The sequence below is a fragment of the Haemaphysalis longicornis genome, unplaced genomic scaffold (assembly GCF_048455015.1).
Source record: "Haemaphysalis longicornis isolate Haplotype H1 unplaced genomic scaffold, Haemaphysalis longicornis Haplotype H1 scaffold_10, whole genome shotgun sequence".
In the NCBI taxonomy this organism is placed as follows: domain Eukaryota; kingdom Metazoa; phylum Arthropoda; class Arachnida; order Ixodida; family Ixodidae; genus Haemaphysalis; species Haemaphysalis longicornis.
The window spans coordinates 14,883,323-15,027,501 of record NW_027526204.1 but is presented as its reverse complement, the minus strand read 5'-3'; the positions used below and the strand labels follow the sequence as shown (position 1 = coordinate 15,027,501).

Below are 144,179 nucleotides of genomic sequence, written 5' to 3'. Positions count from 1 at the left end.
CGCGCTACAGGCGCCGAGTTCGCAAACTTGGTTGCCGCCGGTTCAAGCGCGTGCTAACGCGATCCACTTTGGAAGGCATGTGAAAGACTGCGGACAAAACAGTCCGAGCCAACAAGTCATGGAGAACTTACAGCAAGAAGTCAGGAAATCCTTGTGAGGTGCGCGAGCCAGGTCTCCGACAAAGGGAGAGAGTCCGCCAGCTCTGCTGTTTCGCCAGGCTTGCGCCACTGGTGCCAGCGGCGGCAATTGTTTTGTTGACATATATGCATTGTAGATTGTTATTTTTAACAATTTACCTCCTGGGGTTTCTCGCATCACCAGTGATGTAAATACAGAAGGTATTATGTAGTAGGAGTGTCCATATTAGAGTGTCCTTCTTGAACACTACAGGGAGTTTCACCAAACCAATCGCGCACAAATGTTTCAATGAAAATACTGATATGGTAGCTTGTTAAAACTTTTACACACCCTACAAGTATTTACTTTATAATTTCTCCATTGGGGAGTCAGATCAAATAAACGTTCTCACTACCGGCGCAAACAGGAGGAAGAATAACTTTCATTGCAATTTTTTACTTCGTGTTTTTGCCGCGCGGAGTATGATAGGAGGTTTAAAGATGGGAAGAGAGAAGAAAGTAGTAAGGCAAGAGAAAGAGAAGAAAGTAGAGAGAGACAGGGGCTGCCCAGAGCACATACGGTCACGACGCCGATAGGTTTTCGCGTGTACAGGTATACATGCAGTCCAGTGGCGTGCAGAAAGTCCACCAGCCACCTGCAGTGTTCATCTTCCTGCACCAATCGGTTGTAATCATCCGGTTTATCCCACCGGAGACCAACCTTTCTGAGCGCGTCGTCTCGAGCTGTTTTTGTTTCCGTGTGCGTCCACAAAACATGCTTGGCATCAGCTTCAGCCGCCGGAGACGGACACTTGGGACAAGTTCCTGGGTCGTCTTGTGAATGCCTTCAAGTCCAAGTGACTTGGGTGTGCGGGCCACCCAAGCCCGAAGCCTCTAAGAGAAACTTTCTCCACCCGGAAAAGATTAGGGAGCAGGCATCATACACGTGGGGGAATCAGTGCACGTGTGTCCCTTCTCAGAAGAGATTTCCAGACGGGAGCGCGGATCACAAGGAAGGGGGCTAGGGGAGGATTCAGGGGGGGGGAAGAAGAGCGGGAAAGGTGGTCCGGTAATTTGTTCAGTATACTCTGACCGTGGCCCTGTACCCAATGCACACGAATAGTTAGCTCTGATGTTTTGTGGAGGCAGTGAATCTGCTGGCAGATCAGAGGTGTCTTTTTCACTTGCTTCAGAGGCTTCACAACACTGAGCAAGTAGCGTATATATGCCCCTCCGCGATGTTATGGAGTGCACTTGCAGTATTCACTGCGTCATGTACAGCCTGGAGCTCCAGTAGCAGCGGGTCAGGAGTGTCGGTAGTGTAACAGCGCAAGCCTTTTTTTTCCGTGTGCGTGGCACTGACGAAAGCAGTCCGTCTTCCGTCCGGCAGAAGAGCTGCGTCTCTGTATAGTACGCAGTGACCTTCAAGGACTATGGTATCGGAGGCTGGCGCTGGCTGGCGACAAAGCTTCGTAGTCTTATTGGTTGTAATTGTCGTGTGCCGCCACGGGAGAAGATCGGCTAAGGTTGAAGTGACGGGAAACTCATTAGTAAAATGTGGATGCAGCGCTGCGGCCATTGGGATATACAAACGCTTGAGCTTCAGTTAAAACATGTGAATCGGTCGCCGACGTCGATGATCGATGCGATGATGCGATGAAACGGCGACTCGCTGGCTCGGCGGCCGACGGCACATAGCTGACGACGGTCCCCTCCAAGTAAACTCAAAATGTACAATATGTACACTTTATTTACACTACGTATTTACAACTCATGGCTCGTGATCGGAAACAAGAGGCCGGGCAAGGCCCGCCTACAGCAGGAGCTCGCCGCTCTCCACCTTTCCTCTCTGTGTCCGTCTTTCTGTTCAATCCTCCAAAAACCTCCAACTCATCGGTTTTACTAACAAAACCCCGCCTACCAAAGGGACGTCACAACTCGAGAGTGAGGATGGCTTATTGATTAGCAAATACTAGGCCACTGATTGGCCACCGTGACAAGTGGGTTAAAAATAGTCACGTTACCCACCTTTCTCACTCTCATACAGAAACCCAAAGGTATTCGGCAAAACACAAACCAACCAACAAGGTGGATCGGTCGCCGAGTCGCCAGGTTGAGACGTGTGACGAACTCAAACTTCGTCCAGCAACTTTAAGCAGTGCAACTGTCACAGGCATAACGTCTGGTGACCTCTTCCTATGTTCAACCCAAGGTTTGACCCCTTGACCGACTTTCCGCTTCGGGGATTCTCGTACGGAAACCCTTCTTCAAACCCTTACATGGCTTTCAGCTATTATGGAGTGTCCGACGCGTTTGTATGCGTCGTATCCGGGCCTGCTCGCAGGGCGGACATAAAATCGCGGTGAAAAACAAAGAAGCCTCCGCGGTTCTCCTTACGCCCCTCACGCCAACTCATCTCGGCCGGCGGGGGAACAAACACAATACAGGTAAACAAGCTAACCGCAGTGAAAGATATCTAGTTGCCGGGCGGTTTTTATTAATTGTAAGGGGCCCGAACTTTATTTATTTATTTATTATGCCCTCAGGGCCAAAGGCATTACAGAGGGGAGTGGTACAAAAAAGGCATAAAATGAGGTAGCATGGTTACAAAAATGTGGTGTGCATAAAAAGAAAAAAGCAAAGACAAAAGAAATTAGTATTATCGCAACAATGTGGTCATACAAATAGAGATTACACATCAGATATGACCTGCATATACAATATTGTCTAGGGCAGCTCGGAACAGTTGGTTATCAGTGATAGCCGCAATTTCAGTTGGAAGGTGGTTCCATTTTCGGGATGAACGAGGCAAAAATGACTGAGTGGCAGATTTTGTGTGATTATAGTTAATGCCAACCTTGTGACGGTGATCAATGCGATGGGAAATGTAGAGTGGTTCGGGTAAGAGTTCGTTGCGCAGGGTGGAATGATGATATATTTTGTGCAGCATGGTTAGCCGAAAAAGTTTCCTGTGTGAAGATAAAGAGGGAAGGGAAAGGCTGCTTTTCATTGAAGATATGCTGGCAGTACGGCTATAGTTTGATAGGATAAAGGGAACGACAATATTTTGAACGCGCACGAGAGAAACGATTAGATTAGACTTAACAGCTTCCTTCCTTGAAATGAGGGACTGGCCTCGAATGTCGCATCGCTCTCTCTTTGTTTTTGAAGGCCGTGCATCGTTCAGTCACCCACCAGTCGGACACCCGCCGTGCACCACCTATTCTTCGGCCCCTTCGTTCGTGGTGGTTCGCTCTTGCCGCATGTCTCTTTTGATTCCAGCAGTCAAACAAGTTGTGCGCTCTCCCTCACTTAATTGCAATAGAATAGAAGTTTGCTTTCTTCCAAAGGTGGTGCGGCAATTAGTCCAATGCATCAGGAGTATTGATTAGTGGGGGAGTAGTGCCAGCCTCTGGGTAAGTGACACGACTTTCCTTAAATGGGCACTTGTGGTTCCTGGCATTTTGAAATTTAAACCTCAGGAGACTTTCTTAGGTCGCCATACATTTGAGCTGTGTATAGGTTATCGCACTGCTTAGATGTGTGCGCCGTGTTATCGTTACACGTCCTTGTATAAAATTGGCAAAGAAACTTGGCATCAAGTTGGCATCAAGTGCCATTAGAATTGGCATGAAGAAACACAGACATCCGTCGGGTTAGATACAGAAACACTTGGCTTTTATCAAAATGTGGATGATTTCCAGAACTTTAATGCCACATCTCTGGTAACTTTGCAAGCCTGTGTGCCTTTGAAAAAGCCCCCAAAATTGCCGCAGCTTGCACTACCGGTGCAAGGCTGGAGAAACAGCACAGCTGGCAGGCCCTCTTTCTTCGTCAGAGAACCGGCTGCTGCATCATCATCATCAGCAGCAGCAGCAGCAGCAGCAGCAGCCCACTAGGTCCACCACAGGACGACGTCCTCTCCCATTAACCACCAACTGCACCTGTGCCGCCCCGCTTGAGTCCATTCTTTGCCTCCAATTTTCCTTGTTTCGTTCCTCCATCGAACAATTTGCTTTATTCTGTTTCTTGACCCGTTTCTTCCCGGCCCCTGCTGTCACTCTGGTAGTCCTACGATTGTCATTCCGCCTAATTACGTGGCCAGCCTAAGTCAATATCTTCTTGTTTGTTGTCTTATCCAGGAAACTTGTTTCCTGGCTCTAAGCGCGACTCCAATCATTACTCGTTTTATGGCCCGTTGAGCGGAGCGAAGTTTGTTTTCAAGATGTTTAGTAAAGCGCCAAGTTTCCGCTTCATATGTCATCCCCTCGCATATATTTCTCAACTTGCCGCATAATGTTATGGGTGACTATCAGGCCCGGAACGTTCCGTCCGCGTACTTTCACATTTTTCTCAAAATAGACTGCGCGAGCATGGGCTAGATCCCGCGGCCAAGACCTAATCTAACGCCCGCGGTCCAAACCAAAAGGAGATGTGTGCACAGAATAGGAGGATGGCTGAGTCGGCAATACGCCGGTTTCATAACGCGATAGACCGAAGTTAGAGCGCTACCACTGGAAACGTTCTTTCTTAACAGCAAAGCTGTTGAGGCCAGCAGAAAGACACCAAGCGGACACAGAAAACTCCGCGCGCACGTGAGCGCGTGCCTCGCGGCGATCGCCCGGCGTAGTCGAGGCTTGGGTCCAGTGGTAGGTGGCTGGCGCATACCCACCCAGGGGGATTGGCCATAAAATTTTTGTTCCAATAAAAAGAGTCTCATAAGGCAAAATAGTACAACCGGCTTACCACACGTGAGGAGCTCCCGCCTTCGTTGTCGTCTTCGAGAAGCGACCGGCGCGCCACCGGTTCGCTGCGACGAAGACGATGATGACTAATTTTTCAAGCCAACCATTCACAATCCACACGTGGGGATGGTAACTGGAACAGCTAGCGAAGAAGTGGAGGTGCACAAAGGCGAGGACGTGCTGCAAAATGATTTACCCTACGCGGCTGTGCTGTAAGAAGACGACGGCTAAAGGGATAATGACTGCTACTGAATGGAACACAGTACGTAATAGAGTATACCATAAAGTGCCCGCCAAAACGCCTTTGCACTGCTGGGGACCGGCTGCTCCCTCTCTCCTGTCGTATATTTCAGTGTGGGGAGAAGGTAGGTCGAACCCAGCTCTGCTCTCACTCCAGCCTTGCACCACCACTGCCAGCTGCACCAACTTCTCTACGCAGGGCGCATGGCGCATGCGTCAGGGGGCCATCGGTAATATAAAGAACAAGGAAATTCACCTTTTGCAAAAAGGCACTCCCGGTGTGACAGTGAGCGAGAGAGGGGGGAGGACGGGCGCGTGTGGCCAGCTCTGACAGAGACCGCGAGAAAAAGAGGTGATGAGAACAACTATCCAGAATTGGACACAGGTAGAGTTTTGTGTGGTGGATTTGAATGTTTGTCTTTCTACGTTTATGCTTCCAATGTTTTCCGATAGGGTCAGAAAATAATGGCCAGTTGATAGTGTCGCTTTCGTAAGTGTGCATCTTGTGTTCCGCCGTGCTTCGTCGTCATCAATGTCAATTTAGCGCAGTGTTTTGAAAGAGGTAATTGCGCAATACCATGTTTGTCCACGAGAATGAACTTCGAGTCCCTCTAAGCCTCATTTAGCTAATCCTTAGAAGGTATGCTCAGTCGTAAATTACAAAAGTGTTTTTCCGTGCTCTTATTAGACAGCGCGTAGCTTCGCTGGTCAGCCTTAGCAGAGTGCAAATGCACTGATATTCTTCTTTTTTTATTTTCCCAGAGCCCTCGAAAAGCGTAAAGATCGACCACGCACACATGACCCGACTGTTCTTGTTGTTTGTAAGGTTTAACGCACCGACGCAACGCAGGCAATGAGGCGCGCCGTAGTGAAGGGCTCCGGATTAATTTTGACCACCTGGGGATCTTTTACGCGCGCCGAAATCTCGTACACACGGGCGCTCTTGCTTTTAGCCTCCAGTAGAAAAGCGGTCGCCGCGGCCGGGAATCCAACCCGACCCGACTGTTCTTATTAAGGGGCAGTGTGACTCTTATTGAGAAATTTTGGCTACAATGTCTTTGGCCTAGAAGTACCGTGCGCACGCATACAAATGCAAAGATTGTGACACCAAATTCTTGCATTCATCAGCTGGATGCGTTGTAGCCCAAATACCCGGAGTAAGCTGAAGAAAACAGCAAGGTAATATGAAATACTTTTTCCTTACTCCCACAGAATTTATTGTTTATTTGTGGGGCGAAAAGAACCCCTATTCAGTTTTCCCATGACAGGTACTAACCAGATTGACATCCTTGGGTATTAAAAATCTCTCAAAATGCGCGTATTGCTGTCGCCCTGCTATTTTTAAGTGTGTAGAAAATGCAAGAAAAATGCTTGCAGCGTTAATATTCTATGTCACCATTGCTTGAGATACACGACGCTTTGTTGTTTTAGGATTCGCAGCCCACATCAATAACAGAAAAGCTTATTAACCCTCCTTAGATTCCGAATTTCGTTCGAATGCAAGGCATTGCTTGAACCTGCAAAAACACCTTTTAAGTGCAATGCACTTCTTTTAAGCGACCCTGAACCTGCGTCCACCGGCGATGTCCGCATAACATACCCACGTGGGGGATTGGCCAGTTAAGTGCGAATGCACTTCTTAAGCGACCCTGAACCTGCGTCCACCGGCGATGTCCGCATAGCATACCCACGTGGGGGATTGGCCAGGAATCTCCTCGTCTTCCTTGGCAACGGGGGGAGATGGGCGCGCGCTGCCTGGCCGCTGACATGGCACATACCCACGTGGGGGATTGGCCAGGAATCGGGCGTGAGAAGGGCTAATGCACCCGCTTAAAGGAGTACTGACACGAAATTTCAAAGCTGAGATCCGCTCTAGCAATCAAGTACAACGACAACACAAATAGGTGTCTGTGACACCTATTTGTGACACCTATCTTTCTTTCTTTGTATTTGTGTGTGTGTGTGTGTGATCTCTCTTTCGCGAACATTACCGAACCGCGCAAATTCAACTCGTGCATTCGCACTTTCACATTCTTCCCCTCGGGGAAATGCGGGGAATTTTGTGGTTCAAAATTTTTAGTTATTTTGTTGTTTTTTCTTCCATTATAAATGGATTCGGACACCATAACAATACTATTTCAACCGTTTTGGTTAGGCAAGTGGCACAAAAACCGGAACAGCCCAGTCTTCTGATTCATTACAAAGTGCAACACTTAAAATTTTAGTTCGTGTAATGTAAGGCATGGTTGTCGAATAAATTTTTACCTGCAGATAAAAACGGTGTTTCTCTTGCACCTCAGCCTTACCTTGTTACTTTTGTGTTTTTACAAAAATTTGAATACTGCTGCCTCATTTCTCATAGCGTTGTTCGTAACAAAGTTCTAGGAATGTGCACGACATGACCCCTCAATACTGTAAAACGCCCATGATTGATTGATTTGATTGATTGTGGGCTTTAACGCACCGATGAAACGCAGGCGATGAGGCGCGCCGTGGCGGAGGGCTCCGGAATAATTTTGGCCACCTGGGGATCTTTAATATCTCGTAATCTCGTACACACGGGCGTTTTTGCTTTTCGCCTCCATCAGAAAAGCGGCCGCCGGTGCCGGGAATCAAGCCCGCGTCCTCGTGCTCAGCCGCACAACGCCTTAGCCACTGATCCACCGCGGCGGGTCTGTCGTGTGACGCAACGTCAATACAAAGACCCCAAGGATAACCACAGATGTGCATTCTACATAGCTGCTCGATGCAAAGTTCTTATGCATAACGGTCTCGATATGGGTTATAAATTTTCTGTGGGTTCTGTAGACTGTGTTCATCAGCATTACGTTTAAACAGAAAATAGCGCGAAACGCAGCGCAAAAGGGGAGACTAGACACACGCAGTGCTGACTTCTAACTAGAGTTTTATTGAAAGCAAACGAGGTTTTAACACGTTTTTGGGAAAGAACCTATACAAAAAGTAGATATAACTGTACTAGTGATTTTGAGCGAAACGCCCTAGAGCGAGCGAAAGGCCCTTAATCTTCTTTCAACATTCTCGCTTCATATTTTCTTCGCAGCAGAACCCACGAAGAACGTTGCCCGCTCCGGGCTATCGTGACCGAAAGAGGGACCTGGGAAGCAACAATTAGGAGTATTCCTTCAGACATCCCTGTCCCGGCTACCTCTCGACGACCCCTACCTCATAAGGTCCGCAGGAGATGTCGCTACATTCCTGGACTCACTGGACTTGGGAAAAGTGACAGCGATGTCGGTTGACATAAAGGACCTTTACTACACACCGCCTCAACAAGACCTGATCGATTCCGTCGAAGAGGCCATTGACAGGTACGGGCCAGTGCCTTTTCAGAACTCTTGCGGTACGACCATAAGTAGGTTACTCGATCTGCTAAGGGTCTACCCGAATTCTTTACTGGTGGAACAGCACGGTGATCACTGTGTCAAGAAACTGGGGTTTGCATTGTTTCCTGCGTCGCACCAGTTTTAAGTCACATTTTTCTGGCCACCTTGGACCGCGCCTTTTATTTGTTTATTTATTTCTTTGTTTATTTATTTATTTTGTTTGTTTATTTATATTTTATTTGCTTTTATTTATTTATTGACTTATTTTTATTATATTTTTTATTTATTTTTTTAATTATTTATTTATTTATTTTCTACTACCTCAAAGTCCTGGACAACAGGCATTACGTGAGGGGTGAGCTCAAAAAAAATAATCACTGGTACAAACCATGCGAGATATTAACAAAGAACTTGACAAACAACTGATTTGAAAAACTGTAGGGCAGGGCGGGTGAGAAGGGGGAAAAATAAAAAAGCGGAAGGAATGTCAGAGTTTAAGGCACACACACAGAATAAAAAAAATAACAAGTGAAAAATCACGCGATATATGAACGAACTTGACAAGCAATTGATTTAAAAAGTAGGGTGGAAGGTCACAAGGGGAAAAATAAAAAGGGGAAGGAAAGAAAAAAGAAGTTTGAGACGCCAAAAGAAGGATTAAAGCAATTTTAACGACCTCCAGATCACCGCAAACCTGCTATCGGGGAGAAAGCAACGCACGTAAACTAAGCTAAGTCAATTGGCTTCGATTTTCAACAGCGATTTCCTGAACTGTACTGAATCTCTAATCTGCGCCAGTTCCTGCGGAAGATCGTTACAATCTTCGGCTTTGCAAATGAAAACAGAGTGGGCAAATGTAACCGTTTTTGGCAGGGTATACGATACTTGGAAAGTTTTTGTTTCGGCTCGAAAAACCTGCGCGTCTTATGACGTATTTGTTAGTAGGTGACAGTGTGTAATAACATTTATGAAAAAGTGGTTGTTTGCCACGCTTTCGGTAGTGAATTAGAAGTGTAAGAGAAGCACGCTGTTTTAGCTCGGTGACGCTCGTAGAAGGTGAATAATCTTGAAATGCAAACCTGGCTGCTCGATTTTGTACTGCTTCCAATGCATGAATAAGGTACTTTTTGTGGGGATCCCAGATAGTGGTTGCATATTCTATTTTCGGGCATACTAGTGTTCTGTAGGCTGTTAATTTTAGTTCTAAAGGGTCCAGTTTCAAATTGCTTTGGAGAATACCGACTGTTTTGGTTGGTGCAGAAACGACCAATTAACATGAACGGACCAAGTCAGATCATTTGTTAGAAGTACACCCAGATATTTGTACGAGTTAGTAGGTTGGAGTACCAAACTGTAATTAAGTGGGTTTGCGCGTCTATGGAAAAATATGGTTTTGCATTTGAGTACATTTAGAAACACTTGCCACTCGCTACACAAATTTTCAATGGCTCCTTGTAAGGTTCTCCTTGTAAGGTTCTCCTTGTAAGGTTAATTGATTGTCGCGGCTATTTATTTCAGTATATATCACACAAGAGTCCGGAAAAAGCCGAATTGTATTATTTACTCGGGAAGGCAGGTCATTGATATATATTAGGAACAGAAGCGGCCCGAGTACAGTGCCTTGGGGAACCCCAGAGAGCACTTTAGTAGTATTTGAAGCAGTGTTGTTTACGACTACATATTGTTTTCTATTAGTAAGGGAGTTTCATATCGAGGCTAATACAAATAAATAAGGGTCCAGCTGTTTTAATTTATTCATCCAACGACCATGAGGTTCGAAGTCAAGACATATTACGTCGGTTTGAATGTTATTATCAAGGTTAGTGTGGAAATCATGAAGGAATGTAGCGAGCTATGTTTCACACAACAATCCATTCCGGAAGCCGTGCTGTGACTGATCTATGAGGTTGTTGTTTTCCAGGTGGTTTATCACATTTGTGAATGTGATATGTGCCATAATCTTTGAAGGAATGTTGGTTAGTGATATTGGAAGATAGTTACGTGGCGATGATTTGTTGTCGCTTCTAAAGATTAGGACGGTTTTTCTGAGTTTCTATTCCCAGGGTATATGGCAGAAGGCAGTGATTGGAAGAACAGCATTGCCAATATTGTACTTGTCACATCCATTGTGTTTTTAAGTATTTTTGATACGATGTTATTGGGCCTCGCACGTGAGGAATTCTTCAAGTTTTTGGTTAGGCATATGATTGCGTTGCTTCCAATTGTAATCGGGGTGCATATTATTCAAAATGACAGTACGGTCTTCTGGGAAGGTAGTGGTGCGCTGCTCCGTAAACACGGAACGGAATGCGTCATTGAGTACGTTTGCACAATCTTTATCGCCTAGTGTTTCGTCTGATTTGCCGGATAAAATTATTGAAAAATAAGTGAACGGAATTGTGTTTCGCCAAAACTGCTTGGGGTTAGTCTTCAGCATGTTAGGTAAGCTGACGCGAAAAAAACTAATATTTGGCAGTCCTGATGGTTTTTTAGTTCTATTTCGGCCTTGCCGTAAGCTTCCCATGCTGACTTTCAGTTTTTCTTCCTTGCTGTAATAAACAGGCGTTTTTTCTTGCGTATCATTCTCTTGATTGTTATAGTGAACCAAGGGGCTCATGGTTTTTCTTTAATTGTGATTGTTGTATAAGTGTTTCACTCAGTTCGGTTATTTTAGATAAAAAAGGTGCAGTGCTACAATGTTCTACGCGTTTTTCGCTATGTCGATGATTTCCTCGTACTCTTTCTGACCCCATTTGAGCAGTATCACAAGCCTGCCAATGCCCTTTTTTTCAGTTTTTGCACCACACCTGGTCAGCACACAACCCAAGAACTCATGTTCGACTCTCAGTTGAGGTTCCTTGATAGCATGCTCAGCTTTCAAGTTGATCACGTTTGCTGGGGATACTCCCCACGGTCTCTCAAGAGCATGCTGCCCCTTACCTCTGCACACTCAAAAGCTGTACGAATTGGCGTTGCTCTCTCTATAAAGAAAAATGCGCTGTCTGGGTCATGTACCCAGTTCATTCCGCACAGCCTTCAGAACCAAGTTCAGAGGCTGCGTTCAGCTGGATACCCTGACGGGCAGCTTAGTAGCCTCGCATAAATGCTACTGGTAGAAAACCGCAAGAGTGCTGGGAGTAAATCCAAATCCATAGGAACCCCGACGTGGAACCGATGTTATCCCGTATGCTCATCAGGTGTCACAGAGGATTAAGAGAGCGGCCGCCCGAGGGGCGGTACGAGTGTTTTTTACTGCCCCAAATGAGCTCGGTGGTCTGTGCCGTGCCGTGAATAACAGACAAAGAAAAGCCCGTTGCTACATTAGGCATGCCAAACGGAACGTCAACTGCAGCGTTGGTGTGGCCGATGAAATCTAACTGTCATGCGGCCGGTCCTATATTGGCCAGACAGGACGGTGCATCAACGACCTCCCAAGGGAGCACACGTGCTGCCTAAAACAGAGCACGGGCAGCCACCTTGCTGAGCACTGTTCGAAGTGTAACAAGGTGCACTCCAGCCTTTGAAAAAGTCTCCATTCTAAGACGATACCGAGAGCAACGGACGCGAGAGATATTCCAAGCACTAGTCCTCCACCAAAGGAGAAGAGGTTGCATCAGCAAAGCATACGTGTAACTCTGTCGGTATGATATACTGTGGGAGCTGTAAATTTTGCACAAAAGCTTAGCTCCAGCATCTTCTTTGGAACTCCCAAGTTTCTCCCAATGTCGAGTCTATTTCCACCAGCGCTAAACCACTATACCCACAACCAAATACATTTCGTTAGAGAAAGACCTCGTACTTTCCGTAGCTGTTCTAACAGGAGCGGCCTTGCACTAGAAGATTATTGGCAATTACCCTAACTTTTTATATGAAGACCGAGCAGCAAACAAAGTACATGCTACTCTCGCGTTACACTTTAACACCTTCAGAAGGTAGGATTCATTCCTGACAGAATTTTAACGAGAACAAATTTATTGTTCTAGAGCATTTACGCGTGGAAGGAATTCATCGCCGATCAGTGTGCCAGCGAAGATCGCCAATGAATGCATTGGATTAGGCAAGCAAGGGCACCACAGAAGGCATTATTAACCACTATAATCTTCTCCGCTGCCAATATGCTTCACGAAACCCCGTCCTCGATCACTCACCCATAACCATTCACCTTTCCGCGTATAGAAACAGATACCTACTGCATACATACGCGACTTCACTGCACTGCACCAAAAATCTACTAACACATGTCAGCCATGTTACAACCCACTAGGAACTTTCAAACCGGTCCTTAAATGCCCGCACTCCCGACTCCTACCACCCCAACTAATCCCCACCCCTATCCGTGAGCAGTCATAGAGGCTGCCGACCAGCTCCATCCTCGAAGATTAAGCTATGCTGGTCGACCGGGCAGTGACGGCAGCGCCCTCCGGCTGACTGTGGACATGCGAGGCTGACCACGCCCCCTTCTCTTGCCCCCTTCGCGAAAGCGTAACATGGCGTCTTTGTATGCCTTGTACATAAAATAAATGTGTGTTACCACCACCTGCCCCTTTGCTCTTTAAAATATTTATTCATGATAAACTCTCCAAATCCTAATCGTATTCCGCACTTGCAGCTCCATCTACAGGCACAGTGCACAGTCCGCAAACGGAAGATTACTTAGGCATTCACGAAATATTCCAACGGAATGCTGAACCTTCCGCAACTGATGCAAATCCTGGTCAACACAATTTTCTTTACGCTTAATAAATAGTGTACTTCAAACGCACACACACAGTCCTAAATAACGACACTTTTTTCTTGCGTTGTATCAAAATGCTGTTGTTCTATTGCGTTATCAAAATATTTTCGTTGCGCAGCTGCAACGTGTCATGCATTTTTTTGAACCTTTGTTCTGATTTAAAGTTGAGCTGGCAGCACCTTAGAGAACGCGGCAAGACTAGCGACAAGAAGAAGAGGAAGAAGAAAAAGAAAACCATGGCTAGCCAGCGGACCCTGAGTTCTCTTTCTATTTAGTACTTTTTTAGTGGCTTAGAATGTTCAATTTTGGGTTATCGTTATCATTTTCTATCCCATTACGGTGCTGTGTAACGCTGGTATGAGATACTATTACTTTGGAAGATTTGAAACTTGGATTTGTCCGGGGTCCTTGTGGAGTTCCATTAGGAAGTGCCTAAACGGTACTGCGGTGAGCAAGAAACGCTAATTAAGAAAGAAGGCGAAAGTGGGTTAGAAGCCATAAGGAAGTGCGGCGTGACTGGTGTGAGAGACAATGGTTTAGCGAATTCCCCGCACCGTTACCCACCGATACATTTTTGAAAAACTTGTGCCTGCTTTTTTTTAATATCTCCGGTGTCGCCAGGAGGCAAAAGAAAACCTAAAACGCTGTCACGTGCCCACCGTTTTCCGTTCTTTGATATGTATGTTTACCGAGCTGCTTAAAAGTATGTCTTACAAGCACAGGAATGAATAGATTGATTTGTGTCTTTAACAGCAGATCTGTTTAAGCTTACACTTCTGCTGCCACCGTTGCCAGAAGAAAATATCAAGAAAAAATGCCAAACGCACTTGCGCCTGCGCCCCGTGAGGAGCGCACGGTGTCGGCTTACTCGACCTTCGAAAACACTCAGCCTAGTGTTTATGGCGTGATCTCTCGCGTGCCGGTTCTAACGCGTGCTGACGCGTTTCACTTTGTGAGAGATGTGAAAGCCTGCGTACAAAATGATCCGCGGCAACCAGTCATGGAGACCTTTCCACGGAAAGTTCGCAAGTCCAGGGGCGGTATTCTTGTGTTTTGTCCCTTTTGCGTCTCTTTCAAAACTCTCCCTTCTCGCAAGCCCTGATTGGCTGAAAACAAATAACCGGAAGTGACGTAACGCAAGCGCAACAAACCTACTGCTAACGCCAACTGCTTAACCGGAAGTACGTCACAATGAAAGGGACTCAAAAGGGACGTTTTCAAAAGGGACAGTTACGAGAATACCGGCCCAGGTCAGATGCAAAAGCTGGGTCTGCGACTAAGTGAGAGTGGCCACCAGTTGTGCTGTTTCTCCAGCCATGCACCACTACTGCAAGGTGCGCGAATTTTTTGTGACGGTCATTCTCACAAATCGTAACATGGCGGTATCCCTCCTATTGTGTCATTGGAGTGGCACTGGCTCTAACTCTTGAATGTGGGGAAACATAGGTCCCATTAGATACCACAGAAAAGTAGGGAATAAAGCCGTCCCTGTGCGGAATGCTAACGCCTCCGAAGGGTGGTAAAATTCGAAGGTTCTCGAAGGTTAGGATTGGCCCACAAAATTTTGACAAATGGTGTACATACACACATACATGTGTATGTATGTACATACATACATACATACATACGTACGTACGTACTTACGCAGGCAAGTGCATAAATATATATATACATGCATAAATACATTCATTCATTCATTCATACATACATACATACATACATACATACATACATACATACATACATACATACATAGAAAATAACGGTTGGGAGTCAAGAAAACCTCGGAAAGCAAAGGGGAGGATGTGGTATGTCATTGGAACAGATAAGAAATTTGGAAAGACAGAAAGAAAGTGGAGAAAGAAAAAACGTTCCTGTGTTTTCGCAGCCGCCCCTTTCCATAGGGGCGATTTCCCGTGCAAGCCGGTCGACTTCTCAAGCGTTCTAGTCCCAGACAAGGGCCGAACGCCAGGCCGGGGAGTCGGTTGTACCTATTTTGTCGGTAGGTGCCCGGCGCCACCATGGCACACGAATGCACATGGTGCCTTCCATAGCCACGGTGGACGCTGAACTCGCAACCGCCTGTGGCAGGACATGCCGCCAGAGTCTCTCACCCCCGGCAACGGCACAACGCGGCATGATGGCCGGGTGCCCCGCCAAATGGACAAGGGTCAGGGGCCCCTCGCAATGGTAAAGGCAGCTTCCCAGGCGTGGATTTCCCTTTCAAGTGTCCTCACTTAGCCAAGGACACCTGTACCCAATAAAGAAACCGGTGGGTGCCCGGCGGTACCAGGATTCGAACCCGGTACCTTCCGCATACGAGGCGAGTGCTGTACCTCCGAGCCATCGCTGCGGTTCAAGAGTTACGGCCCCTTCCATGGGGCATTTCCCGACCAGGTCGGGTAACTTCCTAAGCACGAGATCCCCTGTGCAGGTGGTGCCTTTACCAATTTTCACTGGTTGGTGCCCAGCGGTACCGAAGTACCTCCCACATTCTCGTACCCCATGATACAAGCCGACGTTGTGGAACGGTTTCCAGTACACTGGAACCCCGATCGGCGGGCGCCTGTCCAGATTTTTATCTGGGGGGTGACCAGCGGCTTCCGAGGAACCTACCACGTCTGCTGCAGTGGTAGTGCGTGCCCAAGCCCCTCATCCCCTGCCGAGACAGGGGACGCTTGTGCCTCTTAAACTGGTGGGTGACCAAAGCTCCCGGACCCCGCCCGAAGGGGTTCCAGGGACCTACCACATGGCCTCCCATGGCTGCTTGTGGTCAAGCTCCGCGCGTTAGTTCCACCGTCGAGACAAGCTACGCTACGGAGACGCTTTTATCTTTTAATGAAACCGGTGGGTATCCGGCGGCCCAGAATTCGAACCTGGTACCTCCCGCTTGCGATACGAGTGTTTTACCACTCGACCATCGCCGTCGGTAACTTACGACCGCTTCCACTGGGGCATTTCCCGACGAAGTCGGGTAGCTTCCCAAGTACTGGATCCCGTGTTCAGGGGGTGCTTGTACCAATTTTTATATTGGTTGGTTCCCAGCGGTACCGAAGTACCTACCACTTTCTTGTAACCAATGATACGGTCCGGGGTGCTATTACGGTTTCCAGGAACCCCGCAAGTTAGGCGCCTGTTCCCACTTTCAAACTGGTGGGTTGCCAGTGGCTGAAGTCGCGGAGCAGCAGCCTCCCACGTATGTCGCAGTGGTAGAGCGGGTCAAAGCCCTTTATCCCCTGCCAAGGCAGTACAGGGGGCGCTTGTACCCTTTTGACTGGTGGGTGACGAGCGGTTACTGACCCCGCGCGAAGGGCTTCAAAGGACCTCCCACTGTCGCCTACCACGTCTGCTTGTGGTCAAGCTCAAAGCGTTTGTTCCACCGTCTAGAGAAGCTACGGTACGGGGAGGCTTGTACACTTTAAGCCTACTAAATACACGATCGTTCACTCTAGGCGAAAACAATTAGGTTCCAATTTGTTATTTATTTCCTTAAACAACAAACAACTTCAGCATGTAACTTGCTACAAGTATTTGGGCATCATGTGTGAGTCGGATATGCACTGGAAGTCGCAAATCCAACATGTCTGTTCAAAGCTGGCTTATGGGTGTCATATCTTACTAAAAGCTCGCGAGTGTTTTGATCTGGCCATACTACGGATATTGTACTTCGCTTTTGTCCATAGCCACTTTAGTTATTGCCTGGAATCCTGGGGCGGCACATATATCACATATCTGGAACCGGTTATTCTGATACAAAAGCGCACTTTAAGGATTAGGACGTTTTCTAATTCAATAGAACCTAGTAGACCTCTTTTCCAGCTAACACGAATACTACCCTTTACCCTTGTGTACAAGCAAAAAATTACTCTAACAATTCATAATATAGTGCAACATAGCGATCCGTTGCCGTTGAGTATATTTTTCTCTCCTAACGTAAACACGAGAGCTGCAACTAATAACCAATTTAATTTGCCTGTTTGTCGTAACACCTACGGACAAAGATTAATTCAATCCAATGGCGCCCATAATTGGAACAGTATACCTAATACCGTCAGGAACAAAACTAACTTCTCTCTGGCTTTAAAACTGCATCTAATAAGTGTGTATAAATAATGATCAATTGTCTTTTGTATTGATATGTTACGGGTATGTTGATTATGTATGCCATGATATACGAAGTGTCAAATATTTTGTTGTGATGGGTTAGACGTTTGATATGTTCATTTCCCTGCTTTTACTAACCATGGTGTTCGTTTTTGCCGCTGTAAACATAGCGTATTTAGTATTGGACCCACGACTAGCCGATTGGCTATGGGTCCAAACACTGTCTTGAATTTTTTTGTAACCGTAATACATGAATAAACTGTACTGAACTAAAACCGGTGAGTATCCGGCGGCCCACGATTCTAGCTTGGTACCTCCCGCTTACGAGTCGAGTGTTCTACCACTCGACCATCCCCGTCGACCACCGCCGTAAATACATGCAGACAAACATACGTACATACATACATACACACATACATACACACATGCATACGTACATACATACATACATACATACATACATACATACATACATACATACATACATACATACATACACACATACATACATACATACATACATACATACATACATACATACATACATACATACAGGGAGAAGTTTAACTTTTGAAAATGGTACAGAACACAAGAAAATAAAACTTTGAACAAGGTAAAAGCACGATTGTTGCCAACGTTTCAGCAAAGCGACTTGCTTTCGTCAGGGCCTTTGTTTTCTTTTAGGGGAGAAGGAAAGAAAGAAGTCAAATTGAGAAAGCGGATTGGTTTGGGAGTATGTCGGGGGAGATATTGAGGGGCAAAGAAGGTTGTATAGTTTAAGCCGTGAAGTAGGTCACAGGGAAGTCGGCCGGTGGTTGATATTTGGGGAATTTTAGGAGAGAAAGAATGAGAGGGTGTTTGTTGACCCGCCGCGAGGCATACGGAAAGGTTCTGAGAACCATCGGAAGCAGAGCAGGCGGTGAGAGTGGGGTCCTTATCAGAAACTATCTGCAAGCCTCAGGTCAAAAGAAAAGATAGAGAAGGGGGGAAATATCTAGGTCAAGGAAAAAAGAAAAAAAGAGAAAAAAACAGGGAGGGAAACCACACAAACCCACACACAAAAGAAAAAGCAATGACCCGGCAACTGAAATGGCACGTGTCACCCACGGCAACATTCCTGGAACAGGCCTGTCCTGAAGCTCAAAAACGAAAAGATAAAGTTAGAGTGACGTACGTCGCACAAGACCACGCGGAGTAAAAAAAAAAGAAATAAAATATATAGAATTGAATTCCAAAAGCAAAGGTTGGAAGGATGCGGTCAAGTATTAAGCTAGACGCTAAGGAATGAAAAAAAGGAAATTAGGTGACCAGGTAAGCACCAGAGGGAGCGGTAATAGTCTTTGGATAAGGTATATGCAAGACATTGCCTATTTCTGTATTCCCGGTGAATATCGCAAGGATTCCAAGTTGCCCCTAGGCGCATTAATTCCAGTAGGTTCCATGGAGTTGAATTTGTGAATAAACAGGATTCTCGGTATTTCCTGTCCCCAGGAGACCTGAAGTTTGACTGAAGTATGTACAACTTAAAGTCATCAAAATTGTGGCCTGGTTGGTTGAAATGCTGCGCTACAGCTATGAAGGATTTCCTAAGAGTATCTGCCCGGTGACCATTAAGACGTAGGCTCATAGGTTGACTCGTTTCGCCTATATACTGTTTGTGGCACATTGAGCATTGCAACATATACACAATGTTAGATGAAGTGCACGTAAAACTTGAATAATTCTTGAGGACATAATTACTGGCTGTGCTTTTTACAATGCAATCGGTCTGAAGGTGGCTGCAAGTCTTGCATCTGGGGCGGGAGCAGCTGGCTGTGACTGGTTGCTTTGAAGGCCCTGTTTTAGCATGGACTAAAATATCTTTTAGATTCCTGTTTCTTCGGTAGGTAACCCTTGGGGCTTCCGGGAAAGTCTTTCTAAGTCGGTCGTTACTGGCTAAAATGGGGTAGTACTTGCGCAGTATATTGTTTACGTTTGGGAGGGCGTTTGAAAATTTAGTTATTAGGGCAGGCGGCCTCGCGCTTTCGTTTTGTCGCTGTTAGATGCATGTTAGATTAGATTAGATGCATGTTAGATGTTAGATTAGATGCACGTTGGTACACCTGATCGAGCGAGTTTTGGGGTGGTTCCTGTTAATAAGGGTGGACTTCAGTTCATTTAGGTGCTCTACGTAGTCACTGTCATCACTGCATACTCTTCTAAGCCTGGTGGCTTGTCCTACAAAGATCCCTTGCTTGCAGTGACTCGGGTGATGGCTTTTGTAGTCTAGGTACTGCTGCCTGTCAGTTGGTTTTCTAAAAAGCGTGGTTTTAAGTTTACCGTTGTATAAAATGACGTTAGTATCAACGAAGTTCACTTCTTTTTCAGAATACTGGCCGGAGAATTTAATAGTCGGATGCGAAGAATTGAGTTGAGATATAAACGTTTCTAGAGTCGCTCGACCGTTTTCCCAAATCATGAAGATGTCGTCTATGTAGCGGAGGTAAACCTGAGGTTTATGCTGAAAAGAGGTTAATAGAGTGGCTTCAAGTTGCCCCATGAAAATATTGGCATAGGTCGGCGCGAATGGAGTACCCATGCTGGTTTCAAAAACTTGCAAAAAGTAAGAAGAGTCGAATACAGAATAGTTGAGAGTTAAAACTAGTTTTAACAAAGTTATGTTCACTTCTGGCGCATGTTGGTGCGGGTTCTCTGATAGAGCTTTTGAAATAGCTTCAATTCCTTCGACGAAAGGGATGTTTGTATGCAATGCGGCAACGTGAAGAGTAACAAGGAGTGTTCCACTGGGTAGGTGCCCACCTTTATTTATCTCTTCTATTATGCGGAGGAAGTGGGGGGTGTCCTGAACGAGTGAAGGAAGAAGAGTCGGAATGTCAGATAGGTAACGATTCAGAAACAGAGATAATGCTTCTGTTGGGGTATTGTTATTCGAAACTATTGGTCTGCCAGGAATGTCGGCAGTGAACAATAATTCTACGGGGACTTTGTGGACTTTTGGGAGGAGGTAAAAACGACCTGCATGCTTATTCGGTTTCATGAAATTTAAGTCAGTGGTCGTTATTAATTCTCTAGATCGCAGATCTGTGAGCCTCTGAAGGATTTTTAGGCTGTATTCCTGGCTCGGATCGTTATCTAAGGGCTTGTAGTGGCAATGGTTATTAAGCTGCCTATAAGCTTCATCTTTTTATTTTCCCATAGGTAAAACAACTACGCTACCAACTTTGTCGGCTGGCTTTATGACTATGGCGGCTCTGGCTGATAGGCTATTCACGGTAACTTCTTCCGACGGAGTTAGATTCTTGCGCTTGTTTGATCGCTTGGTGGTTGCCATTATTTCTCTTGATACTTATTTTAAGTACAGATCTAATTCTGGAGATTGATCTACATCTGGAGTCCAAGTGCTAAGAGGGTAGAGGGTGCATGCGTTAATGTCAGGTTTGTCCGGCTTTTCCGAAAAAAACTCGCTTAGTCTCATTCTCCGAGAAACTTCAGTGAGATCTTTATGTAACTCGTATTCATTCACACGGTTATTTGTGGGACAGAAAGTTAGACCACGATCTAGGATACATTTTTCGTCGGCCGTTAGTGTTTTGGAAATGTCAGTGACGTTGTTGGGGCTGGTAGCGAGGGAGCTCGTATTTTCTATAGGAGGGGATGAGGTTCTACTAAAGCAATCTCTGTATCGAGGGGCAACATTGCATGACCTAATACTCCATTGTCCGGGCTATTGAGAGGCTGATTTTCTACAGTGCAAGCTGTAATTCGCGAGGCAAGCTGGTCACGTTGAAACTTAACCGCTTGCCTATTACTAAGATCATTTTCCTTACGATTCATAAAAATATTGAGATCTATTTTCTCCTGCTCAGTTAGCGAAAGAGCTTCAATCGGGTCGTTGAAGAGGCTGAGTTGGCTAGTACAGTGGTCTCTAAGAATTTCTAGGAGGGAAAGCGAAGCATTATTCAGAATACCTTGCCACTTAGCAGCTAGTTCAGGAGGGAGCTCACCAAGGGCACAACTACCTTTTAGGCGGAGGCCTTTTGGGATCTTTTTGCTTTGGAGATACGAGGAGTACGTTTTCAGATGAAATCTGTAGTTGGTTTGTTTGCCGGCTAGTTTTCGAGCTTTGAGGAAAGAGCGGGATTTAGGGGTTGGAGCATCCGGTCTACTCGGTGGTAGTCATTTGTGTTTGTTTCGAGCAGACCTCCGGGGTGACACTTTTTTTGCTTGGAGTCAGTTGTTTAGGGGGGGGCTGCTTGGGGTGAGGTTCACATCGATGCCTGTTTGGGTGCCTGTTTGCGTTATACTGGGTGTTGGGGTCTGCGTGAACCATGAGCGTGATGTCTTTGGTGGGTCGGGTTGTTGTTCGCCTGCGTGCTCTACAGCTGGTGTTGCGGCCACGTCCACGGTTTGTGTGCTGGCGTCACATGTGCTGTTCTTAGGTGGACATGACATTTCGCTACTGTTGGAGGTGTTGGGTTGGTTCTGTTGTTCTGTGCTGGCCGGAGACGGGCGGCTGATGGGTGAAGTTGGGAGCGTCACCTTAAATGAGTTCCTCAGCGTGCGCTTGATGTTTTCTGAAATCAGTCGGACGCCTCGAAAGTTAGGGTGTATTCCGTCCTTGGCCAGGTGTCCTAGGGGGCCGTGGTGGATTTTTTCGTGGTGGATGATGTCAACGTTTCTTTTGTTGTGTCCAAGGTACATGAGGAAGTCGTTAAGCTTAGCTGACCTTTGTGAATGAGCTAGAAGTTCTGTGTGTCTGGGGCATGTCTGGCTTGTGTTTGTTTTTGGTCCTGGGAGGTACTGTTGTGAGGGTTATCTGTGCTTTGGGCCTGTTGGTCTGAACGTCGTGAACAAGAGTTTTCATGGCCTCGATGGTGGCCCTGACGAAAGCAAGTCTCTTTGCTGAAACGTTGGCAACAATCGTGCTTTTACCTTGTTCATAGTTTTCTTTTCTTACATACATACATACATACAAGACCAAAAGAAAATAAATTACCCCATTGCCAAGAATGTCGTAACTCGGTTTATTTTGGCCAGGTAGCAGCCGCACAGTATCGAGGCATACAGATCGAAGCAAGTGCTTTGTGCCAACAACACCAAGAACAAATGAGATGACGGTGAACGACAACCCGAAAACTGCCAATTAGCCATGGAATTATTCCAAAAAAATAGTAAAAATGCAAGTGTCATGGCAAACAGTCGCCGGGATAGGCAGCAGCCCCTGGACAACAAAGGTAGTGCCGGGAGCCTTTTTGAGACGCTTCAATACTTGGTGAAGTCCCCCTTGGCCGACACAACAGCCGCCACACGTCGAGTAATGCTCTCGAAAAGGCGCGCCGCGAAGTAGGTTGCCCGGAGGCGCTCCCACTCCTCTTCGACAGCTTGCCACAACGCGTCACGCGAGCCGCCCTGTAGCTGTCGGCTCCTAAGGGACTTCTTCATTGCTGCCCACACGTTTTCAATTATATTCATGTCCGCCCCCTGCGGTGACCATTCGATCACCGTCGCGCCTCGCTCGTCCAGTAGGTGTTTTACTGACCGAGCCATGTGTGTATACTGGCCGAGCCTGAGGTGTTTTACTGACCGATCCACAGTTTTGTTGACACGTCACCCTTTTCCTGGTGTCGCTGTTGTGTCAAAAAAACTGTATAAAATGCGAAGAGGCCGTCAGCAATGCCCTCATTTGAAACCGACCATGCCAAGCGTTCCGGAGGAAGACCGACTGCGCATGATCCACTACTTCCAAGAAGGTATTAGCAGCGTGATATTGCGAAAGCCACAGGACGACCACTATGCACCGTGAATCGCATCCTGCAAGCGTTCCGCGATGAGGGCCGGATCGAGAATCTTTCCCGAGGACGCACATAACGGGCCACCACAATTGAGCAAGACATGCTAATCGTGGCCGCCGCGGCAGTGAAGCCGTCCCGGACGTCTAAACAAATCAAGTGTGAGCTCGACTTTTTGGCAAGCACGAAAACTGTTCGACGCCGCTAACATGATATGCGGCTACGAAATTGTGTCCCTGCTAGAAAGCCCAAGCTATCTGAAGCGAACAAGTTTGCGAGACTGCTTTTCGCAGAAGACCACGCAACCTGGACGGCGGAAGACTAGAGCTGTGTTCTCTTTACGGACGAATCCACATTTTCAAGCCGTTGGGACCAGCGCAAACGCATTTGGAGGGCCGTGAACACCAGGTATGAATGATGCAAATGTTTTCCTTTGCTTTTAAAACCAAGTAGTGATAGAATACTCAGCGATAGTGTGAATATAATTATAAGATAGACCAGGCAAACCAGCCCACGACAAGCTTTCGGGTTGCTTGCATGTTCATTTACGAGAAGGTTTGTTGCCACTCAACACGCGTTTTGTAGTGCAGTTATTTAATATCTTTGTTCGGCGTAGCCCTCACCAGCAGTCAGAACTATTGCGCTCCCAAGCTTGGGCGCCAAGTTTCTTTTGGGACTCACAACAGGGAAAACGACGGCGGAGCATATGCAGTCATTTAGTTGCCTACAGCACTGCCTTTCCCGGAGCGAAATTATGCGTCGGGTGCATCTGTAGAGGATGGCCAGAGATAAAATGTCCGAACGATTTCGGCACTAACCTACTGCGATTTCTTTCTTCCTCAGATTCGAGTCGTGCAACCTGCAGCGGATTTCAAGTAGCGGCAGGTGCGCCGTTAGCGTGTGGGGTGCGATTTCAAGCCATGACCACGGTCTGTTAGTTCTACGCCCTCGATGGTCCCTACACCCTACGCCCTCGATGGTCCATTCGCGGAAGGACTGTATTATTTGCAGCACGACCGAAGCCCGATACCCATTGCTCGGTCAGTAAAACACCTACTGGACGAGCGAGGCGTGATGGTGATCAAGCGGCCACCGCAGAGGGTGGACATAAATATAATTGAAAACGTGTGGGGAGCAATGAAGTCCCTTAGCAGCCGACAGCTACAGGGCGGCTCGCGTGACGCGTTGTGGCAAGCTGTCGAAGAGGAGTGGCAGCGCCTCCGGGCAACCTACTTCGCGGCGCGCCTTTTCGAGAGCATTACTCGACGTGTGGCGGCTGTTGTGTGTGCCAAGGGGGACTTCACCAAGTATTGAAGCGTCTCAAAAAGGCTCCCGCCACTACCTTTGATGTCCAGGGGCTGCTGCCTATCCCGGCGACTGTTTGCCATGACGCTTGCATTTTTACTATTTTTTTGGAATAATTCCATGGCTAATTGGCAGTTTTCGGGTAGTCACTCACAGTCATCTCATTTGTTTTTGGTGTTGTTGGCACAAAGCACTCGCTTTGATCTGTATGCCTCGGCACTGTGCGGCTGCTACCTGGCCGAAATAAACCGAGTTACGACGTTGTTGCCAATGGGGTAATTTATTTTCTTTTGGTCTTGTAGCATGCTTGCGACGCCTCAGGATCAACTCCTGACTGCACTAAACATGGCTTTGGGCCAGTCGAAATGGTCGTCGTTTGTTCGAGTCACTGCGTCACGCACGCGCAGCGATGTGACGCTGGCAAAGGCGGGGAGCGGCCGATCGAATTTTGTGGGCCACGGTGACCGTGGGACCGTGGCCGGAGCAGGCGCGCGGCCGAGCAGGAGCGCTGCGCTTGCCGCTATTGGCTGGCTAGGCGGCTAAAAAGAGTGAGGGGAACTTTCGCGCTTCCTTTTGTAGTATGGCCGTATGACTCGCGCGATAAGTGCAGCCGGGGCCGATTTCCCAGAGCAGGCGCGCTTTGCTTCAGCGCAGGCACTTTCCGCAGCCCTTGTCGCGCCGGACACACTACAAAAAGCAAAAGAAGTTTCCCTCGCCCTCTTTAGCCACCCAACCAGCCGAAAGCAGCAAGCGCAGCGCCCCTGCTCTGCCGCGCGCCTGCTCCGGCCACGGTCGCCGTGGTTCACAAAATTTTGACAAAGACTGTACATAGATGCACTTGCTTTTATACCCGCATCACCTGTCCTGAAATCTACGACATCATTAACTTCTTCCGTTACCCTAAGAGTAGTGAATGGTGTCTCGGAAGCAATAATTACACCAGTCTAACAGTTCGCCGTGCTCCTACATGTGACTAGTACCCAGAGTGGTTGAATTCTTCGTACACAACTAGTGATAGATTGCTGCCATTGGACCACAGATACCCGTAGGACGTCCGTTTTCCAGCCCTAACGTCCAAGTCCCGCGCTCGACATCTGGCGGACGTACTTCGGATGTATTTTTCTGGGAAACGTGAACGTCCGTTCAATTTGGTCCGACGGACGTCCGAGCTACGTTTGTGCATGGACGTTTACTGTGGTCCGCTGGGCGCCCATCGTACGTCTGCATGGTTCAAGCAATATTCCGCAGTCATGTTAATAACTTATCGTAATTAGCCCCCGAGTTAATTATGTTGTCTATATTCTTGCTTCCTGCAGCGGGAGGCAAAGAATTTGTCAGCTCAGAAAGCAATTGTGATAGTTGTAGCGTAGCCCTCACGCACAAAACACTCGATGCGGCCGGGCTGAACGTGTCAACTTGATATAGTTATGTTCGAATTAGAAAAGGACAGCAGATTTCGTAAAGTTTCATGAAAACAGTTGGGTTGATTTACAATGTTGTATTGTTTGATTTGCTGCTAATTAGGCTAAAATGTATTCTTTTTGTAACTAAATTTTGTTTGTCTTTTGTGTGATGCAAAGCCAACACTGTGACAAGCCACGTCAAGCCGTATAGCCATAGCCATTCGCTTATGTGTGCGACAGTGCGAGTTGCGAAGCGCCAACTAGCTTCCCTGCTGCTTTCTTCTAGACATCTTTTTGCGTCCTCAACGAAAGGTAAGACATTTTTATAAGTGCCAGGGAGTGGGGAGGGGGCGGGAAATTGTCTTTAGCTTTCCGTGTACTGCAAACGCCGTACGCTGTGCCGAAGTTAGGCATAACTGGCTTAACGTGTTTTGAATGAAAGTGCCAACGCACTCAGGGAATCATCTTTTCTTCGCAATCATAGGCGCGATAAGTTAGTTATACTGTTTCCGTAAAGCTATCAGCGGTACGTGCACGTGCTCTCGTTGAAAGACAAAGTCGTTGTGCATGCCGGCGTTCGCATTCAGCCCGGCGCTACCTACGACGTGATGTGCGCAGTTACTTTTACGTCCACTCAAGTTTACGGAAAGGGTTGTAACAATTTTTACTGTGTGAGCTCGTTGCAGAGATGCGTTATGCATTGGCCTTTGAGGTGAAATGTAGGCACGGTGTAGCGAAACGTGTAAAAAGCCGTACGGTGCGTTTTAGGTGGGTGATTTCACGACCCCAGAAGAGAGGACGCGGCCGTAGTGTTTACGCCGAGGTGCCCTTAGTGTGGCTTATGCCGGCGAACGCGGCGAAGTAAATGCATTTTGCTGACGTGAGCATGAAGCGTGTACTAGTATATTAACCGTGCTTGCTGTATGCGCTTGTATACGCACGTATCCGTCAATACCCGCCGCGGTGGTTCGGTGGCTAGGGCGTAGTTCTGCTGTGCCCAAAGACGCGGGTTCGATTTTCCGCCGCGGCGGCCGCTTTTGTGATGGAGGCGAAAAGAGAAAGCGCCCGTGTGTACGACATTTAGGCGCACGTTAAAGATACCCAGGCGGCCAAATTCATCCGGTGGCCTCCACAACGTCGCGCACACTCATAATTGATAGATGCCGTCAAAGCGCGTTAGTGAAAACGTATGTTTATATTGTAGAATATTCGGCGGGCATACAACAGCTTTGCTCGATGCAACTGAGGTATGCACTTTTTCCTTTTTTAAATTAGGCTAGGCGTTTGTTCTGCAGCACCCTATCTGCAAACTGCTTATGCTATACTGAAAATTTAAAGCGCAACAAATTTAGACACAAGACGAATGACACAGGGACAAGCGCTACCAAATAGCTCGAAGTACCAACTAGCTCGAACCCTCACGTTGTTATGCTTATGCTAGTTCGCAAGACAGTGCAGCTTGTCACTGAGATCGAGGGAATCTAGCGAAGCACTGCGAATCCTACCAGTTTCAGCTATCATTTGGCTTTGTACAGGTTTTCAAGAGTCAAAAATTTAGTTCGCCATGAAGTGATGACAGAAGTACCGTAAAAACCCGCGTATAATACGGACCCGCGTATAATACGAGGTGTAATTCGGGGACAGCAAAATCAGAAAAAAAAGTTTTCATCCGCATATAATACGAAGTAAAGTGCACAGAAAACATTTATTTCCAATGCAGTTACCGTTCAGTCATTGTCAGTTTTCGCTGGCACTGTCTCCTGAAGTCGTCTTGTCGGAAATGTCTTCCCACAGAAAGTCGTCCTCAGTGCCGTCAAGGGCGTTCGACATGGCGCATTTCTTAAAAGAGCAGCTGAGGAGCTCCTCTGGGATGCTGGGAAATGCATCCGCGATCCAGCCACAAAGCACTGCTGGAGAAACCCGCGTCAGCCATTCGGTAGCTGTCACTTACGGGTCTCCTGACCTCATCCACTCTTGGTAGCAGGACCTGATGCAGTCTTTGAAAGGCTTGTTGAGGCAAATGTATAGTGGTTGCAGCTGGGATGTCATTCCTCCTGGAATGACAATGAGTTCGATGCGGGGTTCGCGCAACAACTTCTTCACGAGATCGCCCAGGTGGCAACGAAAGGCGTCCAACACGAGCACTGAAGGGAATCCGCAACAATGCTCCAGGCCGCCGACACCACACAGACTTTATCTAGTCAAGCACCAGTTGCTTTCTCCACCCACGAATGCTGCGTTCGGTGACGCCGAACTGCCGTCCTGCGGTGCAATTCCTGATGGTCTCGGCACATAAAATATCTTTTCTTTTAATTGCAGCCGAATACTGTTTTCGTGCACCCGACATCGTGATAGACTTGCGGTGAACGTGCCGAGATCCTTTCTGTGGTCAAAACAATCAAAATGGCGAGGGCTGAGAGAAGCAGCAGCCAGCTAACGCCACCGCAAGATGGGGCATCCTCCGCTGAAACCGAAATGCAAATTTTCGGCTGAAAACTTTGGGATCCACATATAATACGAAGCACAAATTTTACGTAGTAAAATTAGGAAAAAAACCTCGTATTATACGCGGGTTTTTATATGTTCCGGCATAAAACCACAACAGTAAAGAATCCCCAATGCCTCGTAAAAATTTTTTGAAGGGTGCAGTCAAAAGTACTTCAAACATCATTGGTATTTGTTGGCATGCCACTACATTAGCTGTAGAGTCGAGCCAACCAAAATAGTTCAAAAGCAAGCTAAAAAACTTTTTGTGTGTCTAATAATGTAGCCGTATATAGGAAAAAACCATGAAATTGTGGCTTTTGGTTTTGCAGGTGCTGACCGAGGAGTTGGGGAAACGTTTGAGCCAAGATGTTCCTGGCATGAAGCACGATGGGCACGTGAAAGGTTGTACTTACATTGGAGGTCATAAAGCGTTAAATAAAGAATTTTCAAGCTTTGCCACTTCATTTCATCTGGTTTGCATGCCATACTTTGCAACATGTAATCTGCAGTGTGCTAGATCTATTTCATTCAGCATATTTGTTTTCAGCAGCCTGTTTAACTGTTCAATACGTCACTTTTTCAAGCTAACTGTTTTTTCTTTAGCGTGCATTGCTGGACGTTTTGTCTTAGAAATTTAATGGAAATATCCCAAACATACTCTGTATAGATTCATAAATCTTAGTAGTGTAAGTTTCAATTTTCTATAACAAACTTGAGAATCTGTGCTTGCTGTAAATTTCAGCGCTTTATTGATAACATGCCTTGAAGCTCAAGCTTTAAGAATACTTGATACAAAAGCCCCTTCTGTAGCTTGTTTTGACAAAACCCTGATTATAAATGCTTGTACCATGCACTGTGTGGGCCCACAACTCCACACCCTATTCATATTTTTCTTGGCAAGAGTGGGAGCAGTGATGTTTGCGGTAGCATAATACAGTGGAAAGTTGCGAGCTTATTATCGTAGCCGCTTTTCAATACGGAACCATGTGTACACTGCGGGCTGTCATGTTGAAGCATTCTGTTCACCGAGTTGGTAACTGCCTACTACAACTTATTCATATTTATGCTGACACAAAGCGCGGACTGTATGCATAGTCCTGATTGAAAAGTCGTGACGATAAGCTTGCAACGTTCCACTGTATTATACTTCTGTAACATCACTGTTTGCGCTCTTGGAAAGACATATGAATAGGGTGTGGAGTTGTCTGTCCACAGATTGCATGGTGAAAGCATGTGTAATTAGGGTTGTGCCAAAACAAGCTACAGAAGGGGCTTTTGTATCAAGTATTCGTAAAGCTGCAGTAGTGCTTCAAGGCATGTTATCAATAAGGCACTGAGGCTTACAGCAAGTACAGGTTCTCCCTGATACGGAAAATTTGGGACCAGAAACGGACGTCTGGCGGACATCCAATATCCGCATTTTGTTATCCCCTGGACGTCCGCTGCACATCTCGGTTTGGAAATGTCCGATTTTGAACATCCGCCGGACGTCGGGAAATCCGGCTGGGACGTCTGTCGGACGTTCGTAGGATGAGCAATTCCTTTGCATAGGACCATCCCACGGACGTCTGTAAAACGTCCGCTGGCTTTCTGCGGATGTCTGATGGACGTCCAAATGTCCGACACTGGATGTCCAACGGATGTTCGATGGACGTCTGTGATCCACTGGGCTGTTTCCCTGAGAGCTAGGGAAAAACATCTTATTATGGGATTTACTTTCCGCACAACAAAAGTCACCGGTCAAGTTTGCACTCAAGTGGGAGACCCATTACACTACAAAAACAAACGAAGATTAAGAGAAACACGTGACACGCCTGGTCCCGTGTTAACTCTTAGGGCCCTATTCTGAGTCCCTCCCCTACTCTATTTGCTCCCTCCACTCAGCTGAGGGGGGGATTCCGAGATGCTTATGCATGGGGAAATCTATATGAAGGATCTCCTCCACTGGAGGATCGAGTGGAGGAAAGACTCAGGATGCCAGGGTTAATCTTCGTCTACCTTCGCGCCCCACTGTTTTCCACAGCGTTGTGTATTCTGAGATGTGCCGTATTCGTTGCGTTGGTGTACTTCCTTGTGACAAACCTGCCCCAGCCTCTACTAATTTTTATGATGACGTGTGCCACACTGCCAGGCGTTGGTGTGCATCGTGGTGCCCGGCTTTTTCGAATTTGTTTGAAGACATAGGCGCCATTTGCAGGCACTGGTGTACAGTCTGGTGACCAACCCCCGCCAGGTTTCTTCGAATCCGCGCGTGGTGTCACTAGTGAAGGGAGCCTGGCGCAAGATCAAGTACCTGAGCCTGGTGGTGCTTTTGCACGCGTACCTGCTGATGGCCGTGTGGACGCACGGATGGGGCGACGAGTGGTGCTCGGGCACCAAGTTCATCGCCCTCTGCACCCTCTTCGTGGACGCTGTCGTGCTCCACAGGGTCAGCGTCGAAGGAAACTACTTTGACAGGTGATGCAGCGAGCCCTTCCCGAAACACAAGACTACCGTTGGGGGTGGGGGGTCTTCGGTTTATGCCAGGTTTAAAAATCAGCGTCATTAACAAGAGTCAAAGACAGGAAGAAATGAAACTTGTGACGTACACTGCAACAAAGGCGTACTTTTCCTACACTAACTGCACAGAATCACCTCAGCTTTACACGTGATTTAAAGTGGAGAAAATAACTATCAGCGAAACCAGGACATGAGGGTTCGACGCTTGCCTAGATGATATTTGATAATTTTAGGGGTGTTTTTCGGGGTTCATTTTCTTCGTAAATTTCCGGTTTTTATACGCGTTGATTTTGTTGTTACGCATAATTAGTCAATCTCAGTGTTTCGTTTCTTCCGGAGTAATATTCAAAACCATGTTTTACATAAATCAACCCCTTCACCTAAAACATCCCTCTGAAAATTTACGTTACAAAGCCGTAAAAAGTGGTCATTTATTACCATTTATTCAAACATGCGCAAAGAACATTTGCCGATGTGGTCAGCTCTGGGGGCAGTACGTGTCTTTTAGTGGATGACGCAGAGAAGCGATAAAGCCTTACTCATCTTTGCCGCCAACACAGGAGAGGCAGCAGGGCCTACGGGCGGCGTTCAAGCATTGCTCAGTAATCCACGCGGCATTGGGAGAATCGTCGTCGAACAGCTTAAGATAACGTGAGGGAAATCTAAGCTGTGCATTCAAAAAGCCTTCTCCTAGCACTGCTCTAATACCGTATTTACTCGCATAATAATCGCACTCGCGTAGTGATCGCACCACTCAAGTTCGTCGTCAAAATACGACTGTTTTTATTTCCCGCGCAATGATCGCACCCTGAACTTGCCGCAGCCATATGTCGTATGTGTGCCAAGTCTAGATGACGATAGTCGTGCTTGCTTTAGTTTCCTCCTCTTTCAAAGAGGACATGGCTGCGTCATTCCCGCAGACTTGATGATATTAGCGATATCGGCAAGCATGAGTTCATTATTGGGGCGGAAGAAACTCTGAATAAATGCACATAATGTACTCACAAGACATACAAAAAGCGGGCTCGGCTTGCTGCGTAGGCAGCCGTGTCCTGATGTCCTACACTGTGACAGCAGCATCCACTTATTGGTAGACCTGTTCTCACCTCGCGGCATACTCGTTCCGGCGCGTTTCGTAATTCCGTAATTACGGCGAGTTCCGCAATGAAAACACTGAAGTTTGCGTCACTTGTCACTCGGTGGTCATTTGGCGGTCGCCGGAGCTTTTATTATGTTTTTTTTTGTTGTGTTTATTGTGTTCATGAGACTTATCGTAAACATTCTTACCTGCAACCTGCGTTTTCTGCGCTGATACTTTTTTCGCGAAAAATTTACCTCGCGTAATGAATGCACCCCTAAATTTGCATCATATTTTCGGAAAAGAAAGTGCGATCATTAGGAGAGTAAATACGGTACTCAGTAAACAGCACGAGCGCTTCGGTTCTTAGCTGCACTTGGCCGTCCGACACAGATAACTGGCAACAGTGGCGGCTGGCATAGAAGCAACAGTAACGAGTGACAATTGTCCGCCATGCGCAGTTCCGACCGACAATTCGCAATGTTTCTAGCGGCTGTAGGTTTATCATTAGCGCAAGCACGTCGAACCTGGCAGCCAGGGATTTATTCGACACTTCACAGCAATCTCAGCGCATAACACACCCCATCACAGCTAAAGGAGACACTCAGAAATGCACTGCAGCCTTTCATAGCCAGCGGTCATGGGCAACATCACCCACACCTAGTTGCCATCAAGCAAGTAGCAGCGTGCACTGTCAAATATTTTACATTCTTAAGGAAAAACTTCAATGTCTGTAACAAACTAGCAAAAGGTAATAAACAACAAAGTAGTTTTCTTGTGTTGTGGATAGGGTCCGTATAAGGATGTTAGCTAAAGATAGTAAAAATCAAAAGGGGCAAATCATTAGACATTGTATCCGCACGCCCTAATCGAGAGAGCATCAAGTTACACTCTGCTGGGCGCCCTGTATTATGTCGAGTGGTTTTCGAATGTAAATGGGTCAAGTCCATTACTTGTAAATCTTCTCAATCAAGAAATTGTGTACACTGACTACATCGCTGGAAATAAAGCAGGTCTGAAATCGCGTTCATGCTGTTTGCACAGCACCTTTACAGTGCGATCTTTGTCTGCCGCGAACAGGGCCGCGCTCGCTCTCCCTGCTGGTTAACGTGGGGAGGAAGATGGGAACCAAAAGGGGCCATATGCGTCCCGCAATATACCTCATTCACAGAACGGCGTACAGTACACCCTTGTAATAACGAAATGGCTTTATTAGGACACTCGTTTTCCTCGGAGATTGGACGGCTGGGCTGCGTTTTGGATAGCCTTCTAGTCACTAGCACACACGAATGCCCGGCGAGTGCTTTGATAATACGGCCTCGTTCCATAGCGTGTCATAAATGGGGATTCGTAGACTGCCGCCAGATTTTCCGGATCCATGTTGCACTTCATCCATTTTCCTACGTGAAGAACTGTGAGAAACTAAGAGTTTTCTTCTTAAAAATAAATGTCCAGGTCTCTGACTGTACGTACGGCACCATCTATTGCCGTGTCCTTCAAAGGCCCCTTTTAGGTTTGCGTACGCCAGGCATCGGGTCAAACCACCTACACTTGCACGACTTCACAATTGCTAAGTTGGCGATCGCCTGGCGCTGAGTCTAGCGGCGACTGAACGCGTGCCTCGCTTTAGGCAAAGGCACATCCCGGCTTTTCTTACTACGCAGCGACGGTCGAATGGAACGATATTTGGGTTACGCAGCATAAAGCGTTATTCCGCAAGAATAAATAGAAGCTAATGCACGTCGCGGTGCGCAGGGCGGATAAGAATGCTGAGCTGAACGGCCACTTCTGCCCACTTTGCAGCTTTTACCGCGAGCTATGATGCGATCTCTCTGGGAAGCGGTGCACATCACTCCCTGAGTTCTCATACAGCGTAAGGTGACTGACTTCGTATCATTTTCTTGACATTATTATGGCTACTCGCTTTACCCGTGGCAGAATCTTCGATCGCGTCAAGCGCCAAAAGATCAAGGTGCCTGGTTCTTTCACCGTAGACGGCGTGAAAAAGTGAGTTGCTGTTTTGCACTTCAATCCCCATTTCACGCAATGTAGTTGAGAAGCTTCGCCTTACACTTGACCCACGTTGTTCCCACTAGGTGTTGAGGTGGAGGGCGCATAGCCATTTTTACTTTCTGCAGTAGCGTTTGCCTTTACATAGCTTAGGCTGCTATTTTCAACTGAATTCCTACGTCATTTTTTTTCTAAATGTGAAAACTAAATACATAGTTTTACTGTTTCGTTGTTACGGACTGTTGTTTTCCTGTATACACAGGACAAATAAAGACAAACTGGATGCATTTTTAGTTTTCGCACTGTCATGCGTCAGTGCAGAGAAGTGCCGAAAGGTATAAATACTGTTGCGACTGTTTCCAACACTGCGTAGCGAAATTGCGGTCTCGCTACTATTTTTCAGTGGTGTATTGCCGATTTAGTTTGCTTTTCCTGCGTATCAGTACGAAAATTATTCTGAATTACGAAGGTTACCTCGCAAAAACACACCCAAGCTAGGATAAATAAAAATGTGAACTAGGAAGGGAAGGAGGCATCAAATGGCAGAATCGAAGTCGACTTTTTTATAAACCTATCGGCGTTCAGTCACTGTTCACCTACTTACAGATTCAACGTGCCAGAAAGGCCAAGTGGTAGGCTTACGCGTGATCCAGGGGATATACAACTAAGCCTGAATAAGTTCGAATTCCGCACTGATAAATTGATAACTGGCTATCACGACTAGATGCAATGTGCCCTGCACTGCTGCAAATGCCGCGTGAGTGCTTCTTCCATCCGAGGATTCTGCGTCAGTCGCTGATATAACGCATTGTGCCTGTATGCTAGTGCATTGATTTTTCATTGACTGCTGACTGTGCCCTGAACACATTGTCTTCCCAGCAGAGCATATGTGTACAGCACCGAAGTCGACTTTGAACAGGCTTGGTGAAAAATTGGAAGTATTGGGCTTCCAGAAGCCCTCGGATTTAAGGGTAGCACAGAGGAAGTTAACGTCAAGGCTGTCCAGACGACGAAAAGATTAGAATGCTGGGGCACGAAAAGCAGAGAGAGAAATATTGCCTGGAACAGCTACCACCTGTAACAGGAAAAAAAAGTATTTTGTGCCTAATAAGTTTTTGTGCCTGCTCAAAGACGCGCTAGTATTATACCTGGAGTATTAAACATAGGTATATTAATCCTTTTGAGTAAGATGACATGCCATCACCCCGCTACAAAGAGGAAACCAATAGCAATCATCATCACCATCATCGGTGTATATAAGGCAAACCCAACCCACTGCGACTTCGACATCTGGAAGTTTTCTTCCTGCATTGCTGTTGTACATTTCAAGTGAAACCTAGCCAATCGTGTGTCTGTTAATACCGGCGACGAAGAGAGTACAGATGAAAGCATAGCGGAGAGGAAAATTGAATTGACGCTCTACAAAAGCATGGTGACAGTACGTGGGCCGCGGGAAAAAGCACAGGAGGACTGTGCATAAATGTGATTGATGGGGCCAGAGTGCTCGCGTACTAGGAAAGAATTTCTCACGTGCGTTTCCCACAGATTCGTTAGTATGTGCATCTTAAGATCAGGGCTTATACAGAAATCGAAAGTTTAACTAGGTTATTTTCCAGTACCCTGGGGCTAACATGGTACGGTAGTCAAAGTGGAACTTAAATAGACTTTTGCCTCTTCCCCGCGCGGCACGCGATGAAAAGGAATGTTATTTCAAACAGAACGCAAAAGAAGTCGAAATGTGTGGACATTGCAGGAAAGGTATCAAAACTTCCAGGGCCAATGGGGTACTACTGCTTAAAAACAATTCGTGCTGATAAAAAACTATTTTGCTTTCGACATCGACTCTGCGTGCCTGTGTCGTCCTCTCGTTCTTTGAGGTGAACGGCGGCAATGTACGCACGCGTCGCTGGTGCCAATTTCAGGGTGGTCTGGGGACTGCTGGTAGTCTCCATGGGCATCTACATACTGGTGGACATGAGGGGCAGTACCGCACGACTGACTTCGTTCGGCGGCGTCTGCCTCTGCATCCTCGTTGGCTACGCCTGCTCCAAGCACCGCAAGGACGTGAGTTCGGCTCGTTGGAAGAGCCTGCGCAAACGGCAGGTGTCTAGTAGAGACCCGTGCTAAACAAAATGTATGCGCTTACACTGCGGAAGGAATGCGGCTGCTCCCGCTACTGAAAATTCTAGGACACCGGACCAATCAAAATGGTTTAGTAAATTGGAAAGGACTACTGTTCAGTTTTTTAACGGTTGTGCCGATAGTGTGCCGGGCCAGGTTTCCTAGCTGCTGCTGTTACGAAGGTTCACTGTTCATCGCCCGATGAATTTTTAAAACAAGTGCCGTGTCGAAAACCGCGTTCATTCTATGCACTGCAATAGCGGGGCGCCTTCAGGGGCACTGGTCTAGTACTACGCATTTGTAGATAGTATTCCTTATGTTTTGTTTGTTAACGATGTTTCCTACGACATTTTGTTATTTTAATTTACAAGTTTGGTGAAGCGACCTGGTTAGCCCTGCATATAGGATACTTTCAAAAACGTGCTATGGTCACCAAAGGTGAGCTTGAATAAACGAGTTTTGGTTGTCCAGGGGTTCCACGCTGCTTTCGCATTCCGGAAAACCCCAGTTTTAATGTCACACGGAAGAAAATGTGCCTAGGTCCTTTCAACTTATTTATTTAGTTTATTTTAGGAAGTTCTGCGGCAGATTTGATGTGGTTCCGAGAATTCATTGACCTATTTCTTATCCTTTGACCAGATTTTTTTTGTCCGGCGTCCGTCAGCCACTTTGAATGCTGCGTATGCTCCATTTTCGATCGATGTGATTTACATTCGGTTGTTCCTTCCATGGGTATTTATGAAGTAAATATAAAATTAAATTCATTTCGGCCGCATTAGCGAAATTGATAAGGTGGCTGCTATGGCAATGCAGCGAGTTGCCCGGGGTGAATAGTACAAGCTTGCTTCTCATACATCAAGAATATTTTGACGTGGCAGCAAAGGGACTCGTTACAATAAAATGTATTAACTGGTATATACATTAAAGCGCCGCTAGGCAAGGCAGCTACGATGTCCGAAGAACAGCGCGGGTTGCAACAGCTCTGAGCGTCGTCATCTTCTTTCCAAAGGATATGTACGAGCTTGGTTTCCGATCGGTACCTTAGCGCATATTCCTACATGAGAGTTTGGCCATCGCGGAACACCAGGATAATCTTGGCTCCGTCGTTGAGGTCCTTCCCTTGACAAGAGCCCGTTACTGTACTAGCGAGGGGGAGGGGGGGACTTCGTGCTTATTGGGACCGTTTGTGCAAGATCTCTGGGTTTTTCTTTTATGCTCTTTTTACAGAGATGGTGCTCGAACTGCGTGGGACTATGTACCAGGTGTCGAGTGGGAATTCGTTTACAGTTTCTTATGGTACCCTGTGGGTTACATAGTAGCATAACTGTTTTTGGAATGTGGGGACTTATCGGGGTGTTTGTGGTACTGGGGGTGGTGGTTTGGTTGGTGGGGTTGGTGGGTTTGTACGGATTGTGTTTCTATGAGGCACCTTTCCTCATTCCACATGTCAAGAAATCTCTGCTGGTTCTGGGTGGGGTTCTCGGCAGGTTCTTGTTTCACTCTTCCGTGTGAAACAAGAACCTCTTTTGTGTTTTTCTTTTTTTATTTATTTTATTTAGTGTTTGATGAATTGGTTTTGACTTCTAAACTTTTGTCAAGCCTGGCTCCCAATTCTTTTATTTTTCCAATTTGCCTTAACCTGCTATACCCAGGCTGGTGCAGTATTATTCCCATTTTTATAGAATTTGTTTGTATACTAAGGAAATCTTTCATTTTTTGACGTAACAGTATCAACTGTACAAGCAAAACAGGCCAGCCAGCCCGTGGGTGTAACAGCGCTAAACGTGAGCGCTGGTGTGTGCTACTCTCCCAACGCTGCCCTCAGTTTTTATAGCAAAAGATCTACTACACTACATCTTTCGAGGTCATACATCCCTCCTCACTGACCTGCAGCCGCCACCGCCAAAGCTGCGCATTTTTTAGCCCCTTGCTTGGCCGTTGCTGTGCCACGTGGCTAGGAGAGGGGGAAATGGCTGCTCCGCCTGCGCCTAGCCACCGATCGACTGTTAGGTCGTCTGTGCGTGTGGCTCACCGCAAGCGTCCGACTTCATTAGGGGAAGGTTTTACGACTAATACTTAAAAAAACTGGAGAAACACACGATGCCCGCACACGAAAGCGCTGCTTTGCCGCCGCTTTTTTCCTCAGTGTCGCTATTGATTGAGCGCTTGCTGGACTGTCTACACGTGCCCTTTAGAGCAAGTGAAAGGACGAATCCAACCATGCCGTAGAGTTAGCTTTACAACAGGCTGCCAAATCTCAAGCAAAGGCCAACTTCCACGAAACATTGTGTGCATTGTCCTCGCTTTCGCTGGGGATAACTAGGTGTTAAACTTGAGCGAAGCTCAACATGACCAGTTTTGCGGGCTGAAGAGAAGGAATAGGGGGGCGGCGAGCGTGGTTAGGTGCGCACGCGCACACCGATGTCTCGACACCGTAAGTGCAACGCCAGATGGCGCAGCGATGCATTTTGCCACCCGCTCATGGGTCCCGGTTTATCTTGCCGCCTGGTGTAGGTCAACTATAAGCTACGAGGGTTTAAAGTAACCAAACATAGATTACGGGAGGCGTGTTTTGAAATTTTCGAAAGATAATGTTGCGACCGCTGGCATCAGACGTGATAGTTTAATTTGCTTGCAGTTTGCCGCAAATTATCTCTATTCACTTCAAACGGTTTGTACATGACAGTTTTACTGTTAAAACACCGTAGATGCATTCATGCCTAAAACATTCGTACGAAGTTGTAGCCAGTTATTATCTCTTCTTGAAATGATTGCGTACGCCACGTTTTCCTAAAACACGTAACGATTGGAACTTCCCGTAGAAATCTACAGGAAGCCTGTCGGATCATGTTGCTTTAAACAATTTTCTCCCTAAAATGTAGCCATGGGTATTATTCTACCGTGTAGGCGGTACGACTGTGTAAGTGACGTACACTACTCTATTTCCGATCTTCTTTATATTTTATTTGTTAGTTGAGGAAAACAGCATAAAATACGAAATATTATAAATTAACAATTGGTACAGCTAACAACACTTGAACTGCTATCAACACTAATTTTGCCCTGAGAGCCGTTTCGCAAAGACGCACGTTTATCAGGGTAGCGCAGTCATGGGCGTTTTAATGCGAGCCCAATGGTTACGTCCGTCTTAACAGAAGCAATGTAATAGCAGGTGACGATTCATAAAACGCAATAGCGGAACGAACGAAAGTTCGCAGGGCGTATGTTGGCATATTGGCGTTCAACGTGTTCTTAAGGTTGACCCGTTTCCTTGCGGCCGCAGCGTAAGACTAGGAATACGATGACTGGAGGGGAAATGCTGCTAGCTTCGGTATATCAAGTGCTTTTGCATGCACCTATAGAGCTATAGGGTATGCAAGAGAAGGGAGGGCAGCAACAGTGGTCGCAATTTTCCTTTTCATTCTGAAGGGAGCCATGGAAGCGTTGACGGTTAATGTTTTTGCGTATAATATTTTAGACCCCTCTAAGTTGTTTGTGGGGGGGAGGGGGGGAGTCCCGATAGATTAACGCAATCCTGCGGCACGTGCGCGTCCCTCTTAACTTAAATTGTGACCCCTCTGCGTGACATTAGGCTACTGCGCAACGTGTGTGCCGTATGTTGCTCGAGTGAGGTCCGTAATAGGTAATGTAGGCGACATCTCCAAAAAATGTCTCTGTCCGCTCAGTGCACGTCAACACTTTCTTCGGACGTTTTAGCCAGCACATCCAGAAAGAAATCATCTTCGAGTGTCATGTATCCGATAAGATGCAGGGATTACGACGAATGTTTGCAATGCTGAAATAAATTTTGAATAGCTGTTTCAAACGCATAGCATCCCAAAAGACGGTTTATACACGTGATCGTTGTTGAAAGCTCTGAGAAGTGACCCAACACTAGCAAAGTGAAATACACTGCGTAACGGACGCTTTTGTTAAACCGAACACGGACGCAGACGGTCAGAGGCTGTGCGGACGATGGGTGGCTCTTTTCAGATCCCCTGGGCCACAGTCCTGGCCGCTGTGGTGGTGCAGTTTGTGTGCGGCCTCCTGGTTACGCGCTGGATGAGGGAGCCGCTCCGGTGCGTGGGCCTGCGCTTCCAAACGGCCATCAACAGCACGTTCAAGGGCAGCTCCTTCATCTTCGGCTACCTCGACAACGGCAACTACGTTGCCCTACCGCACCAGAGCCCCATCTTCGCCTTCCACGTGCGCACACGACCTTGTTTCTTCCTCCCTTGGGAGCGGGGGGATTTTTAACATCGGAGCTGTTGTAGGTCGACAGGTATCGTACGTCTGCTGTAGCTCGTGCGTCACGTAGGCGTGGGAGCCGCTTGCAAGACTAACCACTAGTGGGCGCAGTGATCTCGCCACAGTGACATTGCGGAGACAGGTTCCCGGATCTAACAGTACAGGCCACAGTGCTGTCGCAGGAACTGGTTCCTGTATATAGTTCCGCTAAGGAAACAGAGTTGAGCGTTCATCCGCAATCTTGATTTCCATAATCTTGTGGGGAATCCACCCGTCACGGGTGTAGGAGCCGCTGCGCCGGTTGGAGCAGCTGGCGAAGTCGGCGCGTGCATGCGACAGCCGCAGCTGCTGAACTGCACACAACAAGGGGTTCAGTGTGCAGCACTGAACGCGTGCTTTCTTGTCATGGTGGAACCGGCAACGCGGCGCCTTGTGGAAATAAGGCGCGATACTCGGGCGGAGCATACACACACCCAGGAAAGGAAGCTTAGGCGAGGCCACGCTGGCCACCGGCACACGGGGAGAACTGTGAAAGACGTGACGTGGTTTTGTCGCCTGCATTGCAGGCCACTGGCAACTGCGTCCCAGCAACGGCGCCTAGCAATGCTTTTTTGCTGGCCCACCGAGGCCCTACGTGACTTTGTGGCCTCGCCGGTAGCCAATCGGTGGCAGGCCGAGACGAAGCAGACGACAGAGGATTTATTTTTATTTACTTTTATTAATACACACTGCAGCCCCATGGGGATATCGCAGGAGTGGGACATGCAAATCATACATCACTCGTAGAACGTACACTAAAATCGTTCAACAGAGCCACACTAAACGAAAAATAACGAACACTCCAAATACACACTATAATGAACACAGTGACGGCAGGGATATATTGGTGCGTATTAAGAAACAGTGGGTAGAAATGCAGACAAAAAAGAGAGCGGGTGGAGTCAGCCCGTGAGTTCTGTTGCTCTATAACACGTCGAAAAAAGCTGTATTTGAAGGTGTTTGTGCGGGCGAAGTAGGGGGTCAGGTTTAACTTGGACTGGCTTCTAGTGGTGCGTGGTTCGGCAAAAGTTGTAAGGGAATCCTTTGAAAGGCGACGGGAGCCATTTATGATGCCGTGCCGAAACTTCGGAGCCTCAATGCGCCTGCGCTCCAAGACTGGTGTCAAGTTCAAAGAATACAGTATTGAGGACGGGGGAAAATAACGGTCATATAAATCGTACAGCTTTCTTCTGAATCTCCTCAATTTATTAATTTCAGTTTTCTTGTAAGGGATCCAAACTGGACAGGCATATTCGAGCAGCGGTCGTATGAGGGTCTTATATACCGTTATTTAGTGCCCTTAGGCGTGTTTTTTAGTGTACGGCGGACGTAACCTAACTTTTTTAATGCTTTTTTGCAGATCTAATCAATTTGTAGTGACCAAGAGAGGTTCGGGGTGATTATAATTCCTAGGCACTTGTATTCTGTGACCCTTTCCAGAGTTGTATCTTTGAGGACGTAATCAAAACGGGAGAAGTGAGGACTCTTAGTGAGACAGTAGAACGGTCTTGGGGAAGTTGATTTTCAACGTCCCAGCTGCCACACCACCTGCAAAACCTTGCAAAAGACTCCTGCAAGTGGCAGTGGACCGCAGGTGAAGTGATTGTGTCGTACAAAAGATAATCAGCAGCATAGAGGCCAATTTTGCAGTCAATGTCAGATTGCAAATCATTAATAAATAGTAAGAAGCGTAATGGTCCCAAGACTGTACCCTGTGCTACTCCTGAAGTCACTGTGACAGTGCTTGAATTTTTGGAGTTATAGGATACCTGTATCACGAAACTTGCGCTAAATAGACATAAACAGACGAAGGAAGACGGACGATGCGGAACTCACAACTATTTATTTGCAGGAAAAAAAGTTGCCTTATATAGGCTTCTACAAGACAGAAAAAACACATAAAAGCAGATAGTACAATCGATGGCAACACCACAACACTCAGAACCCGCCAACCGCTTGCTCTCTAAAAAAACGAAACTCATTGCTAAAAAGTGATAATGATGGTTCACTGATGCACCCCTCGCTATTTTTTTTTTTGAATGAAGTACGATTCTGAAAGCTCACGCGCCACAGTGTCCCGGCTTCTGTCAATAATAATGGTTTCGTTGAGGCGCGGCGTACAACCACAATCACGGCAATTCATGGGCAAGTGTGATCCAGTGCCTTTCTTGATTAATAAATCGTGCTCCCTGAGGCGATCATTTATGCAACGTCCGCTTTGCCCAATATATACCTTGTCACAAGTGAGCGGTACCTGGTAAACTATGCCAACTTTGCACCCCACGTACTTCTTGGCGTGCTTCTTACCACATGGATTAGGCTTCTTTTTTCCGGCGATACGGCTGCACAACCCACCTAGCTTGCGTGGAGCAGAAAACACAATCCGAACCCGATGCTTCGTAGCAAAGCTACTTTATGGGAGTATGGCACCACCTCAGGCCTCGTTTTCTTTTCGGCTGCAACCTTAGGTTTGACCCGCTCACGCTTTAGTTTTTGAAGCAACGCCTCAGAAACAGCCGCCAGTAGCGACCGAGGGTACTCGGCATCCAATAGTCGAGAGACCTGGGCGTCAAAACTGGTTTGCATACGATGAGTACGATGATTAGCATACGATGACTTTTGTATAGAGGGCTCCAAGCACATCAAGGCTATCGCACGTTTTACAGTTTTTGAGTGAGCTCATTCAAAGGGCAGGAGCCCTTTTGTCGCGCGGGGACAAAACATCCAACACACACGTTTTTCTGCTACGCAGAAGTCAACATCTACAAACCTCAGGTTATGTCCTTTTTGCATTTCGTGCGTAAACTTCAAGCTGGCGCCCAATTTAGTGAACGTCTCCAACACTTCTGCAACGCTTTCTTGGTAACTCAGACCTTCCCGCCCTTTCAAAACGATCAAGTAGTCGTCCACGTATCTGAAGATTTTTTGGACCATTCCATTGTCCAAATCACGTAGTAAGTTACGGTCTAACCGCGAAAGAAAAATGCTTGACAGAACTGGGGCAACGCACGAACCGATACAGATTCCTTTTTTCTGTATGTAAAGCTTATCGTCATGCTTCACGACCGTCGCAGAAAGGTAGAACTCGAGCCGGGACAAGAAACCACCAAATGAAATACCCGCAGCATTTTGAAACCTTGTTGCGCCGTTCTCCTGAATACATTCCTATACGCTTTTATGCTTTTATGTGTTTTTTCTGTCTTGTAGAAGCCTATATAAGGCAACTGCTTTTCCTGCAAATAAATAGTTGTGAGTTGCGCATCGTCCGTCTTCCTTCATCTGTTTATGTCTATTTAGCGCAAGTTTCGTGATACATAATACACCAACTAGCCCAACAGCACATTGTAGGTACCTATTGACAATGATTTGAAATAAAACTGGCGATCCAGGTGACAAGAAGCGGGTTTTGTAGAATAGCGTTAGTTTAGACAACAATTTAGTACGGGGAACAGAATCGAAGGCTTTAGCAAAGTCATTGAAAATGGCGTCGACCTGTTTTCCCGCATCGAGGGCAGCTGAAATACTATGAACAAATTCACTCAATTGGGTTAGCGTACTAAACGCCTGTCTGAAACCATGTTGGACTTTAGTCAAAATGTTGTTTTCCTCGAGAAATTCCATTGTGTGTTTGTATATTACGTGCTCTAGGAGTTTGCAAGAATATGCTGTCAAAGAAATTGGTCTGTAATTATTTAGGAGCTGTTTATCTCCCGAGTTCAACAAGAGAGTTATGTTAGCACGTTTCCAAGATTTTGGTACAACACCCTTAGCCAACGATTTTCTAAATATAACTGTGAGATATTGGGACATCCATAAGGCATAACCTACTAAGAATTGGTTAGGTATGCCGTCTAGGCCAGCAGATTTTTTTTTTGTGTGTCTGAGTTGAGAACGAGATGTAATACTCCATCCTCACTAATAGTAATGTCACGGATTGAAGAAGAGTGATTGGGCACAACGAAGGGGATAACCGCCGTACAGTCGCAGGAAAATACGGATTGGAAATAGGCGTTGAAAGCAGTTCCGGAAAGCGTTTCCGGATCATTCGTAGTCTCACTACCGACAATAATTGATGTGGCCGACAAGTCGCGTGGCAAGACTGAGCTCCAAAAGTTACGAGGGTTGGTTGTTAGCAAGTTATTTCTTTCTACACGGAAGAAGAAACCTTTTGCTGAGCTAGTTTGTATTCTAAGTTCTTCCTTTAACTTGTTAAAACGAGAGACGCTTTCCGGATCATTTAGTCGCCTCTGTAGCCTTAATCTAGAAACACGACGAGACAGATGCAAAATGTTTCGGGAAATCCAAGAAATTTTAGTGTTTTTCTTTTTTTTTGTTTTAAGGGCAATGAATCGCCCTATGCAAGTTTTTAATAAATGTTCAAATTGTTCAACCAGTGAATCGACGTCACTCGTTGCGGCGAGGTTCGTTGAATGCATCGAAGCTATCCGTCAAATAATCGGTGATCGAAACGTCGTCAGCATTGCTAATGTCCGGGAATGTAGTGAAAGTAAAGCGTGATATGGAGACTAAGGAGTTAAATAAACAACTCTTGCCTTGTGATCCGAAATTCCCCTAGTTATTTCATATTCGTACCCCGTTTCCGTAATACTACAGCTGAGTAATACCAAGTCCAAAATAGCCTGCCCTCGAGTAGCACCGTGGACAATTTGAGTGAGGTCAAAGTCCAAGGAAAAGTTTATGATGTCATGGCTAACGCATGAATCACGGGCGGAGTACGGTAAGGTCGGCCAACAAATAGAAGGAGCATTAAAGTCACCCATGAAAATGACCTCAGAGGAAAACAGGTTAGGTCATAAATGTGTTGGACAAGGTTGTGGAATATGTCAACTGAAGATCCAGGAGGACGATAAACACGGCGATTACGAAAGTGTGACCATTCAAATACAGTTTCCAAAAAAGTGATTCTGTCTCGATAGGTGCGGATAGCACTGAAAACCTCAGACCTGCTTGGAATAGCAAGGCGACACCTTCCCCTCTCCCATTCACCCGGTCCCTTCGAACAGCAACGCAGCCAGGAGGGGTGAACTCCGAGTCATGTACGTCTTCACTTAGCCAGATCTCGGTGATGCCAATCACATGAGGAGCATACGAAGAAACAAGCGACAAGAAACTAGGAAACTTGTTAGCGATACTTTTGGCGTTAATATTGACTATTGAAAGTTTGTTCAGTCATCAGGCGGCAGTGCGGAGGCCGATGACGACAAAACACTGCCAGGAGACGATAAGGTAGCGGCATTAGCAGTGCGATTCGACTGCGCATGCGTTGTTTCCTGCCGTTTTTTCATACAACTAGCAGCTTCACACCATTCATACCGAACATCATCAATAAATACATGGTCAAACCTCAACTTCACAGAGGAGCCATTATTTCTGAAACAGGAGGATGCATCCCATAGCTTCTTACGGATCGACCGAACCCTGGCAGAAAAATATTGTGTTACGTGCAAACCTAAGTCCTTAAATTTAAACGAGTTTTTTAAGAATTCAAAATTTGCTGTTGTAGTTAAGTGACTTCAGTATCACTGGTCGAGGATGGCCCTGACGCACCCTTCCAATTTGATGACAGCGCTCGATTTGAGCACCGTCAACGTTTAACGTACCAGTGGTTAGGCGAGAAATATTGGCTAGAAGATCCGCGCTAGTTTCTTTTGACTGTTCTGCCAAACCATGAAAAATAATATTGTTGCGCCTTGACCTGTTTTCTCGATCGTCGTTTTTTCAACTCAGGTCAGTCACAGCGACGGAAAGATTGTCAATTTTGGAGGGCAGGTGATCCTGAAGCACACTATTTCTACAACAGGGCTGGACGATTCAAGTACTGCTACGCGGGATTCGATTTTGTCAAATCGTGAGACAACCGACTCCTGAAAATATTTTATACATGCGATATCTTAAGGCATTTTTTTCTTCTCTTCAAGCAGTTTGTTAAACATGCCAATAACCGTAGGTCGCGGGGTTTAAAGGCGCAAGAAAAGCGCGGACACTAGATGAGAAAAAACAACCAAACAACCATGACAAACAAATCGCCAAGCAAAGTTTTTCTCTTCTAGTGTGCGCGTTTTTCTTGCGCCTTTAGACCCTGTGATCACGTCAAACCAACTTGCCCACATTAAGCTATTGGAATAACCGTAGAAATGTCAGAGGGATTTGCAGCAGCGATTGGCCGAGCGGAGCTTGAATCTGTTCGGGAGCGAGTAGCAGGAGCAGAGCTACGTCCCTCTGCGCTTTGCAAAGTCAAGGATGGCTTGGGCTTGGACGGTCCCGGGTTCTGTTCAATATCTCCGCTCAGCAAAAGGCGATGGGTGCAGAATTAAACATTTCAACACCACAAAACAACGTCAAATGGGCAAGGCAACACCAACAAAAAGCGGTCATCGGACCGTACACATCGAGCATTTTGGTAGTAACATACCTGCACAAAAAGTAGACAATGGGTGAACATCGTGCCGGCCTTGCTGCCGCCTTGCCCACTGACGAGAGATGCCGGGTCCTGGGCTTTTATACCCCTTGTGAATGACGTCACGGTACAGCTGGCGTCTCTGTAGCTTTGATCTGCGTAGGTGACGTTGTAGCAAGAGGTCAGCCGAAGAGCGGCAGGCTTGTCCGTGTACGCGCCGAAGAAATTGTAGGCATGCGCACCAGACCAGTCTCGAAGCCACTGTCACAATCAGCCACGCGCCAGTGCTGCTGGTTTTGAAGAAGCGGCCACGATGCTTCCGCTGATGGCTCGAGCCAAGGCAGTGAAGGGAGCGCACAACATACAAGCAAAACTGCACAGCCTACCTGAATGGCATTTCCGGCTTCAGTGGGAGTCACGTGAGGGGCTCTCCTAAGCTTTCCTTTCCCCTAAGCATATATAGGAACTGTAGCAGGGACGGATTTCGCTCCCACCCGCTAGGAGATCACAAGCGGAGGGAGCCTCCCGCCGCTGACGTATAGCTGCCCATTCCTCTGCGCGAACGATATAATTTGCGCGGCGACGGCGTTGCCGTTCTCGGCGAACGCCCGTCGCCGTTCCCACCGAAACGAGCGAAACACAGTTCCGCTGGTTCGCAGATTCGTCACACGGCGGAACTGTGTTTAATATTCCCTCAACCGTTGAATTCAAACTGGCGTTTTCACTGGGCCACCGCTGCTCCAGGTGTCCAAGGGGCAGCCACAGGATTAGGCGCTAAGGGCTAACACAAAGTAGATTGAGGCAATGGCTTGTTCATCGACATTGTGTTTTGTGCGTCTTCATCTTTCTTACAGCTGCCAGGCTGGGAGTCTCCTAATGTGTCACTACAGCGATTGGAACTCCGCCGGAACAGGCAATGCTATAGGCATTAATTGCATCGTCCCCAAATATTTCATTGTTAAAGAGTAAGGAGGCACCGGATTCACGACCCTTGACACATAATTTATGGAAATGACGTCGTATTCTGGTCTAGAGCTGCTCTCGTGAAATTTTAAGGCTTCTGAAAACAGACAGATTTCTTCCATGTTTTAAATTAGAAATTTGGAGAAAAAAGCGATACCCGACAGATACATAAAAAACAAGACATATTTATTAATGGAAACGCCTTAGATGTCTCATCAAACGCGAAAAGCTGCCGTAGTTGCTGGCGACTACACGAATAGAAGCGAATTACGTCAGGCAATCCACTAACGGGGCTTGTACCATCCATCAATATACCATGGTTTCAGATTTTTCTACAGCAATTATCAGCAAGTGAGAAAATTGGAAAAAAGAACTGCTTAGAAAAAACAAAAAAAAAACTAAATCAAATATACATAAAAGACGCCTTCGAAATGGATTTGAACGCGGGTAGCCGAAGCAGCAGCCAAGTGCGGTAACTACAGCGCTAACCCAGTACTGCGCCAGGAGCAACAAAGAGAAGGACCATGACAAACATCTTTGTTGTTGGCAAAAGTTGCGTGGACTCTTCAGGAGGTGAAGTCCATAGTCCAGGACCCCATATGCCTTTCCTGCCGCTACAGCCCGCTCCACGAGCCGACGCTGGTCGGACAGGCATGAGCTGTACAGGCGCGCCTCGAAAGCTCGGGAGAGTTTTAAGGATTCGGCTTGGGGAGAGAGTGGAAGGGGCATTCACCAACCACGAGGAAAACAGTGCAGTCGGCTCCACAAAAGGGGCAGCTAGGAGGGGTAATTTGTTCGGAGTAGCGGCAGACCATTTTAGGGTGGAAGAAGGTGCTCGTTTCCAAGGCACGGCAGTGATGTGCCTGCTTGATAGATAGGTGTTGGTGAGGTGGGGGAAGGGTGCATCGGGCCAGACGTATATGTTGGGTAATTTCTGTGCATTCCAGGAGGGGAGTAAATCTCTCCGAGGCGGCGTTTTCTTCGCTCCTCGTGCGGCGTGTTATTTCTCGCGCGAGGTAGTGCGCTATCTCGTTCCCTTTCACCCCCAAATGAGCTGGAGTTCTTATGATCTGGATCTGTCGCTGCGGCAGGTGGCCGAGTAGAAATGCGCGGGCCGCAGCGTGCACCGTTCCTGTCTGGAAGTGCCGGCACGCCTGTTCTGTTTGGCTGTCCGCCACTACAGTAGTAGCCTGGGTAGAGGAGATGGCAAGTGCGATGGTCGCCTCTTCAGCTTCAGCTGGTGAGAGTATTTTGACAGAGACAGTGATAGCGTGTCCTGCTTGGGCGGGGCTTATTGCTAAGGCAAACGCTGGATATGAGGGATATGCTGCCGCGTCTGTAAAGACCGCGTGAGAGCCTTGACAGTACTGTCGTGAGATGGCCTTTGCGCCAGCCTTATGCCGTCCACTGTGGTGTTCAAGGTACATGTTACGCGGCAAGGTCTGTACTTTATTTAGTTCTTGAGTAGGTCGGGGGAGGGGCTCTCCCGGTGTATTTATTCAAAGTCCTGAGAGGACCTGGCGGCCCGCCTTGGTGAGAGAAAGCCGTTGGTATTGTTGTAAGAGATGTCTTTCAACTAGTTCAGACGACGTATTGTGGATACCGAGTTGAATGAGTAGCAGGGTGCATGTGTTTGTGGCAAGGCACAGTGGGCGTTTGCGTGATTTTCGTGTTATTGTATTGACGCTTTCTTCTTTGTGCTTGTTGAACAGAGCATATGGGGCTGCTTACGTGATGTGGGAAATATGAAAGGCGTGTACGGGGAGTAGCACCGCATTCTATATCATACAGACCAGATGTCATACAGACCAGAATATGTCCTAAAAAACGCCCTTATTCGCGCTTTGAATAAATATAAATCGCCTGGCGAGCGTACCTAATTATTGTTGGGGGAGCAGATAGAACGATCATAATTGGGAAGGCTGCTTCGGTGGAATTAAAGGCTGAAAACACGAGATTGCTAGCAAATGAATCCTTCCAGATTTGAACAACACATGCCCATCGCCCATACATTGGCACTGGACGGCTTTCACACATGAGTATCCGGTGCGGCATCGCGGTGCGCAAGAGCGGCGAAGCCTGGTTCTGGGCATGCGAGGACGTTGAAACAGGGCACTGAAGGCTCATCACGTCACAGCACTCAACACAGTGAGATAAACAGCAGCGGCGGTTCCGCACAGTTTTAAAACAAATGACTGAATGCGACTGCGGGACCTCCGATCTGTGGCTGCCGTATGCCACCGCTTGCAGTTCTCAACGGCACACCCAAATCCACTGCGGAGGCAGCGCCGCACGCCAACTTTCCACAAACTTCGCTGCACGACGAAGCAGGCGCGGCGACGGCGGCTCGTCTCACTCAAATTCTTCTAGTACACTATAGTCCGGAGATAAGGGTAGCATCGGAGCAGGGCTTGATTGACGCATACGTAGTACGGCACCCGCTTGCCTCGAAATGTACTGAGGAATGCCTTGGACTCTCCGAGGCGACGAGCTGTGAGAACCTCGTAGCTGGGAGCGGTAATGAGTGACTCCACGTACTCTTCTGGATGTTCTTGTGCGGTGTTGTGCATGATGCCACGGCAGGAGTTTTCCGGAGTGGTTGGGTGGCCTGAGACCTCGTGTCGGTTGCCGAAGATAACACTCTTCTGAAGGCTTTCGAGTGCTCGTGCAGCTGCCGGAAAAAATATGCTGAAGACTATGCACCAACGCGGAGCTGGAAAGGTGCTGGAGTAGTGGGCAGCCCGATCTCCCGAGCGATTGGCGCAGTGATAGAAATCGGGTACGCACGGGAAAGCTGGAGGCCGTGTCTTGGGAGGATGCCTATTTTGAAGTCGCCCACCGGTAGAGGTGGTTGCCTTGGTTGACGCATCGATAAGCGATGGCAGAGCGCTGGTGTCGGCGGCGATTCGGGAGAAGGCTTCGACGAGGAAGGGGGCCGTCACCGTAGGGAGTGGCGTACTACCTCAATCCATGGGCTAGATATTTCTTCCTCGGTTGTGATGGTGGGCGGGGATGTGGTATCTATGTCGCTGCCTTCCATCATGTCTCCAGGTGGGCTTGAGGGAGGTGCTAAACTTGCATATGGATCGTCGCTGGGGGTGCGCGCTGACGCCATGCTCGCCGGCAAACGAGCCGGCGGCGTCGTTGCCTCGCCAGCGAAGCGTTAGGCTTGGAGCATCTGTGCTCTTGAGATGCTCGTAAAATGTCAAGTTCTGGACTCATAGGGATGCGGATTGTGTCCTCGTCTTCTTGGTGACGTTAGAAAGAACGTCCGGTAGTCAGTTTTAGTCGCCGGGGTAATTTTTTGTTGACATTGAACGATTTCAGCAGAGTCGACGTGACGTCATTCAAACACCCCGACTGGGCACGTGCTACCCGGAGGACTACCAAGAACTGCCGGGATGCTTGCCGCATGACCGGTACACGTGACTGCACCGCAGACACGATGCAAGAGTGAAGAAGGCTTTGATTATCGCTGAGCTTTAGCCGATGTAAATTACGAGACTTGTTTGTGTGATAAATTTTCCCGTTATCACTGAAAGCAATAAAATTCTTACATGCTACATCACAAAAGTCCCAGCAGAGCTTCCGCTTGCAAAATCTGCTCACGATTTCGCGTCAAGGCAATAATTTTGGAAAGCGATTTTCTCCGTGCTGATTCGTCTCGTCATAACAACTTTCCCAGGAGAAATCTTGTTTGTTTGTTTCAAAGTTATACTAGTTAAAAAAAACAAGAAAAACGTGTTTAAGTTTTTTGTTTTTATAGAAACTCGCATCAGTAGTATGGTCCCAAAATAATGACAGCAGGTTAAGGACATACAGATTGACGAAGTCGACTGGGCACGTACACAGTGAAGTTCGGGAGCAGGTACGGGGCATTGTATAAGGCTGATTTGGCGAAAGCACGGGCGAAAGCCCTCCACCTTGTCTGTCTATTCGCATCATACAAAACTTCGCATAAGGAGGTTAAGAAAATGAGATCAGGAAATATGAACAACAACAGGGTATTTCATACCTGGTTACTACATTGTTTGATGTCTTACTGAGGCTGAAGGATAACAGGGAAAGGCAGCCCTCAAACCATTGAGATAAACCATACATTTCGACGAACTGGGCCAAACGAGGTGACCAAAAACTCCAGTTATACTGAATACGCAACAATTTGTGCCTTCCTTATTAGCAGAATCATGCTCAGAAGAGTTCCAGTCACCAATATATCTATGTAAAGAAACTCGGGGAGATCTCAACACGACCACTTGTGACGTTATTCAGTGAGCTGTATTGTGGGTTTCACAAGGTCAAATGTGAGATTTGCCGCCCAACTATTCCAAGTAGGATGCTACTAACTTCGGGTTTCGTCATTGAACAATATTTTCCTAGGAATGCGGGCAGCGATGCTCCCAGAATTCATTACCACACTGCAACTAAAGTCACGTGCTTAGAGAGCAAAAATAAAGGAGTTATGTTCCGCTCAGTCGGGCTCGCATGCCCGACCTTTATATCGTCACGTGGCCAATGACGACGCCGGTTTTTTCAATGATCAAAACCTGATTGGAGCAAACCTATTCTCCACTAAAAAGTCGAAACATTCACATGCCGCGAAGGAGCAGTCATCACAGTGACACGTGCACAGACAGGCCTATGGCTAACCGAACGCCATGGCATCTGACCCGCGATCATTTGTCTGTCCATGTAATTGTTTCTGAAACAGTCCAATTACATCGAGAACACTAGAGAACAAAGAACCTTATTCTAGTCCAGTGACGACAGGACGAAACACACTCCCTATGAGATAAGATAGCCTGTAAGGAATTGAAAAGAAAGAGAAGGGAACGTGCTTCACTTCGAAAACCCACAAGATAGCCCTACGCAGCGAGACGCTGGCAACAAATACACCTAAGCAAACAAATAAAACTAAAAGTTCTTAGCAATATTTAGCCAATTTCAGGCTGGAACAATATATATGTCCACATGTAGGGCATTTCTAACCAATGACGCGAAAAACAGAGTGATTTATATTAGGTGTTGCGGGGTGTATTTTGATGTATACCTTTAAGAGTTTCACACGGTGCGATAACGAGGCGCGTGTGTTGTGGGCATTGGTTATTTATATAATGGCAATCCCACCTCATGACCTTCTGCGAAAAAGACGCCCTCGTGATTTCCGCTTGGCCGGAGATAAAATGCGATTTTACCATCTTCACATAAAGGTTTGTAAGTAGGTTTGTTGGTAAGAGATGCTTAACAACTGCCCCCATGGCCCGCTTGTAAAACCCGTCGAACTGCAAGTGAACACAAAGTGTTTCACGATGACCAGCTTTAGTTTTGCCACGAAAATTTCAAAGTTTTTTTCGGATGCCCCGGATTGTGCCAAACCATTGCTTCAGCAGCACTCGTTCCCATTGCCCTCAGGCACTAACGGTGGTGTCCCCGCAGCTAAGGTATTGTGCTGGTGAGCCAACAGCCACGGTGGCTGCTTGTCCGATGGCGGCGACAAGCAAAAACGCCCGTTTGTTCGAGATTCTGGCGCACGTTGAATATCCCCTGCTTGTAAAAAATCAGAGGACCTCCACCACGGCGCGCCTCGTTGCCCAGGTGCAGCTAAGGGGCGATAAACAGCGTAATCTCTATTGCACTTCGGCGTCAAGGGCAAGCGCATTTTGAGCGAGCGCGAGGGCTAATTCGTCTGCAGCACCTGCCGGTGGTGCTGTTCTTCAGCTTCCTGGTGTCGGTGCTGCACTACTGGGGCGCCACGCAGTTCGTCGCACTCAACGTGGGACGAATGCTGCACGTGGCCACGCTCATCTCGGCACCGGAGTGCATCTTCTCCATGGCAACCGTCGCCGTCAACTTGGTGCGTGTACAAGAACGAGGTAGCAGTATGCGGTTATCTCGGAGCGGGATGTCATGAATTACGATCACACCGATGTAGGTGGCGACTTTAAAAAACATAGAAATATTAGGGGCGAAGTACCTTAATGCCGAGGCGTGTCCGTACGGCGCCCGGTGTCCGTGCCAACGGCACAGCACCGTGTAAATCGAAACATCTGTGAACAAAGGGTTCACAAAAGGTTAACAAGAATAAAATAAAAGGATCACAAAAGTTTACAGAAAATAAAACGTACACAAAAAGTTAGAGGGAGAGAGAGAGAGAGAGAAAGAGTGCTCCTGGCCTGCCGTGCTGCGCATGCACGAGGAGCGTTGGATTGAATTGGATTTGGATTGGATTGGATTGAAATGTATTTGATTGTATTGGATTAGAATAAATTGAATTGGATTTGATTGGAAACCATTTTAGCAGCAGTAAGCACTCTCATGGGTGATTTAAGGTAAGAACGATCCCCAGTGCTTCGCCCACTTGTCATGATTCAATTCGTGGAGATGCGTGAATTTTTTTCTATCTGGAGACTAATGTGTTAGGCTATACATGACAGGCACGTAATGCAGCCAGCCGACTAACAGAACGAGTCATCAATTTATCCTGCTTTAAGATTGTCTACAGAAAGTATAAAAAGGAAATTGGGAAAAACAAGCAGTACTTAAGAGAACCTGGGCTAGCATGGCCACCCCTTTTTCTCGGAAGTGGTCCAAATAGAGGGCTCTGTGTTAGGCGAATCGGTGGAAGTTTATTATTTAAAGATCAGCGCGAAAACAAACGGCAAAAAATACAAGAAATGATCAGGACCGGAGTATTACAGCAAATTATAAGTATTATGAACCAAGCTCGCGAGGGCGCGTGCACTTTACTCGCTTGCGTGGCGAGGTAGCAAATACATCTTCGTTTAAGTAAAACGACTGCGAAGTATACAAATAAATTGGCACAGCTTGCACAAGAGGTCCAATGCCTGAGGAACCCCAGAGGACCCGGCGGTTAGAACTCACATTTATTTCCGAACTTGTGACTGAAAGTTCTTCATGACTGGCAGGCCCGCATCGTTTCGTCTGCAGGCTTTCATTGTCCTAAAGTAGACCGCGTCAGCACGCGTTAGAAGCCACGGCCAACGCTACCAACATAAAAAAATGCTGCGCGCCCGGAAGGCAACTATAGCTCAATAGGATAGACGCCTGTATCATAACGCCAGGAGCCAAGGTTCGATTGTGACCACGGGAAATGTTTTTTGCCTTTCCGATTGGCTGCACATGTTATAGTTTCCCACCGCTCCTTAGCCCGTATCCCTGGGGCCTCTAGGGTGGCCCAGTGGTGAAGTAGCTGGTTTTATGGCGGAAAGGTGCCGCGTTCGAGTCCCAGGAACTCCCTATTTTTCTTGAGGCGCGCACTTCCAACACCGGCGCCTGCGTTCCCAGCCTGCTGGCACTTCGAGGGTTTTTGGTACGACGGACGGATATTTCTTGGCATGAGCAGCTCCACTGTTACGAAATTTACACAGCGTGGACTAGTGGGGCAAGGCTGAAGAGCTAGCAGAGCTGACGGCCCCTCTCCCTCCGTCGGAGAATCGGCAGTTGCAACTCACACGGGTCTTCGAACTTGCCGCGGAAAGTTCTCAATGACTGGCAGGCGCGCATCGTCTGGTCCGCGGCCATTCACATCTCTCCCAAAGTGGACAGCGTAAGAATGCGTCAGAACCCACGGCAACCGGCTTCGCGAAGTCGGTGTCTGTGCTCTTCACTTCTGGAGCGAACACGCGTGAACTGGCGAGGAGAAAAGCATGGGAAAGATCACTCCACGAACGTTAGGAGATTGTTCTCGAAGGTCGAGCTGGCCGACGCCTGCGGTCCTCACAAGGAACACGTTCACGTTCGCTCGGTATTTTTACTTGGTATTTTGTTGCTGAGTGCCTCGCGCAAGCCCACGCATAAGCCTTGACGTCCCTGGCCACTCGCGGAGAGGCGCAGGCTCGCGTGCGCTCGCTCGTGTGGGCTTAGTTTTCCGGTAACGCTCGATGGCGGAAGTAAAAGGTTGAAGGTGAGGGGCGCTGCGGTCGCCGAGGTGAGCGGACGTGTTCTAATCGGCTCCGTCTTTCATGCCCAAATACGCAGTGCTAATTAGCTCCAACCTTGGATATATCGTTACTAATGTGTCCGTGAAGGTGTCCGGCATCGACCGATACCAATTGTTCTACGAAAGGTGCGTTTTTTGCCAATTTATTGGACTTTTCCCGTTTCAACGCCACGAGGACTCGCTAAGCCTAAGCGAACCCAGGGCTCGCTGGGCCTAGCCCCGCGCTCTTCGCCCATGACATGGAGGGTTCCGCCGCATCGACGCCTGGAACATCGTTCTCCCAAATGTGTGTGCAAGTGCAGGGCGAGGATATTTCGCCCGAGGAATACCACAACGAAGCCGGATGGTCCAAGGCCGGCGAACGTATGTCAAGGCTTCGGCAACGTGCTTCGAGCGGTGAGTCGTCCCATCGAGACGTTATTCCGAGCTCTTCGAAAGCGAAGTCTACCAAGAGCGCTCGCGTTTCGGCGATACGTGCGGCGCGCATGCCCGCCATGCCAGCGGAAGAAATCAAGGTTGTAGTGAGACCGAGAGGCGGTCTTGATATTCTCAAGGCCGGTACTACCAACGTGGCAGCAGCCATCGTGGCGGCGGCAGGAATCGAGAACGTGGCGGTGACCCAAGATACGATATGCCCGAACACCCAGCAGAATATCATGGTTGTAAGCACTCCCAGCGAAGAGAGAGCGGCGAAATATGCCCGAATCCAGTCGATTAAAGTACAAGGCAGGCTTCACGAAGTCGGCGCTTACCGCACGGCACCCCACGACACTGTGAAGGGCGTGATACGTGGCATACCGACAGAGGAGAGCGCCGACGAAATAGACCGAAACATTGTGAACGATCGCAACCCGCTTGCGGTAGGAGCCAAACGCATCGGCAGCACATCGACGGTAATCGTAGTGTTTCAAGGCGCCAAGGTTCCGCGGTTCGTGCGCTACGGCGTAGCTCTGATCCCATGCAGCTTATACAGAAAGCAGATCGACGTGTGCAAAGTGTGCGGCAAGGTCGGCCACCGGCGCGACGTGTGCCCCACGCCGAACATCCGCACATGCCTCACATGCGGCGCTACCAACCCCAAGGAGGATCATCGCTGTACCCCCGCGTGCAAGCTGTGCGGAGGCGGGCACCAAACGGGCGACCGCTTTTGCAAGGGCAAGTACAAGACTCCGTACGTCGTTCGCCGCCGACGATGGGAGCGTCGCAACGCCGAGGAGCAACAACAGCTACCCTCGGCAGGCTCGTTCCCGCGGCTAGGAAGGCCACGTTCACCAAGCGCATCGCGGACTCCGTCCCGCAGCCGTGACTCATCAAGAAGAAAAAGCAGCTGTGACAAGAGCAAGCGGAGCAGCAGCCGCAAAAGGTCGCCATCAAGCGATCGCGTGAGCTGGGCTGACGTGGCGATGAACGGCAGCAGCAGCGCTAGCAGCAGCAGGAGCATGCCGAATGCACCGCCACATCGGAGACATAACAACGAAGAAATGGATCGCCTCAAGGCAACAAATGAGTCGTTGAAAGCAACGAACGAATCACTGCGAAAGCGAAACAGCGAGCTTGAAACCTCGATCAACAACCTGACCAAAGAAATTACAGAAATACGAAAAATGCTCCTAGCACCAAGACCAGCCACCGCTACAAACTCCGTGATCATGGCCGCGCCGGCCCCGAATGCGGCATCTACAGCACCGCAGACTGAGACGCCAGCACCGCAAACTATACCTGAAACAGAAATGTCGACGGACGAACCCCAAGAAGAAACGGCGGCCGAGCCAGCGCCCAAGAAACGCGCGCTCGAGTCGATCGGAACGGGAAGTGAAATCGCCCAGTTAGAGACAAGACTGGAAGCCCGAATAGACGACCGATTCACCAAACTGGAGGCGCTGATTGCAGCAACCGATGCACGGCTCGGTAAACTCGAGCAACTCATCGGCACATCCTTCCAGAAAGTTGAAGCCAAATTCGAATTCATCGAACAGACGTTACTCCCAATAGTGAGACACCCGACGTTCGCACCAATGTTCACGAATCATCCTTATACCCAAGACCAGCAACAGCCCTTTACACTAGCCCAATCATGGCCGCCAACCACACAGCAACAACAGTAAAGCCACGGTCAGACCTTACGGTCTGGCAGTGGAATTGCCACAGCTACGACAACAAGAGGGCGGTGTTACACCAGCACGTAGCAGCGGTCAACAAGAAACCGGATGTAATTATGCTCCAAGAAACGGTCACGAAGGCCCCATCACTTCCCGGGTACAAATCACACATCAGTCCCGCAGAGGGACGGGGTGTGTGCACCCTTGTCCGCAAAGGGCTCACCTTCGTGGAACATGAAGTCAAGCAAGGAAGAATCAAGGCCCAATACACCTTCATTGAAATTATCCCCAGCAAGCAACGCAAGGGCAGCCTATTCCTGCTCAACGTCTACAGTAACCCCAAGCACTCACTTCAGAAGTTTCGTTCGCTGTTTCATCAAGCAAGCACGCGTGCCAAAGGCAGCATGCTCGTGATCGGCGGGGACTTCAACGCGCCGCACACGGCGTGGGGATACGTCCGCGACTCGATCAAAGGAAGAGATTTGTTGCAAAGCGCCCTAGACAATAACTGCGCTCTCATCACGGACCCAGCCAACCCCACCAGGATCGGCAACTCCGTAGCACGAGATACAACACCAGATCTTACTTTTGTGAAGAACGATCCTTTGGGAAAGATCACGTGGAAGAACACGGGAGTCGACCTGGGGAGCGACCACTACATCGTGGAAATCACGATACCCGGCCAGCTCCGGGGTAACACCACGCAACACAAGTGGACGGACTGGGACAGGTTCCGCCAGAACCAGCCCAAGGAACGTCCCGCTATTAAAGACATAGGCGAGTGGACCGCCGAGCTCCGCGAAGCTGTGCAATCGGCAACCAAGACGATCGAAACGAACGAGGAGGTCGTCGCCATGGACAGCCGCCTGGCCCACCTGATCGAGGCCAAGCGTTCCATCCAAGCGCGCTGGAAGAAGCAACGACTGAATCGCACGTTACGCAAAAAAGTGGCCGAATTAAATCGGGCCATCGAAATACACTGTAAGGTCTTGTGCCGGCAACAGTGGAACGAGGTATGCAACAAGGCGGACGGGCAGTTACACCGAGGCTGCACGTGGAACCTCATACGTCACTTGCTCGATGAAACCAACACCAAGACCCATCAGCGCGACTGCATCGCCAGGCTAATGCATACGGCGGTACTGCAGCAAGGCAAGGACACAGTGATCAAGAAATTGGAGGACAAATATCTACCCCCTACCCCCACGGAGAGCCACCCACCGTACGGAGGGTCACCCAACGCGTCGCTCGACCGGGACATCACAGTGGCCGAGGTGCGGACCGCACTGCACGAGCTCAACACTCGCTCGGCAGCGGGTCCGGACCTCGTTACTAACAAGATGCTGCGAAACCTCGACGACGCGTCGATCGAGGCCTTAACCCGGTATTACAACGAGTGCTGGCGGTCGGGCAAGCTACCCCGCCAGTGGAAATGCGCGAAGACCATCCTGATCCCGAAACCGGGCAAGCCACCGGACACGAACAACCTCCGCCCCATCTCTCTAACGTCATGCGTGGGAAAGGTGCTGGAGCACGTGATCGCGAACCGATGGCAGGACTACCTCGAGAAAGAAGGCCTTTACCCGGACTCAATGATCGGCTTCCGGCGCAAGCTCAGCACGCAAGACGACATGCTGCAGATCAAGGAAGAAATTATCGACAAGGGAAGCACGCAAGACAACAGAGTAATTCTCGGCCTGGACCTCCAAAGCGCATTCGATAAAGTGAAACACTCGGCCATACTGGCGCAAGTCTCCAAACTAAATATGGGAGAAGCCAGCTACAATTACGTCAGGGACTTCCTCACGGATCGAATGGTGGAACTCAACGCGGGGGATCTCAAACTCAAGGAGAAGAAGCTCGGTAGCACAGGAACACCGCAGGGGTCGGTTGTCTCGCCACTGCTCTTCAACCTCGTCATGATCGGAGTGGCGGAGGCGCTGGCAGAGACGAACGTCCGTCACACAATCTACGCCGACGACATCACCCTGTGGGTTGCCGGTGGTAGCGACGCCTATATCGAGAACCAGCTGCAGGCGGCGGTCACCGCCATCGAGCAGCACCTCACGGGCACGGGCTTGGTCTGCTCGCCAAGTAAGTCCGAGCTTTTAGTGATACCGCCGAGACGCAAGGGCAACATCCCCCAAAGAGACTGCGACCGCATCAAAATCGTCACCGCGTCAGGACAGCGAATTCCCGAGGTGGCAAGAATCCGGGTCTTGGGTTTGCTAATCAGCAGGAACAACTGCAACAGTGAAACCCTGGCCAAGCTCAGCGGCAAGGCAGCGGAGGCAACCCGCCTCATACACCGAGTCTCTACGCGCAGAGCGGGAATGAAAGAGGACAGCCTCGTGCGCCTCGTCCACTCCCTCGTCATTAGTCATATAATGTACGTGGCTGCCTACCACAACTGGCGGGTCACGGAACGCAACAAGATCAACGCGCTAATACGCAAGTCTTACAAGACGGCGCTGGGCCTCACGGAGACCACGAGCACGGCACGCTTACTTCAACTCGGCGTGCACAACACCCTCGAAGAGATCGAGGAAGCGCAGCTGACTGCACAGCTAGAGCGCCTCTCAGTAACCAAGACCGGACGCCACATACTCAAGACTCTCTGTTACAATCCCCGAGCACCGGACCGGCAGTCGAGCGACATCGGCGAGGACGCACGGGCCCACATACGAGTGGACCCGATCCCCAAGAACGTTCACCCAGAATACAACAAGGAGCGGCGAGTGGCGCGGGCCAAGACCCTCATCGAACAACACGCCAAGGACGAACACGCGCGTTACGTCGACGCGGCGGAGTGCCAACAAGAAGGTTTCGTCGCGGTGGCCGTCAAGGCTACCACGGGTACCACGACAGCGGCAGCCAGCGTGCGGTGCACGGGCGCCACGGACGCCGAGGAGGTCGCCATCGCTCTGGCGATCTCCGAGGCTGAGTGTCGCACCGTGCTCAGCGACTCAAGAACCGCCGTGCGCAACTTCGCCAAGGGTCGATTGTGCGCCCAAGCGGCCGCCATCATCAGAAAGACCAAGCTTCAAGACAGGGAAGTCCGCATCAAGTGGTTCCCGGCGCACATGGGCGAGTATGCAACTACGTCCAACCACAACGAGACGGCTCACTCGGAGGCGCGTGCACTTACCTTCCGCTCCCCCGAGACCGACCGTCCGTGGTGGTTCGAGAGCAAAGACCGCCTAGCAAGCTACAGCGAAATCACCAAGGCTTACCGCCTAGCTCGACGGGTAATGCCACCCCCCCACCAAGGACTGAGCCGGGAGGAGGCCGTGTTGCTACGGCAGCTCCAAACCGGATCCATCCTCGCGCCGGCAACGCTGCACGTGTTACACCCAGGACTTTATTTGAGCGGTCTGTGCAAAGTGTGTAAAGTGGGTCTGGCAGACCAGTGGCACATCTTCTGGGACTGTGTCCGGTTTCCAGACGAAGCCAAGTCAAGGACTTATCCGCCGAAACTCCAAGAAGCAGTGCGCAGTAACGACAAGGACGTTCAACTTTGGGCCGTCCAGCAGGCCCGGGGTGCGCTCGAAAAACACAGACCAGGCGACCCGGCAACGGGGTGCGTTGGCGCTGTGCAGAGTAACAGCAAACCCTAGGTCGACGCCAGGCCCGCGTCGCGGCGAGTACAAACCGTCGTTTTGCAGGCAACAATAAAGTTATACCTAACCTAACCTAAAGGTTGAAGGTAAAAAGCCTGCTGATAAAATCACCGCAAACTCTATTCCATCACTCTGTTTCTTTATTACTGCCCCGAATCATGACAATGGTGTGGCGCGAGGGAACACCGACTACACACCGCCTCCACAAAAAGAACAGCAAAAGGTCCTGCGAAGAGTCGTGTGGTTAACGATCACAAATTTATTTCTGAGGAAGAGGGGCGCGGAGCTACAGGAATATTTATACCGCCAGTGTGCACCATATATAAAGGCAAAATACAGCTTCAATAAAGCTGGATGTTGCAGTTCAATGAAGCTTGGCTGGCAGAAGTACTCCATGCCGAATTCACATGACTTATCTCTTTCTTCTCACAAACAAACTCTTTGCAATATTTTTGTGGCTCTGCCATAATTAGGTTGCTGCAGCTGTTCATCAGGGTGTTTGAACGCAGCCAGTTAGACTTTCATTCAAAAACGGTCGGATAAACGTTTGGAAGTCTAGCCACTTTCCCCTGTAAGCGGCGTGGCATACGAAATGTTTGCAGAAACATGGTCGTCACAAGGTTAGTTTTCGATTGAATGGATTGTTTGTATTATTACAATCATCGCGATCGTTATCACTACCTTCCTCCCTATCCTGATTTTCACGCAGCCGGTAGCAGTAGGATTTATCAGGCCCTTCATGATGGAGATGACGCTGTCAGAGCTGCACTGCATCATGGCGGCTGGGTTTTGTGGGATGCCGCTGGCGATCCTGGCCATGATCCTGAACTTAGGGGTGAGTATTGTCGAAACAAGCTGACGTTAAGACTTCACAACGAAACGCGCACCATTGAGAAGGAAAAATGAAGAGAGCACACAAAGGGTGTTTTTTTCTACTATGGTTAAATCAGTATTTTTCTTGTTATATCTTTTGTTTTGTGATATCTACTGCTTTTTAATTTGTTGCTGTTTACGTACTACACATGTTCGGAAACATTGTATTTGTCCGTAATATTTCATTACTGTGCCGTGTAAGCCACGCCACGAATCGCCTGGGCGCTAGTCAAGTTGTTTTTAACAACTTTTAGCCCAGGAATCTATGTATGTCTATCTAGATGTTTTTGTTGAATAAAATGAACTGATCTGAGCTGAACTGAGCCAAAAAAAAACATCCCATAATTACCTCCATCTCATTTTTGGTGGAGAGAAGATAAACTGAGGTGAAGACCGGAAACACCCTCCCTAAAACTAGAACATTTATCGGAAAATGAAATAATACGAAGTGTCAATCACAAGAAAGCAAGTTTATTGGAGAGAAGATAATCTGAGGTGAAGACAAGAAACACTCTCCCGAAAACAACAACATTTATCGGAAAATGCAACAATATGAAGTGTCAATCACAACAAAACAAGTATGGGATACAGTGTAAAGCAAGTTGATGAACCGATGGGAGGTTAGCAAAATTGTGGTTGCAAGATTTTATATGGTATGAAAGAATTGATACGAGAAGGGTATTTAGGAACGTGGAAAAAGCGTATTTTTAGCGCACAATTTATTTCCTCGGAATTGAAAAAAAATAACACATATACCAGCATCAGTGAGATTGCAAAAGTAGCGAAAATTTTCCAGGCGTATTGGTATGCAAACAATGCTAGGCCATGGAGAAACCATGGCGTGACTAACTGGGCCATTCAAAGCCCTGGGAAAGCCCGGAGATTAGTAAAGAGAGGGAAGCCCGGAAAGCAACCTCAAGCAATATAATATCCCTGAGTCATATAAAAAATGGGGTGGATATTGTAGTAAGTTAACGATATCACTAGCCTTCGAAACGTCAATTTGACCGTTATCGACAACAGTTGCGACACCTAAAAGCCTAACAGGTACGGACCTATTACACACTTCTTAGCTGTGATTTGTTTTTCACGCTTTAAGTAAAAGATTATGCGGCTGGCTAGATGAACGCCAATGTCGAAATTCATCATGTTGTGAATGTAACTGGCAATGGATCTCACAGGTTAAGCCTGTAATAAATCTGCAAAATGAAAATGTATTTATATAGCCGTAATGCCTTTTGAAAGATCATTTGATTCGGTGGAAACCACTTTCCATGACTACAGAACCACTGCGCAGCTAAGGAGGGGAGGGGGCGGGGGCAGATGTAGGAGCCCTGCAATCCTTCATTAGTACATTCTTAGTGTGGCGCTGTTGCCTTCCTCTGGTCCGCGGCGAGATGTTTAAGAGATGAATCATCTCTTTAAGATGTTTAAGGGATGAAACGCCAGCAGCAAGACATCCATTTCTTCGATATTTATTAACGTTTTGTAATCTCGGGGGGTAATGTAGGGACAAAAAGTCAATTTTATTTATTTATTTATTTATTTATTTATTTATTTATTTATTTATTTATTTATTTATTTATTTATTTATTTATTTATTTATTTATTTGTTTGTTTGTTTGTTTGTTTGTTCTACCCATGTTAGGACAACCCACAAAAGAGACAGCAACACTCCGAGTCGAACGCCACCAGGACATGCAATCATTTCAGCAATTCATGCAACAAATAGCGCAACAGCTGAGACTCAGGAGACTCTACAACGAATTGCCATGAAGTTAGACTTGTCTACCGGTCACAACCCTGCAACCACAGCTTATGGCTTCTTATAAGCCTTATTCCCACCCTGACGTTCTTGAATAGAACTGCCGTTCTCTCAAGTACAGTGCCGCAGAGCTTGGGGAACTTTTCCGGACAACAGGTCAGCCCCTCGCACTTCTGCTTCAGGAAACGAGAGGTACGACCCCATAAATAGCAAATTATCAGAGCTACTTTGTGCCGTCCATACATCTCAAACAATACGGGGTAGAATCCAAAACAGAAGCACAAGCCGCCATATTCGTCAGCAAGGACATACCTCACACCCAAGTTGATTCCTTTTCTTTTTGTATGGAAATACAAGAAACGGTTGCTGTCCGCAGCCCTATTAACAAGACGAGATATATCTTAGCATCTTAATACGCCCGTCCTACAACCAATTATCGAGCTACTCCTGGCGTTGATTATTCTTGGCTACCTAATTTACGCCAGCAATACCCGCATGACAAACTCCTCTTCCTTGGAGATTTCAACGCTAAACATTTGGCTTGGCAACACTATACAGCACAATACAGCTGACCTTCGCGACCAAGCACTTGTCGATAACGCTGCAAGAGGAGGGCTGGAACTTAAAACGACCTCGATGGCCCCACCCGTCACGGGCTTCACGCAAATAAGACGGACACTATGCTCAATCTCACGTGGTACTCAAACAGTGTAGTTCGCAAATGGCGCTGCGGTGCGGACGTTATGGGTTCCGATCACTACCATGGGTCACATTGGAAGACAATTCTCGTTGCAAATTGCATCGCACAGCGATAGACTAGGAACGCTTTTGCTCCCTCATAGCGGAATACGAGCGCGATTCGCCGCTAGCCACTAAAATAGCTCGAGCTGTCAGGCATGCGACCAGACATTTCGACGTCTGGGACGACACTCCAACACCTGACAAACACTTGGTCAACCTTTGGTCGACCCGCGAGACCCTCCACCTTCAATATGTCAGCAATGTGTTTGTCAGGTGTTGGAGTGTCGTCCCAGACGTCTAAATGTCTGGTTCGCAAAAAAAGCGCAAAAAAAAGCGCAAGCTAGACGGTACGCCAAAGTCCCTGGCTTGACCCCTGAGCAATTTTCAATGAACGAACCGGTTCCTACAAGATGTGGCGCACATACAAAGCTCTCCTTTGTACAACTCAGTTCCTTAACACCACGCAAAACACCCTGCTTGCTCAGTCTATAGACGAAGATGAATTAGAACGAGTTGCAGTCCAAACATTCTTCCCCAAAGATAACTCTTACGACTCGACTATCTAGGCCCCAATCTACGGTGATCAGCTGAAGCCTGATGACACATCCTTCACTATTCAAGAACTTCGCATGACGCTTGAGGCTGTTAATATCAAGAGCGCTCTCTGGAAGGACAAAATTACTTCGCAAATGCTCGGCAACCTCAATGAGAAATGCAAAGAATGGTTGTTAGCAGAAATTAACACAATGTGGGAATCTGGCATACGCTCTTTTGAATGGAAACACTCCGTTGTGCACCCAAGCCTAAAAAGTATCCAACTACCATTTCCAACCGTCGTCCTATTTCAATAGCATCCACTCGTTGCAATCTGATGGAGCGCATGATCCTTACTCGTCTCACCTAGCTACTCGAGACAGCGAACGGCGCCATTTACAAACCTGCACAAATCGGTTTGCGGGCCAGTCTCACCACTCATGACAGCCGGCTCTTTACGACCAATGACAGGGGAAAAGCGGAGAAAGAATATTAAGTCACCTCCATGAGTCCTCGTTACTGTCGACCTCAAGGAAGCGTTTGACACAGTTTCCCTTTTCTTAATCGTTGCAATTATGAGATAACTTAACTTCGCTCAGAGACTCACCAATTTTGTCAAGAACTTTCTATATAACCGAACGTTTGGAATTCATTCCGGTAATGTGCAGCCCCCCCCTATCATCCACAACCACTGAATTGTAGCACGGGGCGCTATTTTATCTCCAACTCTATTAAATGAGGTTTCTACGGGTGATAAGTAGGTCACCAGCTACTTATCGCAACAAAAAAAAAAGATACAAAATTTTTTCGTCAGTACCCCTTGAAGGCATTTTTTTTTTCTTTTTTTCAAAATGAGCCAGATCCACCGAACGCGAACTTGAGAAAAAAGCGTAGGTTCGCTACCGGACCGAAATGCAACGCGGTCAATGCTGTTATGTTTTACCTGTCGGCTAGGGGAAAATCGAGGCCACAAGTAATGAAAAATTATCTGATGAATTTGTGCAATATTGGGATGATAAGTTTGGATTGGGGTCCCACTGAATTGAAACAGTGAATTTGATGCGGCATTCGTATGAAAACCTTATCCATATTGACTTTGAAAGAATGGTGCGGTTCAGTGTAGGTCTAAAAGGCATTAAACATATGCAACAGGGCTCCAAGAACAGTAGAACTATACATGGACGGCAGGTGAGTCATCTTGGCCTCATTAGCAACTCCTATCAAGTTCTTCAGTAAGATAATTTTCTTGGACACGCATGAGCACACTCACAAAGTTAGCAAACTCTTCATTGCCTTGCCACAAATTTCCAAAGTGCTTCATAAAAAGGCTGCTTATATATTCCCTTCAGACTAATGAAATGGTTCGTATCCTGGTTCGTAACTAAATAAATGTCGTAGGAGCGATATTTGCGAGGGCTTGTAAGCGGCGGCTATTTAGTTAAGTGCTAAAATTGGAAATATGGGTGTACACAATAGAACCACAGTCACTGAGAGGGATGGGGGAGAGGAGATAAATCATTGTTTCAAATCTCAAGAGTTGCATTTCATTCACTTGGTCAAGACATCTTGGGACAGATGCTTCGCCAATCTCCTAATAGCCGTATGAATTCATGGTAAGCCGTTTCGAAAAGCAAAAAAAAAATTCTTGAGACACCCACGAAAGTCTCAACAGTCAAGCCAAAAGGAAACTCCCATTGGGCAAATGACTTTGGCTCATTTTGATTCTTGAAACAGCAGGATCTGGCCTATTCTCGATACCAACTACGATCTGCGTATACGTTTGCAGGGCGTTGTCTCAAATATTTTCTTGCCACCGCTTTATAAGGGGAACGTTGCCGAGCTTTTCTTCTAAGGGCAGTTTTAACCGACTCATTCTCGGTTTCTGCATCTGGCTCATTTCGGAAGAAAGGCCACTTCATATGGCGTGAGTGTTTTAAATTAGGGCGCACGTACCCCGGCGTTCTGGATGTTCTGGCAAGAATAGTGGTTATGTGCAAGGTCTAGGAAAGGTTGTGTGTGAGATGCACGCCCTGATACTAATATGATGGAGCGGAGGAGACAGGTAGGTAGGTTGTATAGGACGTATTTAATGGCGGAACTCTCACGCTTGCGACTTAATGATACAAACTTGTATTTGGATAGGTTGAGCGACATAAGCCAGATTTCCCGCTAATAGGAAATAGTGTTCAGCTCATTTTGGAGAGCTATTCCTGTCGGAAAACCCCGCGTTTTCCAGCATTAGGAGAGCCATGGAATACGCCGGAAAGAACGGAATACACTGGAAAACGCCGAGCCGGACGATAGGAACGCGGGGACCGCATTCTCCAGCGTTAGGAGAGCGATGGAATACGCCGGAAAGAACGGAAAGCACTGGAAAACGCCGCGCTGGAAGACATCAACGCGGGGAGGTTGCTGGAAAGCATCGAATAACACGGGGATGTTGCCTTTGGAGACTGGGATTTAGATAGGGCGAACGGGTCAGTACGTTCTCACGGAGCCGCGGCTTGGCTGGACACAGCAATGCCTCGCGCCGGTTACGTGGTCGACTGGTTGTAATCCAGCGCCGCGATCGACGCAGGTGCTCCGAAACTTGGCGTTTGCGGCCCGTCGGGTGCCACAAAATCCCACTTTTTTAGCTTGCGCTTCGCGGAAACAATGCTTCGTACGAGCGACGATCATGTCGTTCAATTGCATTGCAAGCGTCTGTCATAATGAACGTTTGCTGTATTGCTGCCATTAGCATTCCGGTCGTGTTTGAAAAAACCTTCCCTACAAATTTGCCGTTAACAACGCAACATATCGCAGATCACGGAAATGTTGGAACATCTAAGCGTAGCCCGCTAACCTAACTAATGGATAAATAAAGCCCTTCACAAATTCCTGGGGTTGTTTGAGTGAGTTCCAATTGCATATATTGTGCCGTGGACAACCTTTGATGAAAGAATCAGGCAATAAGGGTAGCCCGTTGGCAAAACGGACGCATATGGCAAGCAAGACTTGCTTTTTGAGGACGTGGTGTAATTATTGCAGTTCACATTGTGACATGTATTTTTGGGCCTTTCAGAGCCCCATTGTCTCCATCTGCGTGCTGTTGTATTATTTTTTTTTGTGAGCAACCTGTTTATTTTAACGCGAACCATGTGTCCAATCAAGCTTAAATAGTGAAAACAAAATTTTAAAACCAGCTAACCAGTTTCCGCTTGCCGCTACCGGTGTTAAAATAAAAAGAAATGGCGCCAGTGAACCCATTACAATACCAAGATGTGTTAAAAAAGAAAAAATGTAGAAAGAAAGAAAACGCCCGCCTTCGCTCCAGCAGGGCCGCTCGGAACCTGTCGCGCGACAGCACTCGCGGGGCGGGGGAGCCCACAATACGGAGAATCGACAGGGGTGCGGAGGCCTCCGGTCGCGGCACGGAACAAGCTCTCGTGATCGGCCGGGGAGCACTTCGTTCCTCCCTGCTTTTCGCCTTTCGGTCAAAATTCGTAGGTGGCTGCGTGGCTGAGTGGCCCGTACACATTTCACGTTGGCGCTGTGCCTAGTTGAAGTTACGCGTAACTTTTTTGTAAAAACGTGCATCTTATGTCTCCGGGGAGTGTCAGCAGCAACATGTGAAGCTACGAAAGCTGTGGTAGAAGCAAGAACAGTGGTCCGGATTCCAAGCATCTCGAAGTGACGACTCCTCTAGCGACGACACACCGTGGTGCTTGGGATTATTGCCACATTGATGCGAGTGGATACGACGACTCTCGGAGGCAGAGTGATTTGGAACACGTGCGATGGGCTTCGACGATCGACTGAAATTGCAAAGACCCCTGCATGACTTGGGTAGGTATCGTGCGTGCGTACTCTTCGTGGTAGTGCTGCACCACGGAGACGTGCGCTTTTCGTCACAGGATACGCTTCCAGGCCTTGCTGTACGAATGCAGTGTCAACGGATCAAGGTTCACTAAGGCAAGGAACCCAGCTAAGGATTAACTGTCTCTATTATTTCTCACGTTTTGCTGTTAAAATAAAAGAGTGTCAAGAAATATGTGTATACTTGTGCTTTAATAGCCCTATAAAATATAAGGAACGAATTTTCGAACAGTTACTGTCGATGCTCGTTTAATATTTTTTTTTATCCGGGAGAATAAATTTGCTTTTATGAACAGATTGAGCGCTACTGACGGAACGCGATGATGAAACAATGCATTCAGCCGGGCGAAATCAGCTGAAAAGTGCCGAAATGAGTCTAGCTAAATTTTGTAGCGCTACTTAGGTTCCCCCAAGGAAGGAATTCTGGGTCTCACAATACCCAAAAACCGCTCTGGACGGCACACAATTTCCCCTCTGCATAAAACCCTGTCGCAACTGATGCACCTTCTGCACCGCATCTCCCACCGCCGTCTAGGCCTTAAAGAGCACGATACCCTACAGATAGTGCAAGCGTTGCTTGTTCGCCGCATTACCTACGGAACCCCGTACCTCGCTCTGAAAACAACAGAAAAGGCTCGGCTCAACACAATGATTCGCCAAGCGTACAAAACTGCGCTTGGCCTACCCACTGCTACTGCGACCCACAAACTACTCGCCTTGGGAGTTCACAAGAAGCCCAAGAGCTGCAAGAGCTTGGGAGCTGCAAGAAGCCCATCATTCAGCTCAACTACGGCGCCTGCAATTGACTCACTGGTCGACAAGTCCTTACAGCATTAGGACACCGTCCGATACCCCCGAGGGAACAAAAACAACGTATTCCTCTAGCCCTGCGAGATGGCATCCGGGTGGCCCCAATTCCTCGCAATACGCACGCCAACTACCACCTTGGCCTCCGGGCTGCCCGTGCTCGAGCCCTGACTGCGCGATACGGCGAAGACCCCAGCGCCCTATATACAGATGCTGCCCCCTAACCTGGGCGCCCGGCCACGTAGCCTGCGTAGTTATTCATACTGGCCAATGCGTCACTGCCGCCACTACTACCACAAGCTCAATCGATGTCGCCGAAGAAATAGCAATTGCCCTGGCCGCCATATCGCGCCCTGACCAAGTAACCATCCTCACCGATTCGCAGACAGCCTGCGGAAATTACCAAATTGGCCGAATTTCTTCATCAGCACTTCACATCCTCAAAAACTGCTCAACGACCCCTGACATCCGCATCTTCTGGGCTCCTAAACACGCCGCCATCCCCGGCAATGAAGCGGCTCACGCCGCGGCTCGCGATATGATACACCGAGCCATTGCCGACGGTGGCCAATGTTTACCCCCTCACGATCAACCCCACCCGCTGAGTGGCTACACGGAGATTCTCGCGCATTACCGGCAAACTCGCCGTCGTCTCCCATCACCGCACTGGCGCCTCTCCAGAGAGGACGCTACAACTTGGCGGCGGCTCCAAACGAATACCTGTCCACATCCCACCCGCCTCCACCTCATCTTCCCCACCCAACAACCTTCCCTCTGCGCTTACTGTCCCCAGCCTGGCACCCTCTACCACATCATATGGGAGTGCCAACGAACTCCAGACTTGCTCCCCCTTTCCAACCCAACCTTCGAGCAGTGGAGGGCTTCCCTGGCCAGCCCGGACCCGGATATCCAGCTTAAGTTGGTGACCCGAGCACGGACGGCCAGCCGAAGTCAAGGCATCCCGGACTAGGGACGCCTTCCACAGGGCAACGCCCACACATCAGCCTCTGCTGGAGAAATAAAAATATTTTTCTCTCTCTCTCTCTCTCTCTCTGTGTGTATTTCTTGTTAACAGCCATGCGGGTTTGTAATTACAAGGCTATTATTGAAAAAAGGCCTAGTGCGAGCACCGGCCACGCTATACGCTGGAGATGGGGCGTGTTCCTGCGTCACGTGCCAGCACGCGCCGGATCCACGCGTTTCCGCGTCTAGGCGTGTTCCAGCGCCCAGGGTCCGGCGCGCTCCAGCGTTTCCGCGTCCGGCGTATTTCAGCGTTAGGAAGTCCCATAATGAGGCATTCGCTGGAAGCGGAGCTCCAGCGCCGCTGGGTTTTCCGATAGGGATGTGATCTACTGAGTCACCGATGGTGCGGTATACGAACAATCATCTTTAAATAAGCGAATTCTCGATGATATCCCTGCTGAAACGATCGGTATATACGGAATTATGGGAATACGGAGTTCATACGGATTATGCCGCCCCCAAGCACACCGAAAGTAGATGTTGGTATAAAAAACAGGGAATCACATTAGTGTGCGCAATAAAAATGTTTCGCACGAGTTTCGTGTTTTTATCTTCAATAATAAGCAAAATGACGCTCACTATGTTTTCCCTATACTCCGTGTATACGGAATTGATACCGACAATGATTTGGCGGTTCTAGTTAGCTCACCGACATAAAATCGGTGTCAAATTTTTAGATAAGTAGCACTATTTCGTGCATGTGTGTTTTTCAAAAATATTCCGTGTTTCCTTGCGGCGTTTTGTCATTCTAGGAAAATATTCCGTATTACCATATTTCCGTATATGCGGATCATTTCAGGAGGGATATGCGGCGTTTTTTTTTTTCGAAATGAGCCAGATCCAGAAACCGAAACGAAGTCGGATAAAGCTGCAGTGAAGATGAAAACCGGGCCCCTTTCCCTTAAAAAAAGGGTGGCTAGAAAAAAGTTGAGATAACGCAATAAAAACGTGTACGCAGATAGTAGTTCGTATCGAAATGAGCAAGATGCTGCTGTTTCACGGATCCAAATGAACCAAATCCGTTTGCCCAATAGAAGTTTGCTTTTGGCTTGAGTGTTGCGACTGTTTCGTGGGTGTTTCCGGAAGTTTTGTTTTGCGTTTCTGAGCTGGCTTATATGAGTTCAGACGGCAATTATGTGATCGGCGAAAGGTCTGTCCTCAGATGCCAACAACGAGGTGAACGTAAGAAGTGAACGAAATGAAACAGAGATGTGAAATAACGATTTCATTTCGTCTCCCCCGTTTCTACAAAGTACCTCTGTTTATATTTATTTTTTACTCCCATACTTACCATTTCAATACTTTACTAAGTAGCCGCCGCTTACGAGCCCTGGCAAATCCCCCCTTTCCCGCTTTGAGTACGAACCTCTTCATCACGGTCAAGAATATGACGAGCCTTCTTCTCAAGCTTTTTGGAAATTCGTTGCAAAGCAATGAAGAGCTTGCTTACCTAGTTAGTGCCTTCATGCCTGCCCAAGATAATTGTCCTAGGGAAGAATTCGAAAAGAGCCGTTAATGGTGCCAAGAGCACTCACCTGCTCTCCATGTACATTTCAACTGTTCTTGAGGCCCTGTTGCATATTTTAATGCATTGTCCACAAAAACTCAATCGCAAAATGCTTGAAAGTCTATTTAAATAAAGTTTACATAAGAATGCAGCATCAACTTGAGTGTTTCAATTCAATATAAGCCAAATCCAAACTTATCCCCGAAATATTATTCAAATTCACGGCATAATTTTTAAATACTTGTGCCTATAAACTTCTCCTAGCTGACATGTAAAATATAGCAAATAGTTTTGACGGCGCTCCATTTGTCCGGTAAAACTTCCGCTTTTTTCTTAAATTCGCGTAAGGTGGATGTGGCTCATTTGAAAAAAAAAGCCTCATATTATGTTGTAAGTGATTAATACAAATCAGAAATAAAAGGGCCTAGTGATTCTACATATACACTTGCGTCAACTGATGCGAATGTTAAGCGTTTGCAGTCCATATCTATACTGGATCGCTGCTTAAGTGACGAGAACATCATTATAATGACCAAAAATGCTTTAAATTGTGATAGCCGGAAATCGGATACGAAATAGGAACGCTTCTCGCCCTAACGTGGCGGCCTTTATCCCCATCAACACTCGTTGTGCAGGCGCACGACCACCACCTTCTGACGGCCAACCTGATGACCGTGCCGGCGGGCCTGGGCATGGCGAAGCTGCTTCTTCCGGAGACGCTGAAGGCACCACTCGCCAGCGCCGCCCCGAGACCTCTTGTCAAGTGAGCTTCTCACTGAAACACAATGCTTCCTATGCCCACTCTCAGGCAAGACGAGTGCGGAAACTGTCTATCCCGAATTCTACTGCAGCATCCTCCACAACACCACGTAAGGATTATTTGGGCTCCCGCCCATGCCGACGTGCCCGGCAACGAAGATTCCCATCAGCATGCCAGCGATCTGACACACTGGGCTAGGCAGGAGTTCGCCGATCAGTGGCCTGTCTGTCACGTCTTGTCCCACAAAGATATCACGCTGCGCTACGGCCTGCAGCGAACAATGCACACCTCTGCACAGAAATACCTCACAAGAGAACAAGAACGCCGCCATCGAGGCATTCAAACTAACACCTTTCCCCACCCAAGAACAACCCACATTCTGGCCCCCACCCGGAAATCCTTGCAATGCTGCTTCTGTGAGGCTCTGCGCACGCTTTACCATATTGTGTGGAGTTACCAACGCCCCCACCCCCCCCGCCCTTCCCCACCCCTGAGCACTGGGAGAGAGCACTGTCCAGCTGGGACCCTGATTTCCAACTTTGGCTGGTGAAGAGAGCCCCAAAGGAGGAGGAGGAAACAACTTTTATTGTCAGATAGATTGCGTTAAGCGCCTGATGGGGTGGCTCCCTCTTCACGGGTTCCATATGTTTCCAGAGCCGCCTGGCCCCTGTGGATCAGTCCGAGGTGGTCTTCCAGAGCGGGGCTGAATAGCAATATCTCCCATCGCTCGTCAACAGTGAGGATAGTAGGGGGATTACTTGTGGGTATAGGTGGGGGGCGGCTTTGGAGAAATTACACTCTCCTATGACGTGCTGGAGGGTGCCTAGTGCATTGCAGTGAGTTCATCTGTTCTTGTATATTTCTAGGTACATTTTATTCTGGAAACAGGGGTGGGGAAAGGAGCCTGCATGGATTTGCCCTTATTTCGCTTGTTCTGCTCCAGTCAAGGAGTGGTGGGGGTGTGGGACTGTTGTTAACTGAAGAACGACGCAATCCAGACCGGGGCCATGGCTGCCCTTAAACGGTACGATAACGTTACTAACAGGGCTCTAAGCAATGATGATCATGGTCACTAATGACGCATACCCAGCGCGCGCAACGTTCGTGTCCGCCACTGTACAAACGCTGAACCGCACATGGAACTTGCTGGCTAATGGCTTGCTTCTGCAGGTGACACCGTTACTGCGTCTGAACCAAATTCTGTCGAACGATGCGTGAACTGAGTTCCATCGTCCATTTAAAAGCTTGAGCGAATCTCGGACGCCTTGCAGACATGTTGCTCCACTCCTGACCATTACCAGGTTGAACAGTAATGATCAGGGTCGCCCACCAGCTCGCAGAGGTGGAGAACGGGGTCGCCCACCAGCTCGCAGAGGTGGAGAACGTCGAGCATACGATATATGCCGACGATAGCACCCTGTGGGTCAAGGGAGGTAGCGACGCCCAAGTGGAAGAGGTCCTGCAGAAAGCAGTGAGGACCGTCGAGGGGAGTCTCGAGGGCACTGGCCTGAGGTGCTCACCGAGTAAGTCTGAGCTGCTTTTGTACAAGCCCACAAACAGTCAGCGTGAACAACGAAGAGAACGAGACGAGATTAAGATCTACACCCAGGACGGGTCGGCGATCCCCAGGGTATCCGACATCAGAGTACTGGGTATGCTTCTCAACGAGAAGGGCAACAATGGGGGAACAATGGCGAAGATCGCCGGCAAGGCGGCCAGCGCCATTCGGCTCATGAAACGAGTTTCCAACAGGAAGAGGGGGCTGCGCGAGGAGAACCTCATACGACTAGTGCAGTCATTCGTAATGAGCCACATAACATACGTGGCGGCGTTTCACAAGTGGAAAACAAATGAGAAGAAAAAGCTGGAATCGCTCATTCGAAAGGCGTATAAGACGGCCATCGGACTACCCGAGTCTACAAGTACCGAGCGACTGCTAATCCTGGGCGTACACAACACCTTGGACGAAGTCATCGAGGCCCAACGGGTGGCGCAGCTAGAGAGGCTAACCATAACCAAAGCGGGCAGAAGAATCCTGGACAAGCTGGGATACGACTACCATGAACAGCAGGGAACCAAGACCCAACTACGAGGCGACACCAGGGACAAAATCCAGGTGGATGCAGTTCCGCGCAACATGCACCCGGAGTACAACGAGGGCAGGCGGCGAGCACGGGCCAAGGCGCTGGCGGAACTCCACGCCGGGGACGCTGGAGCCCGCTACGTCGATGCAGCAGAATACTGCAACGAACGTGGCTTCGTGGTGACGGTGGTCGACGCCGAGGGCAACCTCCGAGCGGCGGCCAGCGTTGCAGGCGGGAGACCCGAGGAAGCAGAGGAGGTGGCGATCGCGCTGGCCCTCAAAGATCCAGGCTGCACAACGGTCCTGAGTGATTCCAGGCAAGCTGTCAAAAACGTCTCCAAAGGCAGGGTTTCCCCCGTAACGGAGAAACTACTGCGAAGACAACCAAGCCTCACGGGGAAGACGAGAATCAAGTGGTTCCCGGCACACGCAGGTACGGTGTCGGCACGTGCTCAGAACCACAATGAAACCGCACACGCTCGTGCGCGCGAACTCACTAACCGCGCCGGGCAAAGTGGCGGAGAGCATTTGTGGCACAGCACACGAGACCGAATGACTACCTACAAAGAAATTACTCAGGCCTATCGACTTGCCAGACGCAAGCTCCCGCCGCCTTGCAAAGGATTGAGCAGGGAGCAGGCGGTCATCTATAGGCAACTCCAAACAAAGACGGTCCCGAGCCCCTACCTAAAGCACGAGATGTACCCGGAGACATACCCTGATGCAACCTGTCGGGTGTGCCGCAAAGCTCCAGCAAGGCTCGAGCACATCGTCTGGGATTGCCTCGCGTACCCGGACGAATCAAACACAAGAACGATGCCACCTGCCTTCGAGGAGGCGGTGCGGACTGAAGACCAAAATCTTCAACTCCAGGCTGTCCAGCGAGTCATCGTGGCGCTGGCCAGGCAGGAGGACCCCGGCTACCCGGTGACGGGGAGCGGAGGACCCCTAGCCGGGTTGGCTACATCTGCGGTGACGACTCTGGCCAAGTCATGAAGACCTAGCAATAGGACTTCATTCGCAGGCCCCAAAGACGTTTTCCCAATCCAATCCAATCCACTCCTGACACGTTTTCGACTTCTCCACGCTGAGTCACCTATCTAGACTTGCCAGTTTTCATTGAGTCTCCTTCATATTTCTCTTTTCGCTTCTCAGCTTCCAACAGACTCCATAGAAAGTCGCGATGGTCGGAGTATACATTTCCGGTGTCTCGAACCTGCAGGGAACGCATGCATGCTTTGGTTGCGGAGGCTGATACAATCATGACGGTGCCCAAAGGTCGCCGAAATCTTCGTCGGCTCAAAACGGCTGATCATACCTCTCCCTCCACACGCGAGAAAATTGCTGCGAGGATGAACAAGAAGTCCAAAATTCTAATGTTTGGGTTCAGTTTCGCAAATTGAATCCGTTTAAATCTGTCATGAAGTGCTCTTCCTTCTTGCGTTTCCAACGGTGCATCTGCCGTCGTACAACTTTCAACAGAGCCTGGCGTCTCCAAGCCAAGGGGACGGCGCGAAAACTAGGCGTCCAGCTTGCTGAAACGTTTCGAATCCAGCAGGTCGTCTGTAGAAAGTGTAGTGGGAGCGGTGTCGGGAAAGTATCCATTTTTCGGTGTTGCGGTCCCCACTGAGCAGCGACTCTAGCGGTGTTCCCAAATGGCTCTTGTGCCTTGTTCGGATTCGCTTTTCGATAGTTTGCGATTCCGCCGTACTTATTTTTGTGCTTGGGGTCCGGTGACAATACGGCTTTACGGTTTCTTCATACGCAGCCGAAGCTATCAGCCAGCGTGATTCCGCTTCTAGGCATTCAGGTGGATGGAATGGCTCAGACTCCTGGGCCCGTTTGCTCAAACGCGATAAGTGTGGGAATAAGTTCTCAACTACGACTTTAGTGATGTCTAGGTAATAAGTCGTTTGCCCGAAACGGACACAAACGCTCGGTTAAGGTAGCGTTTCTGTCGGGTTTCCTGTCAACCGGCTTATTTGTCGTTGCCGACTTCAACTTATTGGCGTCTTATTCGTTAGCGGGAACTAATCGGGAACTTATGCGTATGGGCAAACGGGCCCTGGATGGGTGCGACCTCGCGCGCTGCTGCAACGTTTGGTGCTAGCCGGCCTTCACAAATGTCCGGTAATGGTTCACCCTTCATGAAGTTTGGAAAAAAGGTGTACTCGAACTTAGGCTCACCTGATACTTCCTCCATCCTTTTGTTCACGCCGTTTACTTCACGCGTGCTGTCATGTACTTGGACGGGAGCAGCGGAGTTGTCCTTGTATGCGGCTGGCGTGGCCTCGCATTCTTCACAGTTGCTCTTCTCTTGAACGCTCGACGCTACCTCGGTGCTGGCTCTCACGTTATCAATATTTGGAACGTGGCTGTGGACCGTCGTCTCGATACGACACCGATACCCCTTGCACCCACGTGGCCCACCATTGAAAGTTGAAACCTGCAGCATCGGCAGGACATCTGGCGAAGTCGACGTGCGCGAGCCGACGTGGGAGGGGCCGTGTGGACGGTGTGAAATCCTCTTTCCGGTAAACGTAATGCCGGCTGCCCGCAGATCGTTCAAAGTCAATCACAGCGCACTGAGGGCCCCGCATATCCTATCCTGGTAGTGCAAAATGTCGTAGCAATCGTGTTCGAACTCGTCTCCTTCCAGCAGCTCACCCACCATATCGTTCAGCTTGTTGAGTTCGGCGTCCTTCTGTTCGAGCTCGTTGATAGCCAACTCCAGGTCCAACGCAGATGGTGAGGGAGCTTGCCGGAGCGCGGTCGCTGCCTTAAGCAGACTCGTAACTGCAGCGCGAAGAACCTTTCTCAACGAACGTAGGGCGTCCATGTCGTCACCAGCTTGGTACTCGGGGGACGTATGGTTGCTCTCAAGCATGGTACCCTGGACGTGACGGGGCATATCTGCGTCCGGTTGAAGGTTCCAGTCAGTCGTAGGTGGGTGGTCAGGGCCACCCATGCAGACCTCCGGCTGAGGGTGGGGCTCATTAGCGGAACAACAGTCAAAATCGGGGGGTTCTAGCTACCTCAAGCCGGAGGGGACGTAGGTGGTCTCCTCCGTAGTCGCGTGCGGTCATACTACCGGGCTTCGGCACCAGAAAATGTTAACGGACGAACGACGCAATCGAGACCGGGGCCATGACTGCCCTTAGCGGGGACGATAACTTCACTAACAGGGCTCTAAGCAATCATGATCATGGTCACTAATGACGCATACCCAGCGGGAGATTTAGCAAATGTCTTTCTATTGTCCTTGTAATATTTGACTGTATCTGTGCAGCATTTTACTAGCGAAAAATAGACGCCGACGAAGAAGAAGTACACAGGACAATCGCTAGACTACAACTGAAATTTTACTTAGTGTCCGTGAAACAAAGAAAGATAGATGGGATTGATGGATGGGATTGAATTGAATCGAAAGATGGATGGAAAGATGGATGGGATTGAGTTGAAATGAATTCGACTGAACTGGAATAAATTGAATTGGATTGGATTGGAAATCGTTTTAGCAGCAGTAAGCACTCTCACAGGTGATTCACGGTAAGAATGATCTCCAGTGCTTCGCCCACTCCACATGATTCACTTCGTGGAGATGCGTGAATTTTTTGTTGACGCCCTACGTGGTGGAAGTTCTTGACTTACAACATTTACGTACACGGCTAAAAGGTGCTTTCATAACGGCCTCTATGGCTCTGTGCCCCTTTGGTTGTAAAATTTCCCACACGTCCAGCGTTGTTGAGAAAGTACTGGCAACGTTTTCCGAGTCCTGCGGCGCTTGGTGGCGCAGCTCTGAGAACACGATGTTCGAGGCCGGCTCGAACGGCGTGATAGCGGCGCTGCCCGTGGTCATGCACATCCTGGTGACGGTGATCGTCTACACCGCCATCCTGGCCCTCGGGGACGCGCTGCTGGGGAGCCTGCTCCTCGCCCTCGGCTTCACCCTCAGCCTCCGGGTACGTGCCGCAAACAATCACTCGGGATTTTCTCATGAGTTGTAATCTTCCCAAATTCTTTATTGTGTTCACTGTTATTCATAGTGTCGCTAGATAACATACAGAGTACCGTCACTGAGGCGCGCGCCTGAACAACAGCGTCCATTTTGTGGTTTATCAGTGTTGCTCCATGGCCCCTTCAGCGGCCTCCCCGTAACTTGGACGAGGTCATTCGTTAACAACACTGCCGAAAAGGCATACTTCGGAAGCGCGTTATCCTTGACTGCATTCGGAACGACGCCAGTCACGCGCAGCCTCAGAGCAGGGAAAACAATTAGGTCACCACAGTTGACCGACAGACAACGCATAAACAACACAATGGTGGCACTCGTGAATCATCGCAGTGCAAACAAATCTCACGAAATCCGAACTTACCCATAAACACAGCGGCGGCACGGAACAATAGGAGAAAAAGAGTTCCGATAATCTGTAACCTTATCTAGTGGCAGTAGTTATTCCGTTATGTCATCCGGTGAACCCGAAACAATCCGGATATGTACGATGGTAACTTTATCTTTGCACTTTACGTGCCTATGTTTTCTCTAAATTTTAGCGTTTAGATCCTAATCTCGTACTGCACAATAACACGCATTTCAACGTTGAAATAACAAATCAATTTGGGTACACGAGCGTACACGGACCAAAGTGTAGCCAACAGCCCTGGGCAATGAGGCTTTCTGTAGCACGTTAGCGTCATTTCTGCCGGGGAGACTACACATTTTCTGTCCCACTTACAGTTCACAACAGTGATCGTGTGCATACTCGCTTACAATGTTCTCGTCGTCATCATCGTAGACATGTCCCCGGCTGTCGGAAGAATACCGGCTGGAAAAAGAACGCTACGAGATGTTTTATATCTCAGCAAAATACGAAAGGAGAGATGTGGCCCTAATACGCCGGCGTAGTGAAAGCGCAAATATCTAAAACAACCTGTAGCAGAACAGCGCGGCAGTGTAGAGAGAAGAAGTTGGGTCTGTGGAGACCGTCAGCCGGGAACCGCCCCTCCAAATCTACTGGCTTTCTTTCTGTCTATGCCAAAAGCACCGTCTTTGACGTCGCTCCTGGGAGGACTTTAATGAAAAAGCGATAATATGACATCGCAAACATAAAACTACAAGTGCCCATGACAACAAAAGGAAAGTTGGTCGGGAATATGATGTGTTCTTATTACACCTGGTAGAGGGGGACGTGATCACACTGCTTGTTACCAGAAAATACGACACAAGCTAGGCGCCAACAACGAAGCCTCCATTGGGCTATTACAGTCGTTAGAAGTGGTAACAATAAATCATGGGCGCCGGACTTAGAGCCGTCGCTTAGGGCAGCCATCTGCGTATCTTCCGCAGTTCACGGCTCGTCCCTCACGAGGTTGACCTCCTTCGCTGGGCTGTTCCTGCGCATGCGCATGAGTGGCCCTGGCACTATCGTACGATTCCACTTTGTGCATATGCTGGCACCCGCTTATTTGGACGATTGTACGCATGTCACCACGTACTCTTTCGCTTATGGCTACCAGGTAACGAAAGTGAGGCCAGAAATCAGGAGTGTAGTTCTTTGCTACTCTTAAAGAACAGTGGAAGGTAATCTTTCTGCTGGCAATAAGGGGGGATCGATAAGAATGAACTCCACATAAGTGACAATTCTTTGTCAAGATTGATTCATTGATTATCGGGTTGAATGCGCCAAAACTACACAGGTTATGAGGCGCGCCGCAATGGAGGGCTTCGGAATAATTTTGGCCACCTGGTGATCTCTAACGCGCGCTGAAATCTCGAACACACAGGTGTTTTCACTGTTCGCGTTCATCAGAAAAGCGGCCGCCGCGGCTGGATTGGTTGCAAGAAAAATACACTACCTTTCATGGGAGTGTATGTGGCTACCCACTCTGAAATTGTTTTGAATATATTTTCTTGAGTAAGACGAACAGAAAAAAGGCGCTGATTGGTAATACATTTTCTTCTTTCTGGTCGTACACACGCACCGATAAAAGTAGTATAGCAAAAACCAAAAGGAATTTCGTCCTGTTCACTTTGCTGTAAAGAATTTCAGCAGCAACGTGATTACCCATGAGGCTGGCCTACCTTGGGCGTGGGCAGCGTTCTGCCTTGAGGCACCACGGAAGGAGTGGGAGGGGGGAAAGGAGCCGTTGAGAAATTATAAACGAAATTCCCCAGCATCCTAGAGATGTCGCGTAGAAAAATATAGAATTTCTGTGGCCTTCTGGATTATCCGTTTCAAAATGTCTCTTAACCGTAATATGTCCCAACACGAAACTTCTCCGTTCCATATTTGGAAGGTTTGATTAAATAGAACCATTCAGGGGTGAGAAAGCTGCGCATATTGCGCAGTTTTGATACAAATTTGTTTTCCTGCGCCAGGCTGCTCCAAAAGCTTGAAAATTGCAAAAATTGCGCCAAACTGCTCCGAAAGAATATGAGAGCCAAAGATTTTAAATCTCCCGTCAATTTCAGTAGGGGAAAATCCTTACTGACGGCATAATTTTCGAGCACGTTGAAGGTGATGCTGTTTGTAAAGGTTTAATTGATTGATCATTCGATAAAAAACCCGCATAAAATTGCCCACGGGATAGATTTTTCAAAAGTCACAATGTCGGGTTGCACATGTTATATTGTGTGAATTTTTAAAGTTTTCCCATGTAAAGTTTCCACACACTACTTGTGCAAGTTGATTTTAAAACAGCAATTTTGGGAGCGCCGCACCTCCAGAACGACATTACTGGGCGCCGCCATGTTGGTGGGGTGAAGATTGGAAAACATGGCCGCTGGGCGAAGCAGTTTCTCGTGGTTCAGGCAGACTGCTCTTCGCCGATTTCTACCGCGTTTTTGGTTATGGGCGTGGCCGGGTTTACATTTAGTCGTTTGACCTCTTGCGTTGCGGGAAGTTACGCGACTCGAAAGACGGGGGTTCATCAAAAACAAAGGGGTACCCGCAATATCGCCGTGTTTCGGCCTTGAGTGTGCGGCACTGTGCGTGCTTGAAGTGAAATTTGGGACTCATTACGGCGTTATAAAACGCCGAGTTATTGTTGCTGTTGACAGTGAGCTTGCGAGCGGCGGGAGTGGGACGATGGACACTGCAGAAGTGGCGGCGTAGGCTGCATCACCGCCAAATGTTCAAGCAGTGTCCGATAGCGGGACGGGTTATTATAGCACGCGAGTAATAATGGTCCATCTATCTGAATTGAAATTTAATGCCAAAATAAATTTAATGCCAAAACATACCAATACTCTAATTACGATCGTAGTGAACGCCCACCTTGGGGCTTGAAATGGGAGGTCTGGTAGGGTGCGACGACTGTCACCTCGCTTTGCGCAACTTTTGCCGTGGCTCTTAGTTGTGCGTAACGCCGAGTCTGGGATTACATAAATAACAACTTCGGCATTCACGGGATAATAAAAAATTCTTAAAATTGCTGTTTTTTAATTCGATAGTTTCAACGGAACTCCGCGTTATCTATGCATAGAGCCCAAGAATGAAAAAAATGGTTTGAAAGGTAGTATAGTTCGTTCCTTGTGATACTCAGGTAGAAAAAAAATTATTGAAAGGCTGTTTCAGTGTTATGTACGTTCAAAACCGATTAAAAAGCGCCCTCCCCCCCCCTCCCCCCCCCCCCCCCGAGTGGCCAAGAATTTGACTTTTTAGGCTCCCAAGCTGACATAATAAATGTCGTTCTTCTGCTCCAAATCAAGGTTCTTCTGCTCCAAAATCGAAATTTTGCTGCTCCAAAAGCTGCTCCCAAATCTGGTTCAGCTGTCTCACCCCTGACCATTGAATGCACGGCATTTTGAAGCAACTGTGAGGCATAATTAAAGAATAATTGTATTTGCTTTGTTGCGGACACCCTCTTAGAGTCACTCATCCGTAAAAGCACCATGCGCGTAACAAGCACGCGGATCACGACGTGGTTATCTTTCTGAACGTTCTTTGCCCTTGCTTTTCAATTTTTGTACGGTGATGTGCGACGCAGCGGCTTTCGGACATCGTCGAACGACACGCCGAATCGAGCTGGATTGCGAAAACATGTCGTCGCGGGTAATTTGAGAGGGTTTGCAGGGGACGACTGATGGTGGCATAGATCGCCTCAGCGAATGCCAGCATATCTGACGGGTACCCGTTGAAGTCCGAAATCGATGACCAATAGCAGGTGGAAAAATCAGCAGACATGAGTGGAGCATCCGAACGAAGGAACCCTAGAGAAGGGGGAGGGGAAGAAGGGAGTGCTGATGCGGTTGAGGAAATCTCCGCCCGCCCCCCCCCCCCCCCTCGTCCTCCTTGCCGACACCATGACAATGGCCAAAAAGGTTCAATGTTGGAAATTGTTGTTTTATTGGCAGTTGAGCGGCAAGGCTGCTTAGCTTGTTGTTGAAAGAGACGGGGCCGTTTTGGCCTCTGCATTTACAAACTATGCCGTCAAGAGTTATGCAATCAGAGCTGTCGAAACTGCGCTCATAAAGCGCAGTCTTGATAATTGGAATGAGATTAGCCTCTTTTATTACCGTACATTCCTGTTCGACACATAGAAAGCTTCCATCGCTAATTTATTTGCGGCTAAAGAAGTGGATTTGAAATCACCTGAAGCAAGCCCAATTTGATGTTGCTAGAAATTGATTTTACGAGTTGTTTTCACCGGTGTCAACCGATCGGTCTTCGGCGTATATGACGTCACTGGAAAAGCTTTATTTATTTATTTATACTTTAAATATTTACATTTATTTAATCAATGGCGTTTGTGATCCTTCGCCAGAATTTCTCTAATACACGTGGTTTTCAAGGAGTTTGAGTTGATGAAGGTGTTTGTAACTTTGAAATGGCGACCATTCGAGCGTATATCATAGTATATATTGCATTTACGGTTCCGTTCAACCAAACCGCCTAATCATTTTCTCTCACATTTCCAACTATTTAAACCCCGACCTCATTTTTTCTCTTCTTGCCCGTGTTTCGCGTAAAATCAAAAGTTGGACGGAAGCCCGTCCGATCGGAAAAATTTATGACAACAATAAATACTGGCACCTACCAAGAATGTTTATGAAATCCAAAAAAGACGTTTCGGCTCACGTAATGGTGCCTTGTTCACAATGAAACTGCGAACAAGGCTCCCGAGCGGGGGAGCCGAAGCGTCTTTTTTTACATTTTATAAACATTTTTGGTAGGTCCCACTTTTATTGTGTCTTGTTTCGGATAATTGTAATTAATTACGTTAAATTCTCCCCCTTGGTTTTTTGCCTTTGTTTTCGCCCTTTGTTTTTTGTGTTAATTGCCACACAAGACTAAGATATATATATATATATATAGAGAGAGAGAGAGAGGGAGAGAAAGAGAGAAATAAAATTAAACGGCTTTACTGTTCAGAGTTCGAACGAGGACGGGGGGTAGAGGGGTGGAAGAAGACCAGAGGGCATTGCAGGGCTAGGTCGAAGGCTCTTGCGGTCAGCCCTCCTCCGGGCTGGCGGTGAGGGCTGCCCAGAGCCTGCTACACAGAATTCTGCAATGACCTTTCCTCTGCAGTCTGCAAGAGCTGCTCTAGAGGGAAGCCGCAACTTTGACCCACGCGCGTGCAGGAGCTCCTGGGCACGCTGTTTTCGCCGCTGGCGTTTGCAATGGGCCTGACTGGAAGCGATGCCGTTGACGTCGGCTACCTGCTCGCTGTGCGCACCTTTGGAACCGAGGTCCTCGCATTCCTGGAACTGAACAAGATATCCCTGAGCAGGTCCTTATCGGTACGAGCCCCTTGCGTATTAGCACAGCTCGCATATCTTCATTTCAGCGCTGGCTCCTGAAGAGCCGTCGCGACAGAGTTTGGCTGTCAACGTTAGCCCTGTCTGCGTGTACACTCGAATTACTGCAATACGCCGGCACCACTGCGCGTGCCCAAGACATCTGATTTCGGGTGGGCAGTCAGGTTGTCGCTTTAGCGATACCACGCTGTCTATTCGGGCCAAAATATCCCTTTCCCAATGATAGCGGGCAAGAAGCAGTCTCCTAGGAGATGACTGATTATTTGGAGAATTTAAACCTCTTTAAGCCGAGAATTTAAACCTCTAATACCGGGTAAACTAGGAAAAAGAAAATAGGTGATTCCCTTTTTATGGCGTCTGCGACGGTTTTCGAATTTTAGAGGCTACATGTGAGGTACGCTTTGAATGTGGCCTATTTGCTTAGAATACAACCTCGATTAGAAGCTTTCATCTGTAATACCGTCCCAAATATGTACATGTGTATCCCGCTACGTAAAGCACGTAGGCGACGAAAAACGAACAGCGAAATCAGTGAGATGAGCTCAAGTATTAAAAACAATAGTAAAATGCCTAAAATATCTTAAGCTAGTCCAGAACTTGCGACAATAAGGAGAAGAAGGAAAATCTCCTTTCCGCACACTTATTTATTTGATTTGCAATCAAGGTTGCGACCTCAGAGCGCCATGTCAGATCGCGGGAGAAAAAAGCGTGTTCAGTGGTACACTATAGAACGGCCGAAAGAAAACGCACTTCTGAACGTCCGCTTGGTTTTTTGTATATCGTGTGGCCGAACACACTCCCACAAAATGGTCCACTACCCCTTTTCCTCTGTTGTGAACTGCAGGAAGCCAGTAGCACTCGTCAGGCACTCATTGCCTTTAGCTCCTGCACCTTCAGCAGGCATTATACCAAAGTCTGCTGAAAAAGTCTTACCTCTTTTCTTCTTCTTCTTCTTCTTCTTCTTCTTCTTCTTCTTCTTCTTCTTCTTATTTTTAATATGCGGTATTGTAGGCGTTATTGCACTTCAATTACAATATTTACCCGCCGCGGTGGCTCAGTGGCTAAGGTGCAGTGGCTAAGGTGCTAGCAGTGGCTAAGGTGCTGACCACGAGGTCACGGGTTCGATTCCCGGCCGCGGCGGCCGATTTTCTGATGGAGGCGAAAGGGAAAAATGCCCGTGTGTACGAGATTTCGGCGCACGATAAATATCCCCAGGTGGTCAAAATGAATCCAGAGCCCTCTACTACGGCTTGGCGTCTGCATTGCGTCTCATCGTCTGCGTTGCGTCGGCGCGTTAAACCCTACAATCAATCAAGCAATCAATTACAATATTTACTTCTTCCGTGCTGGTGGAGTTTTCCAATACTGCCATCTCTTAATATTCAGCTAGAAAAGAATGTTGGTGTTTGCACATGCGAGCGGATGCCTTCGTATAGCGCTTCTTCCGCGCTGTTACTCGCAGCGGCGGTCGGCAGTGGTGGCGACGTACGCGCTGTGCAGCTCCTCCAGCCTTGGACAGATGCCGGCCGTGGCCAGCGTGTTCACCAGCATGGCTCCCCGGCGCTCCGCGGATATTCAGGCCCTCCGCTGGAGGGCGCTGTTCACCGGATGCCTTAGTACCTGCCTCAACGCCTGCATCGCCGGTGAGAAATCACCCGGTCATTGTTCTTATGCTCAAGCAACTCACCGGAGCAGGTTGTCTTTTACCCAATCATACTGGCTACTTGAGTGCAATCTCCGGCTACTTGAGGGCAATCTTGATAACAAGATCGGCAGTTACCGCGAGAGCACATGCTCTTCATGAAGGAAGCTCAAGTCGTGAATCGCCTGTATGCCCTCCGCCTTACTGGAACGTGCTCTGTTTAACAGATTGAATAGGATCGATAGTGCCGTGGTATGATTTACGGGGCCTCAGCGGCAGAGGGAGTTGGTAGGGCCAGAACGTTATTCGAATCACAAAGGGTATGGGATCCCGATTCGGTGTTTGCTGTAAGGAATGGGCGTGAGTCGCGCTCCGATGAGGCGCAGACACCGGACGGGAGCCACGCTGGTATAGCCAGGGACAGCTTCCGCAGTTCTCCTTGGTTCCTCTTCGCGTCGATGTTCACTTGCTCCCCGTCAGGGGGCACGCTTGCGGACTCGGACGGTGGCTTGGGCCTCTCTCAAGAGGTAACTGACTCTATTCAAATGACTCTTGTATCGGTCTCCGCTGGTTGGTGCAGGTCGCGAACGCCCTCTGCGTTGTAGTCGCCCATTTTGGGTTTTTCTAAGTAAGTGGCCGTGCTTGACCGCTGTTGCCTTGTCTGCAGCCTTCCCGAAGAACTTCGCCCCCTAATTTATGCGTCGGGACCTAGCGGTGTGGCCTATGCCTTGGAAACGGGCAAGGACAGCTTTTGAATTGCTAGAGCAATGAGCAGGTTCCCTTAAGAGCTGTCACTGCGCAAACAGCATAGTGGCTTACGCCGACCACTATATTGAACAAATGCCTTTCATGAAACCGAGAAATGTCTATTTGCACGGCCGTATGTGCGAGCTCTTCTTTCCCATTTCAAAGGCATTAGTGCGAAGATGGCAAATGGCGAGTGTGGTTCGTTGGCAGACAGAAATCGACACCATTTTGAGAACCCAGTGCTGTGAACGGCGAGAGCTGGCCAAACATGTGCAATGAGAGGTATTTTGCCACTGTTTTGTAGGTGTTAGTGCCGAGTTATGACACTGCTGGAGGGATTCGCTGCCCAACTTAGCGTACAACTAGTCTTACGTTAAACTAGGTTACATCTAGTTGGCGCGGCCTGAGTGTTCTGGAATGAACCCCGAGACGTTCCCCCAAGCCTAGTCGCTAGATGGCCCGAACTTCTACGCCTGTATAGCGCGATAAGGCTTTCCGTGATATGGACCGGGTGGCGTGTTTCCAAACGCTTCGCTGCACAGCGCACCCACGTGACATGTGTGATGTTCCTACGTGCTCTATTATTTTGAGCGCCTGCTGAAACAAGCCCATCGGTCAGTCTCTGCAGCATGGAGTGGGCTCGGCAGCAGCACGACGGGCAAGATGCTCAACAATCCTTTTCTTTGTATGCTGCAGGTTCTTGCTTCACTTTTTGTGTCGCAATCTTCGGAGCACGGCTGTGCTTTGGATCCTTTACCGCTTCCTTCGTCCAGCGTTGTCGACTGCAGAGCATCAACGGAGGCTTATCAAGTGGCCTGCGACCGGTGTGAAGCGGAGGAATTCATCGTGCCGGTTGCGGTATCTTCTGCGCCGGCGCCTGCCTCAGGAACGGACTACCACGTGGTCCTACCAGCCCGTATAAATTGCCTCACGTCAGCCATCCCCTCCAGTGGGCTCGGCAGCAGCACGACGGGCAAGATACTCAACAATCCTTTTCTTTGTATGCTGCAGGTTCTTGCTTCACTTTTTGTGTCGCAATCTTCGGAGCACGGCTGTGCTTTGGATCCTTTACCGCTTCCTTCGTCCAGCGTTGTCGACTGCAGAGCATCAACGGAGGCTTATCAAGTGGCCTGCGACCGGTGTGAAGCGGAGGAATTCATCGTGCCGGTTGCGGTATCTTCTGCGCCGGCGCCTGCCTCAGGAACGGACTACCACGTGGTCCTACCAGCCCGTATAAATTGCATCACGTCAGCCATCCCCTCCAGTGGGCTCGGCAGCAGCACGACGGGCAAGATGCTCAACAATCCTTTTCTTTGTATGCTGCAGGTTAGTCCCTATTCTTATGGCAAATGTTACCGTAGCGATGACCGCTTTTTGTTTCTGCTGCCGTGCCCACTGTGTGTTCTCAATTTACAATTCGATTTGTGCACTTTTGCTAAGAACTTGTTGATTTGCGGAGACGTTGAATCAAACCCTGGCCCCGACGAGAAGGAAATGTTGGCTAAACTTCTTTCTGGTCAATCTGCTATGACAGCATCTATCAATGAAATTCTGAGTAAGCAAACGAAACTTGAGGCAGATATCACGTCAGTTACAGAGCGCTTAAATGGCCTTGAAGTTCAGCTGTCTGCAATAAGTGCTTTGAAAACAGAAATGTGTGCGCTAAAGGATACTGTAGTGAGACTAGAAAAAAACGTGTCGTATCTTTTGGGAAAGGTTGACGATTTAGAAAATAGGAGTAGAAAAAATAACTTGATTCTGTACGGTATCGATGAAGACCCGTCTGAAACACCCGAAGAACTTGTCGAGAAGATAAAAACGAATGTTTTCGAAGAGAAGCTTAAAGTCTCGGTGAGCAGTATCGAAAGGTGCCACAGACTTGGCAAAAAGAACGAGAAAGCTCGCCCGGTTATAATTAAGCTCCTAGATTATCGTGAGAAGGTAGAGATTTTGAAGTCGTGTCCAAAATTAAAAGGAACCCCGTTTTCGGTCTCGGAAGATTTTTCTAAGAAAGTGCGGGAAATTCGGAAAAAGCTCTGGCAGAGTTCTGCAGAAGAAAGAGAAGCTGGTAGTAAGGTCAAAATGATTTTTGATAAGCTAAGCATTGACAAGAAAATATACAGATGGGACGAAAAAAAAGGCAAGCGTTACAAGGTTTCCGGAAATTCCGAATGACTTCATAACAAAACGAAATCGCCTTTCATTATCTTAAACGTAAATTGCCGCAGCATTGTCAACAAATCAGTCCAGCTTGAGGGTCTCATACTGTCGCACGATGCTGATGTAGCCGTACTTACTGAAACGTGGTTAAGCAGTGAAATTTTTGATAGCGAATTTGTCCCAAAAGGCTATAACGTGTTCCGCAAGGACCGCGACCGAAGAGGAGGAGGAGTTGCGATACTTTTCAAGAACTCATTACATCCGCAACAGTTGCCTGATATATTAGAAGTTGAAGGCATATTTTGCAAAGTCTATATAGGTAAAGTTCGTTATGTTATAGGTGCGGTTTATCGTCCCCCGAACTCTTCTGACAGTGTTCTGGATAAGCTTAGAACCTACTTGCGGCAAAATATAAAGCCACATGACAAACTCATCTTGTCAGGAGATTTTAACTTGCCTAATATTGACTGGGACAATTTTTCTTCTCATTCTACTAGCAATGCTAATCACGAAATGCTAGATATTGTTTTTTCGTTCGATTTACTGCAGGTTGTTAAAGAATACACTAGAGAACTAAATGGTTCAAAATCTATCTTGGACTTATTCTTTTTGAGTGGCTCAATCCAAAACACGGCAATATGTGAAGTTACCAGCGGTATTTCGGATCACAGGGCAGTTTTGCTAACTTTTTTAGATATGTGTGTTGATCGCTGCAGTACAAAAACTTCCTTTCCGAATTTTTCCCGAGCTGACGATGAATCCATTCTGGATATCCTTGACTTTCATTACGATGATTTTAAACACTCGGGTAGCAGTGTGAATGACCTGTGGCTTACTTTTAAAGATATTGTCTTTGAATGCGTGGAGCGTTTCATACCGAAAATCGTTAAAAAAACTGAATGCCGGAACCCCTGGATTACAAGAGAAACGCTACATTTACAGCGAAAACTTAAGCGAATAAAAAGCAAAAGAGCGAAATCTCATGATAAAGCTGCTTATACACCGCTGATAGCTAACCTGTCGGGCGAACTAAAACTGCAAATTGCGCGCGACAAGGAAAGATACCACGAAACATCGCTTCCAACTTTTATCAAAACATCACCCGAGAAATTTTGGAGGCTGATCACGCCAACATCTCGCTCGATTCACGCATTCACGATAAGCGGCCAAAGAACATGCAATGAAGAAACAGTTTGTTCCGCCTTCAACAACCACTTCAAGTCTGTTTTTACTTGTGATAACGGCATCCTTCCAGATTTTTCAATATCGCTCCCACCTATTCCGGACTTAGTCATTTCCGAGAATGGCATTTTAAACTTACTGCTGAATCTGGATGTTAAAAAATCAACCGGGCCAGATGGCATTCCAAATGCCTTCTTGAAGCGCTACGCAGAATGGTGTTCTCGCTATTTGTTTATTTTGTATACCCGTTCGTTGAATGAGGGCCAACTGCCAGATGACTGGAGGATCGCCAAAATTAAGCCTTTACACAAAGCGGGAGACAAGTCATCTATTCCGAATTACCGACCGATTTCCCTTATATCAACATCATGTAAAATTCTAGAACACATTATTCATAAACATATAATTAGCTTCCTTAATTCTCATAAAGTATTAACAAATGTTCAACATGGGTTCAGGCGGGGCTTTTCAACGAATACTCAATTAGTGGAAATTACGCATGACTTTGCTCAAGCAATTAACGAAGGGAAGCAGACGGATGCCATATTTATGGATTTTCAAAAAGCCTTCGATAAAGTTTCGCATGCTAAATTACTTCACAAATTAACTTGTATTCTACAAAACAAAAAGATCCTTGACTGGATAACAGCATACCTAACAAATAGGCGTCAATTCGTTACGGTAAACAATACATCTTCTAAACACGCTCCTGTAAACTCAGGCGTTCCTCAGGGATCCGTCCTTGGGCCTCTTTTTTTTCTGTTATATATAAATGATATCGTCACTGACCTTTCTGTTCACATTAGGTTGTATGCCGATGACTGTGTCTTATATGAAAAGATCACCTCAGTTGACGATCAAATTAAACTAAATCGGAACTTTCTAAAAGTAATTTCGTGGTGTGACAAATGGCAGATGCCTGTTAATTTTGCTAAAACAGTCTTTATGAGAATTACCCTTAAAAAAGACCCTCTTTTGTTCCAGTACTCCACCAACAATACAATTCTGTCAGAAGTAACTCAATACAAGTACCTTGGTCTCTGGATTACAAAAAATCTATCCTGGTCAAAACACATAGATTTTGTAGTAGCTAAATCTCTCCGTAAACTTTTTTTCCTAAGGCGTTCTTTAAGATCAACCACACCAACTATTCGTCTCCTCGCTTACAATGCCATTATCCGTCCTATACTGGAGTATGCTGTGGTCATATTGGACCCGTTCACTCAGACTGATATCCAAAAACTTGAAAGGGTGCAAAAAAAGGTTGTTAGGTTCATTTATAACTCGTACGGTCCTACTTCGATTACAAACCTTCTCTTGAAAAGCAAATTGCCAAACATTCCGGACCAAAATCGAATATTGCGCTTAAAATTTCTCTTCCAGTTGATAAAAGGTCACTATGCAGTTGACACATCACATATCGTTCACTTTTCATCGGGTTACGCGACAAGACAAAGACACAATCTTATTATCTCTCCATTGATGCAACGAACCAATTGTTTCAAATATTCTTTTTTTCCTAGGACAATCGTGGATTGGAATAATCTACATAACGATGTTGTTACCCTAAGTACATTGTCTGCTTTTGAAGATTCACTGCAGAAATGATTGTTATCTATGTTTGTACCTTGCTTTTTGTTGATTCTCTTGTCTCGAAGAATCACTGCAGCTATCAGTTACATAAGTTTGTACTTCATTTGTTTTTGATTGTTTGTTTGCCTGTTACCACTGATGTTCATGTTTTGTACCACCCCTGCTATGATCTTGTAAAAGATCGCAGTATCAATAAATAAATAAATAAATAAATAAAATGGATGTACAGTAATGAGTACTGGCGCTGACCGCTTCGGTTCTACCCCAGCAGGTCTGTCTTTTTTTTTGCACTGCTGATTTTTTTGTACACCTAAATTTTTCTAAACTCGAATCTACGCGTTGTTTTTGTTAATAATGGTTATTTGGTAGGTATTAAACCCCACTGTGTTTGGGGCGCAGCCAATGACCTTTCGCCATCGCGCGAACAGACATGTCACGTGGTTGCTGTGTGCAGCGAAGCATTCGGACATACGCGACTGGGTGAGGGATGAATCGCGCGTGAAATTCACAAAGCAGATCAATACACATGGCTGGCAGCGTTATCCGGGCTTGAAAGTATCGGATCACTACTACCTTCAAAACAATTACAGTGAGTTGCGGGACCAAGCAAAAATTGACGCGGCGTGCACTAGCGGTGGAAGGTTGAAGAAACAGCAAAGCAGGCGTCCTCTCTCCCTTTGTTCTTGCACCTCACATGGTTTTCACAACTTGCCGCTGAAAGTTCTCCATGACTAGCGGGCCCGGATCGGTTTGTCCGCGTGATTTCAGATAGCTCACAAAATTAATGAAGTTAGCAGGCGCAAGAGCCGGTCCCAACCGGCATCGCGAACTCGGCGTCTGTAGCGGAAGCTGTCCTGTGCTTCGCACCTTAGGCGCTAACGCACGCGAATTGGTGAAGAGAAAAGCACGCGAAAGATCACGGAACGAACGCTGTGCAAAGTTCATCGAAGGTCGAGTGGTCGCGGCGCGTACAATGACGTCACAGCTACACTCTAAGAAAAAAGGGTAGAAAAAAGGAGGAAATCGAGGGTTTTCTCCCCCGGACCAGCGAGATTCTCCGTTTAGCTAATTACACGTAGCGCCCTCTGTACGGCCTCTACGAAACACCGAAACGGGGGAGGAAATATTCTCCCCTGTCGTCTGCAATGGCGCCGGCGCCGAAAACGAAACCGTTCATTGTTGCACTGTGGCTTTCGCCGATCGGGCGCATACGACGACTATGAGCAACACCTCCCCTGTGGTGTGCTGCTTGCTTGTTTTCTCGCTGTCTTTCTTTTTTATTATTACCATGTGCCCGCCACGCTAACGCACGACTCGGCAGCCGTGTGTTTGAAGCACATTCTGTGGGCACCGCTGCATGCTTGCAGTGTGCGACTCGCCTGCGCCTGTTCAACGTTACCACTGCATTTGTGGGCGTTATATACTGACGCCCAAGGGTAAAAGAGGTCAGCGATGATAGCAAACTGCCCTTTTTTTTCGTCAACGAGCACGGACCGCAGCATATTGAAGCATCAGTTACCAACAACAAGAGGCCCCAATTCAGCAACATCTTGCCTGAATGGTTGCCAGACCAGCGGTGCGCTCTACGGTAAAATAGCGAAGGCGAGGCAATAAGTATCATTACCCAAACATACCTGCCGCACCGTTTCGTGAAACGTTTTTTGTTCTTTGAGCTATTTTACTCCTTCTTACAAAACCTCAAATTAATAAAAGTTTGCAATTGCACGGGTTACATTTGATGAAATAACAAAACCCACCTAAGACTTACGCACTGCAGTGGGTTATCGAAACAAGCAACGATCTCACTGTTCATACCTGCATTCTCGCCGATCAGGGTTATTAATACTTTGTCGCCGTGTCAATGTTTAGTTGTGGCTTGTGATCATGCGGCCATGTGAAAAGTGTACTATATGTTGTGGTGTATTATGCTTGCGATTTTGTGTGTTGCGTGTATTGTGCGTTGTCAGTGCCTTTAATGAAGTGTATGTCGCTGTGTTGTGCTATGTTTCTTCCCAATATGTGCCCGCCCACATGCGGCCTCTGTGATGTTGGCTATAATAATGTACGTTATCCATAAAAAAAACAAAGGAAACGCCTTGATGTTAAGTGCCCACTGATGGTGATATCACGCTTAAGCTACTTTTTTTTGCGTCATGTATCGGTCATTTTAAAACGTTTACGATTGCTTCTCTTCGAGCACGCCAGGGGGAGAGCATTGTCATCTCCTCGCTCGGACTGTTGCGATGGTTGCGACAGCGACGGATACGTTTTTCGTGTTGCCTGCATTGCCTTTCCGCTGAGATTGCAGACGATCCCCGTTTTGATGCATCCGTTGTTGCAAGGGAAGGCGACTAACAACAACTGGTTGTTCTCAAACGGCCGCATTGGATGCTAGTGATCTCGTGTGCGGTGAACGGCGGGTTTACGAGCCTTTCGGAAATAAAGGCGGCATTTTGAAAACAATCGGTATCGCTTCTGCTATGTTTACGGCGGCGCGTTCGCTCTGAACGCGTAGGCGGGGCGCGCAGCGAGACGAATGTAAGTCGCGCATATACGATTGGCGACATCGCTTGCCTACCGCAGTTCTGGTGCTCGGTAGGTAATTTCTTTGTTATTTTAGCGCATTTTAAGCGCACACAACCACGGTAACCTACGTATTTGTACTTCCTCGATCCTCAAACCGATCGGCTCGCTAGGCCTTTCTCGCATGACAAGCCTTGCTTGGGTGACGCTGCCTGGGGAGGAACACTCCTCCATTAGCTCCCGAAAAGGGGAAATCTTCTTCCACTTCTAGGGGTAGAAACGCGCTCCTCCCTCTTTAAGGGAGAATGTTTCTATCTCTTAGGGAGAAATATATTGTCACAGACTTCGGACAGATTCCCGAGAAACGTACACGGGGCAATCTCCCCCTATCGGGGTATGTGCTCCAGTGGAAAGACGCTGGGCGATGTCCAACGGAATGAAGAGGAAGTAGACGAAGCCCGAGCTCCCGCTGGGTTTGCGCCATCAACCCGTCTTTTCGCCCGGTGGCTACGGTGTCCTTTGTAAATACACCTCCCTCCTGACTACCCATCTCCGCGTTGTCACGTGACATCTTTGGTGGAGGTGCTGGACTTCCGGTTTCCTGTACCTCTCGCCAGCGCGGCTTCTTAACAACACGGAACTTCGGAGTGGGCGCATCGCTCGCGGCCCCGCGATGCCTACCAATGAGCCCGGATCCCCTTCATCGTTCATCGTTGTGTCCCACCCCCGGGACCCCGGCGACTTCACTGGGACGGACGACATTGATGTAGAAGATTGGCTCCGTAGGTCCGAACGTGTGAGTGCTCACAACAGATGGGACGACACCCTTAAGCTCGCCAACGCTGCTTTGTGCCTCAAGAAAACTGCTGAGACATGGTTTGACACTAATGAAGCACGGCTAACCAGTTGGGATGTTTTCAAAGAAGAGCTTCGAAAGGTGTTCGGGAAGCCCGTTGGTCACCTGCTTGCGGCAAAGCAAGAGCTCTCAACACGGGCCCAAACATCCACTGAAAGTTACGTCGCCTACATCCACGACGTTCTAGCCCTATGCTCTAAAGTTAACCCAGGAATGTCAGAAATGGACAAGGTTGGTCATATCCTTAAGGGCATCGCCGACGACGCCTTTCACCTGCTCATTTGTAAGGACTGCGCCACCGTTGATTCCATCATCAAAGAGTGCCGGCGATTTGAGCAGGCCAAGGGACGCCGTATAGCTCACCAATTTGCCCGGCTCCCGCACACTGCTGCGACATCTTCCTGCGATGACGTCCATCTACGCGCTCCTGCTCCACGCAGGCCGGACCCTGTCGCCCCGTCTGCGGATATTACCAGAATCGTGCGCCGCGAAATCGAAGCGATGGTCCCGACCCCCACACTGCCATATGCAGATGATCGCTGCCAACTCCCTACGATCGCTGCAATCCAGGCCATCGTTCGCAATGAAATGGCAAGCATGGGAATCCATCAAGTGGGCAGTATCGGGCATCCCCATCCTCCTTTTACCCAACAGTTTTCGCCGACCACGCACATGGGCCCCCAAGCGCCTTTTGGTAACCGCCGCCGCAATCCAGCTGAATGGCGAACGCCTGACGACAGACCAATATGCTTCAACTGCTCCCGTATTGGCCACATCGCTCGTTACTGTAGGAGCCGCTGGACTCCACCCCCGCCGAATGCGTCACCTCGTTACGGCTCTCGGCCTTTCTCCTACGGCTACACTCCCGATGCGCAGCGCCGTATTTCCCCAACCTCGGATACCCAACACTTGAATGCAGACCCTGTGCACACCCGGTTCAACCGCTCACCCTCGCCCCAGCGCCGCCAGTCCCGATCGCCGCAACCTCGCCGCTCGTCTCCGATTCCCGACCGTGCCGCCCAGTACTCTCCGGAAAACTAGGCAGTGCAGCTCCCAGAGGTGATGCTGCATTCCCGACCCGGCCCGAAAATCCTCTACCTCCTCGTTCTGGAAAGCACAACTTATTAGCCCTTCATGTCGATGATGTCCCAGTAACTGCTTTAGTCGATACAGGTGCGCAGTTGTCCGTCATGAGCTCGTCCCTTCGCCGCTGCCTACGGAAAGTCCTTACGCCTGCCCCGTCCCGTGTTTTGAGAGTTGCCGATGGTGGGATGACCACCGTAGCCGGAATGTGTACTGCGCGTGTTGGACTGGCCGGCCACCAAATCCCTGTTATGTTTGCTGTCCTGGACACGTGCCCTCATGATATTATTATCGGCCGGGACTTTCTCGCGGACCACGCAGCCTTAATCGATTGTGCCTCAGGTGTTCTTCGGCTCGAGCTACCGAGCCCCCTTGCTACTGATGTCGAACCTCAGTCCCGGCTTCGTTCCACTGAGCACATTCGCCTGGCCCCAAAGGCAGTGACCTACCTTCCGCTGACCTCGTCTCAGCCCGTGCCGGATGGTGATTACATCGTTTCTCCGGTTACAGCCGTGTTGCTCGACCGACACGTGGCTCTCCCATTTTCGGTCGTAACAGTTGCCCAGAATCGGATCACACTGCCGTTACTAAATTTCGGACTTTCGACACAAGTCCTTCCTCAAGGAATAGCGCTTGCCCAGCTTTCACCGTTGGATAACTGCGAGATTTCTGCCATGGCCCTTGAATCAGCCCAAGTTGACAAAGAAGACCACCAGAACCTCGCAAAATCAAAGGAGTTTGTACGAATGATTTCCCCGGACCTTCTAGCGCACCATGCTCACGAGCTTCGCTGCCTTCTTGCCAGCCATAGTGACATTTTTGTCTTCGACGGCCGGCCCTTAGGTCAGACGTCCGTTGTGACGCATCACATAAACACCGGGGATGCAAGTCCGATACGTCGACGCCCATATCGCGTGTCTCAGACCGAGCGAGGGGTCATTCAGCGGGAAGTTGACGAAATGCTCAGAAAGGATGTTATTGAACCCTCCTCTAGCCCATGGGCATCACCGGTTGTTTTGGTGAAAAAGAAGGACGGCTCATGGCGCTTCTGTGTTGATTACAGCCACTTGAACAAAATTACCAAGAAAGATGTATACCCGCTCCCTCGAATTGATGACGCCCTCGACTGCCTACATGGTGCCTCCTACTTTTCATCCATCGATTTGCGGTCCGGATACTGGCAAATAGCTGTTGACGAAAAGGACAGAGAAAAAACCGATTTCCTAACACCTGACGGTTTGTACCAATTCAAAGTCATGCCATTCGGACTGTGTAACGCGCCGGCCACATTCGAAACACCTACGGAACACCTGTCACGGAACACCTACGTGGACAATGCCCCATAGCTCCATAACCCGTCACCGAAGACGACGAAGAGGATGCGGCTCGCCCGAGCGATCATGGCCGCTTGTAAATAGATTGCATCGCTCTGCGGCAACATCTTGTAAATACATCACTTCATCGTCGCCCATGGTTCGCCTCATCATTGTCCTGCCGCCACGTAACAATATGATACATTCTTGTTCCACCCTTAAGGGAGAAACTACCACACCCTTTTTTCTTAGAGTGTAGGGGAGGCTTGGCTCCGCCTACGTTGCTGGCCGAAGGTCGTGCCGGGTGCTTGCTGCGGATTTGTTTCTTGGTATTTTTTTTGCAAACGCCAACAGACTAAGCTCAAGCGTAAACAGCTCTGCTGTTAAAACATTAAAAAAACAAGTGACGCCACTTTCCAAGCTTGAGATGTAATAAAACTTAAACCGCGCTGTAATAAAACTTAAACAGACGCAGGAAAGGCACACGAGGACGGAACGATGCACGAACTATCAACTGGTTTATTTTGCAGAACACACGCAAAAATACATAAAAAGACACTGGTGCGAATCAAGGTGCGAATCAAACCCCAAGACGCCTGCTTCACCAAGCACGAGCACAAGTTTGTAGAATTCAAAAAAAGATATTGTTTATCATCTACCATTACCAAGCGGACAGTCAATCCGCTGCGTCAATACGAGGCTCAGAGAGCATAGGAACAACTGCCAGCTGATTACCCACCGAGGGAGGCTTGCCGATCATTGTCATCATTGCCGCCAACGCCTCAGCGTTCCAGAGTTCACCAAGACAAGTGTCATCGACGAGGCAGAGAAAAGACAGAAAGGGATATTCTAGAAGCCTTCGCCATCATGAAAACAGACGCTTTCAAAGGCATGCGGTCAGTAACCCTCGCAAATAGCAAGGTACAATTGCTTACACATGCGCAGAGGCGCTGAGACAAGAGGGGTGCTTTTGACAGGTTCGCATTTTCACGTTATCAATTTATAACCTTGCTTCGCAATAGTGTGTTTTGATGTATATTTGTGTTGTAGAAAATAAAGTACTTGATAGTTCGCGCTCCGTTCCGTCTTCATGTGCTTTTCTCTTGTCTGTTGAAGTTTTAATAGTACAGCGTGGTTCAAGAAGACGTATAACCAACTAACTCCCGTTTTAGCCTTGTTGAGATGTGCGCCCCGTTTCAATGCCTAACTCTAAGTTAGCATTTATGAATCAGTACACTGTAAAGTGGGTTCTAATGCGGTTCAGATGTGCCGACCGAAACAACTCTGTTTATTTTATCAGCACGCTCTTTCACCCATAGATTTTGCTCTTTCAAAAAGTGCTGCCGATGAACGTGTTCCTGTGTTTTTTACCTGCGTTCGAACATTGTTCCTTTTGCTTGATATTCTCTCGTGATCATTTACAGGTTGCCTGGTTCGTGAGTGATTGGCCCGCGGTTGGAAGGTGCCGGCCAGGCTACCTACCCTCCCTTCTCAGTGCTTTCACGGTTACTATGAGAAGCACCTGCGAAAGCTTTGTGGACTCACATTCATTAATTTTTGCCTAGTTTGAAACGTATTGATTGTTTTGTTAATAGTATCCTTCCACAGCCTAATGAAGGCGTTTTAAATGGCACAACGATGAACATTTTTGTTGCCACCTTGTATGCCGAAAAAGAAAAACTCATTATTCGACAAAAAATAACTGGAATAACTGTAAAATTCGCGTGACTACCACAAGACACCACTGGGGCCTTCCGTTTGAAGGCTTCTTGTTTGTGGTTTTGTGTGTGTTTGTTAAATACCGACGCCATTGTTAAAGAAATCGTGCTAGCCTCATATAAATAGTGCTTATGGTTGCTCATGTCTGTATACTAAATACACCAATTCAATATTCGCAATACCATGTTTTATGAGCATCAGAGGTGAGATCGGCGATGTAAAAAGTATGTGACGTGTGAGGCGTAGAGTTTCATACTAATGCTGCAATCCTGGGCGGTCATGGGCACCGCCACTGCAGCCAGGAGCATTCCTCGCATACTTGGCTTCGCTCGTCGCCACAAGGCTTCTTTTTTCTTCTCGAGACCAAAATAAACAAAAAAGGGTAACACCTTTTGCTTCATAATCATGCACGAAGCTTGTCAATAATCTCTGACGGAGAAGTCTTTTTGGAGCTACAATTTTATAATAGCACTACAAATTATAGTGATATTTCGCAGTAGTATTCTTGGTTTTTTTGCGTCAGAGGAAACTTTCCAGCCTGTTCATGAGCCAAGCCAAGGACAGGTAGAATGTGCTTGCCCGGTACGTAACGGAACGCTCGCTGAAGCGCGGCTCGCCTACACACTTCCGCCATATTTCCCTCTAGCAAATTATAGTAAAAAACTATATCGTGTCAGGTAACTAAATGTAAAAATTCTTGTTGATTGTTTCCTGTCTAAGCTTGGAACAAAAATGTTGGGCCGTGATCGCGATTCTGTAAAAAAAGAATGTCCTGTAGTCGCAGTCGCTTGGTTAGTTTCGGCAAATTGCAACGCTACCTGTACCGTGTGGTTGGGTAATATTCGTCATTCTAGCACAAGAGTACAAAGTTTCAAAGCCTGAAACAAGGCGGAAATTCTTCTTGTGATTCGCAATGTCTCCTTATTACATGCTGAGGTGGTGCCTCTCAAGTTCTAATTAGAATGGTAACTATCTATACGCCCGATTTACAGTGCAGATATGACTAGAAAAAGCTTGATTAAACAATAACTATGCGCCTAAAAACGTCCAGTGTTGACTGGAAAACAGTTTCTTCTTAAATGGTAAATCAACCAAATCACCTCTCTCCTCTCTCCGACAGGAAAATTTCTTCAATATAGCAAAACAGCATCGACACAATTTATTTGACAATGACGTTCCATTGAACCAAACACAATATATACCAAGAAGATCCAATATAACATAACGCGTGGCACAGCATATCAATACTTCACCGCTATCAATACTTCACCGCGCAGAACCTGTCCCATACAATAAACGCGGCACGCTTCGGAAAACCTCATGTTCATGCTCACAGGCATGCCGATCGCGGTCGCTTATTTCACGATGTCGCCGGTAAACTCACGGCCGTCTATGCTTAAGTTTCAAGGATCGTGGCTCACTTATAGGCGTCACTAAAAGGTCCAGATCCATGCCGGTAAGCCTGCACTGTTAACGACAAGGCCCGAAACGGCTGATGCTGTCAGTGCCAATAAGGTATCCGTGCTCTGCGCGAAGGTTTTGGCAACCATTACGTGGGAACATTTTAAGTGCAGCTACGGCTTCGTCAACAGGAACGACAGCAGTGAAGGCATTTTTGTTCCCCGCAGCTTGATCAATCAATACAGCCACCACTAGCTTCTACACAGCGTAGGAGATGTTTAGATAGTCAAGTTCGACGTGATTGTTGAGCGTAACGGTATCGGGGCAGTCAAAGTGACTGGACTCATCCTGCAGCCAGCAGGAAAATGAAGTTCCCGCAGGAAGAAAGCCTCCAGTAAAAGAAAGTTCCCGCAAGGCGGTTACTCCCAACGCAGTTCCAACGTCAGCCTCTCGAGCCCGTCCCCGCCTCGTTCACAAAATGTTTGCAAGATGAAGAACTGAGCTCCGATGCCACCTATGGGCGCGGCTTTCAACCTCGACGTGACAACAACTGTCGCACTAGGAAGTGCGGCCCGGAGAGGTGCAACCACCACAGGCCGCCGCTCGATCTGCAGGAAGAAAGACGACGGTTACAAGGACCCCTGATGTGATGCCACGGCCTCCAATGTGATCGGGCGGCAAATCATCATCATCATCATCATCATCATCATCACCATCATCCCATCTATGCCCAATGCAGGGCAACGGCCTCTCTCATTGATCTCCAATTATCCCGATTCTGTGCTAACTGCGACCAATTTATCCCCGCTGACTTCTTGATCTTATCTGCATATCTAAGTTTATGGCAACCCTTGACAAACTTCCCCTCTCTAGGCATCCACTCTGTTACCCTTTATTACCTACGGTTATTTTGACAAATACTGCCTTAGAAAAACTACCACGCTTTTTATGGCGACAAATACTACCAAGAAAGCGTGGGTATACATTGGTTAGCGTGGGAGCAAGCGAGCGCTGTGTAGTATAAACTGGAGACGCAGGGACCACAGTGACAATGAATACTACGATCAGTGCGTGGAACGTCGAGCTGATTTTTAGCGGGGAAGACGAACTAGATGAAACAAACGTCGAAACATTACGAAGTCTTCCAGAAGGAGGTGGCGCCGCTGCCATCAGGCAGCACCATCGACGACTGGTACCGAAGGAGGACAAGACACCTGGTTCAGCAGCGGTGCTTTGTCGGACAGCACAGAAGGTCCCCGGGGAGGAGCACCTATAGGAGAGGTAAGCCGCAACCCCAAAGGAACAGCTACAGCCGAAAGCTAAGAAGCAGAGAGTGTGTGAGAGAGAGAGATCAAGTCATGGCGCTTAGCGTGCTATGATATATGAGAAAAAAAGCATGAAAATCTATGCATACAACATGTGAGTAGACGCCACGAATTTTCGAACAGGCAACACAGTTTGTAACAAAGTAACCAACAACACTTCGCCTAATCCATGCTCCGCAAAATACCAACACAGCTTCGATAGCACGTACGGGCTGTAGTGGATCCGACTAGAATGCAAGCCATATCCAAGAGCGACATTATGCGGCGCACATAAAGGTGTCGCGAGACTCTCCCTTGGCACTGTCAGTTTTTAGTATATGCAGATCAGACGCTTGATATAAGGAGCAGACAAATTACCAGCGTATGGTGGTGCTGGTGCAGGTATAATGGATCATGCCCAGTCTGGGAGACTAGCAGGAAAGGTGCGCTCGCTGGAGGAAAACCCACGGAACATGAACCCTGCCTTCCACCAAGAACGCCGCCTTGCTGGGGCCAAGGCCTTACACATGTCCCACGCTTCGTACCCCACCACCCTGTACGTCAACGCAGCGGAATATCCCGACCGTGCAGCCCGCGTCGCCGTAGTGCTCAACTCCCGAGGAGACTCTGTTGCTTCGTGCTCGGTCTCCACGCCTCACCCTGAAGTTGGTGAAGAAGTTGCCATTGCCCTGGCCCTTACAGCTGCCCCGGCCACCGCAATAATCTCCGACTCGCGGACGGCTTTTCGGAACTTTGCGACGGGTCGTGTATCCCCCATCACCGCACGCATCCTGCAGACAGCACCGACTCCGCGTGCACATTGTCCACGCCTGGTATGGACACCGGCCCATTCGTGCCTTCCGGGTAACGAGCTGGCTAACGAGGTAGCCCGAGATTTCTGCTGCCGGGATGCCTCGGATGCTGCCTCTCCACCTCGGGCGGAAGGGAGTTATCGCCTGGTTAGGTATCGGGACATAACACAGCACTACCGCCTTAGTCAGATGCACTTCCCCGGCCCTGCTCCCACCTTAAAGCGCAGACAGTCGGTTCAGTGGCGTGTACTGCAGACTAGCACCTTCCCGCATCCCGCATTGTGCCACCTCCACTTCCCCACGCCGTACTGCCACGCGTGCACATGGTGCGGCTCACCTTTCGCTTCCACATGGTGGGTGCGTGCCCCTCCATGCCCCCCCCCGCCCCCTCCATGCTACTCTGTCCCTGCCCCTTACCACTCTAAAGCAATGCGAGGCTGTACTGCTCAGCTCCGACCCAAAGGAGCAAGAGGTAAACTTTATTTAGCCAAGATCTGTTACGGGGACGTGGTGGCCGCTTGCTTTAGCCTGGCGGTGACAATGGCAGCCCAATTCGTCAGGGAGGCTTGAAGCTCCGGATCAGAGCTGCCCAGCGCCCTCTCCCAGTGCTCGTCGCAGGTGATGGAGGGAAAAGGATCATTGGGACAAGCCCACATAGTGTGGGATAAGGTGGCGGGAATGCCGCATGATGGGCAGTTTGGGGAGGGAAATAAGTATGGGTGAATGCGATGGAGCTGAGCGCGACAGGGGAGGCTGCCTGTCTGCAGAAGGCGCCACGTGCGTTCTTGCACGTTGTCGAGACTGGCGTGAGCAGGGGGATATACATGGCGGGCGAGGTGGAAATGTGTCGCTATGTCGTGATAACTGAGTAGGCTATCTCTAGCTGATCTGGCACCGTGCGAGGGGACGAGGCTGGGGCCGGCTCAGAGTGAACCCTTGAGCAGCAGAATGGGCCGCCTCATTACCTCCTAGCCCGGCGTGAGCAGGGGTCCAGATCAGTTCTACTGAGGTGGAGGGGGAATTTTGAGAGATAATTTTGAGTTCCTCTGGGGATAGGAGCCCCCTGACGAAATTTTCAACGGCCGTTTTCGAATCGGAGATCACAATTGTGGGAGTCGGCCGATGTGTTAAGGCAAGCGCTACTGCCGCCTCCTCCGCCGTTGTAGGATTGATGGTGCGGACAGAAATTGAGTCAACTGGCGGGGAATTAGGGCGGTCAATGATTGCTACTGCATACGCATAATGGTAGCGGTAGTCAGCCACGTCCACATAAAGAATGTCCAGTCAGGCGGGGAGTCACTTATTGAGCGCGCGCACCCTTTGCTCCCGCCGCCCTCTGTGGTAAGTTGGGTGCATATTGCGTGGGAGTGGGTGAACCAGGATATTAGAATGGATATCTGGGGGGATTTGAAGCTTGCTGTCGGTGCTTAGCGGAACTCGTAAGCCGAGGTTTTCCAGAATGTGCCGTCCACTAGAGGTGCCTGGTAGCCGTTGCAGCTGACCTATGCGATGGGCCTCCACCAGCTCCTCCGCGAGGTCGTGAATTCCCAGTATCTCAAGTCGGGCAGTCTAAGTGTACAAGGGGACCTGTAATGCAGTCTTGTAGGCTTTCCTGATGAGACAATTAATTTTCTTCATTTCAGTGGGAGTAACCTGAAGGAAGGGCAGTGAGTATGTGATGCGGCTTACGACAAAAGCCTGCACCAGTCGCACTCTGCCTTCCTCATTAGGCCCTTGGTTCCGGGCGGTTATGCGTCTAATGACGCCGATTGTTTGATTCACGTGCGAAGAGAGTTGTGAAATGTACTGAGTGTTAGCCCGGTTACGCTGGATTAGAAGACCGAGTATACGTATGCTGTTTACCACCGGGAAAGGGATGTCACCAATTGTAATTTGTATAGCTTGAATGAAGAGAGCTTAAACTTTGACTGGTAAACAAGGACGAGAAAGACTACTGTAGTGGCGGCGTGTGCCGCCGATGAATGAACGACTAGACAACTTCAGTGCACATCGGAACAAAAGAGAAAGACTATTGCGCTTCGTCCTGTGTTGTAGTCGTTCTCATCCTTGTTTCCTAGTCAAAGTTTAAGTGCACATCGGAAAAAAGAGAAAGACTATTGCGCTTCGTCCTGTGTTGTAGTCGTTCTCATCCTTGTTTCCTAATCAAAGTTTAGGCGCTCTCTATTCAAGCTATGCAGAACCAACTAGCCCCTACAGATGCCCTGTTAATGTAATTTCTATATCCGGGAAGAACTTGGAGCTGCTTTTTTGCGGTAAAAAAAGGAGTTCAGATTTAGGAGGGGAGCAGTCAAGTCCTGTTGCGGGCGCTTCCTCGATGACAATTTGTGCTCGAGTTTGTAAAGTTTCCTCTATCTGTGCATCGCTGCCTCCAGACATCTAGAGAGTGATGTCGTCCGCGTAAAGGCTGAATTTAAGGCGAGGAATTTTCTCAACTCTCTGGGGGATGTTGAGAATTTCAAGATTAAAGAGTAGAGGGGAGAGAACGGCGCCCTGAGGTGTGCCAATAGAGGGAATATTGATGGGGTCCGAGATTATGTTTCCAACCTGAATAACCGCTGTGCCGAACGTGAGGAAGCTTCGCACGTAGTTGTAAGTGCGTTCTGCCGGGGATACAGCAGTTAGTCCCTGCAAGATAGCCGCATGGGAAACGCGGTCAAAGGCCTTCGTGATGTCCAATGCAAGGATGGCAGCCGTGTCCACTTTAGATGCTTGAGTGATGACTTCGTGAAATAATTTGAGGTGAATATCCTGAGTTGATAATCCAGAGCGAAAGCCAATCATTGAATGAGGGAAGGCATTGATGGAGGTGAGATGTTTCGTTAGCCGTACATGGAATATGTGCTCAAGAACTTTACCCATGCACGACGTAAGTGATATCGGCCTGAGGTGATTCATGCACTTTTCTTCGTTATTTTTCTCTTGAGTTGGATCATGTGACCCAACAGCTTACTAGCACGAGTGTGGACAAATGCCATGCATTGGGTTCTCTTTGTCATGAAGAGGCTTGTAGTGCCCTCTTATGTTGCGGTTGCGCCAAACAAATAATATTTACTGTATTTCCAAACATAAGCGCAAAACATTGCACGTTATTTGTATGCTCCATGATCGCTGACTTGAAGGCAGTTGAAACTATAATTTGTTTCGGTGGGTAACATGCTTTAAACAGCGTGCATGCGAAACTGCGCCTGCTGGAAACTCACGGACATTTCGCGGCGCCGAAAGCCGGGGCAATTTTGTGCCCTATTTTGCTTGCATTTTACGACAAAAACAACCGCCATTTTCAAGCTGCTACGTAGCAATACGTCACTTTTACGCGGGCTAAAGTTTCCAATGTGTGACGTGATCGTTCCCGCCGACTGTTTAAATTACGTCACCCCTTCTCAGCCAATCACACAGAGGGCGTGTATTACAAGCAGTATTGTGGAACAGCAAAGACAGGCCTACGTTGTCATGTTCGGTACATTTAGTATGATTTTTTATTGCCGGCCAAGAATTATGCGCTTTCAGTAAAGAGAAATAAGGCAAACTTTAGAACTGGTGCCCGTAAACGCCATAAAACGTCAAAATGACGACAACACACACAACCACTTTGTCAACCGGAAGCACGTGACCAAAATTGAAAGCCAATCGGAAAAGTCTTCCGGCAAATTGCCGGAAAACATGGCGAATTACCGGCAATTTATGCAGTCGAGAATAGGGCCCTACGTCACACAATCAGCACCACGGTGGTTACACGATTGCAGCCTTAGTGTCCCGTCTAGCGTATATTAGTATGAGACTCTATGGTCTGTGTCGTCGTTTGAGCTGCCATTATACCATGCGCTCGCCTTAGTTTCATCCTTGGCTTTGATTTAAACGTTCTAGTGGCCGTTTATTCAAACGCAGTGCCATAAAAACACAGAGAATGGTATGTAATTACATAAGGGGTAAATAAAACAGGCTGTTTTAAACCTAAAAAAAAAAGAAAGTAAATCGAATTTTTGGCGGTAACGCTTCTGCGTACTATTCAGCAGGCCTAGCTGATAGTTAGCAACAATGTTAAAATTTTTGGCGATCTCATTAGAGACTCCTATTTTGTTAATTTTACCATTATTTCAAATAATAAGTTGTTTGAAGAGTTACGAAACCCGTTTGAGCGTTCTTATGAAAACGTCGCCTTCGTGATGAACCCGTAAATCTACCGTAAGCTACAGTTTAACAAACTTGTGGCTGAGCGAGTTGGTCTATATCTCAATGAAAGAAGAAAACGTGGCGTTAAACAGTCGTGGACGAAGACCAGATAAGACGAATACAGGCGCCCGTATCAGTCGTATCTTGTCTTCGTCGAAGTACATTTTGTTTCTTTTTTTCTCAGCTACAATTTTCACGACGACATATTACCCGCGTAGTCATACGTTCCTTCGACTGGGGCATGACCAACGTCAGGTATAATTACGCAGTGTCTGCTATTTCACCGAACACGGCTACCACACAACAGAAATGATTTTGGCTTTCTGTAGCTCGTAGACGTGTTAATTCACAGTAAAGAAAGAAATCCCCCCAAAAAACGCTTAAGAATCCAATTACAGGGACAAGCCCAAGCCAATAGCTGGGATCTCCCCATGACGACATGGATTGCTACGGGCTGTTTCCTCTTTTGTATACTTACTAACAAGCTCTATGGCGACAAGGACAACATGTTTTCATATTTGTATGCTTTATTTCGTTTTGCTCTTCATTACCGCTCTTGTTCGGCGAAGATCTCTACGTTCGTTTTTCTTTTGGATACTCATCTCCACACCCCTCCTTTTCCCTCGCCCAATTTCCGCTCCCGCGTACCCTACCCCAAGCGCCATGCTGCTACTCTAGGTCTCAGCACATTCCTTCCCTCGCTTTGCATTTGATTATGATGATGATCATGATAACTTTCTTTTTCCCAAAACTGCGTGAAATGAGAAGCGGGAAGTGGGGGTCTTCGAGAATTCTTCCTCACAAGGCCTACTGCTCTGGTGCGCGTTTGGCATCTTCGGCCAGTTGGATGAACTTGATCTATATGTCAGGGTCGGAGCTAAGTAAATGTGCTCGTAGAGTTCGTGGCTGAGCATCACAGGCGGAAATCATGTGAGTGAGTATGGCTCGCTTGGTGCACCACTTGCATTGATCATTGTAAAGTTCTGGATAAATGTGGTTGAATAATGAAAGATGGGGGAATGCATTAGTCTGTACCTGACACCAGGTTACAGATTGACGCCTGTTGAGCGTGGGATGGGCTGCGGGATATTTCTGGCGCTCGATGCCATAGGGTTGAGTGAGGAGGAGGAGGAAAAACTTTAATTGCAGAGCATGTCAGCGCTAAACACGCTGGATGAGAGTGGATCCCTCTTCACGGGATTCTTATGCTGCCTTCGCCACCTGCCCTCTGGTAACCAGGCGTAGCTGATCCTCCAAGGCGGGGCTGGACAGCAACATCTCCCATCGCTCACTAGGGGTAAGGGTGGGGTTCTTAGTGGAGGAGTGGCGGATGGAGGGTGGGTGCTTTGGGCTGACGTCGCACTCTAATATCATACGGCGAAGAGTGTCGAGCTGCTTCAATATTGGGCAGGTCTTGTCGTACTGATTTGGAAACATGCTATTTAGTGCGAGGGTGAGGGAAAGATCCTGACTGAATCTGTCGATACCGTATTTGCTGCTCCCGCGTGAGGTCTGGGTGCAAGGCAGGAAGTTTCTGCCTCTCGATAGTGCCGCACTATCTCTCTGTAGGTCACCATAGGTTCACCTCTGGCCTCCTCAGCCGTTGCCCGGTACGTTACCGCGCGGGTCTGTCGGTGGGCAAACTCATAGCCCTTCACCAAGGAGTGGGCTGGAACCCATACTAACTCAACATAGCTCTCTAGACGTGTTTCGTCACTCAGGATACGAAGTACCCACCGGGACACGCAGCCTGACTGGAAGGTCATGTACGCCTGCTGTGAGCCGGTGAGAACCTTGAAAATTCCCGGAAGGCTAGGGCAATTGCAAACTCTTCCGTTTCTTCCACATCTCTGATTTGAAACGATGGGCTTGTCAGCGGTTCGCCCCTAGTTGTCACCACCGCCACTGCTCTGGTCGTCCCCTTGTTTTTGGAGGCATCCGTGAAGACGACACCGTCTTTGCTCTCCAGTAGCCTGTTGAGGGCACGAGCCCTAGCCTCACGCCTGCCGCCATGGTGAGCCGGATTCATGATCTTTGGGAGAGGCTTCGTCTTGATTGCGTCTACCCATTTGTCCGCAAGCTGTTCTCGATCAGTCAGCTCTGCCACGCTCCAGCCGATTCTTCCCACTGCCACGCTCCAGGCGATTCTTCCCAGGACACGGCGGCCCGCCTTAGTGTGACCCAGCCTCTGTTTTTGGCTGGATAGGTGGCCCTCAATCAGCTTGTCAACTGTATTGTACAGAGCCATCTGGAGGTGCTTGTCCGTCGACGCACTCATGGGAACTCCGATGGCTTGTTTCAATGCCTTGCGTATTATTTTGTCCACTGGCTCTTTTCTCCCTTGTTCATTAGGAGGTAAGGTGTGGCGTACGTTATTCTTGACCCCACAAAGGCTTCTACCAGCCTCAGGGTGTCGTTCTCCTTCAGTCCTGTCCACCTAGTTGCCACCCGCCGAAGCATGTGCAGGATCTGTCCTGAGGAGTGCTTAAGCTTGCGCACAGACGCAGTGGCCTTGTTGTGTGCCTGGATGGTGAGTTCCAGAATCACAACAGTGAGCCCCGAACGATGTCTTCGCCCTCTATGACCACCTTCACATCTTCCTTCTGTGTCTTGGGAGCCCGAGGGTGGACAACCACCAGTTCAGATTTTTGAGGTGAACATCGCAGTCCACACTCCTTCGCGTATTTACAAATCACATCTGCGCCTGCTTGCAGCGTATCTTGAATCCACCCTAAGGAGCCCGCGTTCGTCGACCAGAGCGAAATTTCGTCGGCGTAGAGCGCGTGTCCCAAAACATCTACTACTCCGAGCGCCTTGGGCAGGCCTAATAGTGCCATATTAAACAGAAGAGGCGACAGGAGGGATCCCTGTGGGGTCCCCTGACTTCCTAACAATATGGGTGGAGATACCTGTTTCCCCACCTTGATTCGAGCCCATGTCCCCATAGGTCACCAGCCTGTTCCTAGCCCTCAGTTCCGAGCCAGTAGCGCCATCAGGGCAATCCCTGGAACTGGGACCTCGGGCCGCCTCTTGTGCTTACTCGTTGCCTTGGATAGACGCATGTGTTGGTGTCCATATTATTTGCACGTTGCCCAACGAGTGGCCTGCACGGAGCATAAGATGCGTAGGGCTCTGTTAGATGTCCTGGCATTTACCTAATTCTGGCAAGCTCTTTTGGAGTTGCTCACGATGGTTTTAACCATTCTGGATGCGATGGCAAGCGTGATAGCGGCCTCTTGTCCTTCCTCAACGTGATCAGTGTAAGAAAAGGCTGATGTGAGACAGCTGCCGTTAGCATCTTTTCTTACGATGCCCATGGCGCGGGTAAGGGGGTAGTCCGCGGCATCAACATAACATACATCCAAGTCAGTCCTAAAACACAGGCACCGGGCAGACGCTCTGGCATGACGGTGATCATGGTGGTTTAGTGGGTGCATGTTTCTGGGTAGGGGTAGAGGTGGGCGGCCTTCTGAAGGTGAGGTGAAGGCAGCCCAATCTTGATTTCATGTTCCGCGGCGTACGGAATGCCTAGTTTCTGCAGTAGAAGGCATCCTGTGTGACTGCTAGATCATCACTGGTAGTGGGCTGTGCTCTGCGCTTCCACAAGTTCCCTTAAGGTATTATGGATACCCCTATTCATCAAACATTCGGTGGATGCTGTGATTGGAATGCCCGCGATCTGTTTATGGGCTTTGCAAAAAGTCACAATACCACCCAGCAGGTGACCTCGCTATTCCTTGGGGGACCACGCATCCAGGACCTCTTCGTGGCTAAGCCGCATCCATCAGAACCTTCCGACCGATACAGTGGTCATACATAAATATCGGACATGCAGTGAAACAACTACGTGGTGGCAAGGGATATTGCCGCCACGTAATTGTTCACGTGACCAAGAAACTTCATTTTAACAAGCACCAAATCTTTTTGTTGGAAGTCAGTCACTCCCGCAAACGTTTTACACTAATATACAAGACAAATACAACAAAAAACCCTTGTTCTGACTTGTGGCCCTATTATAGTGAAAATAGTTCGTGCAGAGTTTCATAGTTGTATGAATCTAGTAAATTTCACTGCGCCTGGCTGGCTCAAACATGTTGGACTGTAAGTGAATAGTTGAATGACGGTTTAAAAACAACTAAAATAGACAACTACCTTACAGTGTTCGCCTTTGCTTCGTGTAAATCATTTTGAGCCCAATGCGCTCAAACTGCTTTTTTTACAACTCGGGTACTATTTTGTATCGCTTGGGCGTGGTCGGAATTGCGCTACACTGTGGAGTATTTTTACAGCGCTTAGACACCAATAAAAAGAAATTTTAACTAGAAGGACAGGGTACTTCAAATTGTTATCCAGCTGTTACGTTTATTAAATGTGTCATCTTAATTTTTTCTAAGGTTCCTGACATCACTGTGTTTGGGGTACATATAAAGAATATATACATATACGCCAACTTTTCGTCTTGATAAATCCGCACTAACTGCGATGTCCCTTTAAGGGGCCTTGTCGTTATTGCAAACCAAAACTGTGAGCAACAAACCGGGTCATCGGTCCATTTATTCTTCGCAGATGACAGCACGAAGATTATCCCCCTACTATATCGTCTTGCATCTTGAGACAGCCTATTCACATGTCTCGTTCAGTACAGCCGGTAAAATGCTTGTCTATAACACAGCTTTCATACTCTCAGCCCTCTCCAACCCCGCTGGAGCGGGATTTGAATAAAACTACTGCGGAATTCTGATGTCTTAGCCCTTCGCTTTCCCCTCCGACATGTTTGGAACGAATATGTTTCGGCAGTTTTCGGATGTAGCTGCTTGAAGCTGAAATCGCTGTTATAGACAAGCGCTTTAGCGACTGTACAAATTTTTAAATAAAGCGCTGTTTGGCTAGTAATTGGGGTCGGCTTCACGGGCCACTACGGCACACGTTCTGCCAGGCCAGCTGTGCCGCCCACTTCGAAAAGCGCAAATGCAAGCTAAGAAAAGGAGTTATAAAATTTCGCGGGCTACAAGCCACAGCATATAATAAGTCGAGAGTTCTTTACGTTCTGTTCTTATTTTGAAGGAGTTTTTGCTTGTTCATAGATGACATAGAATACTCTAATTTGTGCTGTACAATCCCGTACAACCCTATACAAACCCGTACAATCCCACGAAGAAGGTTATAGGTGAAATCATAGGGGCGCCGTCTAGGCGCGGGGATCAGGGACTGATCCACTGGACAAGCGGGTTAGGCCAGGCCAAGTATCTATAAACGTTGGGCCTCAGAGCTTCAAACAAATCAATGGCAATACAAATTTGGTAGTGTAGCTCAACCGGGTAGTTGTACACCCGAGAGCTAAAGTTCACGGACCACGAGAGCAGCAATTTTGGGTTATTTCTCTGCCGCACAAGAGCACGGGGTACTATGTGCAGTATTTTTCATTACTTCAGTAACTATACGACATCTCGCATGCACATGCACACGGCAGTTTTTCGGGCTGCTGCTGGAAGAGAAATATACTAAGATTGCCTGGTCCATAAACAATTGATCGCGGCTGTACGTTAGAAAACGCAAGGCGTTGGTCATTCCGGACAGTTCTGCTTCTTTTGCAGTGGCATGCGGGTTGTAGTGCTCTTGGGAGCCATTAATCGATGGCCAGTCGAGATGCGCTGACAACAAATTCGTGTGACACCGCCATCAGTAAATATGTGAGTTTCTTGGTTTCCTTGGTTTTCAAGCGGTCTGGAAAAAACAGTTTCGAGTGCTGTGACTGGTCCACTCTTCCTAACGCGGTCCACGCTGGACTGCTCCACTTTCCAAAAGAGCAGCAAAAAGACTAATACCCGCCCTAATTAATACATCACTTCTCACTTCCCACGCCTTTATAACTCCTAACTCGCTTGACCGAAAGAGCCTTCCCCTGCACAAATTAGAACTTTTGTAGAATGAGCTACACTGGCAGAGGTTGAGCAGTTTCGCGTAGCTCCTGGAGAGCCGTGCTGCGCATGCGCGTGAAGCAGGGACGTCTCACAGCGCACAGCTGAAACACCTGAGCCGCTGCCGCCGCGACTGGATTGGATTGGATTGAATTGGAAATCGTTTTAGCAGAGTAAGCATAACAATCGGCTAGTCCTAGACAACCAGGAAACCTAAGAATAACCAGCTGAACCTTAGCTCACGCTACGTATATCCTGGCATAGTCGAGCTAAGCCACTGCTAAGTTATTTTGTCCCCCTACTATAACTGCTTATTTCTGGCCTATTATTCCAAGATAAATAGTAACGGAACTGAGGTTAAATCACCCACAAGGCTAATCAGGATGTAGTCATCATCTGCTGCGTATATGCCTGGATCCTAGGTAAAGCTCACGAAGAAAACGAGCTTACGACAACCTGACATACATATTGTGTAAAGGCCTTGTGTACTGGGTGAGGTGAGGCGTTTATGTTACGACAAAGCCGTCACCGAACACCGGTCCAGCAACCAACGATGATGATGATCAGTCCCGTAGTAGGCGAAGCGTTCCTCGATGTGGTTGATGATGGGGATAATGGAGAAGTGAAATAAATGATTTTCTACGCTTCGGAGCTTCGCGCTCATACTTATTCCCCCCGCCCGTCCAAGCGACCTCCCGGCCGCAATCACATGGAAGGTCGACGATGGAACGGCTTTAGCCTAGACACGTGCAAAATCTCGGTGCCTCGGCATCGGCGGTCGGCAGATGGAGTTGACGGGTGAGGTTTCCTCTAGAACGGTGTACGGTCCAAGGAAACGGTACCGGAACATTTCGCAAAGTCCAGGAACCGAAAAGTAGTCCATAACAAATCTTCATCGTCAGGTCGGAAATCAACAGTCCGGTGAGATGCGTTGTAGCGCTCTGTCCTGTCCTGCTGGCACTCAGTAGTGTGGTCACGGGCAAGCTGGCGGCAATACTTCACGCGAGAGACAAACTGTTCAGTGCTGGGAGCATAACGTGGTACAGGGGCGGTAAAGAAGCAGGTATCTAGTGGCGAGGACTCTCGCGGCCGTATACGAGGAAGAATGGGGAATAACCGGGGGTGCGTTGGGTAGCCGTATTGTAAGCGAATGTTACGAACGGGAGTATGTGGTCCCAATTGCTGTGATTAGGTGCAATGTACATTGAAAGCGTGTCAGAAAGCGTGTGATGAAATCTTCCAATAAGTTCATTAGTCTGAGGGTGATATCCGGTAGTTAATTTGTGAACAGTTCGTGAGGGATGCAGGACTTCTGCAACGATGTTCGAGAGAAACATTCTCCCCCGGTCACTTGGCAGAACATGAGGGGCGCCATGCCGCAAGACGATGCGATGCAAAAAGAAGCTGGCGACCTCTTCGGCACATCCAGTACGCAGGGGAGCCGTTTCAGAATAGCGTGTCAGATCTTCCACAGCTGTTACGATCCAACGGTAAGCGGTAGGCGTTCGAGGTAGCGGCCCGTACAAATCAATCCCAACAACCTCAAAAAGCTCAGCGGGGCACGAGATAGGTTGTAGCTGTTCAGTGTAGGGCGCTTGGGACGCTGGCAGGGGTCACAGGATGCGACGTACTTGGATACGCTTGTGGACATGCCAGGCCAAAGAAACGGGCTGGGGTGCGGTCATACGTTTTCTGATATTCGAGGTGGCCAGTGGTCGCATCGTGATAAAAGACCTCTCAAATGTTCCGCTGCAGTGCCAGGGGTGCAAAGGGAACCCACTTTTCTCCAGTAGGATGGTAATTTTGACGATGCAAAACGCCATCGACAACCCAAAATTTTCTTTGTTGGCCGCGGAAGCGACTACTGGGAGGCTGTGTTTGGGGGCCGCTCAGTCGGTCGACTAAGCTTGAGAAGAGAATTTACTATAAAACCACATAGTGTTCTTCTTGTTGGAGCTTTTCAAGCTCACAGCGTTCACCGACCGCATTGGAGCTGGCAGGCGCGAGCGGCAACGCTTTTGCCGGTGGCGTTACGCAAGCGGTATGGGAAGGCGATAGCGGGCAGCGCGATAGAGCGTCTGCATCGAGGTGTTTCCTGCCTCACTTGAATGGGACAGAGAAGTCATATTCTTGCAAACGTTTTACGTTTTTTAGGCGTTTATGTTACGACAAAGCCGTCTCCGAACACCGGTCCAGCAAGCAACGATGACGATGATCAGTCCCGTAGTAGACGAAGCATTCCTCGATGTGTTTGATGATGGGGATAATGGGGAAGTGAAATAAATGATTTTCTACTCTTCGGAGCTTCGCGCTCACAATAGTTATAGAAACGCGCGGGGCAGGATAAAACGGCTAACGAAGAACATACAATCAAGGCTCAACCACATTATGATGCAAATGCGCGTGCTTTCAACTACCAAAATCGAGGAGCACAGCCGCGTGCTCAGCGACCAAAAATGGAATGAAATTTGCAATGCCGCAGACGGCCAAATGCATAATAGAAATACTTGGAATCTGTTTCGTCACCTCTTGGACGAAACCAAGACAAAATCTCACCAACGGGACAGACTAGCGAAAATTATGCATCGGGAAATCAAAGAAAAGAGAGCGACGGCGGTGGCGCAGCAACTACTCGATAAGTACATCCCCGACTCGCCGAAGGTCACGCACGGCAACTATCGAGGCAGAAAGAACGAGAAATTAGACAGAGAAATCAGTGTGGCGGAAGTACGAGTGGCAGTGCAAGAGCTTAACAGCAGGTCGGCGCCGGGACCAGACAGGGTGCCCAATAGGGCGCTCCGGAACCTGGACGAAGTGTCGATAGTAGCGCTGACCAAATATTACAATGAGTGTTGGAGTACGGAAATCGTGCCGAAAGAATGGAAGAGCTCACGGATGATCCTGATCCCCAAGCCGGGCAAATCACCAAATATAGACAACCTCCGACCAATCTCACTGACGTCCTGTGTGGGCAAGGTGTTCGAGCGCGTCCTGATGGCACGGTGGCAAGATTACCTCGAAGACAACGACCTCTACCCCGCAACGATGATTGGATTCAGACGGCATCTCGGCACACAAGACGCCATGCTGCAGTTGAGACACCTAACCATCGACAGGGACACCCGCGACACCAGGGCTGTATTGGGGCTCGACCTACAAGGAGCTTTTGATAACGTTAACCATTCGGCAATACTCGAGCAAGTTTCGAGGTTGGACATGGGTAAAAGGTCTCACGACTATATCAAGATCTTCCTGACGGGGCGAACGGCGGTGCTCATCGCCGGAGATGTCGAGACGAAAGCCAAGGAGATCGGAAGCCGAGGCACGCCTCAAGGGTCAGTGATTTCGCCGCTCCTGTTCAACCTGGTAATGATCAGGGTCGCCCACCAGCTCGCAGAGGTGGAGAACGTCGAGCATACGATATATGCCGACGATATCACCCTGCGGGTCAAGGGAGGTAGCGACGCCCAAGTGGAAGAGGTCCTGCAGAAAGCAGTGAGGACCGTCGAGGGGAGTCTCGAGGGCACTGGCCTGAGATGCTCACCGAGTAAGTCTGAGCTGCTTTTGTACAAGCCCACAAACAGTCAGCGTGAACAACGAAGAGAACGAGACGAGATTAAGATCTACACCCAGGACGGGTCGGCGATCCCCAGGGTATCCGACATCACCAGGGTATCCGAGTACTGGGTATGCTTCTCAACGAGAAGGGCAACAATGGGGGAACAATGGCGAAGATCGCCGGCAAGGCGGCCAGCGCCATTCGGCTCATGAAACGAGTTTCCAACAGGAAGATGGGGCTGCGCGAGGAGAACCTCATACGACTAGTGCAGTCATTCGTAATGAGCCACATAACATACGTGGCGGCGTTTCACAAGTGGAAAACAAATGAGAAGAAAAAGCTGGAATCGCTCATTCGAAAGGCGTATAAGACGGCCATCGGACTACCCGAGTCTACAAGTACCGAGCGACTGCTAATCCTGGGCGTACACAACACCTTGGACGAAGTCATCGAGGCCCAACGGGTGGCGCAGCTAGAGAGGCTAACCATAACCAAAGCGGGCAGAAGAATCCTGGACAAGTTGGGATACAACTACCATGAACAGCAGGGAACCAAGACCCAGCTACGAGGCGACACGAGGGACAAAATCCAGGTGGATGCAGTTCCGCGCAACATGCACCCGGAGTGCAACGAGGGCAGGCGGCGAGCACGGGCCAAGGCGCTGGCGGAACTCCACGCCGGGGACGCTGGAGCCCGCTACGTCGATGCAGCAGAATACTGCAACGAACGTGGCTTCGTGGTGACGGTGGTCGACGCCGAGGGCAACCTCCGAGCGGCGGCCAGCGTTGCAAGCGGGAGACTCGAGGAAGCAGAGGAGGTGGCGATCGCGCTGGCCCTCAAAGATCCAGGCTGCGCAACGGTCCTGAGTGATTCCAGGCAAGCTGTCAAAAATTTCTCCAAAGGCAGGGTTTCCCCCGTAACGGAGAAACTACTGCGAAGACAACCAAGCCTCACGGGGAAGACGAGAATCAAGTGGTTCCCGGCACACGCAGGTATGGTGTCGGCACGTGCTCAGAACCACAATGAAACCGCACACGCTCGTGCGTGCGAACTCACTAACCGCGCCGGGCAAAGTGGCGGAGAGCATTTGTGGCACAGCACACGAGACCGAATGACTACCTACAAAGAAATTACTCAGGCCTATCGACTTGCCAGACGCAAGCTCCCGCCGCCTTGCAAAGGATTGAGCAGGGAGCAGGCGGTCATCTATAGGCAACTCCAAACAAAGACGGTCCCGAGCCCCTACCTAAAGCACAAGATGTACCCGGAGACATACCCTGATGCAACCTGTCGGGTGTGCCGCAAAGCTCCAGCAAGGCTCGAGCACATCGTCTGGGATTGCCTCGCGTACCCAGACGAATCAAACACAAGAACGATGCCACCTGCCTTCGAGGAGGCGGTGCGGACTGAAGACCAAAATCTTCAACTCCAGGCTGTCCAGCGAGTCATCGTGGCGCTGGCCAGGCAGGAGGACCCCGGCTACCCGGTGACGGGGAGCGGAGGACCCCTAGCCGGGTTGGCTACATCTGCGGTGACGACTCTGGCCAAGTCATGAAGACCTAGCAATAGGACTTCATTCGCAGGCCCCAAAGAAGTTTTCCCAATCCAATCCAATTCAACTCGGGCTCATTTGTGTGAGACACGTTGTAGGTGAATGCGATATCTTCTTCCCGCAATATCAAGACTCCATCATGAAGTGGGTGGGTGGTCCGTAGCGTGCGTGCGTGCGCGTGTGCGTGCGTGCGTGCGTGTGCGTGTGCGTGTGCGCTAGTGCGTGCGTGTGCGCGTGTGTGTGTGTGTGTGTGTGTGTGCTTGTGTGTGTGCTTGTGTGTGTGTGTGCGTGTGTGTGCGTGTGTGTGTGTGTGTGTGTGTGTGTGTGTGTGTGTGTGTGTGTGTGTGTGTGTGTGTGTGTGTGTGTGTGTGTGTGTGTGTGTGTGTGTGTGTGTGTGTGGACGCGTTCGCGATGGAATGCGAAGTTGTGCTTCTGAGAGTGGACAGTGCTTCCCATGCTCTAGATAATCTTTCTCCAGCGACGTACGACTCAACCTCGCATCGGGCGTGTGCAGCATGCGTGGCTAAAAGCCTTCTCTGCTTTGCCTTCTCTGCTCTGGAGGGTGCAACCAATCGCCGGTCAATCGCGGTTCACACTTGCAACGCATTTCGTGACGTTGTGTTCATTCGAAACTCATCTCTGGATTGTTTTGAACATGAATAAATTGTATGCGTCAAGCCTGGGCTTTGGTTTCGCGCGTTCTGTGCGATTACACGAAATAAGTTCCGCGGGACTTCAACGCTTTCTTTATGGAACGTACTCAGGTAAGAGAAGATTCATGTCGTGCTGTGGCCGTGTTGCATTGGATAGTCGTAAAATGTCCAAGCACTCCGGCTCTCCACTAGCTGACCCGCGGGCGAATCATTTCGCAAAACATTCGACAGATGGCGCCGTATGCATTAGCTTGTCGCTACGCAAAACTGATGAGACGCTCTACTAAAAGCTACACCCGCGCTGTTTCTGTAGCGGAACGCAAAAATTTTGCGCTTAGCGTACGCCAAGGCAACAAACGCTGTACTAAAACTTTCTACTGACGATGGGGATTTTTACAACAATGATGATGAATAATATTGCCGTATTTCGCATATAAAAAAATGTTGCCATAAATTGGTGGTACAAAAGGAATTTCCATCCGGCTGCAGACGACAGTTTACGTGCACATGAAACGCTGCATGCCAAGAGTTTGGAAGAGAAGGAAAAGAATCCTCGACAAGAATAGATAAAAGATCCAAATATTTCAGTAATTTCCAAAAAACAATCAAACCAACTAATGAAAGAATCGATTAGAATCTTTAACTGCGCCCAAGAGTGACCATTAAGCATCAGAGACACGGCTCTGAAATTCGGAATGGAAGAACCGGTGCTGTAATCTTTGAAGTCGATTATCACGGTGCTGATGATGACGGCGTGCAAAGCAACTAAACCATACCTTGAAGAGTAAACGGATCCGCTTTCATGGCAGCAGTCACACAATTTGAATTGCAACCACTGACACCTGTTTGATTGCAGCACATCGACAGCGATGTGGGAGAATAAAACTGTAATGTAATTGAAAGGACACTATATCAATGAGAAATAGCGGCTGAAGCTATTGTAATTGCTAATTTGTAAGCAAAGCGGTTCTTGCTGAAAACGGTAGAGGGAGAGGTAGCCTTTATTTTGGCAGGAAGACTCTATGTCGTGAGGGGAATGGGAGTATAAGCATCACCGTTCTCCGATATTTGACACTGGCGATTATTGTTCTCATGTCAGAGCCTGCCTGTATGGTTGCGTACCGGCTCCTGCTTCAGCGGCTTTTCAACCGTGTTCGTATACCACCCACCTTCTTTTTAGTGATACCCCGCTGCTTGCTAAGCGCCCCGCTTCATTTTAATATCCGATTTCCCAAGTTTCGTTGATCCGCGGGGCTTTATTTAGCCCCTTCACCGCCACTGCTTCCTTAGGCCTCGCAGCTATCATGTCGGCGTCGCCGGCGCTACTGCGACCCCCTGTGCTGGACTTGCAGCCGGCGTCGCTTCAACTTCCTGCGTCTACAACCCCAGTCATTACCACGCTGCCCCAATTGACCACGGCTTCGCCGCTACCGACCCAGAATGTGACCGTCCCTCGATAACCGGCGCCAGCCCCCTACGCCCACAGTGCTCGTGCCTCCTCGCTAACTGATTTTTCGCAAGGAGACCACGACGACGAGGAAATCTACGACGCCGAAACGTCGGCCCCCAACGAAAGTTTGCCACCGCGCCACACCGAGGAGGGCGATGACGACGACAGAGACGAGGGCTGGATCGTCGCGGGAAGGAGACTACGCCGACGCACCGCACCGAAAGTGGGTGAGCCGGCTTCTGCTTCTCCCGCAGCCTCCAAGCAGCATCACAGTAGTGCTAGCTTCGCTAGGAAAGTTACCACGCGACTGAGCAAGGCAGCGCGCCTACCCGTGCAGCTACCGCGCGGCGAAACCAAAATTATCCTCCGCCCGAGAGGCGGACTCAACGTAGCTCGCACGGAGGCCATCCGCCTAATGTTGGCCATCTTTAAGGCCGCGGGGACCACCATGCAAGAGTCGAGTCAGGACACCATTTGCCCAAACGCCACACAGAACGTCATTATAGTCAGTACACCCAGCGACGACAGAGCTAAGAGGTACGTACAGATAAAGCAACTCCAGATAGGCAACGCCGAATACGAAGCGTTCACGTACGTATCGCCCCCGACGGCACCGTAAAGGGCATTATCAGAGGGATAGATACGTCCGAATCGTATCAGGACTTACAAGCCAACATAGTCAACGCGGCCAACCCACTAGCGCTCGAGGCGCACAGGATAGGTAACACCTCCACAGTGATCGTGGCCTTCGAAGGCAGCAAGGTGCCCAACTCCGTCAAGTACGGCGCTATGATAGTCAAATGTAGCCTATATCACCAACACCACGAGTTCTGCCGTTGCTGCGGCAAGCTAGGACACCACGCGGACTTATGCCCCTGGCTCGCGCTTCCCACACGCGTGTGGGAAGCGCGAGCCAGAGCCGAGCCACGAGGCCACGTGCAGACCCCGTTGCAAACTCTGCGACGGGGCTCACACAACGGGCTCCACGGGCTGCCCGAACCATTTCAAGCTCCCCCACGTGGTGGCGCAGCGTCGCGGGGAGCGCGCGCAACGACAGAAAGAAGCAGTAAAGCATAAAGGAAAGAAAAGGTTAGGAGAGGCCTTGACGTCACATTTGTGAAGCCGAGTCCCGCCATGACTTGAGCCCACGGAGCCCAGCACTCTATCCCATCATCATTTGCTGTCTCCGGTTTGATTTGACTAACATGCCGTCGGCCTGGCCTCCCGCTTCGAAGCTTCGTCGCTAATTCCTCGGTGCGATGTTATCTTCTAAGCTGTTGATTTCGCTTTCAATTTGCCCATTCTAACCCTCACATAAAGTTTCAATCGAAAAACGACCTTCGTTTTTGAGATATAACGACGATTTTTCAGCTCTTAAGCCTGGCAAAGAAGCGTTTGTCGTCGTCATAGCAACAGCCTCGCGGGATGTCGAACGCAGACGCCTCCGATGGCAGAGTTTTCACACTGGCCTAATTTGAAAACGTTTGTCGTAGCGGCTGCGTTGGTTTGCAAGCGTAGCGAGGCAGCCACATACCAAGCGCCTTAAAAGTTTGTCCGTTCTATTCGCCCAAATTTGGCCGCCGCAGTTGTAAACAAATGAGCAACGTTGTCCATGGGCTCAAGAAAATTCGCGTGACTTCCTCCACACTTTTCGCAATGCATTGGGGTGCTAGGGGCCTCTCCTGAATATTCTATCCTCCATGCAGTAAGGCAACAAAAGCAAGCGCCCCCGTCAAAACGGCGGAGAACTTTCCACAGCTGCAAAGCGGGAACGCCCCCTTCGCTACACCGCGTGGCCAGAGGGGCGGCAAATTTAAGGCAATGACGTCAGCATCTACGCCAATGACCGCGTCAACGCGAGCGAGAGGGACAATGGACAATACACTATAAGAAGAAAGGGTAGAAAGGGGGAGCAACTTTCACAGTTCGTCCCTTGAGCCGCTCAGTTCTTCCCTCCGACTAACTGGTTAGTCCCTCCGCCGCGCGGGCATTGCCCGAGGAGCAACGTTGCTCCTCCGCGAACCGCTCCCTCTCACCCTCGACCACGACAAATACGTCTGCTCAGCGGTGCCGGACAAGCGGCAGCCAGCGGCATCAACCGATCGCCACCACTCACCACCGTGTTTTGATTTGCGCAAACTAAGCTCTATGCATGAAATAAGCAAATTTTGTGCGTAAATATTTCATTACAGACCGCTGCACGCGCCCCTAATAGCCGCGCTCATCGCATATCGCCCGCTATACTAAGCCCATTCCGGCCGGCGGATTCAAAACAAACGCCACCGGCGCAGCGTGACGTGGACCGTACCTCTGGGAGAAACACGCCAATCACCCGAGGCCGCCACCGCGTGCCGCGCGTGCCGATCCTCGCCCACTTGTAGACGTACCAGTTCCAGTTTTCTCTACTCTTTGGTTACAGTTTAGTATCATGTAAACAAGAAGATATGTGCAATCGCTAACGCCCTAATTCTTGACTGTTATTGTGTTTTAGATATACAAATGCACAGTTTCGTAAACATCCAAATAGTGGCACGCCGCACCCCGGCGCCCGCATTTGACAACCGGCGGCTATATATATATGAAGTGTAGTCAATGCAAATAACAAATTCTTGTGCCGCGTATGTTTCCGTTTCTGTCATTTGTGCTGTGATGTGCTGGTGGTGTGTTATTAGATGCAGAGCATATGATTCACTCGCCTTGTCCCTCCGGCGTCGTCGTCGTCGGCGTTGTCCACCCCTCCCCCATTTTCCTCGCCGCGTCAGCTGCGCTCTCCGCCGCTCACCCCCTCTCCTCTCCGATAGCGAACACTCTCTTGCGAGGGGCATTGGATTGGATTGGCTTGGCTTGGATTGGATTTGGATTGGATTAGCCGCGGCACGTTGCGTCATAGCCGCGGCAGACGCGCTGGGGCCGGCGCATGTGCAGTACTCTCTCTTCCGCGGTTTCCTCTCCTTCGGGCGCGCTGCGCATATAACCGGTGTGCCGTTCTCCGGCGAAGCAACATCCACGCTTGGCTCAAACACCTAGAGGGACATTAGAACAAAGCCACGTGTGGCGCCAACTTTAGACGGGAGTCTTCCCCAATCCGGCCGTTATGGCGCATATGCACCCCAGCGTTTACCCAACCTCGGCGTGCCCCTTATGTGGCGCTCATGCCAACCTGGCCCACATTATCTGGGCATGCCCCCAGGACCCTTTCCCCGAAATCCCTTCTGAGGAGAGGTGGGAGGCCTCGCTTCGCAGCCCCGACCCGGACCTACAGGTACGCCTGGTCAAGAGGGCGGAAGAGGTCGCCGAAAGGCATCGGCCTACGGTCACCACGAGCTCGCCCACCTAACTCAAGGAGAAGACGTCCTGGTGGGGTGGACGTTCAGCCCTTACCCGTCGCCAACATAAGGACTTCAATTCTCCTTGGTCGCGTCCTCATCCAATAAAGTGTTTTCTCTCTCTCTCTCTCTAGAGTACACGCCGCTTTACAAGTACGCCAACGTCGTCATCGACTGGGACCGGCTTACGCAGTCCCCTCAACGTTATGCGCGCTATAAAACGCGGTCCCTTCGCCGCTCCGCCTATGCGTCGCATCTACACAGGGGTTCCCGCGAGGGGAGGAGGGAGTTTTTTCACGTCGGGTTTATGGCGTATCCTTGCAGAGAGTGTAGCGCGTGTGAATGCTAGCCTTTGTGAATTATATCTACATCCGAAAAGGCTCCTCGCGCCGACTTGTGCTTTTTTTTCCAAGGCTCTTTTAGGGCAAAACTATTGAACCTTCTATTAGGCTCTGGTGTTTAACAATCAATTACGAGCACAGTCTACGAACTATTGCTTTTTTTTTAAATAAACAAATGTATTTAGCGGGCTCAAACGCGCCCGCAGTGATCGTCGTAGTGCTCGAAAATGCCCCTCAAGGTATTCAAACACGCTCATAGCAGCATGCTCGTACCCCTTAGGTGGTTTTTACTATATGCATAGCCTGCTGGTGATGAGATATACATAATAAGAAACAAAAACGGACGGCGCAGTGAGCTGGCTTGTTTACCGGCGGCCATTTTGGTTGAAGGGAGCAACGTTGCTCCCTCCGCTAAAGGCGCAACGTTGCTCCTTTTGGGGACGAACATATGATACATCGCAGTTAGCCCTTTTAGGGAGCAACTACCACACCATTTCACCATTTTTTCTTAGAGTGTAGGAGAGTGCAACTGCACCCGCCAACCGAAGTGACGTGGGCGGCGATGACATAGGGAGCGGGAACAATGGGCAAGCCGACCCGCGATGGCAACAACGGCCTCGGACGCGATCCTGCGCTCGAAAGAGAGCTACAAGATGTAAGGCGCGAAAACGCAATACTAAGGGCCCAAATGGAACGCCAAGAGGATACCATCGCGGAGCTGTGCCGCAAGGTCGAGCAAGTGTTCGGGAAATGGTAACCGTCATCGTCGCCGGAGACGAGCACCCCGACATCCTCGCCCGGAAGGACAACGCCACTGACGGCCGCCCGCTCGCCCGTGAGGATACCACTCGAACCGGTCGAGGACGCACAAGACAACGACCCTTCCACAACCGAAAGCGCAAACGTCGAGGCAATGCACGACGACATGGAAGCCGAGAACGAGCCCGTCAAGAGGAGGCGCGCGCTCAAGTCGAAGGCGCGAGACGACGCGCGACAACAGTACGTAACGAGGGAAGAGCTCCAAAGCTACCAAGACGCCACCAATAGACAGCTTGAGACGCTCAACACCCGGCTATCGGCCGTGGAAGCAGCCTAGGCGGAGATGCTGTCGAGCTTCAAAGCCCGGTCCGACAAGATAGAGAACATGTTAGTGGCCCTGTGCAAGAAGCTCACGTCGCGATCGCGCTCAACGCCGACCGGACGTGATCTTGCTGCAAGAGACTCACAGCGAACACGCCCCGACACTGCCGGGGTACCGCATCTACGCCCTAGCACACCCCAAGGGCCCGGAACGCGGAGCCCGACTGAGCGGCGTGGTCTGCACGTTCGTCAAGAAAGGCATAACGAGCCTGGAGCATACGCTCGCGCACACCGCGAACGTCGAGCACCTAACCATGGAGCTGGTGGTAGGCCCCGGCAAGAAGGAGCACGTCTACGTCACCAACGCATACGCGAAACCACGGAACGCGCAACAACGATACGGAACAATCGTGGAGAAGCTCAAGCGGCTCGCCGAAGACCACACGACGCTGCTCTGCGGCGACTTTAACGCGCCGCACACGGAATGGGGCTACGGCCACGACACGGCAAAAGGAAAGAGTCTGCTGACGGAAACGCAAGCGGCCGGCTACCACCTCGTCAACGACGTTTCCATCCCGACCAGACACGCCCCGACGTCGGTGCACCGGGACACCAACCCGGACCTCGCCTTCAGTAACAACGCGAAGGTGCAGTGGAGAAACACCACCGAGACGCTGGGCAGCGACCACTGTCTCCTCGAGCTAACCGTTCCGTTAAAGGGCAGGGAGAGCCCCAAACGCACACACAAGCACACACACTGGAACGCATTCCGGAACAACCTCTCGAACGTACCCAACGTCATAGACGACATAGAGAGGTGGACGGAGGCGATCCGCCGGGAAGCAAAGAGGGCCACCACCGAGCTCGAAGCCGAGGACGAAGTCAAGGAGGTAGACAGCCGGCTCGCGCAGCTCATCGAGGCGCGCGACTCGTTGAAACGCCGATGGCGAACTCAGAAACGCAACCGAAAGCTTCGCAATCGCGTGGCGCTCCTTAACAAGGAAATCGAAAAGCACTGCGCAACGCTCAACCGCCAACGTTGGCACTCTGTATGCCAAGAGGCCGACGGACAGTTACACAAGAGTAGTACTTGGAAGCTACTGCGCCACCTCCTCGACGAGAGTAAGACCAAAGGGGAGCAGCAGCAGGTCCTGGCTCGCACCCTCCTCAAGGCTCGCAGGGAGCCAGGGGACGACGAGGTGCGGCGCAGGCTGGACACTAAGTACCTGCCGGCCACGCCGCCGACTCCGCTACCGGACTACGAGGGCGAGCCCAACGAGGCACTCGACGCCGACATCGAAGAGTGGGAGGTGCGTGCGGGCCTGCAATAGCTCAACGCCAAGTCGGCGGCCGGCCTGGACGGCGTGTCCAACAAGGAACTAGGAGGCCATCACCGCGCTCACGACGTTCTACAACGCGTGTTGGCGGAGCGGCACCCTACCCCCACGTGGAAGGAGGCTCGCACGGTGCTAATACCCAAGGCGGGCAAGCCGCCAGACATCGAGAACCTGCGTCCCATCTCGCTCACGTCGTGCGTAGGCAAGGTGCTGGAGCACGTACTACTCAACCGATGGCAAAGGTATCTCGAGGACGGCGAGCACTATCCAAACACGATACTCGGCTTCCGTGCGGGCCTCAGCACGCAAGACGCCATGCTGCTTCTGAAGCACGATATTATTGATAATAAGAGATCCGTCGACAACGCCGCCGTCCTGGGCCTGGACCTAAAAGCCGGCTTCGACAACGTTCGCCACGACGCCATACTACGGCAGGTGTCCCGCCTCAACATGGGAAGGAGGACGTTTGCCTACATCAGAGACTTCCTCACGGCACGCACAACAACCATCGTGGCCGGAGACTTAGAACTACCAACGAAAACGTTGGGCAGCGTGGGCACGCCGCAAGGTGCGGTGATCTCTCCGACGCTGTTCAACCTGGTGATGATCGGGGTTGCTTAACGCCTCGGCACGGCCCCCAACGTCAACCACACAATCTACGCCGACGACATCACCATCTGGGTGCCGGGCGGCAGCGACGGAGAGATCGAAGACTCGCTCCAGTGCGCGGTGAAAGCGGTCGAAGATCAGCTCGAGGGAACGGGGCTGCAATGCTCCCCCGCCAAGTCGGAACTACTAATCCTGAAGGCCCCGCGAAGCCCCACGAACGGGAAGGCGGCAAACATCCATGTGCGCACCGGCGACGGCTCGGCCATACCCGAGGTAGAGACCATCAGAGTCCTCGGACTACACATCTACGAACACCGACGCAACGCTCACACCGTCAAGCAACCGCGAATCAAAGCAAGCCGAGTACTCCGCCTCGTCAAGAATATTGCCAACAGGCACGGCGGCATGAAGGAACGCAGCACGCTCAGGCTGGTCCAGTCGTTCGTCGTAAGCCACCTGCCGTACGTGGCCGCCTTTCACAACGGGACCACGGCCGAACGCAATAAGCTCGACGCTGTCATACGCCGGGCATACAAAGCTGCGCTGGGCTTATACACCCACACAAACACACAGAACATGCTAGACTTAGGCTTGCACAACACGCTGAGCGAGATCATAGAGGCGCAAGCAACGGCGCAGATAGCCAGACTGGAAATCACGCGCACGGGCAGGGCCACCCTTGTCGCGGTAGGACACGAAACGAGGCTGCGGGACAGCAAGAGATGGCTGCCGCTGGCGCGTGAGGCCCGCGACAGCAACCGCGTCGCACCGATTCCACGGCACATGGATCCAAGAGAGAACCATGAGCGTCGCCTCGCCAGGGCTCGCACCCTGGCAGAGACGTACGACGACGACGCCGGCGCCATGTACGTCGACGTGGCCCGATACCCCGACAACAGCCGACGTGCCTACACGGCGGCGGTCGTGCAAGCAACCAGCGGCATAGTCGTCGCGGCGTGCAGCGTGCGCGTCCAGACGGCCACGGAGGCGGAGGAAACGGCCATAGCGGTGGCGGCAACCGCCAGAGGATGCACGACAGTGCTAAGTGACTCGAGGGAGGCAATCGCCAATTTCGCAAGGAACCAAGTGTGTGCGAACGCAGTGAGGGTGTGCGGAGCCCTGGACTCGCGGACACCGATAACCTTACGATTGTTCCCGGCCCACATGGGCAGCGTGGGACCCGTTCGCAACCGCAACGAGGACGCGGGCAGGGCGGCGAGGGCACAAACCTGACGCCCCGTCGGCCCGCGCGCCGCGTCACCTCGTGCGGCCAAGGAAAACAACGACGCCAGAGATAACGACAACGACAATGAAGAAGACGAGGGGGTGGAAGAACAGGAGCCCGCCCCGATTACAACGTATGGACGGGTCCTGGAATGGCACAGGGAGCAACGTAAACGCTACCCTGCGCCGCACCCGTACCTCACCCGGCAGGAGGCGGCGCTCCTCCGACAACTCCAAGTGGGAGCCACGTGGACCCCGGTGTGGGCCGTGCATGTCACTCCCGAACAATTCATCACGGACCAGTGCACGGTGTGCGGGGCCGCGTGGGCGACCATGACCCACCTGATGTGGGAGTGCAACGACGCGGACGCGAAACGAACATACTACCGCCCCATCTCGCGCGTGCGGTGCGCGAGGCGGACAAGGGCGCGCAGAAAGCCGCCGCGCAGTTTGCGCTGGCGGCGATCACACGCCAGCAGTCGCGGCCGGCACCCCCCTCCTAGCGATGGAGTGAGAGCCACCGTGACCTTTTAGCAGGCAAATAAAGATGTTGTTCCCGCCCCCCCTCTTTTTCTGTTGTGAATGGCCCATACACGTTTAATTAATACGCATATAACGTATTAGTAAAAAAGTAAAACAATTATCCGTTGTCACCCACGGGCACTGCTGAAAAATCGTATATTAGCAGTGTGGAATGTTTTGATACCGCTTCGTACGCAAAAACATATGAAATCTAGAATAACGGCATCACCAAGAAAACAGTGCACTCATTGAAATATTTTAAAAAAACATATCACCGAAATAAACTTCCATTGCTGCTTGACTAATTTTGTCATTGCTTGACAGCTATCTGCCCCCCTCAATGGAAGCATGCCGAAATCACGCTCATTCCTCAGCCCCGAAAGCCAGTCACACTAAAGAATCTTCGTCCCATCCCTATAACATCGTGTGTTGGCAAGTTATATGAGCACAAAAATAATAATTCGCTCACAGCGAACCTCGAAGACCACAGCTTACTGCCCCATAATAAGTTTGGCCTTCGCGAACAATCACCCCCACAAGACGTCCGGTTACAGCTAAAAGATAAAGTCCTTGCACAACTAAGCTCCCAAACTAAACGCGCTATCCTGGCCTTGGGCATTGCAGGAACCTTTGCCAATGTATCACATCAGACTATACTCGAAGGTCTACAATTCCTAATTGAGGCACGCGCATATACAAGTCCATACAAAAGTGTCTTGCTGACCGCACAGCCAGCGCCAACGTCGGCCCCATCCCATTCATCCGCTTTCGTGACCGACCACGTGGTACTACCCAGCATAGAGTTCCATACTAATGAAACTAGAGGGGACACTGGGGCTGCAATCTTTCAACCCCCATGAAGCTGATTGTGTGACGTAGACTCGTGATTATCGGACTTGGCTTAACTTGAGGCTTGACGATTGTTATATGTAGTAGGCTTCATACTTTTCCGCGCCATCAGTTTCGGTTTTGACGTCGAAAGCGTCGGTGGGTCATTCCAGGATAGAACTGCTGTTGGCGTCGGATTCCAGCAGCTGCAATGAGCAAATACTGCACGGCTGGAATGAATGGGTACTGGAAGCACTCAGCGCCGGGTAGAGCGTTCCATCCTAGTCTCGTTCATGACTACGCTTTTGATTATAATAAGAGCATGGTAGCGCCGAAGACAAATAAAACTCTTATCAGCAGTGAGTATGTGTGCACAGCTGGTGATTTTTTTTAATATTGCGGGAGCGTCCCCCAGCGGGTGGGTCGGCACTTTATCATGGGAGAAAGCGGCGAAACAAGTGAGGGCAGGCCTAATGCATAGGACGATCCCGCCTGTGCAACCGTCATCTGCTATGCTGTTCCAGCAAGCACAACACAGCCGACACAGCCCCTTTCATTTGCTAATCAGCTGCGTGTATTCCCCGGCGTAAATAAGGCTCACGCGCAATCGCTGTGATCGCCCGTAACCATGCAAACTTGTGGATAGTTTCAGTGGCGGACGCATTTGTGGTGTTTGAAGCTAAAGGTAAAAACAATGTAATGAAATGAATACTCTGTATATGTACTGCGGTATGATCTCGTGAAGCCGTACCAGACAGGGAGGAAAGATGTACCTCTGCAACGGTAGAATGGCTTTACCTATTGCAACAGAACCTGGTAAGTATTGCTTGGGGGCCTACCAGTAATTTTGGGCCATAAACTGTGGCTAACATAGCCATGTACTGGTGAAGCTATATGCCTGTGAGAAGCGATCACCGGCATGCATGCTATTCAATGAAGTCGCTGTGAGTCTACATTGGTCACAGTGTTTTCCCATCCAGTGGCAGGTGTTGCTGTAGCAACTGTTTGCGTTAGTGGAACCCTGGCTCAGCGCCTGGAGAGAGGCCTATTGAGCACACAGAAAAAGTTGGCGACTGCACTTGGCGAGTGCTGTGTGAATTTATTGTGCCAACAGCAAAGTGCAGAATTCAGTTTCATTCATCTATAAAAAAAATTCCCCGCATTTCCCCGAGGGGAAGAATGTGAGAGTGCGAATGCACGAGTTGAATTTGCGCGGTTCGGTAATGTTCGCGAAAGAGAGATCACACACACACACACACACACACAACTACAAAGAAAGAAAGATGCATTTATTCACAGACACCTATTTGTGTTGTCGTTGTACTTGATTGCTAGAGCGGATCTCAGCTTTGAAATTTCGTGTGAGTACTCCTTTAAGCAGGTGCATTAGCCCTTCTCACGCCCGATTCTTGGCCAATCCCCCACGTGGGTATGTGCCATGTCAGCGGCCAGGCAGCGCGCGCCCATCTCCCCCCGTTGCCAAGGAAGACGAGGAGATTCCTGGCCAATCCCCCACGTGGGTATGTGCCATGTCAGCGGCCAGGCTGCGCGCGGCCATCTCCACGTGCGCGGACATCGCCGGTGGACGCAGGTTCAGGGTCGCTTAAGAAGTGCATTCGCACTTAAAAGCACTCACCACAGTCATACGCTGTAAAACTAATAAAATAGGCACAGCATTGCTTAACACATCAAAAGCAAGAGTGCAAACTTACCTTGAGGAAATTGTTTTGCAAGTTTGAAGGCTGGTCAGCATCAAACATGCAAACTATGCAGTGATAATGAGTGAAGGCATAAGCATTTCGGATAAATATATTTATTGTCCCATACAAGAGCCACTGTGAACATATTGGTACCAGATTTAGTTTGTAGCTGCCCACCAGCATTGCCATTTTCGCAACCAGCATACTGATGTACGCAGGGTGCTTTATGCAGGAACGAACGAAATGGTTACTGTAAGTGGCGAACAAATGCGTGCGGTCGGCTACGCTAAAAAGATTGCATGAAAGGAACCCTGGAAAAGCTTACACCTTTAGAGCAGGAGTGTTTCAGTCAGCATATGCCAGCACAGTAGAAGCAGGGCAACAATATCTGATCAACGAACAAAACAAGGTTCTCAAATCAGCGTACATTCGGCGTGACAATATACAGCCGCCATGAACAGCAGTGGGTGGATACAATCTGCCACTTGATAACAGCCAGAAGTAAGTGAGGCAGCCTTCTACCCCACTGATCAGACCTTTTTGAGCCGTGGTAACAGTGCAAGATGGGAAAGGGCAGCTTAACATTTTTCAATCCATTATTTGGACAGATATCACAGGTGCATAAACAAACCACTGAAGCCGCAACGTATAATGTAAGTTTTAACTGACATTCACGTGGTGAAAGCTGATCCCCTACGTCACACCTTCATGAACATGTTGTTGGAGGAGGTGGCAACTTCACAAAAACAGTTTGTGAAAATTGCACGATTGAACCTGGCTTCAATGGAGATTTAAATAGGCAGTGAGGACGTGCCAGCTTTCTTACTGTCATTGGCACCACGCACATTCTCCTCAGCAGGGTCCCTCGAGTGAATACCACTTCGGGAACACAGTGGGCTAAAATACATCAGCCGCACAATAAAGAGAAAAACAAGTGTTGAGGATAGTGCCTTGTAGTGCGTGGAAGTTGTTCTTTGAATCTTGCGTGTTAGGCACTCAAGATTCAAACTAATTTTCTCAGGTGCAAGAAAATTAGTTGTTCTAAACGATTCATTGTATGCATAAATGTGACTTATAGTAGTGGCTTCATTTGCGATAGCCTTAGCACAACCTGATACCAACTTCATTTTAACTACTAAGACCAGCCATTTGAAGACTAGTGGATGTGCTTATTGAACTGAAAGAATGAAGAGGAATTATTCTGGAAGTGCCTAACATGCAAGATTCAAAGAACATCTTCCATGCACTACAAGGCACTCTCCGCACCACTTGTTTTTCTATTTATTCTGCATATGACGTTCATGATTGTTTTTGTACTATTTACATACCGTAGGCGGCAATCAACCGCTCCCCAAGCACTTTTGCTTTTTGAACAGAGGCCCTTGCTAGAAGTTTGGTGTTTTTGAAAGGCTGGTGGCATGCCTCCCTTCTCTTGCGCTGATGATCACCCATCCAATGATCCTAACTTGGAAACTGGTTGCATGCCTGGTGCAGCTTCTTGTGTTGCCTGCTGGTGTGCTCCTTGCACTGTTGACACAGCTGGTACCTGTACCGAAATGAATGGCATCGTTGAAGGTTTTGCAAGGCTTTTGTACAGATATTTAGAGCACAATTATGTTCTCCTAAAAGCGAGCACACTAACATGCTTATTTACAAAAAAGGGTTCCAGCAACATAACATGGTTTTCTCATAAAAACGCACAGTTAGGATGAGCTGCGCGCTGCCGTGTTGACGTTGAAGTCATTATTTAAACCAAAGATAAGACAAAGACAGTGAACTCACAAGAACCCAACAATGTTTTCAAGGGTCGTGCTTTAAAAAGAGATGACTTTAGCAGTGGGAATATTCAAGACTGGACAACCACGCAAGATGAGTAAATGTTTTGAACTTACTGTGGAACAGCTTCGGGACAACGAATGCATGAAGGCAGCTTGTGTATTATGGAAGTGGTACTTGCAGAGGCACTATATAGTTGCTATTTAGGAGAGCACCGTCTCATCAGCAATATTTACACTGTTTGACGCCTTCCCACGTAATTTCAAACTGTTCTTTCGCTTTAGCACGCTTGTATGGAGGCACTGCAAAAAATAGGGTGCCTTTAATTTCACACGCGTACCTGGCTACATCTGGGCGTGAGACCTCGGTGGCCCTGTCTTTAGACAGGTGATGATCATTTATAGCACAAGAGCAGTGTTGTGGGCGCGTAATGGACACACACGATGCTTAAATATATCAGTGCGCGTTATTGGTAATCCAACAGAAACATTCTACACGGGAATTTTCATAAAATTAGGAACTCCCGTAAAATGCAGCCCACTGCTCCAGAACGCCCTGCATGCTAGCCGCTCTTAGCAAGACGAGGCCGTCTTCTGGAAGGTTAACACGAATGAAGTACGAGTGTTTTTTCGCTGCGTGGCCTGATAAGATACCCTGTTTCCTACGTTTGTCGCTCTCAACATATAAAATGAACATTTGCCCACAGAAACAGCTCTACAGTGCGCCAAGACATACAAACAAGAATACACGAATAGTACCACAAAGAAAGAACCCGATTAACCATCCGGTCAATAAAACATCGTCTACGTGTTGGCGACAAACCGAGGCGATATGGTCGAGTTGGCCGTTATGGCTTGTTTAAGGCACCAAAGCAAACGATCAGGTGTTACTCAGCGTCCTTTCATGATTTTGTCAGCATGCCGACCGCAGGTCGGGTAAGGCAACTTATGAGTGGAAATGAACAACAACCGTGTATGCTTACTTGGGGTTATATGACGCGCCGCTCCGCTACTCGTAGTCTTCCAGAACGAAATGAAACGCAGCACAGCGGCCCTTCTAAAGACGCATGCCACCGCTGACTCGCACGCAAAAAAAGGAAGAAGAAAAAACGCTTCGCCACCGAATGGCCGAACCGCCGGCTCCGCTAAACTCAGCCGTTCACAATTCACAAATCTCTTCCCGTCTTATAAAAGAGTACTTCTAAACCGTAATTTAAACTTAACATATAGTACAATAATTACTAACGCGACTAATAATTTATACACTAATAAACATTAGTTGTAGCTTTTCAATTCAAAAAAGTATTTTGAGTCAAGTCAGCATAACTGCTGAATCAAGCCAAGTTCGAAAATTACACGTTTATTAGGCATGGCCGCTCTCATGGGGGTTGAAGCAGACGATCAACGGCTCGCATAGACACTAGCGCCAGTGTCCCCTCTAGTGTATATTAGTATGAAACTCTATGCTATACAGGGATAAGTCATTTACCACTCTTCTTCTATAACAAATTGCATGCATACAACACGCACTTTATGCAGACGATCTGAACCACAGGAGGTTCTATTGGAGAGCAACAAGACGCCCTAAAAAAGCCATTAACACAAATAAGTCATTGACGCCTTACAATCCGTAGCCTCAGTTGTGACCAGCAAAATCTGCACTCCTTGTTCTACAAAACCGCACGCAAGGACGCAAAGGAGAACTCCTCCCATACGCAGAATTAACCCTACCTGACACTCCCATCCTAACCACCCCTAGAATTCGCGTTCGCAGACTCAACATCCAATCGGACGGCGCAGGCATTTCTACTATCCAGCACTTACAAGCAACGCTATTACAAATCTGACACCTCATGAAACGCATTGCAAATCGTCGACAAGAGCTAGAAGAAAATCACCTCGTGCGCCTCATTCAAGCCTTACTAATTTGCTGCATCGCATACTGAACTCCATATTTGGCTCTCAAAAATAGTGAAATCCAAAAATTCGACATAATAACACGGCAAGCCTATACAATAGCACTAGGGCGACCGCCGACAACTTCCGATGCCAAATTACTGCAGATGGGACTTCATAACATCTGGGACGAACTTCGAGAGGCCCATCTTGTCAACCAGATCGAACGGTGACAACAACTGGGATTAGCGATTTAAAGAACAGGACACACGTAAGAAAAAAACAGACAGGACTGGCGCCATTCGTGTCTCATGTGGACCCGCTGGTGCCGGGTCTTATTTTGCGGCGGTGGTTATTCCTACCGGCGGCTTGTGAAAAAGACATTTTAAACCGATACAGAACCCGTGCACAAAACGCGCCGGATCGGATCGCTTTATCATTGGCGATGAACGGGAAGGCGCAGAGCAAACCAGCGCCGCACTCGAGCGGCGTGCACCCGTGTTCTGACAAGCTGCATCCATGTGTGGCATTCAACACTGACGGGAAAGCGTTTCTTTGCACTTGTTTGGATAGTCGTAAAATGTCCAAGCATCCCGGTACTCCGCTAGCAGATCAGCCGGCGAGTCATTTCGGAAAAAAATTTGACAGATGACGCAGTATGCAGTAGCGTGTCGCTACGCAAAACTGATGAGACGCTCGACTAAAACTCCCCTCGCGGTGTTTACGTAGCGGGACGCAAACATTTAGCGTTTAGCAAAGGCAACAAACGCTGTACTAAAACTCTCTTAGCAGCAAAATAGCGTGCGTACGTGAGGCCGCTTGCGTTTCCAACACGGCGGCAAGTACCGCGAGATGAAGGTATAGTGCCTAGCGCAATGAAAACAAAGCTGCACGCCGAGCGCTTACGTTTCAGACCTAGTGACATCGTTTAAATACGCTCGCAAGCACAGTGTAACGTAGTCAGATATCAACCGTATGCTCAGGCGACAGGCAAGAGCTTATTTTATGTGGGACGGAGATTGCGCATAAAGGCCCGTTCGCACTTGCGGCGAAAGCGAGCGAAAGCGACGGGAATTCCGTCGCTTTGTCGCGCAACGATCGTTTTTGTCAAATGGTCGGGACAAATTTTCGTCGCGCGACAGAATTCCCGTCGCTTTCGCTCGCTGTCGTCGCAAGCGGGAATGGAAAGTTCTGCCGCTGCCATCTGCTACGCAGCGCGGAGGTAAAGGGTGGTTTCTTCTTCGTCCGGCAAGTCGAACCCGACATGTCGATCCTACACGCGAGTTTGTGTCGGGCGGCCATTTTCTTTTGCGTTCGGGAGCAGGACCCCGACAGCAGTGTCGGGCCAAACACGTCACTTGAATCGAATTTTGTGATTGGTTCGTCCGACCTTGCAGTACTTTTTCTTTACGCTCAAACAGCTATTGTGGTCATTTGAGAAAATTTGAGTTTATTTCCCTCAGCATGGTGCGAATGTTGATCTCGCTAGACTTAATCAGCCAGCAGCCGTAACGTTTATGTAGACGCAAGCGCATTGGAGAGCTTCCCATAAACCGGTGCATGCCCGGCGATGCTGCAGCTTGGCTCGGCCAGGGTCACTCTGGCTCGGGTTATGAAGCGGCGACGGCGCAAATTATATTCTTCCCGTTTTTAAGTGCGAATGCACTTTATAAGGGACCCCAAACCATCCACCGCCGGCGGCGGCGGCGGCGGCGGCGGCGGCGTCGGCGTCCGCAGTGCTCCTCTATATTTAAAAAAGAAACAGCATCCGGCGCCAGGTTTCGATCCGAGGACTTTGCGGCCGCAGCGCGACGCTCTACCGACCAAGCCACGGACGCGACGGTGATATCAGTGTTAGTGACGCGCCTTATATCTTTAACGCATTCAAACTACGTCGTCAGCGGCATGCGTTGGCGACTCAGCGGCGTTATAGCGGCTTGATAACTGCGTGGTGTACACGTGATACTACAAACCCGATGGAAGAGATGGAAGAGAAGGCGGCGAGGCGGTGGGCTGCGGGGGCCGAGCGCAAGCGCCGCAAGCGGGGCGACAACCGTGCATTCGCACTTTCACATTCTCCCCCTCGGGGAAATGCGGGGGAATTTTTTCGAATCTCATGCGGCAAGACAGTTCTTTGAAGCGTAACCGCTCTCCCAGCGATGTAACATGCGTCCACGTACGTAGCAGCGCTCTATGATTACGCAGAAACAAGCTCTCGATCGTTCAGCACATTGCATTCTGATACAGTGCGGACGTGCTGTTTATTTGCGTCGTTGCGGCAAATGTTAGCGCTTCTTTCGTCAACTGCAATGAGCGCTGGTATTTTAAATTCTGCGACGCAGGGTACAAAATTTTGGTATGGGAATATCGGCAGCATAGTTGTTAACCCTAACATCAGGTCCGCATCTCTTAAACACATATTTACGTACATATTTTGCGATTACGCGCCTGTGTAAGTACGGCAGCCAGCGATCGTATTTAGTAACTGGCAAAAACGGGGGAATAGTTCCACCGACCGGCGCCGCGGTGTGTTCTTTTCTTTTTTTTAATAGCGATGCCGGCTTTGATCTTTGTGTTCTACAACGAGATTACCTTTTCTGGACGAGTGTACGAAGGCTCCCATCCAGGTCAACAGTTTTACTTGGTAAATAACTTCCACAGAAAACACAGCTAGGCACATTTAACGCTTGGCTGCGTGTTTCCAGTACATTTGTTTACAGTTCATTATGCTAATTCCGACACTAACGATTTTGTCTGCAAATTAGCACAGGCTTCGAACCTGGCCCGGGGTTTGTAAAAACAGGCGTCCGTACATGTCTCTATTGGTGGCCATATACCAGAAGGCATGAGCGATTCATACAGCAGAATGGAAGTTTTTTTTTATCCCTCACAGGAGCAGGCCAGTCCCACCACCTGCACTTACTGGGGGTACCAGCTGTCTGGCCAAATTAATTTCAAAAAATTAATTCACATACTGCCTCCCCATCTACCCGCTCGGGCCGGACGAAAGCACACACTCCCCATGGCAGCGCCCCAAGCGGCAGCCGGCCGCATACATCGCTCCCGGCGCCCGCCTGGAGCCCGCCCTGGCTCGGCACACTAACCAGTATATTCCAGGAACTATAATGGAGGAAAGATTTTTTGCTTCCGATAAACCAAGTTTTTTGCCCCTGTGTTTTTAAATACGTGAAGTGGTTAGCACTCGCCCTCACGCAGCTCTGTATCGTCGTAACATCGCTGACTGTCCGAACGAAGCTTGCAGCTAAGCCAATGCAATGACCGAAGCTGTGTGTGTGTGCATCGCCTCCTGTGTGTTGTGGACGCGTTCGTTTCGCGATGAAATGCGACGTTGTACTTGTTCGGGTGGATAGTGCTTCCCATGGTCTGGATTATCTTTCTCGAGCGACGTACGACTCAACCTCGCATGGGGTATCACCGCCGGACTGGAGGAGCGGCGAGCGCGCACTTTCATACGGCCTGCGCACCCAAGAAGGAAACGATACAGCAGATTCCTGACAGAGTGAGGGCGCTTCGAACCAACCCTCTACCCTTCCTACCCTCCTATCTGTTAGTCGACGCATCGCCTCTGGCCGAGCGAGCCAACGACGCTTGCCGTATTTTGGATCTGCCGCGGAATATCACCGGTACCAAGAATACCTTCGCGGCTATATCGCACCAAAAAGAAGACTGCTTGTGCGCTTCAGTTGCATGATTAAGAGTTTTACCTGTATGTTTTTGACAGTGCGCTTCGCTGCCGGCGGTCCGATCAGCCCGATCGGAGCGTTAATAGCAGAATCACTTTTACCTGAGCAATAACAGTATCTCCCTCGACGGGAAATCATTCGCGTCACTGGTCACGCCCTGCGCGTGTGCAAACCAAGACATCATCCGCAATGAAAGATAAGAATTGATATAATGCAGTCGCTGATAAGATATAAAGACCGCATAATTTTCGTCATGTGCCCCGCGTTAATATAGTTCTTTCAAATGTTTGAATGAGCGCTTCCGGATGACAATGTTTCAGATTCAAAATTGAGAAGGGGGGAAGGAATCGCCTATTTTAAGGACGCCCATGTAAATTAACACGGACAGGTATCACCTGTAGCCACGACAGGGCTAGGGCAGCGGCAAATGCCCGCGCGCCGCTCCTCTACCCCGCCCGTGCTGTAGGTCAACTGGCGAGGGTTGGGCCGCAGCGCCACAAACTAGCGGCGATTAAAGGTGTGAACTATACCCGAAGCGAAGGCCGTATGAAAGTGCGCGCCTGCCGCTCTTCCAGCCCGGCCGTGGGGGTATGTGCAGGGTGCCTGGCTAAAAGCCTTCTCGGTTTGCACGCCAGAGTAAAGTGACTGCCTGTTCGTCCACGCAAACCGGGCGTGAGGTGAGTGGCGAATTTACGACGGCCAGGATGAGGCAACCGATCGTCGGTCAATCGCGGTTCAGACAGGCAACGCATGTTGTGACGCTGTGTTCATTCGAAGAGCATCTCTGGGGTTGTTTTGAAGTTGAATGAAACGTATGCGTCCAACCCGGGCATTCGGCTAAGGGCGTTCTCTGCGATTGCGCGAAACAAGTGCCGCGGGGCTTCAACGCTTTCTTTACGGAACGTAGTCAGGTAAGAGAATATCCATGTCGTGTTATGGCCGTGTTGCATTCAATACAAATGGTTAAGCGTTTGTTTACACTTGTTTGGATAGTCGTAAAATGTCCAAGCACTCCGGCACTCCGCCGGCAGATCAGCCGGCGAGTCGACGCTGAGCAAACGACACATCTCTGAGCCGGAAGCGCGTGAAAAAGCCGGCCAATCGCAGGATGTCTACCTCATGACGCACATCTTGGAATCGGTGACGTAGACATGTCAAGATGTTGGTGTCCAAAAACACGCAGGGAAGGGTGAGAAAATAGCGACGAACTTTGCAACAAAAGTGTGAGCTTTCCGCTCCACGTAAAAGAGTAATACTAGGCACAGCTGACGTTGACGACCTATTCTTACGATTGCGCTAGTTCATTTAGTGTGCTCAAAAGGCCTTTCAGGGCCCCTTTAAAAATCCTCGCTCATTGCCCAGAAACGTAATGAAGAAAAAAGCCGGCGAAGTTTCTCCGGTCTTAAAGCAGTGCAAAAACCGCGCTACGGGATGATTTCAGAGATGATTAAAATAGATAACAGTTGAAAAAAGTGGGTCCATAGAACTATCTTTTCCTGACCTGACCTATATGCCCCTTCCGCAGGCAAGGCCAACTTGGCCCCAGGGAGCCCACCGGTGGAGTGTAAACACCTCCACCTAGCATTCCCGAGAAGTCTTGCTGACGGTCTTGTTAATGGTAAAGGGTTTCAGGCGCGCTTTATAGTTACCAGGGTTGTTGTGGAGGAGAGACGTAGAGGTTCTCCGAGGCTCGACAATTTCGTTTCTCGAGAAGGGAAAGGCCGGCAGTGTGCCCCTAGTAAGGTAGGAATCAAGCTCACTGAACTCCAAGCCGTTTAAAAGATGGCCTGGGGCATTTGCACCTATTCCCTAGGGCGGCGTTCACTGACATCGCTGCCCCGAAAGAAACGATTGACGTGCATTTTGCCCTAGAATATAAATTACATCATCGTCACCACAGTCATTATCGCCATGATCAATATGGTTATCACCAGCATCGGCGTCATTATTGGCGCTTTTCTCTCCACTGTAGGACGAAGGCCTGTCGGAAAGAACCCGGACACACAGCCAGGCCCAAGGCATCTCGGACCAGAAATGGCTCTCAGTGGGTGGAGCCCATAAGAACATATCTTCCTCATGAGTATATGAAATATTTGTCTCTCTGTCTCTCTCTCTCCCTCTCTTCAGTGGCTTTATATTGAGTTTGCCAATGTATTCTCTTCCCGCAAATTTTAGGTTATTCCTTGAATAAAACTCTTTTCCCCAACCTAACCACCACTACAATTCGTGTTCTCGGACTTACGATCCAATCAGACGGCGCAAGCATTTCTACTATTTATGAATTACAAGGAACGCTATTACAAATCACACATCTCGTCAAAACAAATTGGTAATCGCCCACAAAGAGCAGAAGAAAACAATCTTGTACGCCTCATTCAAGCCCTACTATCAGCTCCAGAACCCTATGCTGGGCTCTCAAAAGAAGCGAAATCCAAAAACTCGACATAATCATCCGCCAAGCCAATAAGCACTAGGGCTTCCACCGACAACATCTTCAGACTGGAATTCATTACATTTGGATGAACTTCCGCAGGCCCATCATGTTAACCATATTAAACTGCTCAAGCTCAGACACATTGGCTGTCACCATCACCGTCGCCTCGGTTACCAACTTCCTGACACCCACAACCCCGGAAAACGCAACCCCGTTGAAGTACGCTGTAGTGTATCTGTCGCCCCAATCCCCAAGAACATGCGCCCCGTTCATAACCAATGGCGCTGACAAGCACGCATCTGAATGCTTCGCAAGAAGCTTCGAGTTAAGCCCCGAAACATCCGCTACGATGACTTAGCCAAATATGAAACTAAACCAGGCTTCGTGGTGGCCGCCATATACAACCAATGAATTGAACTGACTTCCGCGACCGTGATCGGAAGACTTCACACTTGCAGGAGAAAGAGCTCTAGCCCTCGCAGCCACTGAAGCTGGACATTATCACCATAGTTACAGATTCTCTAGCTGCCTATCTTCATTACGCCACCGGTCGCATTCCTTCCTTAGCCCTCCGCATCCGACACTCTATCCCCAACCCCTCAGTATTCTACATTCCATGGTTCCCTGGAGATCAATCCCTGAAGGGGGACGAGACGGCTCACCGCTCCTCTTTTCCTTTTCAGGCGAATGAGGGGGCCAGCGCTGCGTTGCATTCGACACTCCTACAAAGATATCTTCCAGCACTCCGGTCCCGAACACTTCGTCTTAACCCCACCCCACGATAAGTTGACTAAGGAAAAAGCCACCACTTACCACCGTCATGAAACCAACACATACCCACACGACACACTCCTCCACGCCATTCAACGTACATTCGACTCCGCCACCTGCAAGTACTGTACCCGGCCCTGCACACTCTACCACATCATCCGGTCATGCTACCACACCCCCATGCCTGCTTCCCTCCCTTTCATCAACCAGGAGCAGTGGCAAGGCCTGCTAGCCAGCCCGGACATCGGCGATCAATTTTGGCTCGTTGAAAGCGCCCTCCAGGCAGCGGCCGTCCAGGGACTTCTGGACTGAGAATACCCCACATCGCCATGGGTTCTTGTACCAGTATTATGCAAATGATGTTTATTCCTCCTCCTCCTCTCTGAAGCCCCGAATGAAGAAAGCACGACAGGCTTTAAAAAATTCCCCCGCATTTCCCCGAGGGGGAGAATGTGAAAGTGCGAATGCACGGTTGTCGGCCCGCTTGCGGCGCTTGCGCTCGGCCCCCGCAGCCCACCGCCTCGCCGCCTTCTCTTCCATCTCTTCCATCGGGTTTGTAGTATCACGTGTACACCACGCAGTTATCAAGCCGCTATAACGCCGCTGAGTCGCCAACGCACGCCGCTGACGACGTAGTTTGAATGCGTTAAAGATATAGGGCGCGTCACTAACACTGATATCACCGTCGCGTCCGTGGCTTGGTCGGTAGAGCGTCGCGCTGCGGCCGCAAAGTCCTCGGATCGAAACCTGGCGCCGGATGCTGTTTCTTTTTTAAATATAGAGGAGCACTGCGGACGCCGACGCCGCCGCCGCCGCCGCCGCCGCCGGCGGTGGATGGTTTGGGGTCGCTTATAAAGTGCATTCGCACTTAAAACATTGGCTGCGTATCTGCTCCTTTCGTTGCAAATGTCGGCCAAATACGGTAGTTATTGCGAATGCCTCCTTTTGCTTTCCCGCTCAACTCTCTTGCCGTTCCACTTCGGTCGCTCTCCTCCCAAAGTAAACACGCTAAAGGTTTGCGCAAGTCAATTTAAATTAACTGCGTTCCACTGCTACAGGCAGGGTCCTTCGATGCCAGCGCTGCAGTACGGCGCTGAGAGATTCTGGCAGATGTCCTGAGGCCCAAATGGAATTCAACTGTTCCAGTATGTCGCATCTAGTTTGTTCATCTAGATTTCGCAGCATTGACTAAGTCACGCCATCCTTGCCAGGCACACTGCGCACGTTGACTTGCTCCAGGGCAGTTATAAGTTCAGTAATAGTGAAGGGCGCCTCAGGGGGGTCGTTTTCGTCTATCGTCTCTGAGAAGTAAATGTTCTGGGGTGGCGTAGAGGATGGCTGCGGGAAGAACGTCCTTGCAGCTTCTCGTTCGAAAGCCTCGTGAGTGGCCCCGGTGCGTAGAAGCACAGCCGGGACTGTAGCCTGCGCGCTCGTGCCACCAGTGATTGCCCGAAACGTTCCCCACAACTTTCGAGCTCCGGTTCGGTGAGAGAACGAAGCGCAATGCTCCTCCCAGCGGTTGCTCGCAAGTTGCCTCGTGTGACGCCGAATGTGGGCATTGTGTTGGCGTATTCCCATGAGATCTGAATAAGTGCGGCCTCCAGCACAGTAGCGCTCTTGTAAAGTGTCGCGAATGCGCCACAAGTTAATGAGGTGGTGGTCTGGAGGTGGTGTGTCAAGCTCGGTCTGTAAAGTTTGAGTAGCTCCTTTAGCTGCCTCAACAATGCGGCTAACAAGGGCATGCGTTGGGGTATCGCCTGGCTCGTGGAATAGCTGGGATGGTGTTTCGGCTAGAAGTATTCGGAAACGTTGCCAATCTGTAACCCTGAGTTGCTTCGTACGCAGTGTGGTACGAGTAGAACGGCTGAGCTGAATTCATAGAGGGTAGTGGTCACTACCCTATGGAGAGCTTTCGCGCCACCAATTGGCTACCGTATTGG

The 144,179-nt window shown here is 49.1% G+C and overlaps 1 protein-coding gene across 1 annotated transcript; it reads left to right on the top strand.

Annotated features, from left to right (window-relative positions):
* The first annotated feature begins 29,116 nt into the window (after nt 1-29,116).
* On the top strand, nt 29,117-99,672 carry LOC144159732 (solute carrier family 28 member 3-like). The gene is made up of 12 exons (XM_077691433.1): nt 29,117-29,125; nt 30,466-30,725; nt 33,784-33,852; nt 35,778-35,919; nt 39,970-40,182; nt 53,337-53,498; nt 62,033-62,158; nt 73,067-73,194; nt 79,071-79,236; nt 84,858-85,016; nt 86,497-86,677; nt 99,558-99,672. The coding sequence occupies exons 1-12, from the start codon at nt 29,117-29,119 to the stop codon at nt 99,575-99,577; spliced, it is 1,635 nt and encodes a 544-aa protein (XP_077547559.1). The 3' UTR covers nt 99,578-99,672.
* The last annotated feature ends 44,507 nt before the right edge of the window (nt 99,673-144,179 follow it).

Bases quoted from the DNA above. Each gene is read 5' to 3' on its own strand.
- LOC144159732 (XM_077691433.1), top strand. The intron at 62,159-73,066 runs GTGAGTATTGTC...CTCGTTGTGCAG, and splicing joins CCATGATCCTGAACTTAGGG to GCGCACGACCACCACCTTCT. The intron at 85,017-86,496 runs GTACGAGCCCCT...TGTTACTCGCAG, and splicing joins CCCTGAGCAGGTCCTTATCG to CGGCGGTCGGCAGTGGTGGC.